Genomic DNA, 135,846 nt, shown 5'->3' on the forward strand with positions numbered 1-135,846 from the left:
TATATATTTTACTATATATTTTTACTGTATATTTTTACTATACATTTACTATATATTTTTGTATTTACTATATACTTTGCTATATATATTTTATTTATATACTTTACTATATATTTTACTATAATTTTCAGCCATGAAAAACATTTTTAATCTATAATACCAACATTGTAATTTTTACCAACTTTTTTTAAAACTATAAATCATGATTTTTAACCTATAATACCAACATTGTCTAACTATAATTTTATTATATTTTTATGTTTTACTATGTATTTTACTATCTATTTTTACTATATATATTTTTTACTATATATTTACTATATACTTTACTATATATTTTTACTATAGATTTTATTATATTTATATATTTTACTCTATATTTTACTGTAATTTTCAGCCATTGAATTGCTGATTTTTACCCTTTATCATGATTTATAAACTATAATGCCAACACTGTCTAACTATAATTTTTACCTTGTTTTTCCTATGATATTTGTATACTTGCAGGGAATCTTGTTTTCCTTGATTAGCATTTCTAAATTTTCATTTAGTTTAACTTTTCCTTTTGCAACTGCTTTATCCTCTATCTTCCTGGAATCCTCTCTCAGCAAGACCAACTGCCTTGTGAATATTAAATCCCCAGTATAGCCTCAAGTTCCTGAAAAAATTAATTAAAATATTGATAGATTATGAGTCTAATAGCTACTGTGCTCAGTCTCAGGCAGCTAAAGGGGAGCCCTAGGAGCCCTCACCCTACAGTAGGAGAAAAAATCATAGTTTTTTGCTCTTAATCCATCTTTAGACTTTTTACTTGCCTCCATAGAGGGAAAAAACCCATAAAAATAAAACTTTTCTTCCTAGTTAGTCTAAAACTGAGGTGCATAAATCCAAAACTGTGGCTTGAACAAAGCCTCTCACCCAGAGAGGGCTGAAGCCATGAATTCCCTGTTTGCCTTCCTTACATTTTAAGCCTCCAGAACTGCTCAGTATAAACTGATCTTGAAGAAAACACCAGCACCTGCTTTCAAGCATTTAAATTTCAAGCTGACATGGAGAAAAGAAGAAAATATTGTAATCCACATAGTTGAAAGAGAGGGATGAAGCTGAGTGAGAGGCAGAAAAAAACAATGAAAGAAGCTGCCCACAAAGTAGTGAGACTGATACAAGAAATCTCTAATTCTGATCTTCAGCTCCTCATTCTGTTACACCAGCTGATCTCATTTACTTCACAGCACCATATTCCCATGGCTCTCTGAGAGAAGAAAAGAAACAAGAGGAAAAAGCCCTTCCTCAAGGAGTTTTTCAGGACATATCAATGACTTTAAAATATCACTAATTTAGCCTTTGGTATTACCTTGGAATTTGCCTTTCCAGGTAACTGCAAGTTGTCATCTGAGGGTGGAGCTCTTTTGTAGGACACTAGAGCCTTTCTTCCAGTGAATGTGAACATCCCATGGTCTGTGGTACAGAGACTACTGCAAAATCCCATTTTGTTGCCTTTTTTTACAAAAATTATTTGTAAAAACTCTAGAACATGAAAAGAATCCAGCTAGCCCTTGTCTAAGTGAAAAACTTTGCTAGCTGATCAGGCCCTAATTGCAACCAAATTGTAAACACCTGTAACTCAGTGTGTTACACCCTCAGCTTCCCCTGGGAGAGAGGCAAGGCTTCTCCCTGGCCACCATGGCTGGCAGCTGCTGTAAACTCCCCCCAAGTCCCCTCTCCCAGCAGTAATTTGGCACCTAAAACCAGACCAGGGTAAAGCAGCACTTAGAGTGGACTCATGATGGTTTCTGGATTTGAGCAGCTGCCAGGAATTTCTTCTGGAAGCTGGCAAAGTGTCAATACCTTTCCCTCCTAAAACAAAAGAAATCAACTTTTAAATAATCATTGGGTGCAATTTGCAACCCTTCTTTTGTTGTGGTTTCAGGTAAATAGTATTAAGCCTCTGTTTGCAGGCAGCAACCTGGAGGAAGAGCTGTCTACATGAATTTTGAATTAGTAAACGAGACAGTTCTCCCCAACACTTTGCCATGCTATGGCTGTCGTGATAGCTTCACTAGGAAAATGTAAGGTCCATTATTCCTTGTCAGGTGCATGTTATTCATACACATACAGACTGGAAAAAGGTGTTCTTTTGGAGGACTGGTTATTATTTATGGCAATAAGACAGCATTACTGTAGTCATTAAATTTGAATGTGTTTCTTATAGAGATTTCATACTCATTTCAACCAAGACCAAAAGCCTGATGGTTCAATAAAATATCCAGTTCTTTGCACCAGAAAAAAAAGCTGGGTTTAGAAAACTCCATATTTAAACCAAGTGCCTCTCTTCTGGAAATTTAATTAAATACATCATGTTGCAAATATCTTAAGCTACAGTAATGTATTAATTTTTTTTATCGTGATCTAATATTGTAATTCAACATGTGCTTGTAATCAGATGTCCTCAACTATATCTTGTATGATCTTAAAAAAAACCTGTACATACTTCTGTTTAACATGCTAGAAGAGAAAGATATTTTGTAGATTTTAGGATTTGGGAGATGAAGAGATGCTTTCTATGTTTTTGCCTACCTGTTTATTGGGAGGAAGCAAAAACTGGCTCACACTACACCGTGGGATTGCCGTTCTGGGGTGGATGAAATCCACCAGAGCAAAATCCTGGTGGGTCTTGTCTTCCCAACTGTCCTTCATCCTGCAATAGCTTCACCCTAGAGTGTTGTCTAGAAAGACTGACTGTAACCCACACTGTTTCCCCATCACAGCAGCCCTCTGGCTTGAGCTGGCTCCTTCTGAGAAAGCCACTGATTCTTTTTTTATTTTTTTATTTTTTATTTTTAATCCTGCAGTCTTATCTGGCAAATCTATGCTTATCCAAACTTTCTCTTCTTTCAGTACACCCCTTAGCCATGGACATCTCTAGATTGAAATTCAAGTTTTATTGTTGAGTCCACATCCACTGAGAAGGCAGTCATTGAAAGGTCATTCCTTGAGGCATTGGAGTTGTGCTTCCTGTGGGTTTTTGTGAGTATCCCTATTGTAGCTTGCATTTCAGCTTCACTGTATTTGTTATAACATCTCCAAGGTACCTGGAAAAGTCTGCTCACTCCTCAGTTTGGGTGCATCTGTAAAGCAAGGATCAAATTCCTAGCAGGAAATGGCTGACTTGATATGTGTCAGCTGCAACAAAGTTCATTTTCTTCCCAGTACTGCCTTGGGATTTGGATGACAATCTTGCTGCTAACAGGCTGCTGCTGCTGCTGAGCAGTGCTTACATGGAGACCCTGTCAGCTTCTTACATTGCCCTGCCAGCACAGGGAGCTGGGAGGGGACAGCCAGGACAGCTGATCTCAGCTGATCCGAGGGACATTCCAGGCCACATGGAGGCATCCTCACACATAAATCTGTGGTGGGAGCTGGCTAGGGGCCACTGCTCAGGAACAGGCTGGCTATAGGTCACTGGGGGTGAGCAACTGCATTCTATGCCATTGTTTTGTATATTAAAATTCTTTTGTTATTATCATTATTTTCTTTTTCTTTTCTGTCATCCAATTAATCTTGTATTTTCTAAATTTGTTACCCCCCCAGTTCTCCTCCCTGCCCCACTGAGGGGGCTGAGGACTAGGCAAGTGTCTGTCTGGTGTTTAGGGGTTGGGTTAAACCCCAGCAAATGGCAGAAGGAAATGCTCAGACTTTCTCTGATTTTTGTGTAGAGTCACACAGCTTGTTCCTCAGAGGGCAGAGGCTCCTGAATTACAGTGGTGGCTCCTGCAGTCATCACCATCTTCTGTCATTGTCATGTTCCTTTGTGGCAGGGAAGATTGTACCATACCAAACATGCAGAAATATTTCACTGAATTTCTAGAATTGTAGTTACGTTCTTTTGTTATACTCGGTTGGGTTTGTATCAGATTCTTTTCACTCAGTTGACTGAGTGAAAATCAGTTCTGTGATGCTTTGGCAGATGCTTTTCACAAAAATTAGTTCTGTGATGCTTTGGCAGATCTGAATTTTCTTGGTTGTTTTTTTCTTTGTCTCTGCAGAATCATCCCTGAATAAGGCTGCAGCTTTTTCTGGAGGATGGACAGTACTATCTTAATCAAGGAGCAAATTACTAATTTTGCAACAGAAACATTTGATAGTGTACCACTCTCTGATATTGAGAACATAACCAAATTTAAGCCAGAGCTTATAGAAAGATGGCTTCTAAGTCTACCAGCAAGGAAATGGGAATGTGCACAAAATAAACATGGGGGAGGGAGTTAAACATGGACTCTTTAGCATCCTGCCCAAACTAGTGTTGTGTGATATCTTTGTACTTTTCCAAACCTTCTCCCAGCAAAGGATAAAACATGTAATGCCAAGAGCACAGTAGACAGATCAGCAATCAAGCTCTCTCGTGTTGTGCAATACCATAAAATTTCTCAGTTGTAATATTGCACCACTCTGCTCAGGCTCCCCTGAGCTCTGCACAGGCCATTGGCTCTCATATTGTGCCCTTCCTCTTCTGGCTTTTAGAAAAAGGAAAAACTGGGTTTTTTTCTCTTTTACTGATCCTGAAGATATTGTCCAGTAATTGCCTCACAGGAATGAGCAGCAAATTCACAATAAAATTTGTCTATGGGTCTACAGCTTCTAAGGCATTGCTATTTCAGCTATTGAACTGCTGGTTTTGTTTTACCTTTTCTCATGATTTTTGAAACCATCTAATACTCTAATTTTTACCTTTTTTTCTCTGTGATATTTGCATACTTCTGTGGAATCTTTTTTCCTTTAGTAGCATTTCTACATTTCCATTTAAGTTTTGCTTTTCCTTGTGCCATTGTTTTACTCTTTCTGGAATCCTCTCTCAATGAGAAACAACTGCCCAGTGAGTATTAAACCTTCAGTATAGCCTGCATTTCCTGAAAAAGTAATTAAAATATTCATAGGTTATGTGAGTGTTTACCAGCTCAATTATTATGCTGAGTCTCAGGCATAGAAAGCTATAGGGGCTCTTATTCTACAACAATAAGAAAAACAGGGCTTCTCTTTTTAGACTCTTTACTTGCCTTTGCAGAGAAGAAAAATCTTCCATTTTCTTGCTGATTTGTGGGATTTGGCTGTGTTGTTTCTAGCTGTAATGCCATGACATTTTCTTTGTTACCTCTCTGTGTTGCTTGGTACATTCTTCTAGTACTGCTGGTGCTCTCCAGAACCTTTTTAGTGCTGAAAACTTTGAGCTGGTTATTTATCATAGCCACAAGGAAGCTAGCAGAAGGCAGGGAAGCAGTTTGGGAATTTAATTTCTAGATGAGCTTTTAAGGAATGGTTGCCAAACAAATATTACACTACTGCTTTTGAGAAACCAAGAGAAGATTTCTGTCAATGCTGGCAGTCCTGGGATTTGTTTCTCCCTGAGAACAGATTAGTTAAGGAAAACAGAACCAAGTCTTGTAACTTAATTTAATTTAAATACAGTCTGATACGGTATTATTTTAATCACTATAGTATTTTAATCACTCTAAAGTGGCTTTTCTCTACCATTTTTGAAGCTATTTGTCACTAAGGCAGAACTTCACTAAATGTTATAGCTGACATTTACTTAATGCTACTTCATAAACTACAAATTATTAACTCATTCACAAAATTAAAGCTGTATTACATGAGGCTATGCCATGTTGCCTGGATAAGAAAATGCCCCTCACGCACTTTTTTGTTTTTTCCTTCCTAATATGATTCTGCAATACTTTGAGGAATACAAAAGCAGGGAGAGAGGTGCAATATCTATGTATGCTCTAAACAGGGTCAAGAGAAGAGCATGTCCAACCACGGGCATTAGAGACTCCTCAGTTAACTACCTGAGAGTTTGCACTTCAGAACAGACTTTCCTTTAGTGATTCTCCAGCCCTGGTTTTTGGAGAATATTACCTCAGATGGCTCTCTAGTTACAGCTCTTTTCCAGTGCTCAAAGCACCTGGCTGAGGAAATGCTGCACACTTCATATGGAGATTGAGATGCAAAGAGACACTTGAAAAGAAAAGAAAAGGTATTTTTCATAATCAAATAATCTTCTCCTTCAACAACCTTACAAACTACTTATATTAAACATGGATTATTATACTTGATTAAAATTAGAGATTAAAACTAATTACAAACATAAACCTGTCCTCCAAATGTTATTCATTTTGGACATGTGGATAAGTGTGCTGTAGAGATATAAAACACAGCCACCTTTTCTCTAACATACTGCAGCAAGCCTTCACACTGCATCTTGAAATTAACATTATCTAAAAGTTCTCTAGGAGTATGGTAAGTTAACTCCTGTTAACTTACATATTTATAGAAATAGTTCATATTTATAGAAATAGTTCACATATTTATAGAAATTATTTCATACCAGTAAGAAAGAAATCATAAAGTCCCTTCATGGGCAGTAAAAGCCAACAGATAACATCAGCATGAACCTATCAACTTCCCAGCCCTTACCTCCCCTGCAGGGAAACATGTTTGGACAGCCTGGAAACCTGCAAAGCCCCTGCCCCTACAGATGGGGGAAAGGGAAGTTCTTGCCTGCTTCACTACAAATGCAACTTTATGTCTTGTCCAGAAACTGTCTCCTCTTAGTGTTAACTCCCATCGCCACTAGGAATTGGCCAAATTGCATTTCATTCTTGAATAAAAATTCTCTCTGGAGTCTCAAACAATATTATCTATGTGTATTTTCTAGGCCTGCTGATTTCCTTCATACAACAGACACCTATCTGTAAAAACTGACACAGAAGGTACTTCACAAATACTCCTTTACTCCTGTCTTCAAAATATTTCACAATGCCTTGCAAATGATTTATGCAAACAGCAACCAAACAACAATAAGTACTTCTATTTTTAATTTCCTGGGGACGAACTGATATGGAATGAACACACTGGAAGGAGTTTTACAAAAAGGAAACCACTTACATAGCGAGAAGCATGTATTTAATTAAATGCTTTGCAAAGATACATGAATAAAGCTATGTGCATGACTTTCTTTAGGGAGAGCCCCAGCTGTTTATTTTTTTTTAAGGAACAAACAAAAAAACGTGGAGAGCACAGATGCAGTAAAGAAACAAAAAAACCTAAGTAAGTTTGTACCCACATACTTTACAAAATAAAGCATGTTGGAGGTACAAAACATTCTATATACTGAATGACCAACAATTAAATGCACTGTAACATTGTTCTCTCAAACACTGCAAGCCTAACAGCTAAGCTCTGAACATGACATTGACAGCAGGCATCTTTATTTCATCAGCCTTCTACAGAGTCATTTAGCACCATCACTTTGTTGCTTTTTTTTTTTTGCCCTGCCTATCTCCTATCTTGAAATAACAACAGAAGCATAGCACCTTTTAATACCTAAAAGAAAACCAGGAATATTAATTGCATCCCAACTTCCAGAGATGAGGTAGCTCATGCTAAGAAATGATGGAACTTTCCTGCCTTGACAACTCAAGGCCAGCAAGTCAAATTACTGGTGATGCATGTCTGGATGTCAGCTAAAACCAAGGAATTTCTAAACTTTCTTTATTAGCAATTGGTCTGGTATACATGTGAATGGTCTGCAACACACAGAAATTGGCACCATATATAAGACATCTGAATAATTTGATATGTAATGGCTTCTTAGATGGGCAAATATTGGAAAATCGACAAGTATTGGGTTTAAGACATATTTTGAAGATTAAGGATAATTTAATGGAATTACACAGATAGATTTGTGAGAAGTGAAATCTAGCCTTAAAGTTAAGATATAGGACACCCCTACTATGGGACACCCCTATTTACCCCAGTAATATTTTTACTTCATAAATTAACCATGGCTATGGATCACTCTTCTGAGCAGACTTACATAGAAAAGTGCAAGAAAAACAATGCCAAATTGAGATGGTCTTGTCTGAAGAGACTTTCTTTTACAGAAGACACAGCTTTCTGTGAATGGCAACCACAGGAGCACAAACTGGGGTACAGGGAGCAGGTATGATTGAAATACAGCCAACAGTTCACAAAAGTACTCTACTTTTCTGTTATTCAGTACACACCAAAGCAAAAGAAATAACCATTAGAGATTTTACATAGTTCCACATTAAATCTATCTATTTTGAATACCTGGAAATGTCAAAATAATTTGAAACAAAATTGAGGAAAAGGATTCATATTACTTTTTGAAGGTTGTCTTCAATCCTCTTAAAATTGTACTAAACAGTTGGTTTCAATCATTGAAAACAGAAGGTTTTTAAGTAAAATAAATATTCAAAAGGAGGCTGGGCATTTAGAAAGAGCTGTATATACAATGCTGATCCAATATCAGCCATTACTTCAAGAGTCTCAGGATTAACTTCAATCAGTCTAAGTTCATGTTTAACTGCTGCTGTTGCTGGGTAGTGTGTTATATTCCCCCCTTGCTCTTACACAAAGCAAACTGGCCCAATTTCAATTCCAAATTCCTGGTCGGTACTGCCAATGTCCACCGGTGCGATATCGATGATGGGTAAGCGCGCCACGTTCTGCGTTCTGTACTCAAAAACTGTCTTGCCCACGTTCCCATTGCGTTTCTGGAGGGAAAAGAAGGGGGAAAAATTTAAAATTAGGCCAGGGCTCTGTTAAAACCAGCCTGAAGTGCAGCTGGTGAGTCAGTTGTCTGATTGTTCAGGAGGGTGTCACTGCACCTTTGCTGAGTAACACTGAGCAATGCTGTCTGCACTGCACCTGGGTTATTTTGAAATGTCTCTAATGAGCAGATCTATCAGACTGACACATCAGGGCTGATTTTTCTCTTACGCTATGAAATTCTTCTCTACTGTTCATAATGTGTGCCTTCACCCATAATTGTGGGCTTACTTTAAAGCACAGAGAGTACTTAACTTTTTTCAGGTGCAGGACTAGATTTAGGAATATTTGCCAGTATGTTGGTCTTGGCTGAAACTGCCAAATTTCTGAAAAATCTACTGCTTTCTGTTTTCTGTGCTCACCACAAAATTTTAGGGAGTTTTCCTTTCCAGCTCAGTGAGTTTCCTTCACAGTACTGCTGCAATAATCTTGCCCATCTGGCAGACAAGTTTGTGGTTATCTCACCAGTTTGTATGATTCCACTCAGCTCAGAGCTAAACAAGTACTGGGAAACGCAAAATACCAAGATATGTATCTCAGTATGCTTGCTAAGAAGGAATTTATAAATAGCCACTAAATAGTGCAGACTTTTATTATGTGAAGCTAGAATTATAACAAAATCCCTTTTGATTTGGTTTGATCAGTTATGTCTACAATTCATTACAAAGTCCTGCAGAATTTTAATTACTTCCTTGTGTGGGTGTTTTCTCTAATTCAAGAGAGAAGTGAAAATGTACAAAAGTCCTTTTGGGCAAAGCCCCCAAACTTACAGAGCAGCTGTCGTGCAGAACAGTGTATCTGAAGCGGCTGTTTCCCTCTGCCTTGATCTCCAGGTCATTGGCCCCTTTCAGAATCACTGCTTTCTTCAGGTTCTTTGTCTGGTCATCCAGGTACCCAACACTGTTTTTGCAAAGGTAGGTGATGTTCTGGGAGGCTTCCTTGGACAGGAGGCGCAGGAATGTCATCTGAGTGACAGCTGTATCCCCGTACACAAACTTTGGAGATAAAGAAATAGGTCAATTAACAAGACACTGAAATTAAGTGTTGGTGAATTTAGAGATATCTGCCATTATTGTCATCTTTCAGACATGACCAGTATGAGCCCTATTACATAAAATCTAAGTGGTTTCTTTTGTAATTTGCCACCAGTTGAGGACAAAGAAATTTAGATATTCTGTAACAGGGAGAATTTTGGAGAATTTTGATCATAATTCTCTGCAACTGCACAAGTCAGAGGAAGCTGGGCCTCCAGAGATAATGCCAAGCTTTGGAATGAATTCTGCCTCATTTCTGAAAGGGATTCTTACATATGGAATAATGCATTAGAGTAACCTTGAAGCAGGTAAGAAACATCAAGCACAGAAACCTCTTTTACAATGCACCTGATATATTGCCAAATTATTAACTTTTTTTCTATAGGGTTGCTATTGTATCTAGAAGCAGAACAAACAAAGTTTGACTATATTGGCCTTATAAACCAACAAAGTTTGCATATGGGCTTATAAACTAATTAATTGGCACAGGAGTTTGACAAATGTTTCACAAAGTGTCAGTGTTTCTATAAAAAACAAGTAATTTTTCTACCAGTATGACAAATTCTAAAATTCCTGAGGTTTTTTTAATCCTATTCATGGAGGTTCCATTTTATTCATGTTTTATGAATCATTGCAAGATAAAAAACAACAATCAAGAATTACTAAAAGTTTATAAATTTCACTGAAACCAATGAAGAGAAGATCTTATTCATTGGGATATATTTATTATTTAGAATCCATAAGGAGTGCACTTGACTATTACATTGCTCATACTATTAGTTACCAAATCTGACAGTGTTTCAAAAATACTGAAATATTCTTTTTTTAGTATCCCTGAAGATAATTTGTTCCTCCACAGAGCAACTGCCTTACAAACCCCTCTGTGTAGCTCTGCAGGCAGCTCAACATCAACTGGGATGTGTTAGGTCATGACAAGACTTCCTGAATTTAGTAATAAGTGAAAGCATCTCAAAAAAAAAATCAATATCACATCTGTTCTCAGCTGTTAAAGTTCTGAACTGTTCTTAGTAATCAAAAAAAAAAAAAAAGCATTATTTTTCATGCACCAAATACTGAATTTCAAAGTAATAACACTCTATGAAACAACATTTGAGTACATTCTCTGTGCTTTTGATAAACTAGAAATAAAAATTGCAAAAGTTAGTTAATAAATTATATACTTCACATAGGACAAACTTCTGTTATTTGTCAGGGTCATTAAGCCTAATCTTAGAAATTACCATAGAGGAAAAACCCAGCAGAAACATGAGTGAAATTTTATCTGCCTGATGGATTCATCATGGATCAATCTGATCATATGATAACAATCATACTTTCATTTCAAGCAAATTTATAAAGTAATTTTCATATTTTTATCAGTATAGAGTTTTCTGAAAAGAAGATTAGAATTCAATTAAAACAGCAGGGATCTGGATTATGTATTAGGGTAGAAGTACAGTCATTTAAGACAAGACAGAGATTTAGTAAAAGACTGATAGAGAAGCTGATGTTTTTGTCCAGCAGTGGTCTGCTTTAGCCAATCCTGCATTAGATGCACTTGCATTGAGTTTTTTCCCAGTTATTTCCTATCTTTATTATATGATACTAACAATGAATTGACTATAAGCCAGTCAATCAACAGGTATAATGTTGTGACTGGCAGAACCTGCTCAGAGCAGCAGAAGAAGTTCCAAGCCACAAGGCAACAAGCCTTACAGAAGCCAATTTTAAGAGTGACTGTATTTATTTACCTGTGATCCCCTGTTCATATCAAGGCCATACCAAACAGGCTTTAAGTCAGAGGACCTGCTGGCCCACCACGTTTTGCGGGGCACACTGGATGGGTTGGCAGAAATGCAGGTCTCCCCAGTTTCCATGTTGCAGTACACTTTTATAGCATCTTCAACACATCCTTGGTTAGGATCAATCCAATATTCACCTGCAAAGAACATAAAACGTGATTGTGTTACATCACAAAGATTTTTGAAACAGCTGGGAAGACACAAGCAGAATGATGTTGCAGCAGTGCAAAGCAGTGCCCAAGGCCATGCTGGGCACAAGGCAGGCTCAGAGGGCCCAGAGCAGAGGTGTGACCACGCACCGCTCCTCTTGGAGGGGTGGCACAGCTTCAGGTCGTCACAGGTGCGCGCTGGGTGCTTCCTGGAGCCATCGGGGCTGCGCATGGTCTCGATCTGGCTGCTCAGAGACTTCAGCGTGGCGTGGACTCCTGGGTCTGTTTTATTGTGGTCATCAGGGGCTGCTTCATCTTCAGTGAACTCCGGTAGTGGATCCGCCATGGCATCGTCATAGTGTCCCATGATGTCACCGATGGCAGCGGTGAGGTGGCCTGGGGGCCCTGGAGGGCCAGGAGGACCAGGCTCACCTGGTGGGCCCTAAGGTTCAAAACAAGAAAGCAACAGAGGCCCAGTAGAGTAATTACTATGCCAAATGATAGCAAAGCCTGCCACCAAAAAAAACTCCACAAAACTTCAGGGCTAGTTACCCTAAATCAGCTCATGGTTTGGTGTCTGTAAACCTCAGCCCAGCATGAAGGTCACTGGGCTCAGTGTTACAGTTTGGGCTGTTCATTTGGAGTGAAGGATCTCCCTAACACATGGCACAGGGGAGGAGGGTGCTGGCAGTCAGGCAGGTGGCTGTGCTCACTCTCTGGGACTGCCAGCTTTGAGCCACTGCTAGCCTGTGCTTGGTCCTGAGTTTAGGACCCAAGTGGCCAAACAGCCGTGTTGGACCACAGATCCAGCAGGATCCAGTAAGCCACCCACAGAACTACATCCAGCTCAGCCTAAAAAGAGCACAGGTGGATGAGGCTGGGATCATCCCAGCTTCAGAAGATGAAAATGAGTAAGAAATGAAACCTTCCAATACAGTTAGCCTGGATGTTTCTTGGAGAAACTACCACATTTTATCGTTTGTCTTGAGCTCATAGATATTCAAGAAAATAATGTGATGGACTATAAAAAAGAATCTGATTATTTGAAGATAACTTTTTCCCCTATATTCCCATCAATTTACCTCAGGTCCAGCCTCTCCCACAGTCCCTCTAACACCAGGAGGCCCAGTTGGCCCAAGTGGACCAGGACTTCCATCTTTTCCAGAAGGACCAACTGGACCTGGAGGACCCTAGAAAATATAGGAAATAGATGGAATGTATTTCAGCATTTAGTAACAAAGCTTTACAAAGCAGCCCATTACATGCAATATCTTGTCAGGAACCAATCTGATTACTTGTGCCTATTACCAAACTTTTAAAAATCACCTTTTTTCTTCTCCTGTAAAAGTAAGAAGGCAGTTTAAAAGCTGCTCTTCTCAAGTGAATCACCTCAGATAATACAACTTGGTTCAGCTGTATATCTTTCTCCTTAACCATTCAAGTGGGATAAGTTTCAGATTCCAGATGCTGTGCAGACAGGAGTAGCTTCTGTACACCCTCAGACACAGACTCAGAGGTAGATGTAGATGCCTCCCTAGGATGTTCCCAAGGGACAGTATTTCTCCTTTATTTTTGAGTAAATGACATGCATGGGGGATGAGTGGCAGAGCTGCAGCAAAAGTGTCTGTAAAAGAGACTGCAGCCTTCTAGTCATTCTGAGCCAACATTTTTAGCTACAAAAAACTACACTCATGACAAAGCTTTAATATATTAAACAAGGTGATATCTCAGCAAAAGATTTTAGACCATATGATATCCAAGTCAATAAAAGTCATTGAAATCCAAGTGAAGCAGAAATAGACATCTGAACAAGAAAAAAAAACAAGACCCAAGCAAGAAAAACCTTAAAAGTTGTACTCACCCGAGGACCAAATGGGCCTGGAATGCCAGGACTGCCCTGTTCACCAACTGGACCCTAAACAGAAGAAATTATTGTATCATTGTGCCATTTACAGCATGTTACTTTAGTTTTAAGGCATTAGTGTGCGATACACACAATTTGGTATGAATAGGATTAAAAGGTACATTAACAATGGGTGGTACCTTTACCTTAATCCCTTAGTAACTTAATTAATCAAGTAATCAGATTGGCTGTAAAGCTGTTTCTCTAGAAAAGCCCTGGTTTCAAGGTATTTATAATCAGAGTGGCTCACAAGAAAGTAAATGGCAGCTCTATTGCCAAGTGAAAAGATAATTTTGGTGTCAGGTTTTTTGTTGCTGCTGTTCCTGTGCATTGAAACTTCCAACATTTTCACAGCACCAGTGAATAAATGTATAAATGTTAAAATAAAAAAAAAAAAATTTAAAAGCAAGTTTTCCATGATATTTCCATTCAATTGACAATGAAATCTTAAAGTTCTTGAAAATATTAGAAAGAAATGCTCTCACAGTCCTTTTGGGATTTTGCACTGGCTTCCTTGACTCTAATGAATTCAAACACTGCCAAAAATCATTTCACACTCTAAATTGCTTATCTCAAACTACCAGCTTTTGTTACCATCTTGTGCTGACAGGTCATTAACTGTAAGGGATTGGCCTTGCAAAGGGAACAAGAATAGAACACACATCTTGCAACAACAGGTTTAACTCATCATGTAACTCATCAAGTATTTTAAAATTGCATTAAAATATTAGCAAGTACAGACACCAGGCCACTCAAACACCTTGTGGGGAAAACATTACTACTTTGCTTTATTTTCCACTTTAAATAACTATGTTCCTGATACACCAATTTAGTACCAAGCAAATAAGGTTATAGTAAAAGCAGAACAACTTACAGGAGGGCCAGGAAGGCCTTGAAGTCCGGTGAAACCCCTGTGTCCTTTTTGGCCTCTATCACCTCGATCTCCATTGTCACCTTTGTCACCACGAGGTCCTTGGGGACCCTGTAAATATCAATGATGAAATGTAAAATTTTGGGAAAAAAGAACTGGGAAAAAACTCCAACCTCAAAACCCCCTCATTTTCTTTTAGACACTGCACTTAGACCTCCTTCCCTTTTAAAGATGGAGAAGGTGATAGCATTGAGGCAGCTCCAGGAATCTTAACTTTTTATCAAAGAATAAGTAAATAATTACAGAAAACTGTGCTGCACTTAAATACAGTTGTAGCAAATTTACTCTACTTAGCTACATAATACAGTAAAAAACCCATGGAACTCTACTAATGATAATAAATAAATTAGAAAGCTAATTTTTAAAATATCAGTGTATTTCTTCACCTTACTGCATAAGGCAGATGATTTTTGTTAATGAGATTGAAATATTAAAGATCTCTTACAGATTCATTATGATAAAGCATATTTTCAATATGAAATCATCCAGGCTGCATCTTTACTTCTCACAGCTTCTTTCACCTTCATTATGATTTAAGTACAAGTGAAGTTACATTCCCTAACTACAGACAACACCCAGGCAGCACAAATACCTTGTTCCTATTACTGTCACAATTTCCTTGTTAGCTTTGATAATTGCAAACTTCTCACACTAATTCAAGAATCATTGGAAAATGTGGCTGCTGTTTTCAATTCTATATTTCTCAGCCCAAATTACATGCTAAATTTCTCAATGCCAGATTCCAAATAGTTTATCTATGGCATCATTATCACTAACTACTCAATAAACTTTACTGTCTCTCAAATGACATCTGCTTAGGGACAGGACAACATTGTTTTGAATTTCCCAAGTTTGCAATTAATTTTCTGTTCCAGGCTTGGATTGTAAAAGACTTATGTAACATAAAAAAGAGGAGTTTTGTTTATTTTCCTTTTCAGACTGAAGCTGGAAGTTCATGAGTTGAATTAGGCTTTTTAATGGGAACAGGTGATTTTGTTGTATTTCTGCCATTTTTATCTAAAAACATCCTTTTTTGTTAAGTAATCATTTCCTTACCCCTTATTTAGACCAGACTCCAGTCATTTGCTAACTCAGGTCCTATCATTATCCAGACACTAACATGCTCCAAATAAAGAGGCTTCCAAAGCACTACTGGAGTATCCAAATACAAATATCCAAATCTGTGCAGCTTTGCAGCTCAGAACTACCTGCACCCACAACACAAGGTGAAGCCCTGCTTGGCATTCTCATTTGGGCTGAATTCCTCACACACTTTCCTCAGTGCTATCTCAGACAAAACCTCAGTGACCATGGGCAACTTACAGGCAAACCTCTCTTTCCTGCACGGCCTGGGGGACCCATGGGACCTCGAGAACCCTACAAAGATTGCATACAGAAAGAATGTGAGGCAATGCATGAAAACCATACACAATAGTTTTTGATAAGCAAAATATTTTTTAAAAAAGCATCACTTACAGTTTCACCTCTTTGACCTGCATCTCCTGGAGGGCCAACAGGACCCGGAGTTCCTGGGCCTCCTGGAGAACCTGGTAAGCCTGCAGGGCCAGGTTCACCACGATCACCCTGCAAAACAGAATTTCAGCTGTTTATCTAAAGAGGACTGGCCTGGACCAATGCAATAAAACTGTAGCACTGCCAGTCTACTTTTGAGCAATTGCAACCTACAAAGATATTCCTGCTGCAAGAACTCAAGTCTGAGTTTGTGGAAGCAGATGTTCTTAGCCTCTTAGCCAGGCATCCTCAGCTTTGAGAGGTACTATATTCAAAGCTGGGATACACTTTCAGAACAAGCTCTCCATCAGGTTAACTGAATGAAAAGAAAATCTACAATAAGTCAAGAATAAAATGAGGGTTTGCAGAAGAAAATTAAGAAGAGAATATATTCTTACACGTTCTCCAACAGCTCCATCTCGTCCAGGAGTACCATCATTACCAGCAGGTCCCTGGAGTTATGGAATAAAATAGAGCTATTGATTAACTCTGTAATCCTGCATTTCTAGAAGAATTAGAAAGTTGTTCTCCACTTCTAACTTCAAGTCAAGGAGAATGACTATGTCTTTTCTTGCATGCTACAATGCTGTAATACTTACTTCTGGACCAGCTTCACCTACAGGCCCAGTGGCACCTGACTGGCCCATAGGTCCTGGGGGACCTTTGTCACCAGGTGGCCCTGTGGGACCTTGCTTTCCTGGAGTACCCTAAAAAACATTACAAATATCATATTAAAATTTTAATCACAAAATAAAGAAAGCACTAAAAACCTGCTGCCTGCCAAACTACTACTGCCAGACTGAAATACTATCTACATTTGCGGATGGAAAAAAAGCTTTATATTTAAAGAAAATGTTCTTACATAATTTGAATACATATTTAATATACTATGTATTTTTAAGAAGTTACTGATAAATCAGTAAGTCTGATGTCATTTTCTGCAATAGGTATGGTGTTTTAGATTTCAGAAAAAAATAATGAAGTTTGAAATAAATAACGTTTTTTCTGCCTCAACACCAACAAATCTTGTTAGCCTTGAAAAATTTCTGGCCGACTTTAGCTATAAAGTGACTTCATGGATCCAGTGGTAATGACAGATCCTCCATATCAATCTTTTTACTAATGGATTTAATACTATTTAATGGCTTGATCTACTGGATCATTAGGCTATCCAGCAAATATCTATAAATCCTACATGAATGCAAAGAGAGCTCAAGTGGCAATTTGGAAGACTGTAGTTCACAATTTATGAAACAGTGCTTGCAGAGTATTTACTCATATTCTAGTGACATTTGGGTACCTAAATGAGAGTGTGGGGTTGTTGTTTTCAGGGACCAAGTTTTAAGTCAAATAGGAACATTTTACACAAGAGCCTTAATGTTATTATTCACTTACTCTTAATTCAGGTTCAGACTTTCCATTACGGCAGAAACTAAAAGGAAGTAAACCTTCCATCCCATGCATCTGAATGAGATTAAGTTCTTTATTATTCTCTCTCTATTCCCTCCTGCAACTGGAGTTTTCCAGCTTTCTCCTCATGCTAAGGGGCAAATCTCACACAGAAGATCCCAGACTGATGGCACACAGCCTGGTGGTCACTTACTGCAGGCCCTGGCAGCCCAGGCATGCCTCTCTCCCCTCGCTGTCCTGGCATTCCAACAATTCCTCTTTGACCAGTAGTTCCTGCTGGGCCAGGGGGGCCATCTGGGCCCTGAAATCCAGAGGAAGAAGCAATGTCACTGTCATGTCAGCAGCAATGAGCAATGAGAGCGAGCCTGGAGCTGGTGGAGGGACAGTCAAGGGACGTACCGGCTGCCCGTCATCCCCTGGGTCACCCTTGTCCCCAGGGCCACCAGGAGGCCCAGTTGGCCCTCGATCTCCCACACGGCCATGAGAACCAGGATCACCACGAAGACCTGGGGGACCTTCTTTTCCTGGCTCACCAATAGGCCCAGCAGGCCCTGGGGCTCCCTAAAAAAATGAAAACACATCATTATATTGGGCCCTTTTCTGACCAGGACAATAAAATTCTAAGGACTGTGTTTCAATTAGCTATAAATGCATGCTCTGAGGCTAACAAATGAGAATGAGCTAAAAGCTATTATCATCTCTTTTATGATCAAATGAATGAAATTAAATAAATATCAAATTATGTCCAAGTTCCATCCATTTCCCCTCTCAATCTTCAATTCCAAACTCACTTCTTTAAAAGACACTTTTGTATGTTTCTCTCTTTTTTGCTTTTTTTCTTTCACCTCAAGTATATAACCACTGCTAGAATACTCACTCTTGCCCATTCTCTCTACCATAATCAAGCTAAAGTTTGGATATAAACTTTTCATTTCCATGGCACAAATTAGTGTTTCAACAGACCTTTGTTCATTTCTCAAATACTTTTAAAAGACTTCATGTGCATATTAAGTTTTCCGTAAACTTCACATTTGATAACCTTACAATGGCTGCAAGTTGGTTTTTTTCATCATAACATTAAAAGGCATATGAAGCATGACACACTTCTCTGTGTGGTCAACCCTCAATTGGGTCCACAGCTAGTATTTATTTGTAGTGTTTCTGCAAATGTTTGAACAGAAGATATTTTGTGTTTGTGGGTTTGAGTTTATTTTAATGGAACTTAGGAGTAACTCCACCAAATGAAAGAATCCAGTAGAGGCTCTTTCTTTTCCAAAAACTGTCATAATTTCAGTCACCACTAAAAGGACAAAAAGTAAAATATAGAGGAAAATATAAGTTGGGATTTTTTATTCCTCTAAGCAATTAAGTCATTGGAGCAATTTGAGCAGCAATTTGAAAGCCTACTTAACCCAATGGAAAGCCTTGGACCAATATCAGGCATTGGACCAAGCTGAAGACTAATGAGCTTTATTTAATGATGCAAACAATCAGTCAGTGCTGACAAACTGTTCTCTTCAATACCATCAGGCCATAAACACTGGCTCACCTTTCTTGCTTTATTTAACCTTCAGATTCTTGATGACCATTTTATAAAACATACCTACTAGGAAAATTATAATTAACTTACAGTAGGTCCTGGAGGCCCAACTCTTCCAGCAGATCCTGGGAATCCAGTAGCACCCTAAAAAAAGCCCCTTTTTAATGGCATCTTTATCAAAAGAAACACAGCACTAGTTACCTAAATGTTCTTGGCTGAATTATTGAGCAAATTATATTTACATACTTAAAAAACAAGCTGAGATAAGGAATAATACACACATTACATAAAATTTCAGTATTAGATTATCTGCAGCCAAGTCTCAACACAATGTCTACTTACAGGTGGACCCTGAGTTCCTCTACCACCTTTCAGACCAGGAACACCTGGAGGGCCCTAAAAGGAAAGGAGAAAGAGAGGGATGATAGTGAACACCCAGAATTTTTTTAAATTAACAAGATCAGCCCATGTCACTGGTTCTGAGAGGATTTTATTTGTACTTACTGGGGGACCGTGAGACCCAGCAAGACCCTGTGGTCCTGGAGATCCAGCATCTCCTTTCTGTCCAGGTTCTCCAGGTTCACCTTTGACACCAGGCTGACCATCAGGGCCCTATAAGAAAAATTATTTAGAAGAAGCATCAGGGCAGGGAACACCAAATCTTTCCTAACAAAATAATTCTGTAGAGAATTTTTTAAAGGGTAAAAATAAAAATACCAGGGGTAAAAATCAGTCCAGAAAATACTGAATTTGTCTAACAATTCAGCATGGTCATTGGAAAGCCACATATTACATTTTCTAAACATTCTGTGAAGCCAGTATTTCCATTTTAAATATTTTACCTCTCTAGCTCACATTTTTCTTCTCTCTAGATTTTCTATTTTCCTCAGCAGCTACAAAACAAACATTGTCTTTTTTTCCCATCAAGGGAAGCAGGTGCAAGACTGTGAAAGGGATCCTGAAACAGAATACTTAGGCTGTAGGAAACCTTAGGGTATTCCAGTCCATCTGGTCCATCACCTCATTCCAGCCTTCACTACTCATGGCAAAAATCTTTGCTACCTTCAGTAGAAACATTTTAACTTCCCTTATTTTAATTTCAAAGGAACAACATAACATGCTAATGAAAATATGAAATCTGGTGAGCAATTACATAATCCTAACAAGAAAACCACTTTTTAGCTGTCTAGGGTGCTTATTGGCCCTTTCCTTCACTTGATATACTGATGGGAGAAAGAACAGCTCTTTTTGCAGCAAAAATAAGACTCCTGATCCAGAACACCACAATATTATTCATAATGAAGGAAATTAAGTGTGTCAAAGCATGAGGACAGGAAACTCATTAGTGTTCAAAACACATACCGGGGGGCCAGCAAAACCAACAGCACCAGTTGGGCCATTCTCTCCTCGGGAACCCTGGGCAGAAAAATTGAAATAGCTGTATTTAAAAACCATCTTTCTACAGATAGTATCAGTTACAGTTCAATATATCAGAAAGGATGCTAACTATTTACCACCCTAAGTGTCATTATACTTTTGTTCTATTAATCAGAATCAAATGATCTTTTAATCAGAAAATAATGTTACCTATGATGTTAAAAGTTGCCATGCATTCAAGACTATATTGAGCTTTCAGAATTCAGAGATGGAAGGCACAGGTGATTATTAAAACAGCATTGGGAGAAATTCTGGTCACAACCCACCCCTTTCAGGGATGGCCAAAGAGCACACACTGCATTCAACCTACCACTCCAATCACACTGGGGAAAAAACACAGTAGTTCAAAGATGTACTCTTCTATAAGGTCACAACAGGCTTTGACTAAGCTTTCCACACAACATTTGCTTGGAAAAGAAGTAGCTGAAGGCTGCCAACTCCAGCACTCCCTAAAAGGGTGGAAGCTGCTCCAAGTTATACTGGAAATAAGAGTGTTCTGATTTATGACAGGGACATAATCAATTTCAAGCAGTGTGAAGGATCTAGAAGGGCTGAGCTGGCCTCTAGTTCCCTAATTGAAGTCAACCCTTAAAATACTTCAAGTCACTAATAGATGGAAGATGACACGAGTTACATAACTGGATGAACTAAGGATTACCTCTGCACTTTGCCCATTAAATATTTGTTTATGTGCAGTGGTATCTGCTAGGGGCATGCTTTTAAAAACATTGACACAATTACAAGTGGTGGCATCGTTTCAGGAGTGAGGTAAGTGAGGGTGACTCTATAAAGTTTGCCCTAAAACAAGTGTAGGTCACAGGAAGAAAATCTGGTAATACTTTTGCAAGTGCACAGCAACAAGTCAGAACTTCACACTTGGCTACAGAGAAAGGGAAAGAAAAAGGGGAAAATATATCAGCAAATAAGAAAAATGCCTGGAGTTTGGATCAGCATTAGGTATTGTTAACTTATACCAGACCAAAAAAAAATTATGTTTACTCACAGGGTTTCCACGGGAACCAGGAGGACCAACTAGACCTCGAGGACCTGGTTCACCCTTAAAATAAAATAAAAGAATTTTATTTCCCAAGTAACTAACTTGTTTGGTCATTAAAATGCTAATGAAGTCTGATAATATTAAGGAACTTCAGTAGAGAAAGGAATAAAAATCTGTTTACCTTTTCACCAGTGGGACCTGCTGGACCCATTGGGCCTATTGGACCAGGGAGACCCTTTTGAACAAATTAAGATGAAAGTAAGTTAGAAAAGTGATGCTCCAAAAAAGACAGTTTAAAACTCCTCATATATTACCATTCCCTTTTTCATTCCTTTGAATTCTATTTTATCTCTGGAAACATCTTTAATCTTCTTTATCTAAAATTAACTTGCATTTTCTCTCCTAACGACCAAACTCCCCACAAAAGATCTGCTTTCCTTCATTCCCTCTTTCTTCTCTAAGCTCATCATCTGCTTTATCCAGTATTCATTAATAAGGCCAATAATACAAAAAAAAAACCAAAAGTCCCAGCTTTATTTTACTCTCTCAAAAAGGAATCAAGTCTTTTTTTCCCACCTGCAGTGTTTGATTTCTTTTATGTTAGTATTTCACTTCTTAAAGTATCCATCACTTTTTATGAAGATTCATTTTAATCTTACAAACTGTGCAAAAATGTTCTTTATCTCTTCATAAGGCAGGCAAATATGTTGCAAACTCTCCTTCCAAACCCACCAACTCCACATAATGATCCTTCAGCTCACCATTACTTCACCTGTTCATTAACTACCATAAGCTCTAAATATCCCTTACAATCACTAAGAACTTCTCTGTATCTTTGGATAATGTTTGATTTAGATAACCAATTCCAGCTCACACATGATAACTTTATTAGAGCTTCTGTATAATAGAGTTTCTCAAAAAAAAAATTTCCTCTTTAACAATAAATGTAGTCTAGACAGGATCCTTGTATTTTGACTGTACCTCAGATTTCCAAATGCTTAGCAGCTAGTACTCCAACTGGTTTGCACAACTCAAGAACCTCAGATACATTCTCAATTCATGTAAAAAGTAACTTAAATAACTTCTGGGAAGGAAAAATGGTCAGTCCACACAAAGAAAACCAGTGCAACTGAGATTATTGGACAGTTGGTCTGTGCAGCAGAGTGTGTGCAATGTGTCTTGAACACAGCTTGAGCAGACTAGAGACCTTATTAATGCAATGGAGATTCAAAACTTTCTAAAAGTGCCAGCAACTTACTGCTTATGTGAAGTTTAGTACATTGACAGGAATTTTCACCTGGGAAATTTAGGACAGACTGCGGGCAACTCGAAGGAGACAAGGAGGAGGAGTCTTAGTCCAAAACTGAGATCTGGAAGATCTGCCTGCTCATTTGTTCATATTTTTTACTAGAGTCAACTTAGACGAATCCCAAATCAACTGTGAATCTTTTCCATTGAGTTCTTAACTTGCATTACTGATGATACCAAATAGGGGCTTGGAACACAGAGACCCCAAAACGTTTTGCACAGCAGTCTTGAAAAACTTGAAGATTTGGAGGGTGAGGTAATGACTGTAAATGTATGACATAACATAACACTGCATAGTGCTTAACTCCACAAGCTGAGTCCCCTAGCACAGTAAACAAACAGTGTGTGAAGAGTAGGTCTAAAAGGAAGGACAGATTTACTTACTCTTGCCCCATCGTTGCCAGCTGTACCTTCAGCACCTTTCTCACCTACGCCACCCTATGGAAAACACCCAGAAAGTCCCAGTTATGGCATGGAATGCTGTGCAGGTCATTCCCTGGAACAACTGCAGTGTTAAGGGACAGGTCATGCTACTCAGGAGGACAGCAATGAACACACTTACTCTATCACCCTTAGGGCCAGGTGTTCCAGCAATCCCTCTCTCTCCAGGCATGCCCTGAAGGCCTGGTGGTCCTGGATCTCCAGGTGTCCCACTAGGGCCTGGGCTTCCCTGGAACAAAAGACAAGTTGTTGCCTATTCATCCGAGAAGCATCTTTGTCTCCAGGCTGCAGAACATGTTGTGCCTGTGTTGAATTCTCTGAGGTACAGTTTTAAGTAATAATTTTATCTGAAATTTGGACTTTATTCACATCCAAATACTTTTCTTTTCCCATTGTGTTACTCAGGAAGTCCAACTGTAATACCGTAGTTCTTCCAAATACATTAATATTTAATCAGTGCATACTGGAGATGAAAACAGACAAAAAGAGAAGCTTGAGAATCTTTCTGCCTTGACCTTGATGTCACATAGGTTTAGTACAGAAACTAGGTACAGGGAGAAGTTGCCAGGGGCAGAGATGCTCGTGTCTGTTACAGGTCTCACATAACTAGAGGCACTCCCTGCTTGACCTGACTTTGCTGGCCTAGTTACATCCACAGCAGGTACATGCATGCAGGCATGAAGCTTTCAGCATTTCCTTTTAACTGCTTAGCCCTGTCAAGTGTCTTTGTGTAAATTGGCATGGCTCTTACAACATTGCTAGAAGGTTTTCTGCAGCCCAGAAATGGCTTTTCCCAGTTCTACAGTACCCAATTCTCAACATTTAAGTATGTTGCAAGTCTTTAATATTGTTATAACTGGAATTGTGTGTCCTTCCTTATAAAACGGAGATGCCTTCATACTTATAATTAAAAATCTCTCTTATGTTCATGCAAATGATCAAAATTATACATCACATCACTGCAGCAATGCAAATCTCTACTCAGTTTACCTTTGGGCCATCAGGACCATGGCCTCCAGCCATCCCCTTTTCACCCTGGAGACCTGAGGCACCTGGTTCTCCCCTTTCCCCTGGATTGCCACGTTCTCCCTACAAAATGGAAGATTGTAATTTATTTACAAGGCAGGGTAGAATTCTGGTAGACAAAATCCTAAATACACCATAAGTGCAGCAGAGTCTGTGAAAAAAATTCTAGAAGAACTGATTAAATAATAACTAGCTTTATGCTTTTGCTGTTAGAGGTGGGGGAAATATGTTGCTCAGCAAACTAAAAACTCTCAATTCACAGCATAAACCAAATCATCCAGCAGGTAGTACTCAACACCACTTCAGGAGCTACAAAATAATTAAAGGTGGTAGATTTTACAGAAACTGTCTTAAAACATATCCATATTTAAAACCATTTTGTTCATTTTGTTGGTGGGGGAAAAGGTCAAATACTGACTTTAGCTGTTAAAGTCTATGGCATGCATCAACTTCCAACCTCAGAGAGCTGTTATGAATATTAAACTCTAAAAGAAAACACTTACCCTGGGGCCCAATGGACCAACAGCTCCAGGATCTCCAGGCACGCCCTAAGAACAAAATTCACCATTAGAATGAAATCATTATTCATAACTTTATAGTTATGAATATTAGAGACAAACATTTTTATTTCCAAAGTACTGTGAATGTAGATGGCCAGTTCTAAATCCTATCTGTCAATGACAAGAGGTGATAGTCCAGCTCAGTCCAAGAACACAGATTCTCATAATTATTTTATGGCGAAGCAGTTCTTAGACAGCTTGCAGACTACATCAATCAGTAAGTATTTTGAAACAGAATGGGAAATTCAATTAGAGAGAGAAAAAAATATAAAACTACTTTCTAAATTGTATTTTTTTAATGTTATGTTACACATACATTACCTGATCACCTGGTTTTCCTCCCTCACCTGGAGGACCTGGTGGCCCAGGCAAGCCCTGTAAAAAGTAAATAAAATGGTAGAAAGTTATGATAGAAAGTTATGTAAATCCAGACTTAACTAGGACACCAAGATCATGAATGATGCAGTACACTCAGTACAAGAGCACACTCTCAGAGATTCCCAAAGGAAAGAGTTACATGAATATTGCACCAAAAAGTTTTCCCCTCTCTAAAGCAGATACCAGCCCTTCCTTAACATTGGCAGGACATCTCAGCCCTAGAAGTAAAGTTCTCTATAAACAGATATTGATTTAATTAAAACTTCATTATCAAGACAATTATTTTGCTACATATTTGGAACTTTTTTGGAAAATCTTCAAATTAAAACTGATTGGCATCAAAGGTCCTCTCAAGGGATACAGAGCTGGTGTTTAAGCCTTTGCCAGTTTGGTTTAGTGCACAGCTGATATGAAAGTTATGGATCATTAATTATTCTGAATCTCCTTGCCTTAGTTCTGAAGTTATATTATGCATAATTTGATTGAATTTCTCCAATTTAGTTGATAAAGACATGGCTGTTTATTTTTTAATTTAATAAAAAAGGCACATACCTGAAACCCTGTAGGACCTGGAGGGCCTTGTTCTCCTCTTTCTCCTGCCAGACCCTACACAAAAGGAAGTAATAAGTAAACAGAAAAGGAATATAGGCAGGCTCCACAATTTTTTCTTTTCTCTGAATATGCATATTTTCAATTAGGTATTTATTCACTATACATTTTTACTTATCCCAGGACAAGATAGCCTATCTAAAAGACGTAATAGGATATGTATAATTTCTTTCAAACCCTTCCCCTAAAGGTTCTCTGGTAAAAGGAAAATATTCAGTTCCATTAAAACCAAGAAAGATGTGAAAATTAACTATGATAATTTTTTACTCCTTGCGCTATTTTTGTAAAGGTTAGTAAAAGCAATTAGACTACTAATATATATATTTTAATACAAAGCTGGCAATTTTTCTAAGACAACTTTTCTTTAAATGTTCTTGGAATATTTTGCTTGGAATCAGCAACTGGCATGAAGATTGATAAGAATAGAAGTCAAAAGAGGAGTGAGTAGATGGAGTACCAGGCAGGCAGGCAGGCAGAGAGGTAAAAACTGACTTACTGGTGGGCCAACAGGACCAGAAGGGCCAACTTCACCATCTTTGCCAGGGGCTCCCTACATTAAAATGACAGGGGAAGAAATCTTGTGTAGTGAACACACATAACAGAAAAACACCATTTTCCATAACCACTGCAAATAACAGCCACACTCACTCTCTGTCCTGGGACTCCTGCATTGCCTGCTTCTCCAGGCTTTCCAGGATCACCCTAAATTGCAGAAATAAAAATGACCATGTTTAGATATTTTTCACCCATAAAATATACAGAAATGGTTCAAGTCAAAAAGGGATTGCCATACTCACACTACCACCCTTGGGCCCAGGAAGGCCCATGCTGCCTGGCTGGCCTCTGATTCCTATGGAACCTGCTGGGCCTGGACGTCCATCTTCCCCAGGAGCACCCTGCAGAGATAAAGCATTTTCCACATTAAATTCTAAATATATTTATTCATATTTATTCATATGAATGTATTAATCCCAAGAAAATGCTTGTATATATAAAGAAAATAACATTAACCTGGCTTGGGGCTTCACTTATCAGTCAAAATGTCTTTACAGCAGACACAGCAATAGCCATACTGCTGGATTTAACCAAATGCTATGCAATTACTAGAACTGAATCATGTAAAAAATAATTTACTGTGTCCATGCATCAACTAGGAAAATATGTCCAAAGCTTCAACTAGGAAAATATTTAGTTCAAACATTTAACAATGATGGAGCAGCAGGTAAGCAAGAGACACTGTGATACAGACAAAACTAAACAAATGTTATTGGTACTAATTTTGAAGTTAGGAATGTAAAGTGAACTATCAAAAGAGAAGAAGAGCCTTAATAAATAAAGAAAACTCAGGTTAATAAAGGCAATTTCAGTGAGGTAGGACCTTTGAATTACTGTGACATAAACTGAAAAGACTAATTTTTGTCACTTACCAAGGGGCCAAGTTTTCCTTCAGGGCCTTGAACACCTGGATTTCCTGTCAAACCCTAAAAGCAGGAACAGTACTGGTGTTAGGGTTTGGTCTATAATTCTATAACAATCAAGAAACATTAAAAAATCCCAAAGAAATGCTTGATTACTGCTATAGCACAAACTTCTACATGTTAAAGGTCTTAATTTTTTATTCACTTTACAGTTTCATGTCTCACTGTCTTTGATTTTTCTTCTTCCTATTCTTTCTTGCTTTACACCTCTTAAGCTTCTCACAGGCTCATCTTTATTTCTGCCATGAACTATATCACATTTTACTGTTCCCTTTATCCCCTTTTTCTGATATTTTGAATTTTCCTCCAAAAATTTTCCTGGTAAAAAAAATCTCTAGGTGATATGTACCACTCAATCTTCCATGTTATCAATCAACAATTTAATGAAGGTTGGCCTTCAATCCATGTTACCTGTAGCAACTGTGCTTTACAAACACATGTCCTTCATTTGCATCAGCTGTTCTCAATCAGGGCTATTTCTCCTTTTTTCTAAGACAAAACCTGTGCTTCTCACCATCAGCAGAAAATAAAGACAGGTCTCTTTGCCTTTAGCCCCACTGAAACCAGTCTGCCCTTGCAGAACAGCTTCTGAATTCCCCAGCATTCACTGCTGCCTTTGGAAAATGACAGGTACCACAGTTTATAGGGTACTGCTACAAGTCCCTTACCCTTGCACCTGGAAGGCCAGGCTCACCAGGACGTCCAGGATCTCCCTGACCTCCTTTAGGTCCAGAAGATCCTGCTGGACCACGCTCTCCTTGGGCTCCCTAGAAAGACACAATTGAGCTACTAGTTAACATCTAGAGCAGTGACAGAGGAGCAGGTGAAATAAAACATTATCTTCTATTAAGGACCTATTTTTACAAACAAAGTTACAAATCATTAATATTTTTACCATTATTAGTTTTCTAATTATTATCTTTTCTCCCCAAAATTATTATTTAAAAAATTCTCCTCCTTCAAGCAAGTTTATATAAGCATTTTAGAATCCCTATATTTTTACTAAGAAGGTAGGAATTTACAGAAGTACTAGTCAAATGCCTGTGTGAGCAATTTCCCTGGAAATGTAAGAGCAGTTAGGAAAGCCAGATAAACCCATCTTTTTAAGGGCAAAGTCTAGAAAATCACACCACACAGAAAGAATAGGCAATTTTTCACAGAGCCCCCTCCTACACAGTAACACATAAAGCAATATAGGAGTAGAACAGGTCAATCCTTGACTGTGCACATTTCAAAACAAGGGAGCTTTAAGCCAGGGACAAGCAAGCACAGCTGAACATCATGAGAACTGAAAGTGACTTTTCCCAAAAAATTTTTGTCTCAAAATATTCAGATCCCCTTTTAGCATTTGTAAATTGGATCTGCCTGTTTGCCCAGAAGCAGACATTTTTAATGGAACACTTCCTTTTTACATATCTGGATGTATGAAGATTTAACAAACTCCACAGTAAAATATGGACACTTTTATTTAATTTACCTTTGGTCCAGGCAAGCCATCAGAACCTGGGAAACCACGGTTTCCAGGAGCACCCTAGAAAAAGCAGTAGGTATGAGATAATTATCTTAATTTTTATATAGGTTATTACAAATAAAGGACCAGATTTGTGGATTGAAGATTCAGTTCATTTCCTTACAATTTTCTTACTTCACTCACTTTTCTTTCTTACTCACTTGGGGAGTGAGGGATGAGTTTATGACTTAAGACTGGTAAAAATATCAGTGTCTCATTCATGCATGCTGGACAGCTCCTGTGTGAGCAGCCTCATTGAAAGCAAAGAAGGGCAGTTGTGCAGGTGTAGGAAAAATTCTGCAATGAACTTGTCCTATCTCAATCCTTTCTCCTACTATACTACCCTAGGCACTGAATCTCCACATTAAAGTATCCAGTGTAAAAAAATACAATACACAGTAGTAACTACTGCTAGAAAAATAAGGTTTGACTACACCCACAATCTAGCTGTAAGAACATCCATGAGGAGGTCAAAAGGTTTTTCAGCTTAGCAGTGCATCTCTTAAGACATATTATTCCTGTAGATTTCTTACCCTCTCTCCAACAGGACCTGGTGGACCTACTGACCCTGGATCACCTCGAGGACCTCTTTTCCCTTCTTCACCTATGGGGCCAATAGGACCCTGGGGACCTTGTGGGCCCTAGTGAGAATAAAATGTTATTTTAAAAAACATCGTTAAGCTCACCATTTCTCAGGCATATTGAAACAGACTGTCTTCTGGACACTATAAACATTTTTCCAAATAAAAGAGAAGAAAACAGTTAGGTCTTGGACCAGTTAAAAATAACAGCTTTTCACCATCTGCTTTTCTCTTTTACAATGTTTATAAGCTAATAAGCTGTAATTCTGCAGATGGGCTGGACACTGCTTCTTATAATCACCCACAATAATTTGTATTTTGTCAAGCTGCAAAGGAGTCAAAATTCAGTGAGACTAATAGAAATTTTCAAAGGAGAAGACAGCGGTAAAGAAACTATTACTTCACCTCTATATTTTTGTCAGATAATACATGACTATTAAACTGGTGAGAAAGAAAAGCTGAAGATTGGTTGATAAACCAAGTCAAACTCTGCAGAGTTGGTTTTCTCCCAAAAATTACAGTTATAAGCCTCTGTGTTTCCTCTTCATCTTAAAAAGCATATGGAGACTTACAGGTTCACCTTTGGGTCCTGCTTCTCCCTTGAAACCTGGGACACCAGGGTCTCCCTGAAAACAAACACATGAATAGCACCAGGAAAGTTAAAAGTCTGCATAAACCACTTCATCACTTTGTATTATGCCATAAAACAAACATTTCCTAGTTTAGTGACTAATTATAGGCAGTATAATATGATGCTTATAATGGTTTGTCTTTACCATTATGGTTGTTTATTATGCTATCAATATAAAACTTAAATAAATCTCTTTTCCAAGGTTTATAAAGACACAGTTCTTTTTCAAAGCAGTGGTATTTTGGATACACAGCAGATTCACAGGATCTGAGTATGCTACTGCTGTATTTAAGGAAGCCCACTGCTAATCCCTGCTTCAGTTCCATGGAGTGACACGTGCCAGGCACTACAATTCCCAAAGGGACAAAGACCCCGTTACCGGCTGGCCTCGAATCCCGGGGGGGCCAGTGCTGCCCTGTGGGCCTGGGGAACCAGGGGGGCCTGATAATCCAGGGGGGCCTCCAGTGCCTGGGGATCCCTACAAATACAAACAGGAAGCACAGTAAGGAAACACAACCAAAACAAGGAAATAGAAGAAATTAACTTACACAGTTTCTTCAACAGGAAATATGATTACTTACAGTAGGGCCCTTTGCACCAGGGGAACCATCTGTCCCTTCAGCACCCTAAAGATAAGGTACCAATCATTAGAAATCATTTTAATGAGATGTGCATCGATCACAAAAGGAGAAGATAGCTATTTTATCCACTTTACAAGACCAGAAAATAAAGGCTATAAAATAAATGTAGCAACATACGCAAATGTTAAAAAGAGCAATAATGCATACAAGTTAATGTAATTTTTAATGCTGAAGATCTTATGTTTAAGCTTAAGTTTTAAATTCTTTGAGGATTGAGAGTGTATTGAGATTGTGCAACTTTCAGTTTTCCAACTTGTAATAAAACAACAAATAGGTATTGTCAATAAAAAAAGCACAAAACCATTGAATGAGACCTCTTTTCCTTGAGAAAAGGAAAAGAGGTCTCATTTGAGTAAAACGATGTCAGGGCACTAAAAATCCCCATAAACAGGTGAACAGGCACAAGCTGACCCCTGAGGAACTCAATTCAATGCACTTACAGGAAGACCTTGTGACCCAGCTGGGCCCTGGGGACCCGTTTCACCTCTTTGTCCTTGAGGACCTTCAGGACCTCGAGGACCTGTTGGACCTGCTTCACCCTAGGATGCCACATGAGAAGACAACTTCAGATTATTTTGCTCTAAAATGCAACACTATAAAGTAATTCAAGAGGAATACTAAGCTTATAACAGGAAAACAATTAATGTTTCAAATAGTTTATTACCCTTAAAATGAAATTTTGCTTACCAAATTTTGCTTCTATTACTTCTAGGTGAATGAGAACATTAAAAGTATAGACAGGATTTTTTCTTAATATATACAAGACAAGGAAACTTTGCAGAAAAGCAGCACTATCCAGGAGTCCAAATAGGATCAAGAACAGACCTGTCTCTCTAAAATCTCACTAAGTGTCTGTAATTTTACAAGTTTTTTCTACCTTTATTAACAGCAAGGCTGTTAAGATTTAGATATGGCAACATATCTGGGATTGGTTGATTTGGTTTGCTGGTTTTTTTCTTTTTTGCACAGTACAGATGAACTCACTGTTACAGAAACTACATTAAATTTCTGTACATACATTAATACAATTAAATCCCTGTAAGATTAGACTGGATGATAAAAAATTCCTCCCAGCATCTTCTTTGAATTTTAATTTTATATAGGAAATATGCCTTTTGGAACTGATGCTTACTAATATCACATCGTCATAAAACAAGTCCACATCTTCGTTATATAATCTGCTGAGCTTTTATGAGTTCAACTATTCCAATTTTACATCATCTGATGATCTAACTGAAGGTAGCTTCTCCTTTTCAAAAGCTCTAAGTGATTCATCATGTGACAGCTTTTTCAAATATTTCCTTAGGTAAAATCATGCTGAGCCATACTAAAACATTTTATGACATGCACTACAAGGGCTATCATTTAACTGTACACTCCTCTTGTCTAGACTGTGCTTTTTCCAAGAAAGGTTGGAGCAGTTGGAGCAGATGATTCTAGAGGTCCTATGCCAACCTGCTCTTCTATGACACTATGATTAAGTTGATACTGTTATTAAGACTTGTTTCCAAACAGTGTCATGAATCTTGCCAGCTTCACAACAACACAAAAACATCTGCTGATCTTGGCTACCTGACCAATTGAGAGTTTCTTCTTGTATAACATTTTCTTATCATGTTTTAGGGTTTTAGGAGTGTAAAGGGACAAAGAGGTACAGCTGGAGGCAGGGCATGTATAAGAACTATAAGGAAGCGGTATGAGTTGTCTTTTCTGTCTCTGAAGACATTGACTCAAGGCTACGAAGCAAAAAAAAAAAAAAAAAAACCACCAAAAAAAAAAACCAAAACAAAAAAACCCAAGACTTTCTTGCAAAGCAAGAGAGGGAAGTGCCACATAGAGAGTTTTTCATCTCACAGCCCAATCACTCCAAGCCACAAAGGTAGTACCTGAGTACCTGTAATTGGCTCTGTTGTGATGAACTGCACATCTCTGTTGAGGTTCAGGCATTTCCCTCTTACCAGTCTAGACCATCCCAAAAAGTGTTCTTGGCCAAAACTAGAAGTTTCAGCACTAGAAGGTTCTGCCTCCATATTGTCTTCGACCTGCCCTCCCAACCTCACTTCTAGCAATGTATCTTGCTATTCTTTGAATATTCTGGACAAGATTCCTGAAGCACAGCGTGGCAGTCATCATATAATCACCCCTTGACATGAGCAAAAGGGAAAGCAAAGTATCTTAACAGTGGTGAATTGCAATTGCTTCATTTGGCTTTGGGTTTTATCTTCTGTCTGAAGGTCTTGAGTAAGACTGATTTGACAACAGCTCCTGGGGATCTGTACACATGTCAGCCTGAGCTCTGTGCAGTCTAGTACACATTTTTAGTTGTGTGTTGTTAGACATTTTAAAAAGACACTCCTTTTTTTTACCTTTATGCCAGGAATACCAGGAAAACCTGGAGATCCAGTTATACCAAGTGGTCCCTAGAAAAGACAGACACAAAGCTGTAATTCAGTGATTTAGATCACACAGATTAGTATCTTATCACTGGGTAAATATGGGTCTAGAATTACCTGTACTTTTTAGTCATAAAACATTTGGTTATAACAAAACCAGAATAGCTATAAATATCAGGTTTTTAAGAGATACATACACATTTTATGGAATTATGGTGCAGTTCTTTAATAATGTGTTTGCTGACTTCAGCAAAGCTACAGCTCTTGATTCACCTATTAATGCCTGAATTGCAATGTACACAATTCACGGTGAACAATTATAGTATTAAGATTCCTAAACTCACAGGCAAATCCACTTGAAAGCTGTAAAAAACAGACCTTGTATCAAAATTTCAGGGCTAGGGAGATAAAGATGTTTCCATTTCCATAATGTCTCTTGTGGTGTACAAGACATTCAAGAGAACTTTCTACTGTATTGCAAAGGCTTGGGAGGCCGGCACACAGTGGTTATCAATACTCACTGCAACACTGGTCCCAGATAATTCCTTTTTATCTTTTCCTGATTTTCTGTCTTTTTGTAAAATATGATTCATGCTGAGAAAAAATGTTCTATCTAATAAAGTTCTCCTGACAAACTTAATCAGAACAATCTGTCCCACTGAGCATTAATTACAGACAACATTTCTGCTGTGACCTTGCACTGGATTTCTACAGAACTGATGCAACAGCTCACCAAGTATATTTTTGAAAACCTATGTCCCAGTTTATTGGATCACAAATAAAGTCTGCCAAATCTCTCTCTTGTTGCAGGAAGAGTTCCAGGATTAAGCTGTACCACTGCACTGACCCAAATAACAACAGATTTCAGTAACGCTTTCTCCAGTGAGAAACATGTGCATTAAGGACGAGTATCTCCCTTGTGACACTTGATGGGATTTTCCAAAAATGTTAGCCAACCACTTATCATGTCCAGTGAAGCGGAGCTCACATTTTAAGCCAAAGAAAAATTACAAGCTTCATGTAAAGCCTCACAGCTTGCCACCCACCTTCCTTTAACTTTATAGTTTAAATACTGAAAAGAATATTTTCTATGTTTGAAAGGTTTTCCTAACAACTAACCTTTCCTTCATGATACACTAAATAATTGAGTTGTGTAACTTTTAGGCATCTACACTCATCATTTGAGCTTCTATTACAGTTAATTATTTCTTAATGAAGTGTTTAATAAAACAGTCTGTTCATTAAGATGACACGGGTAAATGAAGTTTTCTCAGAACTTTGTCACAAGTAAATAAAGAGTATGCACAGAATGAAATTCTAACTGCAAGCAGGTGTGGTTTAGGGTTTTGAGGGGGTTTTTTTTGTGCAGTGCTTTTGGGATGTTTGTTTGTTGGTTTTTGGTTTTTTCTAAGCTGAACATCCCAAAATTGTAAAGGCTGACTATATCAATGGGTAGAAGCTGTTATCCATAACCTACAAGTGATGCTTTCAGAAAAAAAAGCAAACATAAATACCACATTTTTAAAGTGGAAGTTGGCCTTGCACAAATAGTACAAAAACTTCACCAGTTTTTCACATACAAAAGCAACGCAAAATTAGCTGTGTGTTAGAAACATCCCCCACTCATGTGAATTCACACAAATGTATTCTGCAAATGCAGAGAGATTGAGCTGTGGGATCAAAACCAACATTGCTACACTGACAGTGTGAGTGTAAACAGCCATGTCTTCCTCTGCAGCCCTGCTGCCATGGTGGGAGAACTTCAACAGCCCTGCAAGCCAGGCTTTCTCAGCTTGGCAGACATTCAGACACAGGCCTCTGTCCTTCAGTTCAAACAGTGACCGTCCTTAATTAAAAGGACCTTTTACGCATCTGGTAATGGAACAATTGCAGGGAGCAAGTTGTGCTATCAGTGAGTGCCTTTCTTCTTGCTGACAACAAGCCTCATTTGCCAGCTTTGCAAGTGAAGGAAGATAACATTCAGTTATGAACCGCTTTATATTGCAGCGCATGCACTTGAGGCACTTTCCTCCCCACCATAGGGGCTCCATAAGAGCAGCAGAGCATCACCTCCCCAGGAGAGGCTATGGCCAACTCCTCTGCAAATTAAAACCTTTAGATGAAGTAAACTACAGAGGAAAATTTTGCAGAGGGCAGCACTAAAACTAAAATGAGTAGAACAAGGAATCATTCTCAGATAATTAATTCCAGATGCACTTAACTGATACCAGCAACTGCCAACTTTTTTCTTTTTTTCTGGGAGTGTCAAAAGGCAAGTGGAAATACAGAGTGAAAAAGTGGTTGATTGAGAACCAATCACTTACCATTGGGCCTGGCTTCCCAGGCATACCATGCTGGCCACGTCCACCCTAGACAGGAAAATAAAAAACACAGAGCATTTGTAAGAACTCTACCTACTTTTTAATTATTTATTGTCAGCATTTGTGATAAAAGTATATATACTAAGGTGATTGAAGAAATGATGGATTGCACATTCCTCCAAACACTGGCATGGAAAACTTCTGGAAGAAATTATGCTTCCATTTGAGTTAATGGATTTCTCTATTTTCAGAAAGGACAATATTTGGAGAGTGTCATTGTATGGGGCACATGACACAAGTGGATCATATAAAAGTCATGGGGAGAAATGCCAGAAAAACAATACTTGACCCTGGATGTAAAAGCAGCAAGATGAAAGTTCTAATTCAAATATGATATTATGTCAAGGATAATCTCTCTTTTTGCTGAAAATCAAAATATTTTAAAGAAGATAGCCTTATTATCTGAAATTAAATTTTTATATTTAATCTAAATAGAAATCTAAATTGAAAGACTTAATCTTAACTTTCATTGTAAACCTTTTTCCAGACAAAATGGAAACGTTATTTCCCGTTCAGTAATTTTTGCTGAAAAGAATCTCTCACAAGAAATACAACAGAAACATAGAAGACATTTTTGTATCCCAGAAAATCATGCTGTGAGGGTATCTGCACTCATGGGCAGCTCTGCTATGAGAAGTTACCATATAGTTACCACTCTCATTTTAAAACTGTTTTTAACTTTTAAGTTTATGGTATAGATCTCACCCCACAAAACTGCTCAGCCTTAACTTTCTTAAGTGATGGCAGAGCTCACAACATCAGTGACTGGCAAGTCACATGAACTAACACTTTCAGGCTCTTTAACTAGAGAAGAATTACAAGAGAGAAGGAAGATTCTACTTACAGGGGCACCCTGTGGTCCAATTCGTCCTCTTTCTCCTGGCATTCCCCTAGGTCCCTTGAAGAAAGAACAAAAAGTGCATTATTCAGGAGTCATCATGTCAGAATAAAAAAGGGTTGGTTTTTTCACCCCTGCAGGAGTAACTTATCTTGTCCTATAGCAGAAAAGAAGTAGCAGCTCATAAAAATCCTTACAGCTTCACAGGCTTGCCCAGTGGAAATTTAATAAACTGTAATTTCTATTTTTCCCTTCCAACAGTATTTCCAGTTTTAAACACATTAGAATAAATTCTTTATATACTTACCAGTGACAATAATGTAACTTCTTTCACTAAATCTCATTCACAAATTAGATTACACTTCAGGGATATTACATTCTACACACAACATAGTGCTTCACAGAGAAATTCCATTATCTGATATCAGAAAGAAGCTTTACTTCCAGGAGCGCTGCTGAGAGTCAATTTTTGTCATGTAACACTACCCATGCATATTCAGTTGTCCAAAACCACATGTGAATGAAAATTATTCTAAAAAAAAGTTTCTCCTTTTCACTTCCAGGTCATGCATACTTATCCTCACCATAACCTCCAAAATCCTCTGTCAATGGTTTTCTTAGCCAGTTCATTCCTGATCTAAATTACTCCAGTTCTACCTCAGAGCAACCCAAGCCAGTATTTCTCACGTTGAAATCTCTCCATATGAGGCATCAACATGCAAAAGAAAACACTATCACCCTACACTTATGTGAGTTAGGAACCATCACCACACCTACAGCCAACTCTCTGCTGAGCCTTCTGATTTACCATTATTACCTATGTCTGTGAATGGAGGGGAGGAACAGCGTACAGTGGACCAAATTCACTGTCAGAGTAGCAGAAACCAAGCCTTCATGAAGATGAAGTTCAGCTCCACGAGCTCAAATACAAATATCAAAGCCCTGCAATTCCCACTGGCAGTAGTATTGACAATCACTACTGCAACACCCAATGCATGTGACACTCACTAGAGGACCTGTTGGACCCATGGCTCCCGTTGGTCCAGACTCTCCCTAGAAAAAGAAATGAAATTATTAGAGAAATGGGTTAAAGGAAAATTGAGTCACATCTACCCCTGTCCTCTGTGCTTATGTTGGACCTCAGGGGCAGCTTTGCACAGGTACCTGTGTGCATCACACCTGGTAAGGACACTGCTCCCCACTCTGATGGAAATGCCATCTTTATGTGTTCTCAGTGTTTATGTGTTCTCTGCCAAAACTGCTGCTGTTGTTGCCTCCACAGAAAGTGGTAGGCAATATTAGGAAAGAAGTCTTTTCTTACACAAACTCTCCTTAACTACTAATCTCACACTTAAATTTAGATTTTGGGAAGATTCACTTCATTTACTACTTTTTTAATCTAAAGGAATAATTCTCTCCCACATTCAATTATCACCTATGCCAGGCCAAAAATGTTTCAGCGTCAGAACTGATGAAAGTGGAAAAGCCTGAAAAAAGTGTTCTATTCTCCTTTAAAACATCTTTTAACCTATCTTGAAAGGACTGACTCCAGCTGGCTATCCTGCGTTACCACTGCTTTGATCTGAAGTTGTAAGAGTGGTGCAGTGCCAATGGAGATCAAAAATTCTGAGAATAAACTAATAAAACAGTCTGTTTGATTACAATACATCTCCTCTCCAATGCCTGTTTCTTTTAAGCCAATCTATCACAATTTAAAAGAGGAGAGTCAGGTTTTAGTTATGCATTATTTTATTTGGTTATATTAAAAAAAGTTCAACTTGGTCCCATAGAGCCAACAAGAACCATGAACTGTCCAAGTGGAGAACTGCAAGATGTGCATGGGCCCTTTGTTAACAGACTCTGCTCTTCAGTGTTACACACATGTCACAAATGGAGCACTCAGCTCACCCAGTGACCCCTCACAGGCCTAAAGCAGCCCCAGCTGCAGCTGGGACTGGCACCTTTGAATTCTATCCCCCACATAAAGGTCAGAGAGGGTACAAAGCTGTGTTCAAAAGATCTCCTGCCTTTCAGGATTTTGGTATTACACAAAACATGCTTAATCATTTATTTGTTTTGGCCATAAACATACCTTTGCTCCAGCTGCTCCAATTTCACCTTTTGGACCATCAAGGCCTTTCAATCCCTGTGAGTTATAAAAATATAAAGAAATTGTATTTATATATGTACACATAGAGAGCGGTCCCACTATTATTGCTAAAGTAACTTGATATTAAAGTATTAAGAATGGATCTGAGGTGGTAAGACTAAGAAAAGAAAAGATAAAGAAGAAAAAAACCAGATGGAATAAAAGTTTTTAAACATTTCCTAAATGGAAACCATTTGTAAAAGGTACATTTCCCTGGATTTGGTTTCCTTTTAAAAACAAAAAAGTTTTTTAAAAAAAATCCTAAAACAACAAGGAGGAGTCTCTGAGCCATAGGAAACCAATTTATTCCTCCCTGAAGTAAAATTCTGGCCAGAAAACTTGGTAATTTGTAATCACTCCATGTTGCAAACATATCCACCTCTCAAGTTCCCCACCCTAATGTAAGACTTGCCAACAAAGTGAGAGAACTGTCAGGTTTGCGCCTCCTGAAGCTTGGCAGGGCTCATGCAAGCTTCTTCCAGATTCCCAGAACATTTGAAATAGAGTAAAAAAGCACTGGAGCATGTAATACAAAGGTCAGCTTAAAGGGGAATTGTACTGATTTTCTGCAAGGTCCCCTTTCTCTCAAATGCCAGTATTTCTGCTACAGCTGCCTCGTCTGTAGTGTAGGCAAATTCTGCACAGATACAAAGAAAAATCTTCATTCTGAAAGTGCCAGAAAATATCATCTATATCAGAGGGAAACCTTGTCTCTTACCCGGTGACCCTTGAGACCTGGGAGACCAGGAGCACCAGGAAAGCCTCGAGGGCCCTAGGTAGGAAAAAAAAAAACACAAATATAATCCTGATTCTGCAGATAAACCCAGCAATCATGGTATTAACAGGGATAAGGGCAGCAGCAATACTAATATTGCTAACACTCCTTCACCTTCATCATAGTGAGGAACAGCATTTGAGCAGCTCACAGATGATACAGCCTTGAAGTTATTCTCAGCATGATACACATTTTCACTGATATTAAAAGCTTCATAATTTATATTGTTGTGTGATCAAAGTTCAAATTTCACCAAAATAATGAAATAAAATGAGTGGCAGGTCAAGTTTTGAGGGTTAATATGGACAAACATTAATTAGGCTGAGATCAAAATTCAGAGCAAACACTTAAAATGAACTAGAAACTTCGACCTGCAATCTGTACCTGTTCTTTCTTTCATACTATGTCAGTCCAGAAACATGATAAACAACTGCTACCAAAACATATTTAGCAACTAAACCAAAGCTCTCTTGCAATTAGCTTCCTACCAAATTTCTCTGGAAAAGCTAACAGAAGTGCCTTGTGTCAGAATATTGGCAATTCATACAAATCATACATGGATGAATTTAGAGCAGAAATCTCAGACAACAACAGTTATCCACTCAGCAACAAAGCAAACACCAGCCTGGAGCTTAGGAGTGAGCTAAGGACTTCAGATACTGAATGGCAGAACTTTGCACTCATAATTAAAAGCAATACTGATGAGTCACATCAGGATGAAGCAATAAGGAACAAGTATCATATGATGACAAATGATTATTCTGCTAAAATTTCAATTATCATGCTCTTACTGGAGATCCTGGAAATCCAGGCTCACCGGTTTGTCCCGGTCTACCAGGTTCACCCTAAGGAAAGAGAAAAGGAACACATTAAAAAAGGAGATTTGAAAATGGACTTTGTGTATCATTCTTCCACTCAAACAAATGAGGACATTCACATCAGTATTATGCACTCTCTTTGCTGTAACAATGTCAGTGACATAAATCAACTGCATATGTGCCTAGCAAATGAATATTAGACACATTAACTCACAAAGGGTTTTTAACCAAGAACTGGGAAAACTGAAGGCTGAACCCACAATGCATCCCAGTCATCAGGACATGGTGCTGCCACCTGGTTTTCCTGGGAATTAATGAGTCAACTTTCTGTCATCTTCACACAGAACATCAAATTGCTGTTATTTCCCACTGGAACAGCAATTTAAAACTACCTGCTTTGTAGCTTGTGACTCTCTTTCTGTTTAAATGTTTTAATACATGTATAAATTCTAGGACAGTGACTATTTTCTGTGTATTGCAATAGGAAAAACAATATGGTGAAATCAACAAGTATATTTTGAACAATAATCAAAGCCCACCAGAGTCACAGCCAAATATTCCTTTACATGCATCAGTCAGTTCAAATAAACCCAGGACACCAGAAAGCAGGAATATGAAAGGCTTCAAAAAAATAATTTCAGGTCAGAGAGAAGGCAAAGGGCTTCACAAATGCAATTAAAGACACCCAAACAAAGGAAATGGGGGAAGTTCTTAGAGCAGTGTCAAGATTTGACTTCCCTGCACTGAGAGTTAACTATTGCCAAGGAGTCTTAACCTTGTACAGTTTAATGGGAAGGTAGCTGTTACACAAATAATTTCTATAATAAAGTGGCATCTGCAGTTTTCTAACTAATTTCCAAGCTATAAATTACAGTTAGATGGATTTTGTGTGATTTGCAAACTACTAACATACACCCACCAGTAAGGTCTTGGGCTACTGTTGAGCAGTACATATACACCCATATAATATATAGAAAACATACATTTTACATATATATGTATGCATACATGGATAAAGAAAAAAATCAGTTAGGAACATAATCAATTATAATTTAAAAAATAAATTAAATACTAAAATCTTATCCGGACACACGTGTGTGCTGCCATTACAGCTCTTCTAACCCAACATGCAATCCCAAAAAAAAGGAGATGCCTCCAAGTGACTCCCTGTGATTTATTTTGAAGTTTGATTTCAAGAAAGATTATCTCAGTTAAGAACTTAGTGAGGCAAGAAATAGAGATGGTGCTAGACTTTAGGTATGATGATGACACATAAGGAAAAGAAAGGAGGGGTTGGGAAATGGTTGCCAAGATTAACAGCTGAGATGCTGGATTTAATGAGTACAATTACAAAGGAAAGCAGACAATAGTAGTTAGCACAGGCACATCTGCTGGTTAGTCACTGCCTCACAGATGCCAATGTTTGTTTTATTAAAAATAAAACAAGATACAAAGAATAACAAACTTACATCTTCACCAGGTTTGCCTGGAGGTCCCTCTGGTCCACGAGAACCAACTGGCCCCTAGGAAATAAATGTAGTTGTTGAGAAGTCAGTTTAGCCGTCATTTAAATATCTATTTACTCCATTTTAAAGTCTGGTTTTACAAAACCATATGTAGAAAAAGGAAGATTTTATGCCTAAGCACATTTGCTCAGCTTTGTGGTGCTCTTTCTAACCATCCTGACCCTAGAAAACCTGCATTGTATTATAAGAAAATACAGGATGGATTCTTTAGGAGAAAACCCCAAAACATTAAAAAACACAGTTGCTGTTTGCTTCAAATCTCTGGGTCTTGCTTTTACTTTTGAATCATTTTATGTACTCAAAAAAATTTTCATCATCCTTTGTGTAAGTTACACTATCAGGTCTGGTTTTACCAGTGCCTAACCGTTCTCAGGCCTGTGGTAGAAAAGTGAGAATGATTGTTTTTAATATAATCATTGCTATTCACATTCAAAAAATCTCAAATTCACTGATCCATGACAACATGCTTTGAACACCACAACTCTTCACTGAAGTTACTTAATAGTTACAGCTGAAACAACATGACAAAAATTCTGTTCTGAAATGAAAAAGTATAGCATATTTGCAATTCTGTTGTAGAAATGTTTGCATTTATTGGTCTTACCATAGGTCCTGGATCTCCAGGTTCACCAGGTGGGCCTGTGGGACCAGCACCACCCTAAAATTAACCAAAGATTAATACAGTTACAAATTCCAAAAGCAATTATAAGAATATAGTTTAAAATCCATGAGCAGGAAAATCACAGCCTATGGCTGAGAGTCTGGATTCTAATTCAGAACCAGTTCACATTTCCATAGGAGTGAAAGTTGGATACTAAAACCCCTCAAGCTGTAGATAAATCTTGTGCCATACACAAACCCCACTGGAAACTTAACACCATGCCAATAATGAAACAAGAACAGTCTCCATTTTCATTGCTGCTCACTCATTAAAAAAACTAGTTGGGTTAAACCCTGTTAAAGATCTAATAAACTGTTCTTTTGGAGCCCATTCCTGTGTATAGTGTCCATCTGGAGCAGAGCCCTTTTTTAAATTCTCTTCTGGATGAAGGTGCACTCAGCCACAAGTCACTGAGAATGGACACTGCCCCAGAGATGCACAAACCCCCCTCACCATGAGCTCTGCCTTCAGCTCTGGCCAATTTAATCCCCTCAGGTGAAGCACTCACTTGTTTTCCTTGGAGACCCTGAGGACCTCTTGGACCCACTGGACCCTGTTGAACACACAACTTGTTACACACTGGAAAACAACCTTTCCCAAGCAAGATTCACCCTACAAAGGGCAAAATGGCCTGATAGTCACCACCAGCATTTCTACAGCCTGAAAGGTTTCTACTCAGAAAATTGGCGTTATGAAACACAAACAGATGTTGAATGAAATCTTCAAAGTCCAAAAGCCACAGGAGTGTAATTTCATTAGCAGCTGAAAATATGGACTTGGCTGCTTCCTCCAACCTCCCAGTCTCTGGAATCACAATACCCAAACTGTCTGTCCAACTCCATGAAAAAAATGTAGTAACGAAATAAGAGTTGAGGGGAATAGTCTTCACTTGAAGGGAATGTCCTTACTCAGATGAATCTCATAATGGAATCAATGACAAAATAAATTAATCTTCTTGTTCTCAGTCAAGCTGAAAGGCAGTAATGAAAGGATGTGTTTAAATGTATCATACAAACCACCAAAAGAGCTTTCTAAATCATTGTGGTTAGTTACACAAAACTCAGATTGTCCCTTAGAAAATGCCATGGTACTTTTAGGAACAATCTCAAACCAATTCTAACTTGTAAAAAAAATATTATCTTACTTTTTAAAGTAATTATCTTGGTTCTAGGAATAAAAAAATATCTATAACAGACAACCACTCATTTTGACAGAAATTCGAGACTTATGTCCTTTAAAATTCAATATTTTTTTACTAACTTTTAAAAAGCAAATGTAGAAGAGTTATCAATGGACCATTAAAAAAAAAGCTAATGAACATTAGAAAAAAAAACATTCCTTCAGCTGTCAGTTACCCAGTTTACAAAGGAATGAAAAAAGAATGTCATATAACATGCCAAAGAGCGAGTGCCAACCAACTTTAGCAGACTATATGTAAGGCCATAGATATATTAACATTAAATTTAATCATATTTGAGAATGAGAAGAGGCAGTACAAGAGATGCAACACCTTGAGAAAAACTGAGTGAAAAGATTAAGCAAAACAATGAAAGGAACAAAGGAGGGTAGACTTGTGGAACAAACCAATTTATGTTCATAAAGCAAATTCACTGAAGAGAGACATTCATCATAAAGTTCTTTGAAGCAATCACTGCAAAAGTTAGTCCCAAGGTAAAGTATCAAATTATCTTTGGAACCTTTCATATGGCATTGGAACTGATTTTGAGCTACTAGTAGGGGCTTGGATAAGATTCAGGTGGGCAAACTCATGGGCAGTACAATCATTAAAGGATGGTTTCCTTCAGAATGGATGTTAAAAATATCAGCAAAGAGGGTACCAGTATTTCCAAGATATCAAATGTGAAGAGAGGTGTTATTAAGAAACAACCACAAGAGTTCCAGAAGAGATAACTTAGGGTGGTGAAACAGCTCTCACAGACAACAGAAAATTTCAGTGTCACCCTTAAGCCCCCAGGGCACTCAAAGTAAAGAGCATATCTAAATAGAGGGATGCCAGTGCAAAATCTGGGCCCACTGGGGAGACAGGAAGTCTGTCTTGAAACAACAAAGCACAGATTTGAGTTAACAGTTGGTTTTGAATGTAGTTTTTTTTAGTTATTACCAAAAAAACCCTGATTTGATGTCACATGTGAAAAGAAGATACATATTTGCTTATTCTGCTTTGTGTTATACCTGATAACTTCAGGTCACTCTGCAATGAGCTGGTTTTTTCTCCTGCACCTTACTGTTAGTAGCTACTAAATTTAACAGAAAAACACTTTTGTTCCCCAGGTACTGTGCAAAACTCTACTAGAATATATTGTACATCCAGGTTCAAGCGGGTCAGGTAGCTGTAGAGGATGAATTCCCTTTTGGCTTTTTGGACATGCACTCCACTTCCAGCATCTCTTACAGTACAGGGCTAATGTGGTCTTACCACTGCACCAGGCATCAGTCCCATCTGACTACCGAGTCCAGACTTCTCATCCAGTCCTGCCATCTGAGCTGAAAAGGGCTGGAAAAATAAGATGGGTGATTTTAGCTGTAAGTCATTGTGATGGTTTGTAAGGCAAAAATCCATGCAATCACATCTTCATCCTTTACCTTGCTTTTGCAGTGATAACAGGTCAATCCTGGTTTTAAATACTAAACCAAAATTTGTCTCTCCTGTAAATTTCAGGTGTTTAAAGCTTCAAAGATTTATGATTATTATTCTATTTCCACTTTAATATTAAACAAGTATAAAATGACCAAAAAAGAGGAAAGCCTCTCACTAAATTAATTACGTTTTTTCATGACTTACAAATCTAGACCAAAACTGCCATATTCCTTCATGTCTTCTAAGGCTTCCCTTTTTTTCACTTTTCATGCTTCAAGTTCAGAAATATCTTAAGATAAATGGAAATGTAACTGATTGCATGATGACAAATTAGAATCTTTTAACATCTTGGCCTTATCCAGCAAAGCTGAAAGCCACTGCTGTTCCTATCAATTAACAGAGACCAATGAGCTAGAGAAGGGAGAAACTTCGGTGTCCTCCTTCTTATGCAAGCAAATAGTTGAAATCAAGAGTTTTATTTTGCTTCATTCAGAGCCAGAGCCTCATTCACAGCAGGCCAGAGCTTACAGGGGCTGAGAACTAGCAACAGCTCAAATGTAGATTCAAATCTCCCAACATTTACAGTTAGTTCTTCATTAGATTGGTCCCCAAACACATTTTCTAAAGGTTGGAGATTGCCTGAGGTCAGAGACAGGAATACAAACAAAAAAGGTCTTAGATTTCCAGCCACACCTTTTCTCCATATTTTCTGTGGAATTCTATGTAGGATAACAGCCTAGCATCCATTATGGTGCTTCTGTGATTCTAAGAGATTCCTGTGTGCTGCAGATATTTACTTGGGCTGAGTCTGCTGGACTCAGAACTGCTGGGAAATGTGTCTAGGTCATGAAATGCTGCCCAAAGTTGCAAGCTATTGGCCTAACATGAATATTGCAGATTTTTGTCACTATTACTATTGTTTTCAGTAACATCTCAGGAACAATGGAATGAGAATCATAACAGGCGTCAAAACAGCAATAAATGTGTAACTGATTACACTTGATAAAGTCAAATATGTATTTAATTATCAACCATAATTAGTATCCAATAGAGGGAGGAGGAGAAAAAAGTTTTGCAGAATACCTTATCTGTATCTATGAGGCTGGTTAGGACTTCTTTCACAAACAATTTCTCAATCTTCTCAGTGTTTGTCTGAATATTTCCAGCAAGAAGTATTATCAATCACATTTCAGTTTCTCTCATTAGTTATTTCTAATTCATTTATCTTAATTTTCACTTTTCTATGTTCCTAATTTGGTGCACTCATTTCCTCTGTATTATTGCTCAGATGCCTTGGATGGTGGAAGTAGAAGAACCCTTGTAGTGGTTCTAGATTAGGGCAGTTTGGCTTTGCTAGATGCTAAACCGGCTGTGAAAGGTGCATCCTTTCCCAGGCTTCTCACATTGAGCTTGTCCCAGTTTTTGGCAGAATTTACTGCCCCTCATGACTGGCAGACAGAAGTGTGGGCACAGCATTTCATGGTCACAGAACCAAAGGCAAGTCACCATTTATATCACATGGATCTGGTCTAACACTTCACTTTGAGCTACAGCAAATGTAAACTTACCCTGCTTATTCCATCTGGTCCTGGGTGAGTGGGATGCCCTGGAGGACCAGGGTCACCAGGCTGGCCAGGGATACCAGGTTCCCCATCAATCCCTTGAGGACCACGAGGACCCTATAAAGAAAATCAGGAATGCCAGTAGTGTGCAAAGGTATTCACTGAAATCATTGTAACAGGCAAACACCTGCCTCTTTGGGATAAATCTGCATTTCTACAGAAAGATCTTCAAAAAAACAACATCCCTAAGCTCTCTTCCCACCTTCAGATCAGAAGCACTGACTGAAATTTATCATGAATTAAACACTGAAGTAAACTGTAGTAATTTCTATCACAGGGTTTTTTAGAAACTCAGGCTTTCGATCATTCCACTCTAGAGTATATTATTCCTGAAAAAGTTTTGGCTTTGCTCCCTGTATAGAATGAAGTTAATTCACTTCTAAAATGAGTACACCTCAGGTAAGTGTAAATATACATAGAGGCTTAAGAAACTCGAGAGTTATGCTGGATTTTTAAAGCCTACTTGACATCATGAATGGTTTCGCCAGTTCATAGCACTGTTGAATTCTCATCCCAGTTGTAATGCCAGATATGCAAGGAAAGTTACCTGGTGTTGAAGTCACCTCTAGCCAGTATTTACAGAATAGGTTAGAGCCCATCCTGTAGCTCTCATTTTAATGTGTCTCCCACTTTTAATTCCTAAACTGCACTCAGCTCGTATAAGAACTAAAATTAAATATGTAGGCAGCTAATAAAACATTAGCTGAACAAAATGAGTAGTAATAGGATCGATATAGACATGCTTCAGTCATAAATACAGACTTTAAAGTGCTTGTTACTACTCTTCTTCATTAGAATAAAATTCTTGACCAAGGCAAGGAAAAGTTTTAAACTATGTAATGAGCTCTGCCATTTTAAGGATCCTTGAACATAAAATTTTAAAAGCCTGGCTCACTGAGTCATCTTTTCAAACACAATTAACAATCAGATTGCCAGAATTTCCATGAGGTGAGGACTGTGTCTGCAACACATTTCAGTGGAATTTATGTCTCAAGTGGTAAGGTTTGAACTAGTATGGCTCACAGAAGGAGCAGTGAATAGATAGTATTCTGAACAAATGAGAAGGTCTGTGCATGTTGGATGGAAGAGAAGGTTTCAGCACAAAACTTCATTCTTAAATGTATCTATTATAAACACAAGTTCACACTGCCAAACCTAAAAGTCCTTACTGTCCCAAGGAGGAAAAGAATGAGATACCTTATTTGTTTGTTCTCAAAACAAAAAGAAAACAAAGCTAAGCATTAGAGAAAAAACCTACAAAACCACAGCTGGCTATAAAGAATTTGGCAAGTCTATGTCTTTGCTGATTTTCAATACCCACACAAAACACCTTAACAAAATCTAATAGATAAAAAAGCCTTTTTAAAATTCTTTTTACAAAAGGACCTACTTTTTAGTCACCAAAACTCAAGGTGTTTCAAGAGCAAAAATGCAACTACTTACCTCAAAAAGTAAGTAACTAGTGGTATATAACCAGTTTGGTGGGTTTTTAATAAAACATTGATTATAATTTTATTTATTTTGCACCATTTATATATTCATAGGTATAGAAAAAAGCCCTTTCATTTTCTTTCACTAGTTGAAAGTCAATGAGGTTTAAAAAAAAAAATTGAAGAGGAAAAAGGAAAAATATTCTCACAAATGCCACGAGGTGGCACCCTTTAAACACAATTGTCTCATTCTGTTCCATCGCTGCTGCTGGTCAGGAAACAATTAAAGGTTTTGCTTGTAATAAAATAAAAGGAAAAAGAAGCTCACGGTAGGACACTCCCAAATTTCTATTTACTTAAACTGCTACTGCAAGTAAAATTGAGTGTAAATCCACATGGAAAGAAAAACATATGAATGAGTCTGAGGATGTCCAAGTTTATTTTCTGTCCTCAAAAGACCATTTGTTAACAACTAAAATGTCATCATGGTCCAAAGCTCCCCCTCCCTAGATGCATTCTGAAAATGCAGCCATACTATTCCCTAGCTGTCTTTCACTGTTACACTAACAAAGAATCTGGTGTAAAAAGTATGCTAATATTTCTGAATCCTTTTACATCCAAGGGTCCTGCTTTTGTAAAAGGTGGGGATCCACAGCAAGGTTGAGTTCTTTCTGCTCACTAGTCAGCAGGAGCCTGACTTTAAAGAACAACGAAAAACAATCTGAAGAAATAAACAAACAGCTTGGAAATGTGCTTAGTGCACTAGCAACGTCCCCAGTCAGTAACGTATTTAACCAGATTAATTTTACAAGAGCAGTCTTCTGTACAAGATTATCTGCTCCATGAGGGGTTTTTTTCATAATATAAACTGCAGGTGTGAGCTAACATTTATTTTCCACAAGTAAAAATAAACCCCTGCACTAACAGTCTGTCTCAGTGCTCTTGGTCTCAGACCCACACTCTGGCATACACACAGCTCATCAGAACCTATGATGGAACTTTGCAAAGAAGATGACTGCTTGATGATCCTGTGTTATTCCTTGAAAGCTGAATAATAACCTGTGTCAAAAGGACTCAAAGCCATTTACAGCCTTTTGGGATTTTAGGTGCTTGTGGACACCACTCTCTAGAGAAAAAAAGGTATGCATGGCAGGGAATCAGAATTTATTTAGAATCTCATTGGCAATACTGCACATTAGGAAAGCACATCAGACACAGCCTCATTCAAAAAACACAAGTCAAGATTTCTCTGTGCACCCCAAGACTGCACAAGGACTCCCAGAGTTCTATTAAGCATTTTGATACTCCTGACAAATGTCTTCTGGAGATCTGAAGAGCAGCAGTGGCTTGGCAAGCATCTCAAAGAGGCTGCACATTTCCTGCACTGCATTAACAATGTCATTGCCACCTCCAGACAACAGGCACACGCTGGAAACAGGGCAAGGGAGTCTGGGTTAGGCCTATGCCTAATCTCAGTATTGGCTTGCTCTCTCCTGAGGGGTAGGAAAATATCCACATTAAAATTACAATGATTCGACTCTCAAATCTGCTTTTAGCAGCTTCTGTTCTTCAATCTAGCTTTTTGAAAAGGAACATGTCATCTGGGGTATTTTCAAGCACTCCTTTTTGGCCTTTCTGTGGTTCTCCACATGCAGACACTGAAATTCCCTTATGAAGTCTTTATTTCCACTGAGCAATCCTGGTTACATTATTCACCAGCATACCAACAAATGTAGTCACATATTAACTCCTGCTAACTTCTGAGCTTTCTGCAGTGCTCTGAGCCACACAGCTCACACTGCTTCTGCTGCACAGCAGTCACCAGCAAGCAGCCATCGAGTCCTAATCAAGGGAATGTGATGTTCTAGTTCTGTCTGAGAATGTTTGTTGAGAAAGTATGGCTGTGGAGGAATTACTGCTAAACCTCTGTCCATTTCTCAAAATATTCAGGTTTCAATCTACCCCAGCAATGATGAAGTACAAATGTTTTCCTCTTCGTTACCTGATTCCTGGAAAATACGAGGACAGTTTTGGTAACTCTAGAAGACACAGAGACAGTTTAAAGCCATTTAATCTTTTGAAGTTGCTTCAGGTACTTTATTTCTGAGATATTTAATAACTTACAGGTCTTCCCTTTGGTCCTCGTTCTCCTCGTGGACCTTGTGAGCCTGGAGGTCCCTAAAAGAAAGACCAGAAATATTAAGTCTCTTTTAAACTATTTAATGATTAAAAAAACTCTGAAAATATGAAATCCAATGCTTATTTGAAAATTAATTTGTCAGTCTTTTCCTACATCATCACGAAGACAACAGCTATAATAACCAAGTATTCAATATTTCTTCTCAAGTGGACATTGCCTGAAGGGAGTAGAACCATGATGCAGAGATCTACCAAATGGTTTCCATCTCTTGTGTGCTCCACAGGTTAATCCATCAAAGGTTTTCTGAATGCTGGGTTTGAGACACTCTCCCTACTTGTCCAGGACTGCTCTGTGCTCAGCCACAGCATGGACCATCCTGCAGCTCCTCCTGCTCCTGCCTGGTCCTGGATGGAGAGGCATTCACCCAGTACTAAGACCTTAGATGTCCATGTGCTACAAGCACACACCCATTCTGCTCTGGGCATGGGTTGACCTGACACTGGTACAAACATCCTATCATCTTCTCGCCTCCTCAGAGCCAATGGCTCTGCAGATAGCACCCACTGAGGCGTGGAAGAATCCAGAATCCTCCTTCACATCACCCTCCCAACACAAAGCAGTCATGGCAGGCAGTGGCAGATGCCTCATCAGAGAAGCAGAAGATCAAAAAGTACTCACGGCTGGTCCCGGGCGGCCTCGTATGCCTGAAACCTAGAGCAGGGAACATAAATTAAAGTCACCACTAGTCATGGCTACATCTGTCCTCACTGCCCTACAGAAAATCAGTCCTTGAAAAGCACATAGCAAGGCAGGACATTAAAGTACCAAGTAAGTTAAAAGGCTTTTTAGGGAAAGGGAGAAAAAAATGTGGTAAATATAATGTGCACTAGTTATCTTTTTCCAGTTTGGAGTCTTTTTATTAGCAATGTGAGCAAAATCTTAGAGGTATCACTGCTCCTCTAAAAAAGATTAAATAAATAAGTGAATTACAACTGTTTAGGTTGAAATTATTGATTATTTAAATCTGTTTGACTTAACACTAGAAAGGAATAAATAGGTAATGAAATTATATTTCTCCCCTTTCTAGATACTAACTTACCATTACACTTCTACAAAAATCTAACCATAAAAATAATTATGGCAGAAGAACTAACAAATAACAGGAATTTCTAATTTTACATATGTGAAACAGCATACTAATTCTACTACTTTCATTCCTAAGCTGTACGGTTTTGTTGTATTTACTTCATTACTGCAATTCTGCTTTAAATTGTATTTACTTCATTACTGCAATTCTGCATACTGCTTTAAAGCACTAATATGTGCACTTCTAGGATGTGCTGATGGATGAAGAAAATAGTGACTTACAGGTGGCACTATTCCAGGTTCTCCTTTTTGTCCCTGTAGGAAAAAGACACCAGAACATCAGATGCCTGAAAAGAAGTGCAAGTACAATTACCAGTACCAGTTTCAGCAATACTATCTCTGTGACTCTGATAAGAGTAAGGCTTCCTTAAAAATACAACAAGACTCAATTAAAAGTACCTGTGACAAATAATCCATGTGATTTTAATGACTATGGACACTGATTAAATGATGGCCATAAATTAACATTATCCTCTAGCTGCATAACATACAAAGAAGAATTAAACTAAAAAAGTATGAAACTTTTCTGTTAGAACTGCTAGAAAGTGCTAGAAAGTAGCACTGTTGTTTGGATGATTCATGTGAAATACAGAGCCTAGAGCAGCTTTTAGATTCCATTTCTTCAAGGTACTAAATTAAATAGGTATCATCAAATCCATGGATATAGAAATCCATCTATAGCCTAGGGACAGGTTATGATACAATGATATTGCATAGCTTCAGAGTGAAGGACAACAGCAATTGACAATTGACTTTTCTTTGAGCTGAATGTGTTGACAATGATTACATCAAATAACTGGGTTTAGACCTACTGGTGGTAACTGGTTTCTTAAGGAAAAAAAGGGGGCTTTGCAAAGATAAAAAATGTCCTGCCTTGCTCATCAAGGAATAAATATAAGGTGGGTACAGTGCATTTATTTCCATAAACTAAAAGTTATGGATCATCTAAAAGTTATTTCAATTATTTCTTGCAGTTGCTTACTATCTTAGAGGCCTATTTATGGGAATGCCTTTTCATTTCTTCTGTAAGAGCAGGTCTTCCCTTTGTTAAACTGCACACAATGGGAGAAGCTGCCCACAGAACCATGACTCTGGGCAAGGACACACGACTCCAATGCCACCTCCTGCCCACTGGGCAGCTCAGCCTCAGCACAAAAACCAGCTGCAAGCTTTAACAGTTCAGCATCTCCTGACACAATGGTCCCTTCCCTCAGCCTGTGGCACTGCTAGAGGTGACACAACCAAACTACTCCAACTGGAATGCCTTTGATGTAGACAGCAGGGATTTTCAGCCAGGGGATTCTCTATATTAAGATCTGGATTTCTGCCTGCATCCCAATGTTTTTTTCATGTGGACTGCAATCTCCCTAGCCTCCAAGGAAGGCCAAGAAAAAGAACTACATGTTTTTAACAGAGATTATGTGTATCTTTTGTGATATGCTTCAAGGAGATGCATGGGAGTCTTTTAATGGTAGTAATACATTACAAAATACGTAAAGGAAATCTTACCTTTCTTCCTCTACCTATGAGAAAGGACAAAAGAAGAGAAGAGAAGAAATTAGTGATTTTACTCTGAGAGAGAGAATACACTAAGAGTTGAGTGAAGGTGTTGCAGCTAGAGTTATCCCTGATCCTGGAGGCAGAGGGGATGGAGCATTACCTACAGGGAGCTGGGAGGGTTCCCAAGGACACACATACTCCCTGGTCCAGGTGTGAAGAATCACAACACTGTGCAAAAATGTCCTCTAATTCTCAGCCTTTTTCCTCATTGCACAGAGTAACAAAAAACACTTTGGGAAAGCAGAGTATCTTGTGGAGGATTGTCAGATGCTGGCCTAATGACTGACAGGAAGTCAAGGGAAGCTTTATTGCCGATTCCAACAATAACTGTTGATGGATCCACAACATATTACATGGTATTTTTCAGAAGACAGAGTTCACAGAGGGATTTTTGGCTTTTTTTTTTTTTTTGTAGAAAGCATCTGCACTACCACGGAGGTGCATCCAGAGCCATATAGCCATACTCATGCCCACAAAAATCCCTCAGAAGAATATTTTATAAATGCCTCAAATAACAATAAGGAATTTGGGAATGTATCCATACTGCTTTTATATTTGCTGGGTGCACTCTGCTGGTGTTGGCCCAATGCCTCCCAAAACAGAGCAGGATGCACTATCTATTTATTAATGCTCACCACATCTTGCTACACTGCTCAATTACAAAAGTCTCTGCTTTTGTCTTTATCTCTACTTTGTTCAATATTAAGCTGTTCAACAGCAATTATATCTTCTGAAGAAATTAATTGTTATGCATTGAATGTAGCTCTAATAATTCAATACACAGTGTTATGTAGCTTTAATTGCAAGGTGAAAATTTTTCTTTTAGGAAAATTGAGGGGGGATTCCTTTATCTAAGTTTGTCCAGGAAGAAAAGACTTAATCCTTTAGGTATATAACAGAAAATATGCAAATAGGGAGTCAGTAATACTTCATGCTTCTTTTATATCTCACAAAAGGATGTTTTCACTTTGGGAAAACATTTTATATTGACTCAGTTTACATTTATTAGAGGGTCCCTGAATTGAGCATTTGAAAGAATGCACTTATTATCTATAGGTATGTTTTCAATATTTATATATCTTAATATGTTTATTATATATACTTATCTTTCAGTTTCAGATGAACCACAAAAAGAAGCCAGAATTCAACCTCCTCAAAACATCAAGACATTTCAGATCAACCTTTTAGCTCTAAAGCCATTTGGACTTATATGAGACTCATAGTCCAAAGCAAACTGTTTTGAGTTGGCTATGAGGCAGTCCAAGAGGGATGATAATTGCCAAGTAAATGCTATTTTCAGGCTTAAATTTTCACCATAAAAACAGCTTTAGGAACTTCAGTATCACAAAGTTCCTAGTTCTTTGGGCTGCCTCTCCTCTCAAACTAGAGAAGGCTCTTACCTATGGTGGGGTCAAAGTCCCGTGGTGTGTGAGGACACACAGGACAGCACTCTCCCGGGGGCACCTGGGGGTTCTCACACTCCAGCAGGTCCTGACACTGGATTTCATCGCAAAGAATAGCTCCATTGTCACAGACACAGATTTGGCACGGTGAGGGCTTCCAAATATCCCTGTTCAGGTACATCTGGCCATTCTGAGTGCAGGCTATTTCTTCACCATCTTCTCCTGGGACAGAGAAAAGAATATACAACACATTTTCCAACCATGAAATTGAAGGAATAGGACTGGACAAGGAAGGAGCTCATCTGGAGATGAGAAGCAGCATTACATACAGAGAATATGACAGACCTGCATAGCTAAAGCTGATGTTAAGGACTTTTAAGAAATGTGTCTTTCTTCTTTTATCACCTTATTTCTTGATCAAAAAGAAGTAAAATAGAGTCCCCAGTTTCCCCACACTATCAAAGGAACTTTGCCTCATGCGTCTTTGGATGTCATTCTGCTCAGTGGGGTGTCACCTCTACTCTGAGGAGCTCCTGCCAATTCCCTGCTCTGTGTAAGTGCTGAGCACAGCTCATTGCAGAGGTCTGACATGGGACAAGAACCTGTGACTTCTGTCCGGAACAGCACAGGCTGCCTGCTCCCTGCTGGCCTACACAGCCAGATGGGACAGGGCTCAACAGACCCAGCAGCAGCTGGGGGAAAGAAAAAAGACCATCCCATTTATTGAGTGAGGTTTATTTATTGGCGTGGGGGAATACCAGAACTGAGAATCAAATCTTCCAAACAGGACAGCCAGCCTCTGTCCAGAGGCAACAGCAGCACCCAGTGCAGTGGTACTTGCAGCAGGGTCTCCAGCTGAGTAACAAGAGGCTCCTCACATGATTTATGTTCTGTTTTTATAACCCAGCTGGCCATGGCCCCACATGATTAACCTAGCACACACACAATACTGCCATGGATATCTTAACTACATACAAAATGCCTCTTAGATATTTTAACCATATGAAGGACCATAACCATATATGAAAGACCATCCTTTGTCACTATTTTTATACAGGACCAGTATGGACTGATTATATGCCTACTCTATTTACTTATTCAAACTGTCACATTCACATTTGTACTGTTTTACCATATATAAGTCTTTGCCATTGTTTTCTTGCTGCTTTGTAGCCAAACACACTGGGTATGTTTGGATTTTTCTAATCATGAGGTGGGTATATCTCAGTATCTTCTCCTAAAATTAAAATATGTCTGAGAAAGAGTTCAAAAAACAAGTAAAGTAGAAAGTTTTGCTGGTGTATCCAACATTTCACAGAATGTCCTAGCAGCAAGAAAGGACTTTTTCATTTTGAGAAATGAAATTTCTCAAATATGAAATATTTCATCCCCTAAAGGAGCAAGCAGCTGCAAAACCAAAGAACCATCCCCGGGCTGTCCACAGACCATGTGTCACAACTTGCAAACCAAGAATCCCAGTGCCAAGACAATGTCTGAGTCACACACAGCAAAGCTGTCACACACAGTCCAAAAATTATTGTCCTGACCCCTGAGATGCTCCAGAGAAGACTGATCTTACGTGGGTGGGAGGTCCATCTGACCACAGAAATTCCTCCTATCCCAAATATCTTTGAAATTGGACAATCTAGTTAAAACTGCTACTGAAAATTCTGAAACACATCTAATTTCTAACTGATACAAGACTGGCAGTAGAGTCAATTATATACACAGGACACATCTGCCTAATCAAAGATCATATCATTGTTTGTTTAAGCAAGCCTGTTACTAGTGTAAAAATTAACAGCTCTAAGCACAATTTCACTGTTCTATATATTTCTGTCCTAATTTAAACCAAATGTAAACAGAAAATCACAAAGTAATAAATAGGAGCAGATTTGGAATTTCAGCTTTGTGCCTCATCTCAAGCCCAGTTACTCCATCAAAGTCAAAGCTTGAAGAAAGAGAGCAGATGTGTCATTAACTGTTGCCTGCCATCACTAACAGCTTTTTAACACAAACTCAAATTGAAATTTTCACCAGGTCAGCTCCCCTTCAATTGCTTTATCACACCAACAGACTAAATGACTCAAAGAGGTGCTGCAGAAGCTCAGGAGGAAATGTTTTCAGTGTGAAGTAAAGACATCAACTAAGTATGCTGCACAGTCCATTTATGACACTGTGAGAATCATTTTCCGAACTGCAGATCGTATTTTGGAAACCACTCTTCTCATTTCTCCCTTGTGAGCATGACATAATGCACTGTCTGACATATTTAGCCTTTTCCCCCCAGATGTCTGGCATATGGTCTATGTCTTTAACATATCACCCACAGAACTCGTCATGCCGTGCTGTTCAAAAGAGCAACAGTTTGCATAAATGAAATTTCTGAGTTATTGAGCCCAAAGTCAGCATTCTGTCATAACTTCAAATAAACCACATAGCAACTGCTTTGGCAAATCAGAGCTGAGCCAGATGGTGACTAGCTTCTGCCTGGGTCCTGCTCAGTGGCTGGGAAAGAGGCAGACAAAGGCAGGGGGAAAAGCACATACCAACTTCTGAAAGCTACTAAGTCTGCTTCCCTATCAGATTGTAGATATGATGGCAATTAAAAAAAAAAGTCCAAATAAACAAGCCAAAACCAAAAGAAAAAAACCTACCACCTCGTAATAGTGTCAAAAACCACAATGATACATCTTTTGATTACATCTGGCGCTCCAAGGGCTTGTTTTCTGCTGTGACTGCATTACACTGAAAGAGTAACCTGGAAAGGGCAGCTGTTTCAAAGCCAGCTCCTTTCACAAGAACATTTTGACATTCTATTCCCAGGCCTGAACTGCAGGCGTGTTATCCAGCTACACCCAGAGCAGCAAAGGCAGCAAAGGAAACCATTCTACCATTTCCTCTCTGCCTTGCAAATTTGCAGGTTTGTTTTAATCACAGAGACCAAGTTACAAACTCTTTATATATCACATGTTCTTTCTACCTCTACAGCTGGAACATTAGGCGCTGAGTGGCTTGAGAAGCAGCTTTGGAAATTTTTAATGAGGCAAAAGGGTCTGCTAGGCCATTAACCAATTCCTTTCTTACCAACAAAAAATACATCTCTAGTTGGTATTGGACCTGACTAAAGAACTAATAGGATTCAAACCCACCAAGTCTCAAAGCAGTCTAAAAATATAAAAAGCAAGGTAGGAGAGATACCCAATGATACATTTAAAGACTCATTAATCATGGGCTTACACAACAACCAACCTTCAGAAAGATTTCAATGCAAAGCACAGTATGTAAAATGCATTTTTTTTTTTCTGCTATATGTGTTGGAGTATGGTTTAACTTTAAAGATCTAATTTATCAGCAATCAAACTGTCAGTTACAGCTAATTTACCAGATCCAGCATCAGCAGCTTGGAAGTAAAATCCCATCAGGCGCTGCCATACCCAGTTTGGTGTCACCACTGAAGCTGTACTAATTACTGGGAGGGGAGGAAGGGGACAGGGGACCCAACATGCCGTCCCAGCCACTAGATGGCTGTCAATGTCCATCAGTCATCATGACTAAGTGTCAAAGGTCCTGCACAGACCAGGTGTGTAAAACCTCCTTTGGGCTGCTTGTGCTGAGCTTGTTTTCATTGCAGGTACATCCCTCTCAAGGTTAATTCTCAAGCTAACAGCAGGAAAAGGATTTTAAAAGACAGCATATGAAATAATTTCAATTTTTCACCACATCATTTAGAAAGTAACACCTGAAAATTTACTGCTGCTTCATTTGTTGTTTGAAGTTCCTTCACATTGCTGTGCCCATATTGCTTTCTCTGATGCCTGGTTGCCATCTTGCACATGGAAAAAGGAAAGTAAGGCCTGGACATGGAACCAAGCAGAACAAATAGAAAGAAAGACAGAAAGACAGAAATAAAGAGGGAAAATGACACCACAAAAATGTGCACCATACAAAGTAGAAGCAGTGAACCACCACTACCTCAGCTGAGGTGATGGCAGGTATATGAAGGACAGGAATACATCTTTCAACGACCTACTTGAAGAAAATAAATGGTCTGAGGAAAACCTGCATATGTGAGGGTTTTCTGCAGACATGAACAGCATTGAGTCATAGATGAAATGACAGGAAAAAGAAAAGGATTTGGCATTAAAGCAGCTCCATTTCATCACATTTTACTGGTCCTACCAAATGTGCTAATTAAAGGAATCTAGAGGCTGACAGACCTACAGTGGTAGAGAACACAGTCTAACAAAAGCAAAAAAGATGATGACTGGTACTGAAAGCAGTCTGCCAGTTTTAGGCTTTCGTCTGCCAGGAGGGGCTTCTTGATGCATAGTGTAACCAAAGTCCAATTCTTTTGCATTGTTTAACATAAAAAGACTGGAACAGAAGGGGTACAGTTATTTAATGAAAAAGGGTTGGAAATAAAACTGCACAGGGGTCTTCTCATTCTCTCTCTGTCATCCTCATGCTAGGTTTGTGAAAAGCATAGAGAAATATAAGATTACACAGATACAGTGGTTTTAAAGTTTAAAAAGCTAGAAAATGAAAAGCTGAGTTTTGAGATATGAATTACAAAAGTTAATCCTGCTGACTCACAAAGCAGAGGTGCAGAAGTAAATCAACATGAAAGATGATACGTGCTAGCAACGATTCTGCAGATGTACTGCTGTGCATGTGTACAGACTGCCAGGACAGGGACAAGAGGAGCTTGGGCTTAATAATGTTTGACTGTCAGCCTGCTGCAACAATAATGTAGGGCTTGATCCAGATCCCATTAAGTCAATGGGGAAAACCATTTACTCCAATAAGAAGAATCATACTTTTTTTTTTCCTTTTTTTTGGTAATTTTTTTTCTGAGTAGTAATCAAGTATTATCTTTTATATGACTAATATATATAATTTATAATACTAATATATATAATTCTTGTGACTTGCAAATTATAATATAAACACCAATTATTCTGAAAATCAGATAGCTTTCAGGAGTGCTGACAAATACAAAATCTATTTTGCATTTGTTGCACAGAAACAATTCTTGTTAATAATGATTAACAGAGAGAATTCACATAAGTACTTTACAGTTACATACATGAGGATGAACCTGGAATACTTTACTAATAAAAGACTGAATTGATGCTCAATTCTGCCAATTTTGTGCACATAAGCATTTAGGAAGAGAAAGGAGTTCCAAATTACTGCCCACCTCTCTTGTAAAAAAACTGGCTAAGAACAAATCCCTTGCATTATACTTATGGGAATGTACACAGGTACAAAGTTTAAAACACAAACCTGTAGGAAACCAGATTTCATCAGAACTTTTTCTTAGAAAAAGAGGTGGGAGAGGGTTAATCCATCCTCCAATGTTCCTGCTTAAAAAAAAATCCTAGGGGATAATTTGCAAAGTTGACAATTAATAAGCCTTTTTAACAGCATTCCACAGAATAAAAGGTGTTGAATGCTTTAAAGTCCAAGTGAGTTTCAACGTGACTGAGGAGGTCAGTTCTCTAGACAAGGAGCTGCAAGACTTTAGAAATAGAAAAGTTCCAGGGTATTCTCTTAAATAATGTAGATAATTTTAAAATATGTATTTTCAGCTGGAAACTTACAGGCTCAACTGCTTTTTCTGTGGAGGCCACAAATACTATTAAGTATGAATACTGTGAAGCATCAAGGTGCAAGTCAGCTCCCATGAAGATAATTAACTGTTGAAATTGCTGTGGCCATCAATAAAGCCTTCCTAAAGCCATACACTGCATCTGGCCAGCTGCTTCTGCCTGGGAAAGAGTTCATCCTCAGATATTCACCAAATAAGAAAACCCAGCCTCCAAGCTCTAAACAGCAGTCCACAAACAGAAAGCAACAGCAGAACAATACACCCTGACCTGGGAGAAGAAATAATGTCTCAGGTAAAGGGCTCTCTCACAGACCTGGCAGCTGGGGTTTGTTTCTTCCAGAAAATTGTCCCTAAATAAATAAATAAATCTGTTTTCCACTCAGCACTGTGATTTCAATTTTGGTTGAATGGGGGAAACTGAATAGGAAAAACTACGCTTAGGATACAGTTTAAATCCTCCAAATTAATTGTAAATCAATATCTGAAGTATGCAACTGCTTCTACACTTACTTGGATGGAATCTGTATTACCCTACAATTGGTTTGGTGGTCTGTATTTCCCCTTTTTCTCACTGGTTCATGAATTTATGTCTCCATCAGGGCAGAGAAGTTTTGCTTGCCTTTTTATGGGTAAGTTTTGTTTCCAACACACAACAATCGAAAACAATGTTTTTATTACAAGATCCAACAGATGCTGAATACAAAGGCAGAAAACACTGGAATCCCTTCCAGTGAAAAGACTTTCTCTCACCAGTTCCACAGGACTATCCAATGTTTATTACACTATTCAATTCCCTAAAAGCAAATCATGGTGTTTTATCTGCATCTTAGCCTCAGTAGTCCTGAGCTGCTGAACAAGACTCAACCCTTGTACACAGAATCACAGAAGTTCAAGACTGGAAGAGACCTATAAGATCATCAAGTCCAGCCGTTGTACACACTCTAGACAAGGCAGGAAACTTTGCAGAAGCAAACTTGCCCCAAGTTTAGTCAGACTGGTCCTTTCCTTTTGGTTATCCCCGTCTTGGACGTGTCTATTTCAAAAGCACTCAGTTAAACTAACTCGTTAGTTATCCCATGAACAAGGTTAGATGTAAACGTGTTTAACTTTGTTTTTCTCTGTTTTTACTTCAGTTCACAAGTAGGCTGGCTGGACACATTGGGTGCCTGCAGGAGAACTGGGTGAAGGAGGGAGCTGAAGTGCCTGATATGCCAGCAGCGTTTATACAAATACTCTTGGATGACCACATTCAAGCCTCCAGCATACAGTGGGAAATAAAATTACTTCCAAATGTCCAAGGCTGCACAGAGACTGTCATGGAGAGGCATTCAGGGCATGCCTGAGAAAACACTACTGCAGATTTCAGCAGCTGGAGCAAATCAGTCAAAAGGCAAAGTTGGTAGCAGGGTCCCTGGTCTCTGCTGGAGCCCACACGGCCACAAACGCCCTGCTTGGACTTGTCATGCAAGGTGGTTAAAGTCAGTTCAGCTACTGCTGACTCAGTGTGGAAAAAGTCTAAACAAAGTGCTTATCATGGGCAATTATTCTGTTTATTATCTCAAAAGAGGCTTGAGGCAACAGAGATCATTCCGTTTTATAAGCAAAACGTTGGAGCACATTCTTGACTAAGGGATGACATTTTTAAGAGGAATCACTTCATCTGCATGAAGACAGGCTGGTCCCAGAGAAACATCAGATTCTTTTGGTGGGGAGCTCACAAAGAGAACACACAGCAAACACGTTTCCGACAGTGGAGGCAGGGCCTGGGCTTGGCACTGCTGAACACGCACAAGTTCAGCAATGCAGGGATTGTCTTTAAAACTAAAACAAAACTAAACCTGCAAATTAGCACATTTCCCAAAATGTAAGAGGTTCAAACCTTCTGAAAGCAAACACACCCCAACAGTGGAAATCCTGCCCAACTTGCTGCTTCTGGAAATTTAAACAAATGTGATCAGGACATAATGAACTGCACTTAATATTTCTAAACTTAAGTCAAAAATAGCAAGATTACAGTAAAAATGTAATATTATTCTACAGTCTATTTTGGCTCCCTTTCTGGAATCCATAAATGTTTGATTTTTATCTTTCCAAAAGCCAGACTTGGACTGCTGTGATTTAGTGAAAATGATGCCTTTTGGCTGTGAAGAAAATTCTCTCAGCTACTTCCTGTGCCATTATCAGTAAGACACAATTTCCATTCACAGCCCATTTGGAATCCTGTAGTAAATCTAGGGATAATTCACAAGAAGCCATCCTGGCTGTCCAGTCAGCCAGAAACCTATGGCCTGAGGAACAAGCCATGTAGGGTAAGGTTGCACTGTGTCAGCCAGGTTCTGAAATAACCATCTCTTGGTGTTCCCAGCACTGATCCCTGTGGAATGTCACCATGATCTAGCCACCAGCTGGACTCAGAATTGCCACCCATTATTCTGTGAATTCAAAAGTTCCACCAGTTTATCATTCACCTTGTAATCCACCTGTTCAGTACCATACTGAGTACTTTTCCAATTTGTCTATGGATGCTATGGGAGATGGTGTCAGAAGCATTGCTGAACCAAAAGTAAACAGTGGCTTCACTTGTGCACCAAGCCAATCATTTTATAGAAGGCAATGAGATTTAACCAATTCAATGGAAAGGGGAAAATGCATTAAATAAACAGCTCCTAGCTCTGTCTGCTCCTCTCTGTACCCATCTATTCCAAATCTTACAAGTTCCCCTGTTCCAGTTACACATGTGCTCTAATGCTCAGAGTCTAACTGGTAAAAGAGCAATGAACTGCAAAATAACAGGTTTGCCTTCCTTGTTTTGCAGGATTTAGCTCTTTTGAAGTCACACAAAATGCATATGGATGTCTTTTCTTAATATATCTAAGAGAAACACTTGCTGCTGCCCAAACACCCTCATTCTTTGAAGCCATACACATCAAAGTTCAATAGCAACCTATCATTACACCCTGCCTTTTCCACAAAGCTATTCTCCATTGTGGTTTGCAAAATGGACTCCTGTAATTCCCTAAATGCATCCTTACTGGCTAATATCACCCTCTTTTTCAACTAAAAATAAAGATTTGTAATTAGCAAGAAAACTCAGTTCCATAATTAAAAATCCTTGCATTCCAAAAGGCTCAGCATTTCAAATTGGAGTGAAAACTACCCAGTGTCTGGGTGGAGTAGGAAGGTATTGCTGGAAAGCTGTACTCATAATATGCTCTTTGTACAGCAAAGCCATTCATTTGCTGAAATTCTGGGCCTCTAAGAAAGTAAAAAAGAAGAATAGTAAGCCAGAATTCTGCAAAAATTTCAAGAACAAAGCCTCTTGTTTCTTTTCTGCCACCATTACCTTTTCCACAGTTCAGACAGCTCAGTCAGCAACTTCTGGCTCCAAGTTGAGATGGAACAGACTTTGGCAGCCCTCAGGGCACCATGGCTGCTTTCTGTCCAGCATCAGGGAGGAAAGGTCTAAAGGAGCACCCTAGTTCTCAAGTGTAATCCTGAAGATAATCACACCCATGTGCATGAGGAAAAGACAGGAATTTGGATGTGTCTCATGCCCAAGAGAGAGTTAAACTTATTTATTACTTACAGATATAGCAGCAATAAGCAGTTTGCTCCTTTCAGTGTGTAAAAGGAACAATGTTAGTAACAAGGGAGTTGGGCTCAGCTTATTTCAATATAGGTTTGGGATAAAAAAAACTTAAGACTGAATACAAAAGCAAGACAATTAGCTTTGCCCAGGAATTTTTCTACAATGTGAGTTATGGGTTTTTTGAGGGTATTTTTTGTTGGAGATCATTTCATTACTGAAATAACAAGGACAGTCCTTTTATTAGCTACATAACTTTTCTTTCATTCTAGGGATGTTTGAAATCACCTATTTCAGTCAAAAAAACCCCACTGGGATTTGCTAGAGGGAACCTCACACCAATAAAAGCCTTGTAAAAAAAAAATCTAAGTCAAGCTGTGGAAAAATGTTTTCACTGACCTGACCCAATTCCATCTTTTTCATCATTTCTGAGTCACGAGACCTTTTCAAGGTTGCCCCAGCTCATCCAGGCTGGCAAGGGAAAACTCAGTTCTTTAAGAGCAGCTTCCCCTCTAGCACAGTCTGGTGACTGTACAATGCAACAAGGATGACTTCAAGTAGACTCATATTTGCACCAACGTACTTTAAATCCCACTGGAAGAAGAACAGAGCTAGGTCAGGTGAAGAACATCCTCATTCCATTTTCAGAATGCTGCACAATTTCATTGCGCTTAAGAAAGAATTTTAGGCAAAATCTGCTTTCTTTTTTTGCCTTTATGTAACAGTGGAAAATGGCAACATTAACTTTGTAAGAAAAATCTCATGAAAGAAGAATTACAGGTATCTTTGCCACCATAGAGAAGACTATGTTACGGTATGACGCACTGGATAATATTACATATTTTTATTTCCATTTAATTTTTAACTTGTCTTTGGTACTGTCCCAATTCTTGGTCCATACAAATGTTTTAAAAAAGAAAAAAAAAAGAAAAGAAAAAAAAAGGTCAGCAAAAAGACATACTATCCACCCTGTCATTTAGATGCATAGCAGTGATAAATGGATACATACCAGCCATTACTTAGCTCTGCTGCAGGATTATGGTTTCTGGGACAGAGGAAATGAAAGGCTTTTCTGCAGGCTCTCCTGCTCCTAACCATTGGACATCCTTCCATACTTCAGGGAGCAAGCATTATGAACTTTGCCAGTCAAATAATCCATACTAAAAAGTTTGGAATGAATTAAAATTCAAGTAGGGATGCCTAGTTTAAAACAAACCAGCCGTCATCACCTCCAGCTACTGTTTGCTTTGAACTTAATCTATTTAATATTTCTCTTACTTCCTCCTTTCAAAACTACTTCATCATTTTTCAGATCTTTTTAATTTTACCCAACTATTGTTTCTTTGATATGAGCCTTTAAAAGCCCAAGGAGGCAGCATCCAAGTTACAATAACATTTTTTTTCCAAAGCAAAGCACTCTGAATTCTGACATCTTGTTGCACTATTTAACTCCTAAAGCAGAGCTAGGATCTGAAATTAGGTTGATGTAAATGCATAAAATACAAAAGAGAAAATAAAGCATTTCTATAAAAGAATGGAAACCTTTGTGTGGTTGAGAGAAGCATCTGTGTTTAAGGGATGCAACTCCAGCATTAGGCTCAAGATACCTTCTAGGGAACAACCCAGGGTATGTGGGCACTCTAATGTGACTATACCCCATTGCTGGTATCAAAACTTGGCCTTCACTGCACTCAGTAACCAGTAAAATCCACACAGGGAACCCTGACATAAAGCTGGGCTCTAACATGACCCAACATTGGGCTCTGAAGTGGAAATCACCAGTTGGAAGCCAGGAATCCTGCATAACACCTTTGACTCCGTCTAACAGTGGAAGTGTCTTAGTTTAGCCATCTCCAAACTTACATGATAGTAAGTAAAACAAATATTTACTTTTTCCTTAGGGAAGAGGTTTCAAGAAAGAATTTGGCAGAAAGCCAGCTGAAAACCAGCTTTTTTTTTTTACTTAAGTCTTCAGTGCTATTAAATGATAAACCTTTGAGGACAGAGCCAATGGCATCAAAAGACACTTATTAATGTCAGTGGGCTTTAAATCCATGTAAAGCATCATTGTGTTACATTTAGAGGCACATGATGCATCCATCAACTCCTTATAAGCACCTTTGGGCATAGTTTGTTTTGTTCTTCTCTCTAATGCAGGGGACCCTTAGAAGTGATTATCTGTGGTACAAGAAATGCATCTCAAATTGCATCTTTCACACAGCATTTAAGACTGCAATACAAAAAACAAATAACAACAGCCCAATCACTTGTTTGAACCTTACACTTCAGGACTTTCATAAACAACATAAAGGTCCTCTTTAAGGCCCTGTGGGCTCTGTTTGCACAAGGAATCATTGCTGGCTTTGCATTAAAACAATATACTGTGATGGAAACAGCAGTTTGGCAAACAAAAAATGCAAGTCCCTTCACCAAATCTCCACAATATTTTTCAAATCACTCCCTGGGGAAGCTCAAATAACATTTTGCTTGGTTCAGATAAACTCCAGCTTATCACAAGCTCATCAGATTTTTCAGAGGTCTTATTTTTCCTCAAAAAGTACCCTAATTTCCTATCTTTTTAGGTTCCCATATATTTTCATTTTCTGAACCACAAAACCCTACCACTTCAACATTTCCATTCAAGCACCAAATCCTTTCTTTGAAACTTTTTCCCTAAGGAAAACCTATATATTTGCCTCACTTCAGCACCTCACACATCTGAGTGTTGCACCAAGAAGGCACTTTAACATTACAATTCCCCATTAAAGAGCTGCTCCACAAGACTTTTTAGGTATTGATAATTCTGAAGCAAGAAGTAAACGACAACACCTTAAGTAGACAATCATTTGACTGCTTTTTACTGTGAATTTAGAAATATTAATTCAGTTCAGCAAAGCCCAGAAGTAACAGTAAAGACCAATGCATGTTATCATCAAAGGACAGAAGTGAGACCATTGTCTTGGTTCTTGGTTGTAAGATATTTATGTTCAAGCCCTTTAAGTGGTGGCTTTATTCCCTGGGTCACTACTTGCATTTTATTGTAAAGCAAGACTGGAACATCTCTGCAAATTATTGTGTTTTCTTCTACCTGATACTTCAATTCAATTAATCAGTCAAGGATGTTCTACTTCAGCCTTAGCAGAGCTTTTGAAACAAATCTGATCTTTTAGCTCCTTTAGAACTTTATAATCACCAAGGGTACCACCAGAACTATTCATTTTTCTTGAAGAAAAAGGCTGGAAATATGTTGCATTCACACCTAATTTGAAGAGCCAGCTTTGAGAAATCTGTAGCTGCTCCAGTTAACGCCAGCCAAAGATTTTGACTTTCACTCCCTTGCTCAGGAGCTGTTTTTCACATAGATACCTACCTATTGGACAAATCCCAAAGGATTAGAAATAGCTGGCATCTATCCATAAAGAGGATTGTGACAATCTCCAGAACACAGTGTCCTATTGCTAGATTTATTTACACTGGCGAAGAAATGCAATATTGCCAGTGCCCTGCCTCACTAACTCCTTCTCCACTGGTGGTCTGGGCTAACACAGCCTCATGCAGCCACTGCCAACAATCTTTTCTGCAAATCAGGCTAAATATGTAATCACAATATTATATTATCACTAATCCTACGAGGTTGGTAGGCTTGGAATCAAATTCATTAAAGGATTGTTATAATCAAATTTTCTCAAATTAAATGCACTGCAGGGCTTAAGTGACAATTTCAGCCCACTAAAGATGCACACCAGTGCTCAAGACACAGCACTCTGAGAAAGGAGTGTCCCACAGTGGAGCTACAACACATGAAAGCGACACAATTGATCTGCACCAACACTGAGGCAAGATATGAGCAAGGAGCCAGATTGTATCGTACGTGCAGTGAGACTGAGCTCTGCATCTCATCCCAGAACTGCCTCACCTGTGTGCTGCACCCAGACCTCCCAAACACTCAATGAACAGCCAGTACTCCAAAACAGCTTTCACCAGCCCTCAGGTACAAGGTAACTTTTTGCCTGAAGGAGAGCAGTGATGGAAATGCGACATGCTGACGCACCAAAGAACATCTCCTTGGGAGAGGGCTTTCTGCCTGGCTCCTTTCAAAACTTCATGTGAGAGTTCAGGCTTTCAGCAATGTTGCAACACATAGGAGATGAATGTAATAAAACAAATTGATACTCACAGACCACCCACAAGCAGCAGGCCTTCAGCACTGAGTTAGTACCACCATATGAATTAATTCTTCTTTACTTCTATTCACCAGGGCTTTATTCAATGTTTAAAGTAAAGTCCTTCAAAGCCTGTGCTCTCCTAACCTCCACCTGTTGTCATGAATCTTACTTTCACTCAGGGTAAAACAACAGACAGAACTGCATTAAGTGAGCAAAACAGAAGACCAACAAATTCTCACAGACTAAATACAAAGAATTTGTGTGAAGAGCTAGAGTTGCACTGAGGTTAACGGATCAACATTCTCACTGACACACTCTGTTTACCACTGCCCTTCAGCACAGTCACCTGTGCACCAGTTTTTAAACAATAAATTGCAGCAATTTTAAAAGCCACAGAATAAGACGCATGACTAAGTGTGGTCCTCTGTGCTGTATCCCTGAAGAACTACCAAAACAGATGAACTGGGAGAATATAAAAGGAATATGGCTTTTTGCCTCTGGCAATAAAATAAAAACATATAAATCAGTATCAAAAGAGAAAACCATCCTTCATAAAGCTCATCCTTATCATGTCCATAACTGCACCCCTTTATATTAAAGGGAGCAAAATATTTTTGTAGTGATAAGTTTGACAAGAAAAGATAATAAGCACCTTATTGGAAACAGATGGTTTGCATTGCTATGCTATAGATAAAGTTGTGTCAGCATTTCCATAAAAGGCCTCCCTGTTTCCAGCAGTTTGCAGCTGGCAGGCAACATTTCCACCTCAAGGAGCAAGATAAAATCACAGGAATAACCTAGAAAAACCGGGGGAAGAGTAATCCTTGAGCTAGTATTGGAAAAGAGAGAGGGGAGGTGTTTTGGGGGCAGCCTGGGAGAGGATGTGAGGGTATCCCAGTAGTTTTCTGACAGAAAGGGGTGGCTGTGCAGGGCTGTACCTCAGCCAGCTGGGGTGGCTGTTCAGGCACTGCTGCAGTGACCTCACTGACACAGAGCCCCAACCCACAGCATCCCTGTCCTGTCCAAGATGCACTGGACACTATGCTATCTATGCCCAGAGGTGCAGATACTATATATATATTTTAAGAATAGTCCACAACCAAGGATAAGACCTGTTAGAAACCAAAAATAACACAGATAAGACAGCTATTTGGGTTAGTCCTAAAAAAAAATTCCAGTAAAAATCTCTGTCTAATGGATGAGCCAGCACAGATTTCATTACTGCTGAAACAAAACCCAAGTTAACAAGTCACACTCAGATACATTTTGTAAAATGTTAGTTCAGCTTTGTCCTTCCCAAAAGCATTGATTGCTTTGATCTAGAACTGATCATTACCCGGGATAATGTAATGTATTTTCACTAACTTTATCTATTGAAAATCAATGATTTTGATGACATAAGAAAAAATAAATCTAACAATGTGCCTCTTACTGTGTTCTAGATGCAACCCAGAATTAAATGTTATAGTTTATACCCCCTTAATTTAACAATTACAAAAATGCTTTTTAGCTTCAATAAATTTGGATCAGGCTCCTCTTAGTACATTTACAATTCACATTGACTAGCTCTCTGCTCTTCTGCTAGAAATTTTGGAGTATTTGAATTTCCTCCTATATTTGGATCACAAACCCTTTCTTGACAAGGAATATGCTCACTGCTTGACAGGGAAATTTTTGACAGGGTTTATTTGTGGTTGGCGGGCTTTTTTGGTTTTCTTACTGTTGTAGAAGGCACTGGAAATGAATAATAAACACTGTCAACATGACAGATTAAATTTGTATCAGATGCCATGAGCTATTGCAGTTACTCTCATATGTAAACCATGAAAATGTACAAAGTGCAACAAAGGTTGCACCCACCTAAAGCTAGGTATTAACTTTATATAGATATATAAATATTAAATTATATATTATGCAAATTACATGCATTGGAGTTTTGATAGAGAAATTCCCCCAAGAGGCAATTTTCAGAAAACTGAAGACTGTTGTTTTTTGGGTTCGGCTGGGGAATTTTTTGAAAAAAATTTGAGTGAATGACCTATGTAGCTGAGTATTGAGCTCTGTGACATTTCAGCAGGGGCGTAGCCTCCTCTGCAATTCTGAATCCATAAATGTAAACACAAGAAATTGATATAAATTTGTGTTTGGTTTGGGGTGCGTGGAGAATCTTCCCTGTGGAGGTACTGTAGAACAAACAGGGAGAAGCTTACTTTCAAGATCAGAAACACCCCACTGTGCACACCTGATAAACCTGATATTGCATAGAAATCACTCTGATTTGGTCTTAGAAACCAAATTAGAAATCAATTTAGAAATCTAGTCATTTATATTATGCCAAAAACATAAACTTCTTTTGGTACTACAAAGTATACCTTCATTTTTGTAAATTATCCAGTCATATGTTAGAAGATTATTACTTGACAGAGCTGCATCAAAAAGGTTCTGGAATGCAAAACATCCGTTCAGTGTACTAGAAGAACAATGCAAGTTAAATACTCCAAAGTTCTACATGTTTGGCTTACAGCACTTTAACAAAGTTACAAATACATTGTGTTTGAAGCAAACCTCACTCTGAGGCATTCCTTGGATATCAACACTTGAAGAATATAAACAGCCTTGTTGTTTCAGGGCCCCTTATACTCTTGATATTAAGCAGAGCAGTGCTGTTGACACGCCATTCAGTCTATAAATCAAATATAAAAACTTACAAAAGCATGTAGCTCACAGGCTGCTTGTTGCACTTCATAAAATCTTGCCAATGAATCAGAAAGGTGACTGCTGAGTGAGATACAGTTGTGGCATTAATAAAGGACTAATCATAAATAAGAAATGTCCATTCTAAGAAATAACCTTGGCTAGCTGCTGAGTGTCTGGCCATTGAAACAGGATAAAAGTCTTCGTATCCTTTAGGTTTGAATACAAAACCCAGAAATACCTGCACTTGTTAGTTTCTATTCGATCACCAGAAAATATACAATCTCTATGTATAAAACAAGATATCATTTTATAATAATGCTTTCAAATGATCAAACTCAAATTATTACACCATAAAAATAATTCTTAGACACCATCATTTATTGATTTTATTATATAACCTGTCAAATTAATTGAAAGCTTTGGTTTGATATAGATCACCTTTGTATGCTCTCAGGTACATCTGCAGAAATCACATTCTCCATAATGACTACACAGCACTTAGCAATTACATTTCAAGGTCTGATTCAAACAATATTTCAATTTATGCTGCTAATCTAATATTTTCTCAACTATTATGTTAGTAGGGCAGTCACTGCTCATTTTTAAAGAAATAATATTAGATATGCAATTAGAGCTCAGCATATCAATTGGATTCTGATCATATTAAATTATTTCTCTCAAAAATAATTTAAATTCTGTATAATTTCTTAGTGTGTTTTCTTATTATCCATAATGTAATTTACTTGAGACTTGTGCCTCATCACACTTGGTTCCAGGACTCTTACAACTGGAAAGGAAGTTATTTGTACTAGAGCTGATCTCTGAGGACTTTCCACAGATTCAGGTAAATATCACTGAAGCCCAAGCACTAAATCTCTCTATAAGAGGCAGTGCAACCTCCCAAGTTATAATGGTACCCAGGATCCCTGGTCACTATTAGAGAATAACCAAATTGTAGTCAGCCTTTAAAAAACTCCCAAACAATCATAGGACAAAATTTCAACTCAATTTGAATATTGATTTAATGTAAAAATTTCAACCTCTAAGTAACAGAAATCACTGCTGAGCTTTAGCACTGAAGCACTAAAGAATAATAAAGATTCTGTCTTGTCAGGAAATGAGAGTGGGGATACCAGACAAGACTCTTCAGTCTGCATCTCTGAGACCCCAAGATTTCCAGACATGACATTGGATCACACCAGACATACTAGACCACACTGGCATTATCCAGGAGCACAGATGGGAACCAAGTGTCCACAAGAACCTCCCTGAGAGACCACATTCTCCAGTTAGATAGGGGAGGAGCCACCAAAAAACTAAAAGGTAGCTTTAACAATTCTGGAATAACTAGGATAATGAGGCACACTACATTTTTCAATAGTGATGTAATCAATAAAAACAAAGAATAATGAACTTGAGGGTGAAGTGGTGAGAGGGAATGAAGTATGAGATAAAGGTCAGTTAACGGATGGTCTAACAATTACTTTCACCTCCAAATGCAAGAACCCAGTGAATAATCTTTCAGAAATTTAACAAAGTGCTACAGAAATTTCTGTATTTATATTTGGACAACATGATTTATTTTTACTCCAAACTATATAATTTTATAGGATCCTTTATTGGTGCTATGGAATAAGTAGTTCACTCAAATACTTAGGAAGAATTATTCTTTAAATACTGGAGAAAAGTTCTGGGATGAATCCCATGGCTTACAGATGAACATCATACTGTGATTTGATGTTCATATAGTGAACATAACTTCATAGTGGTGAAATTCCCTCTTCAGCATGGACTGACCACTCATGCTTAAAAATAGTAAATACACAAGGACCCCCAACCTTTTGTATTCACTGTGTATTTTTTATCTATATTATATTAACATCTATAGAACTGAGCAATGTTTGCTCCATGTTTGCCTTCTGAAACTCCAGTTCCAACCTGAAGTCACAATACATGGCACAGACACTAAGCAGTAATTCAAACAGCATGAGGTTCAGCCTTAACACATCTGTGTTATAATGCTTCTTTCAAAGCTAGGAACTTTTCCATCTCCACAAATAAGAAATTACTTTAGCCAAAGATGCCACCACAGGTAATAAAAGAGAGAAGCAAAACTTCCTCACTTAATCACAATGATCTGTGAGAATACATGGTCCAGGATTTGAAATCCAGGTTAAGGTTTGTGGATGTTGAAAAGAGTCATTCCTGAGCATTTTCATAACCAGTGATTTCTACAAATTTCTTAGCACACAGGGCAACATGGGATACCCAACCTGAGCCTAATTTGCAGTGCCTAACAAAGCAGCCCTAAGTGATAAATTCCATCTCCTGCTAAGTCAATTAGAGAGCAGCAGGAGGGTATTTAAGATCTGTGGAGGAGATCTTACCTGCCCAGGCAGATGCAGTTTCTCCATGGACATCTCCAAACACACCTGCACTCTGCTTGCAGGGTGAGCTCAAGCCTGGAGCAGTTCCAGCACAAATCCCAGAGCAAGGCTGGAATGGCACAGAGCCAGCAGGATGCTGAGCCCCAGGCTGCAGCAAGCCAGCAGCTCCTCTGGGAGCTGCCTGGATACCCAGGCCAATGGAACAGCTTGGAGAGTCAGCATACTAAGCTTTATGAAATAATTAGTCTCTAATCACCAAATCAGACTGGCTACTTTTTTCCCAACCAGAGATGCTTATTGCCACTTTGGAATGTAAAAGCTTTCATACATGTAAACTGGGTATTTTCAACAAAACTGCCATTTTTTAGATTGTCAGCATATGCTCTGCAGGATGCTTTAATCTCAACAGTATGAGTCAACAAAACAGAAATACTGACATCTGCTTTCATAAATGCAGAAACCAAGACATTGACCTGTGCCTACGAAGACTCACTGGGAATGTCAGATCCTGCAAAACAGTCCAAAAACAACTTGACAAGAATGAGAGGTAACCAATGACTTCTTCAATATACAAAAAAGCATATTGTCCTCTGAAATTGATGCACCATTGCCTGTGCTGCAATAATAGACAAGTCCCTTTCTAAATCAAACCCTAAAATCTGCCTTAATTATCCTTCAATGATTCTCATTCTTCATGAAAATCTGTTCCAAAAGCTTTAAAACTGATTCTTCTAACAAAGCATTTCTGAAAAGCAACTAGACTTAAACTAGTTTAAACTACCATAATTGTGTTTGTTTAAGGTAAGATTAACTCAACACCTTCAGACTTCTATTCAATTATTACAGATGTATTCCTTGGCTCTCAGATCCCAAGTGGTTCAAAACCACCTGTACAGCAATTCTTTCATTTTCCTTCAGTGGATGACTGGTAAACCTCTGATCAATACTTTCAATAAGCACTTTCACATAAATTTCCATCCTCACAGAAAGCTTGCCAAACCCAAGAGACAAAAGAGCTTCTGTGCAACATTTTATATCTATTTTTATGCCACAGGAGATCATTTTTCTAGGCTGAAAGTGGTAGTTTCCTGCCAGATCCACCCACTCATTTTGTAGCTTCTCATGGTGAACACTTCAAAATACCCAGAGGAGGAACTCTGGTTTAAAACAGATCAAAGAACTTTACCAAAAAAACATTGCTCAAAGTTTTGCAACCTGAAGTTCCAGTACACATCAATCTTTTGCATCAGCTCTTCACCCTAACACAAATGAAAATTGCCCTCTACAGAACATTAATGATGCTCAGTATTTGATTTTCAATTTTTAGTCCATTTTCCTTGATCTCTCTGTAAATTTAGACTGCTTCAGTTGCCCCATCATTAAGTGTAATAAATATATCTAGAAAAATTCTACTACTATTAACAAATTATTTAGAATAAAATTTAAGAAGTTGACTACATCAAATAAAAACTACCCTTTTCTTGTGTGTGTGAGTGTATGTGAAAGAGCCTGAAATAACACTTTGAAAAACACTTACCCCATGACATAAGCAACTTTTATGATATAGGAATCCCTCCACAAAAGTTACCCATAACTTAGGGTCAAAAAGGAGACAGTACATATCAGCTTTTTTTTTGTACTGCAAATGGGTGGTGAGGGCTTAAAATTTAAATGCATTCCTCAAATTTTCTCTGTCTACAGCAGATAGCAGATTTTAAATTATTTACTCAATTTATTTGCAATCTTCATGTCTGTTGTAAGCATAATGAATACATGCAGAGATATCCAACAACAACAAACCAATCATCACTTGCCAGAACAACTTCAAAGCTCTGAGACATGTAGTGAAAATCAAAATGATGCTGCAGGAATTTATTTTTCAGACTCTTCTATTTAGAGCTTACTAGCAGCTCTGCCTTTTAAGTGTTCTGTCTCATATGGTGAGGAGAAATACGTCCTGCTGCTATTTACTTATCTTCTGGCACTGGCCTAGGACTCCAGTCAATCCTACTTCAGAGCACAGGAGAATCGAACCTATTGCATCCCTTTCCATTGCTGGATGGTCTGGAAACCTGAAGCAGCTGAATCAGATACACCCCTGCACCTAACAAGCACATTGCTCAAGATCTATTTTATTTGTTAGGAAGTGGCCTCAACTGTTTTTAAAAAGTACTTTCATACATCTGTCAATAATGGTAAACAGCATAAAGTAACACAAGATTTCTTCTTCTCTTCCTATTTTAAGCTAAACCAAGAATTATCTCACATTTACAAAGAAATTCTTAAAATATGGATTTGAGTCTAAACCAGAATATTTTAACAGCCCAAAATAATAATTTCTGTAGGCAAGACAAAATCTAAAATTACTGACACAGCGGATTATTTAACTCTTTACCAAAAGATACATACACAGCAGGATGTGCAGAATCTCTTCTACAAACTTTTTCACTTGAAGTACCACCATGCAACAAGGTTACAATGTACATTGCTGTCCTCAGGTGAAGGTTCTGTTCAGGAGTTTGTGATTTCAAGGAATGTGAGCCAGTGTTTTTCTTTTTCTTTCCATGAATTAAAACCCCTCAAAAAATTTTTCTCCATGACTTACGCATTACATTATTTTATAATATCCTGCTCTGTGCAGGATAGCATACATAATAAATGGAAAACAGACACGATCACTCTGGGATTTCATTCATTCTGAATTTTTTATGGATTTATATGCATTAAATTTCCTTCTGTCTTTCAAAGAGGCCCATCTGGAAATGTACCAGATTCAACTTACTGTATTTAACAGACATTTTGTTCATGTTCTGACCAGTTTAAAAAAGTGACACCGTAATAATATAGGAGGCCAGGACCAAATCAGGATGGTAGGGCTGTATTTTTAAAAAATTCAAACTAATTTGAGAGAAGGCATCAATATATTTGTATTAGGAATATATTATATTATCATAAATAATTCTTTTATCCTAACTATTTTGTATTTATCCAAGTGTAGCAATACAACGAGGCATCAAAGACAGAAAACTTCCTGACAGGAAAGACAAAAGTGGATTGGGGGGGATTCCTGGAAAAGATTTCTTTTTCCCTGTGCTTGGATGGTGCTGCTATCATGGCCACCAATTTCTAGCAATACTCAATCCAAATACATTTCTTAATATAATCAAGCAAATGTCTTTCCAATCACTTTTCCATTGCAATTTTTACAGTCTTATAAATGTGTCTACCAAACTTAAATTTACAAAATCATTCATATAGCTCTGTGAGCTACAAGCAAATACAACTGTTTCCTTATCAAACCCAGAGCATATTAAATATACATATGAAACAGGACAAATACATTTAAACCCAAATTATTTAAATAGTTCCTTAAATAGATTTTGAAATGGATTTCGTGTATCCATTATTAATGTACAGAGGTCCCCTAAGATAACTACAGCTGTGTATGAAGTGCATAAAATGTAAATGCAGCTGTGTGTCCTGGCTGAAACCAGGTGTCCTGACATCCCAAACCTGGGCCTGACCAGATGACATCAGAGCTCACTTCTAAGTCAGCCCCTGACACTTCTTCCCAAAAAATCTCAGGGCATAAAAGCAAAGAAACCATGTGGAAATTTCCCCTTTTTCCAACACAGAACTGAGATGTACACAGGAGATATGCCTCAGCCCCTCACTTTAAAGAAAGCCAGAGGAAAAACAAATGTTTTGTTTGCAGATTTAAAATGCTCTGCAGTACACTGCACTCCCAACATTCTTCAGGGCCTACATATTAAAAACTGCTGAAAAGCCATTATCCCAGGGATCAGTTGCTCATAGCAAATATCTGTGGGTTTCCTTTCCTGCAGTCACTGCACCCCTGCCCCCTGCAGTTCCCATATATTTTGTACTTGGAGAACTAAATAAATATGAAAGAGTGATAAGGGGAAATTCCTGGCAGTGATAATTACTAACTCAAGCATGGGGAAAAAAAAATATCTACATTTCATGTGTCTTTATGACTGATTACATCCCACCATGCTACAAAAGAACTAAAGTACATTTTCCAGTATTTTAGTACATATGGGAAACTGAGATATAGCCAGGAAGGCCATTTCAAACGGAAATAGTTTCAGTCTTCCAGAGTTCAGAAAACTATTCCATTTTTTAAAAATATCTCCTAAATCCCAAGGCAGATTAAATCCAGAAAATGTGGAATACAAATCAGTCTGAAGGCCCAGGTTAGCTTGATGAGATTCATTTTCAGCCCTTGGCCAGGGTTTATTTCCCTTCCCATTTACACTCAACAAATCACTGCTTGTGCATTTTTTCCTCTCTATTTCAGGCTATCACCCTGGCTTACTCAAAATAAAGGAAAAGGCTGGTCTAGCCAGCAGCACCTGAAATGGTGCCATTCATGGCACGAGAAAATCATAACCCAGCAGAGATGCACCACTGGGCTGAGCCCTAAGTCAGCTGCTCAGTTGGCAATGATTTTTTTTTAGTCTAAAACACATCACCAAAGAGGAGTTTATGGGGAATGTAGTTCATGGCCAGCAGGCAGTACCAGCTGGGTGGTGAGAGGACACCACTTTCATGGCATGGCATTAACCAACATCTACTTCATAAAGCAAATGGGACATCATAGTAAATGCACAAAAATTCCAGAGATCTGTAGGAATGCTGGAGTATGAACACCCCAGCAGCTCCAATAAGCCTTTCATGAAGTATACTCAGGGTTTGCTCAGGGTGGTGAGTGAATGTTTACCACACAGTGTGCCTGGGAAATGCAGAGCAGGTACTCATGGAGCATTTTCCTTTCAGTAAAGCAAAGCCCTCTGGTTTCCTGCCTGTTAAATTTCTACTGCTTCGGGTTTTCATTTCTAAAAATGTTCTCCATATGTAAAATGGCTAGTTTCTGACAAGTGGCACTCAGTGACACAGAATCATACATGTTACTAGCCACAGAGCTTACTTACAACAATGGGTCCGTGGTGGCAAAAATTCCCACAAAAGGTCCCTTGCTAACACACTAGGTCTGTATGAAGAGCACTTTCCTATAAAAGTAATTCTTCCCCCTAGAGATGATGAAATAGCACAACTGAAGATCACATCAACTCCCTCCCATTTTTTTTGGCTTATAACAAAAAGATGTGTGTATATGTATACGTATATGTATATGTATATGTATATGTATATGTATATGTATATGTATATGTATATGTATATGTATATGTATATGTATATTAAAAATCAATGTAAAATTTATACATACAATTTGCACTAAGGCGCAAATCAATATATATTGGTAGCAATGATAATGAAAGGGGATGGATGCACACAGTTCTAATAACTGTGTCTCTTTATACTGGTTTAGAGACCACTACACAGTTTCCCCTCTGATAACACATTATTTCACATAACCAGAACCAGAAGAGCATTCAAGAAGCCCAACACCATCAAGCACAGCATTCAACCCTTGAGCTGAAAACTTCCAAGCCCTTTGAGGAAATCAGTATCAAACCCCTACTTATGTGTGGATTTAATTGTTACATAAAGGATAGCAGGTTTTATCAATTACTCTCAGAAATCATTGTTCCAATGCTTACTTACAGGAGCCTCACACCTGAGAATAATTTCCTAGAGTTCAATTAGACAAAAATTCATTAGCGCATCTCTTTGTTTCTCACATACACAAAAATTAAGATATGGTGCAGTCCAAAAATAGCTTTTTTGGAGTGTTTCAGACTAGTTATTTTGAAACTCTTGAACCTTATTTCTTAGCTGTCATTTACCTCTGATCTCAGATCAGTATCATCTTTTCCTACAGATAGTGAACAGCTTCGGAAATTTCTAAAAGCAAGGGTACAAAAAAGCATTTAGAAGCTTTACACCATGTTGTATGGTGTAACACCAAGTTTTAATTTGGTTAGATATTTCCAGGTATATAAAATACTTGCATTATATGTTCTAATTCCTTCCTATTTTGAGTAAATATATATCTCTGCATAATTCAAAATGACAAATAAAGTGTAAATTAAAAATAAAAGGCAAAAGTTTTTAAATCTACATTTTAAATAAATTTTGATTTACAGAGAGACAATAAATTATAAGCACTGACTAGTCTAACATATATGGTTTTCACCATGACACAGGAAGGCATCTATTTCTCTGCTGGTCATGAGTAGAACATATTTATAATAATGGCAATAATAAAGATTACTATAAACTATTCCATTATTAAATTGCTTTTTAATGTGAATTCTACCCATTTCCACCTTGCATATCATCCAAACATAATCACTTCTGTCAGTACCAAGGAGTAAGATATAGTGGATACATTACTGTATCCACTCCTCTCATGAGGAGGATACATTACTGTATCCATTACTCCTCTCATGATTTGATGATGAGACTGAAGATACACAGTGCTTTTCTTAAAACTCTAAGTTCTGGGTCATATTATTTATGAGGATTTAATCTTTCATGAAAAGAAAGAGAATTTTAGCCCCAAGCATGCAAAGGAAATCTTTAAAACACAAAATAACTCTTTAAAAAAAAAAAAAAAAAAAAAAAAAAAAAAAAAAACAAGGAGGGACAACTAAAAACCTAAATCACTGGTGAAGACAACTAAAAGCTAATCTCACTTTAATTTTTTTATATGACTCATGATTTCATAAGGTTTTGCATTGGAAATACTGACACATTTCTGTTCCAGCAATTCCTTTAGAAGTGTGTAGTCAGGACTGCATCCCCTTTCTTACCAAATCACAGCATGTTCTGTCCCTTGAATTTCAGTTCCATTCATTCCCTAAAACATTCCTTCACCATCCCCTAAAGTTCTCTATTGTCCTTCCAGAAAGGAAAGAAACAGAAACACCTGGCACTCTCTCCCTTCCTATCTGCGCTTCCAGGTTTCAGACCAGTCCTGCCCTATTCATGTTCTTGCCTAGTATGATTGCAGTTGCTTGGAAAAGAATAAATATAGACTAAGATAACTATTATTATGAAAAAAATCTTTATAAATATAAATTTGGTTTCCTAGAATGAGAGCAAAACAGCAGTTTTAGTTTTTCCTTTGTTGTACTTTTTTCACTGTGGAAGAACTAGCATTAGAAAGTGCACACTAAAATCCCAATGGAGACAAGGTCAACCACCACTGGAGTAACTCTATCTCACACAGTTACCTTACAGCAAAATCCAGGCTGGTTTTCCACATTGGCATGAGTAAATGCACATTAATTATCTGGTGGTGAAAACACATCTTCTTGGCACTGAGGACAAAGCTATCTTTTTGTTCACTTTGGCACAAAATCAGTTTTCAAATATATTTCATCTGATAGTATTGAAACAGTTCACAGATTCATTTAGAATGCACAAACTCTCATTTTAGTGGCTGATATGAAGCCAGAAGCATCTTTGGTGCTGTTTATCAATATACGTGATGTTTAATTATTTAATTATCAATGTACCTACGAACAATTAAAGCGCTGCAGTTTTAGGCAGCTAAGGCTAAAAGGACAGGAGACATCTATAAAATCAGCCTCACTACCACACAGGTTTATTCCTGATTTTTCTGTTTTAGACACACAGAATCAAAGAAGAATATCAATCTACAAATCAATAAATTAAGGAAAAATAGAAGTGGAATTCTTCCCAGATAAGCTTACGTTTGCACCTTTTACTTTAAACCCAGTGGGGTCCCACCCACAGCTGATTTCTAGAAAAAGGTCATTTCAATTTTACAAATGTCAGGCAAAATTACAGACAGGCTCTGCTAAGGTGACATTAAGACATTTCTGAATTATAAGTTGTCCCTTGTCAAAACTGTACCCTTAACTCTGTAATTCCTAACACTCAAGAAAGCTCTTCCTTGGTTTATTTGTCTTGATCTTCTAAAAAAAAGACCTCTGCTATGTTCCCACAGCAGCAGCCCAACCCACTGATACATTTTGTACAAGAAAATAATGCATGAAGCAAACAGTAACCAAACCATTCCACACCTGATGATGGTGGTAGGAGACAGCCAGTACCCAGCCCTTGCACAGGACACAGCAGTTACCTGACTGCACGTGTGAACAAGCCTCAGGGAACACCAGACACACGGGCCTGCTCTGCTGCTGCCACACTCAAACACAGATTTCATACAGAGCAGTCACTGCAAGAACTGCACGTGTCTGTCTGCTCATCACCCCTGCACATAATCAGAAAACATCCTCCCATTTTGGCTGCATTTAACCTATTGTTTCTGTGAAGTTGCAGTCTTTTAAACAAAAATAAAATAAAATAAAATACAAGTTTAATAATGTCATCTCTGGCACCAAATGTACTATTCAGTCATGGTTTAGACTTTTAGCCACTAACTTTTCATAGAATTAAAAATCTTAATGAGTGACACTGTTATCTGTATTTGAGTTTCATGACATTTACCTCATCTACTATTATCAGCATCAGAATGTTCTTTCTTTTTGTTCAGTTCTAGTTTTCCATTTCAAAATGCTTTATTAGTAACCAAGTTTTAATTAACTGCACATGCATTTCCCCAGTTTTCAAGAAAAGCCTAACATCGGCAATTTACATATCAGCTGCATCTAATAATTTTCCAACCTCTACCTTTGCTCCTATGTCCTCCTCCCACAAACCATCTGCAGAGTCACAAAAAACAATGTAGAGCAAACCACAGCTAAGAAATGCCCATTTAGTCAGCATCAGAGCATCAGGCATTCATCATATGCCTTGATCCAAAAACACTGACGGGGACACTGGTTTTCTGCATTATCAAGCAGTTTGAACTTAGTTTACCTTCCCACCCTGTAGAAAACAACTCAATTATAAATAAAATGGAGCTCAGGTATTTTGCTGTAAAATCCTTTCCAGGTCATGAGAACAGAAAAAGATTAATGATGAGTCCTGGCCTGCTGCCTTTCGCATGTTTAGTGTCAGGTTCTGGCAGGTCTGCACTATCACAATCAATCTCCCTCAAACTGAAATCTTGACATATCAGATATTTACTTATGCTATTTATATAAGGGAAAGCTATTGGGTTTACTTTCTGCTTGACATACATCCTCACACAGCTGAGCTCAGGATTCCTGAGCCCTCATTCCTACTCCTGCTCTGGATTCCCTTCCCTAGTTCTGCTGATGCATCCCTGACTTCCCTCGATGTCTGGATGTCACTGAGAACCTTGCTGTGGGCTGCAATTCCCATGATCTGCTATGCAACTTCCAACTGGTTCACTGTTACCCTCTCAATACGGACTTGGCCCAGGTGACTCTTAAGGTGTGTGCTGGTTTTACCCTGTAATCGCATCATCGTTAGCAGTTATCCAATTTCACACTCAAATCAAAAGTACAGGTAAAATATGATTCACTCAAAAAATTCTTGGCATTCTATAAGATTCAAAATACTACATTACATGAATTAGTAATTTAAATGTGGCTATGAATTTCCCTCCAAAAAACAACTGCAGGTTTGCACTAGACACAAAAAAAAAGTCTGAATATTACTTCAAGTGCAAAGTAGGCACAAATACCTATTTAAACAGTGCCTATTTAAACACATTCATCAATATATTTGGCTTGATTCAGTTGCTTAAATATGGGTCCTCTAGTGATATTTTGGATACCAAGGTATGAACAACCTCTAAGAAGGCCTAGAAGATAACAAATATTACTTTTCAAAGTGTGTGTGCATCCAGCAGGCTGTCACATGGCTTCACCAGCAGGTTGGGTCATGCTGGGATGTTCAGGGTTGTAGCTGGCACTGGTCTGCAAGCTTCATGCTACTTTTGAATAACCTACACACAGGGCTGGGGGATTTTTAATACTTGTAGAATAACCTGTGTTTTGGTTTGACTCCATTCCAGTTTCAGCTTGCACATGTCTGGCTTTGCAAAAACCTGATATTTGAATTCAAATACAAACATTAGGTAATCCTCCAGTTGCAAAATTATTTCGATCCTTAAACGGTAATTTGTTTTTACTTGTATTATGATCATGAAAATAACTTACCAGATATTATTTTGCATAATTAACATCAACTATTTGCTGTAAAAATTTTAATGAATTTGCTGGTATGTCATGCCTTCCAGAGAAAAGGCAGAGTATCTTGGCTAATTCTGAAGTCCTTAAAACATTTGATGTAGCACGACAACTAATGGAATCAATTTGCACACATCCTATCCAAAAACTACTAATGCTAATTTTTCTCAGATAACTCTTTTTAAATTTATTTTTTCCTGATTATTTCTTTTTCTGTTCATTAAATGAATTCAGAAAAGACAGACTTTATGAAGTGTCCTGTACAATCTCCTCCAAAGATCAGGATCCTATACTTGCACTGAAAAAATTCTGTACCATGCATCTATTATGTATACATTCTAAAGTATTTCAAATGTACAGACATGATTTGAGCATTCTATCTCCTTTTTAGTTATGATTAACATTAAAGAAAATTATTCAATAAATTTATAACATAAGGGGATCTTTTTCCATCATACCATGAAACAGCAATTTGAAGATGACATTTAATTTACATAAAGTGTTTTGAAATGCAATTATTTCCATCAAAGGATATTAAATACTTTGAAGTTTTGAAAAAAAAAAAAACCTTAGGTTATATAATATTACTTTGTTCCTATATTATAGTTGAGGAATGTGTAGTATTTGAAAGTATTTGTCTCTTGTTTGTGGTTGTTCAGCTGGAAAGACTTCTTTTATTGTTGTTTTCTAATGAAATGATGCACAACCACCACTCGACCTGAAGTAAAAAGGGCAAATAAATTGCTTCTTTCAAAAATTCAGGCCTACATGTCTCCCAATTTAGAACACTGAAATCTTTACCTCTCCAAAATAGTAGGCCCATTCACCCTGAGATACTGTGAGGACAGCTACTCATCAAGTACATTCCTTCCTCTTTTTTTTTTTTTGGCAGGCCAACTAGAGGTCACTTTGCAGAAATTTGACCTTGGTCTGCACTAAGCTAGACAGATAAATTCAATTTCTTTTTAGCTAGAGTCTATTTAACACCTGATTTATCTAAAATAATAGCTTTTATAAAATTTGAAAGCATTTTCAATATCAGACTGAAAACTATTGCTCAGTTTACTTGCTTCTCCATAACAATAAGGATGATGATTTTGGTGTTAACGTTATGATGGGAGTTGGACTCCACTGTCCTCAAAGGTCCTGTCTAACACAAGATATTCTGTGTAACATTCTGTAATAATTTTACCATTTCTTGCCTAATCACACATTATGAGAAGTCATTTAGTTCTGTTGCTTGGAAAGAAATTTGTTCCCAGAATTTTACAGGAGCAATACTGTATTTTATCTGCCTCTCTGGTCAAGTCTTAAAAGTATTCAAGAGGACTGCACTTAATTTCACCTGATTTTGAAGGACAAGAAGTTAAATTTGCTGAGTATATTTTGCTAATTTTTTTAAGAATTTTAGATTTTTTTTTAATGAGGTATTTTTTACTTAGAAATACAGCTACATCACATGCAACATTAATGACACTGGTATTGAAAGAACACATTCAATCTTCTACCTTTCATCCACTGGAAAAAAAAAAAAAATCTGGGTTTTTTTCTGAGCTGCTCCACAAATACCTGAGGGGGAAGTTTCAGTTTTACTAGAAAGTGATTAACCCCTGCTCTTCACAGCCAAAAGTCTCTGTAATATACTGCATGTCCTATTTTGTCACCCTGAACAAACTACATTTTGGTCTGACAGAAGACAACAGCCAAGCAAAGGTACGGCCCAGTCTGGATTTCATCTCCCGAGCGATTATCAAACACAATCAAAGCTGTCCAGTTGCCACAGTTCGGGTACCTTTCCTCACAGGAATACTTTTGCAAGGACATTCCAAATGTTTCAAATGAAAAAATGGCTTCTAGTTGCCTCAAAGGTGCTGAAGTCGACTCTAGGTGGAAACCCCCATTTTCATGCACAGACACTCTTCAGGCGGGTTTTTTAACTTTCTAGGTGCATTTTTTGAACAGATTTTACTCTCAAACACTATATAATAACTTCTGCTTATTTTTTCTACTCTACAAACTTTATCATTAGTCCCCTCCATAACTAAGAGAAATATAATTTCTCCACATGAAACATTTGTTACATGAAAAGAGGATCAACTGCTACACACAGTTACTTGCACTACTTTCATCATAACCAAAGAGCCCTTCCAATGGGATAACACAAATTTTGTTGTTGTTGTTTTAATTAAGCATTTATGTTGACCCTCCAGAAATACAAACCAGGACCTGCAGTGTTTATTCCATACACTGGAGTGACAAACATACCTACAGTAAGAAATGTTTCCAAATGCAGAGCTACACTTTTAACTAATTTATAAACATGCAGAAAGTCTTTTTTAAAGAGCCTTGCCACCATTACACCCATAGGAGACATACTTGTTAACACAGCAGAAGGATTTCATCTCAGGTACCTCAGAGTGCAATACCTGGACCACTGGGAAAAAACCAGCTGCAGTGTAATACATGGAAAGGCAATTATGGAAACCAATGTGATGCCAAGTTACTAAGCATTATCAAATAAATTCTCCTGCCAACTATAGGAGACAGCTTTAATCCAGAGCTATAAAAATAAACACCCCAGCCCACAAAGATTAACAGTATTTCCTGCCTTTCTGCACTGACTACAAAATATTTTGATTGCACTTCTGTCAGAATCTAATGGAAGTATAGAAAATGCTTGTCAGAATGGAATTTTAGAAATCTGATGTCAGTGTCATATTTCATACTTCCATTTTCCCAAACTGTGCTTATCAACTGAGGGGAAAAAGGAGGGAAGAGAGTTATTTAGAGAAACAAAGAAACATATCTCATCCCATTATAATTAGTCATTAAATACAAAAGCATGTCAAGCCATTACTCTTTTTTTGGTATGTTTTCTTGATTATTTTCATTCTGGAACACAAGGCATATTATTAACCAATACACAATATTAAACAATGACTTAAATTCAACCACATTGCTTACCAAGTTCTGGGACAGTTCCAGAGAACACTAAATAGCACAGAAACTGAAAGTCTTTAAAAAACAGAAAATCTCTAAGTTTTAATTGAAATCTGTGCTGATTTAGCACAAGGATGAAAGAAAGGCATGCTTTCCTTTTCCCTCTTTTTTTCCTCCCAGTTGTCCCCAACAACCCAGTGCTGCTGTGTGATGCTGCAAAGAAAGGAACCAGTGAAAAAACAAATGTCTCCTCTCAACATGGGGCTCAACTCTTCCCCCACCTGAGTTTCACAGCTTGTGAATTCTCTGGCTCCATGTTCATTTTTCTTGTTTACATAATTTTTGAATCAATTCAGCATACTGGAAACGTCCATGGTAGTGCTCTAGCAAGGACAGGGATCTTCCTGGCTCTAGGGGACAACAGTTACAGATGTTGTGAAAGAGATGGGGAGTGCTTATCTCAGTGTATTAAGGATTACTTACACATGGACACCAGTTATGAAATTCTCCTATGATAAAAAGTCTGATTTCTAAGCACATTTTTGTCTAGCAATTAAATTTGCTGACATAAAAAGCTTAATTTTTCATAACAAGTTAAATTTGTTTTATACTATTTTCTGCCTCTTTTTTGAGAATACAGTTTGACCAGAAAATAAAGAAATTTTAAAGCATAAGTTATTCCTAGACATTTCCATAAAAATTGAGGGGAAAAAAATAAGTAATATCTCACTATGCCGACATTCACAAAGCCTCATTTTTCTTTTTAAGTGATACACTCTAATATTCATTCATCAACATAGTCAATGCTTTTCTTACTTGTGCCCCACATATGCATACACAGATTTGTTCACACACACTTCAGCATTTGCCCCAGTCTATTAAGAAGACCTCTGTAGCAATCAGGACATTTCTATATTTCCAGGAGATTACATGATCTCAAGAACTTCAAATGTTCACTTATCTGGATATTAATCTTATCAGTTGCTTTTCTTCCTGACTTAACATACAGAAAAGAACAATAAGGACATAATTTGCCTAATTTTATTCATTTCAGTGGACCACAAGGTTGATGATATCCCAATGCTTTATTTAAATAACAAAACATTTCAGTCAGGAGGAGACAAACAAGCCTCCTACAGTTATGTTTAGGTAGTACTATTAATAGTTTTATTGATATCACAGAATCTAAGGCAACACTTGCAGTACTAACAAGGACTTGCCCAACTCCTGAGGGACCAGGCAAAAAGATCTGCTCCTCTCTTAAGACATTTACAATGGTATCAGTGAAAATACTAAGTTAACTACTTCTGAGCAGGAATTAACACACTGAAACGTGTCTGTTTCCTTCCTGTGCAACATCGTGTGGTACCTGAAATGGCATGCACTGATCACTCAACACAAGGCCATACCAGGTTCCAACTTCTCACCCAGGAGGGAAGAAAAGCTGTTTTTCATGTTCTCCAATTAGGAAAAAGAACTCTTACAGTAACATCACAACAACTGAATGAGGCCCTAATCCAAATCTTAATTCAAGCTTTTCAGGGCTGTGTTGGATGAGAACCCAAAAAGTAGCCAACAACAGCTTCTTACATTTTCAGTTGTTTTTCCAGTTTAGAAGTGTGTGTGCATTGTGGGAGTTTCCTAGCCTGGAGGTTAGGAAATATTTCCAAATTCATGCATGTCCTTTACATGCAAGCTAAGCTTAGTAAGGATAAGAATTTCATTGTATGACTGCTAACGATGATCAGCATTAGCTATACACACCACAAGAAGTAGCACAATAGGATCTCATCGGTCATTAATACATTATATTTTACAGACAATGTGGTCAAACACAGAACATGGGGCACACCTGGTTTCTGGATTATTTTACAGACCTTTAGCTTGAGTAAATTGTTCCACTGAAGTAACAGTAGCCCTGTAATTTACACCAGATGAAGACCTATTCCAAGATCTGCCCCTTCCAAACAGAAATGTCAGGAGAGTAAGTCAAATGTTCTGACTTGACAGTACATTTTTTTCATGCATTAGTAACCTAAGTATGAAATTGCCATTAAGGGAATAATACACTGCAAAATTATTTGGTGCTGAAAACCAACCCTAGAGAATCCACTGCAGATGTGACCTTGGTTCAGCACTGCTCTAAAAAGGCTTTCAGAGACATCCTGGGTGGGACTTGGCTGCCAACACAGCACCTTGAAACCCAGAAAACCCAGACTGGTGCTGAGTTTTCTTTGGGGGATAAGGGGGTTGGGTTTTTAGTGTGGGGTTTGGGTTTGGGGTTTTTTGAGGCAATCAGATCCAGAGACAACTGCTGTCCCATAGAAGCATCTTGTTCCAATCTCCCTGACTAATGTGTACTGAGGATCCCATTTGTATATCTCCATCTACCCAAGCATGGCAGTAGCCAACAATCCTTGGGTTTAGTGCCAAAAATAATGTTAGTGTATATTCTGTTAGTGAAGTCAGAACAGCCATCTAGAAAGAACCATGGAGACAGAACCAGGACTGAAATTAGATATCACACCAGCCTCTCCCCAAAATTAATAATCTACCATTATTGCCAAATTATAACTTTACGTTACCACAATTCAAGTATGGCCTTTGACAGAAGTTTAATTGCTGGGAAATTTCTATCAAGTGTCAGTGGCTAAGAATATAAGTTCTAAACAAATATTTCTAAAGAAACTAAGACAATCTTACACTAACAGTTTAAGATCATAAAAGTTAAACACAATCTATTCCCTTGTCCACTGGAGAAATGAATGAAAGCAGACCCAGCCATTAATTGGGTTTTTAATCATAGTTATGCTCGGATAAGATTTTGCACTCAAAGTCTGAGACTTGGAGCACACACTGAAATGTCTGCAGCATGCATCAATGACCTTTTGCAACTGAGTATTGAAACAGGACTTTTCAAATGTCCCAGCATGATCAGTTCTAGGGGTTTGGTCCAGATCCAAAACTCTGGGCTTGTTTAATAAGGAGATTCCAGGCAGCCCACAGCTGACCCTGGGCAGCCACACTGGAGCTCCAGTTTGCTGACGTGGACAAGCTCTGTGCTGGGGACTGAGTAGGTCCAGATGCTCCTTCTCTCTTCAGAAAGGAAATTATAGTCTATAGAAGAGGAGCTTGGCACAGCCAGCTTTCTAAACTAGGAAATTTCACGATCTGTTGGAATATATTAAAATGTACATTTTTAACTCCAACAGAGACATAGCTTGTCTCTGGAACAAATGTTTGATAGGAGCAGAGTTAGAGGGCTAAGGGAATGCAAGGCATTGGATGATTTCATTACCCCTAAGCTAAGGCAGTTGGCAAACATGGGTATGGTTTACTGCTTTTCTGCCTTTTTTGTTATGAATTGTATGAATAATTGATGGCAGGTTGCCTAGAGCCTGGGATAGGCCTCCTTCATGAAAAGCTGAAGTAAACAAATGGTGGCTTGCCCTTATTTTACTGGTTCTGTGTCAAATTCAGGAATTACAAAGATTGGCTTGGCATTTAAAGGTACCAGCCTAAAAGAAGGCAGCAGGCTCATCACACACGGCGGCAGCCTGGATGTTACCTCAGGATCAGCTCCTGGGTCTTAGCACTGACATCAGGCCCAACCTCTTCTGGTGAAAGGGAGAAATTTCTAAGCAATTTTCCAAAGACCATTGTTTATCAAACTCTGAATTTACACTACATACTGCAGACCAGAGGAAAAACAAATAAAACATGTGAAACAAAAAACATGTGAACAAATAAAACCTGGGAGCTGCATGATGAAAATAAAAAGAAAAAGTTTCACTCATCATTTTCTCAGCCAAAATTTTTCTTGTACAAATAAACCTATAAATATTAGATTCAAATAAAGTGTTTATCATCTCAGTTATACACAAAATCTGCACAGGTGGCTCTCCTTCAAACTATTTCAGTGAATAGTATTTTCATTACATGAAAAATATCTAAGGTTCGTAATTCAGTGCCAAGCATATCAGAATCAAATTTCCACTTGACAATCTTCTTGGTTGTGAAAATAAAACTTCACTGTTCAAAATATTAAACTTGAAATGAATCACTTTTCTTACCTTCGTGCTGATCTATAAAGGCAAACAATGAAAGTGTACATGTTTATTCTGTTTTTCCCAATGTAGGAATCAACTTGGAATTATAATTAGGATCAGCAATCAAGCACTGGTTTTCTGTTTGTTTCACAAATGGGAATTGATACATATTAAAGAAACTAGTTCTCCCTTTTTACCCTCAAAGTAATTAATCTACAACAAAAACAAACTTGGAGTGAATAATATGTGTTTCTGTCATGGCGCAGAATTGAGGGAAGGCACAGCATGAGGGAGGCATAACTAACCATGCATTTCCCATAAATGCTATGTAATTTCAACTTAACTGCCCTGTAAGCACTATAAAGTCCCTCCATGAAGTAAATTTTCTGTGCACACCTCATTGCTGTGGCTGCCTGGATTTATGTAATTGAGAACAGTTTCAGGTCAATTTGGAAAAAGGCCTCATTGATCATTGGCAAGCTGTCTCTGAAAAGAATACACTCTGAGGAGCCCAGTGCTAAAGGCACAGAGACAGAAGAGCCAATTGGTAAGGTACTGGTGACTGCTTTATTCAGAACATAAATACCCTTGAGAATCTCTCAAGGGCGATAAATTAAATCCCAGATGCACACCTGGAAATAAACACTAAAAGCACAGAATAGCACTGATGTCAATCATCCACCTGACTACAGGAGCATCTTCTTTCAAACAGGACAGAACATAAAAATGTCTAACAGTCTTTTGCAAAACATCCTCCTGCAACTGAGCTACACAATTGAGTATTCCTGCCATTTTAGTGTCAAACCGAAGAGACCAGGAAAGCTTATACTACTGCCTCAGAAATGCACTGCACAGGAGCCAGGCTATGCTTCACACAGGCTCCAGAACAGGCTTTACAAATGTACTCCCTTTCAATCAGGCCTCAAAAGCACCTGATGCCCTGGTACCATCTTCCCTAATACTAACTTCTAATGAAAATAGGTAACACCTTAAGCTGAGTGGGGATTTTTCCTACACAACAACTGATTAATTTCAGGTAGTTGCTGAACTATTCACTTGTTAGGAAAATAGAAAATTTAAATGCCCAATGAATTAAGCAGAATTGCAAAGTTGGTTTTGGATCAAAAAGAGCTGCAATATGTTTCAGTTTTTTCTGCTCTCTGTTCTGTTTTTATACTCTTATGCAGACTGCATAACATATAGACCAGCGAGCTCAAGACATCATCAAATTTTTCCTTTTTATTAGAAAAGGAATATTCATACTCTGACAAAACAGTCCACATTAGAGTCCATACTAATTCCACTTCTTTCTGCAGAAAGTTTCTCTGAGTAAACAGAGTCTAAAGCCCTGGTGCAACACATGCCATGAGCTTTAGTCACATATGACGTGCCAGAAATTTCACAGGCTACAAAAACCTGCATTTTGCAAGCATGTCAGACTCTTCCTTGTATAGCTCTGAGTGTGCTAACACAGGTACTGGAAAACTCATTATGCATTTAGTTGGACTAAAAGGAGAACATTACCCTTCAGGCACTTTGCATGAAGACAATCTCATTTCCAAAACCAGATCGGTCTGGTTGCAGCCTCCTACAAGTTTCCCACAGGATGGGAATTAAAAAAAAAAAAAAGACAACAACCAACAAGAAAAGTAGTGTAAGCTAGAACAGCAAAAATGGTATTTTGAAGAAATACATGGTGTTCTTTAGTAGTACATCTATCATTAGGGATATTATTTAGATCTGCAATTTCTTGCAGCCTCAAATCTCCTACTGGGCTACAAAAATGTATAGCAGAGAATGGCACACGCCTACATCACCCTCAGGGTCAGGGGCTATGCTTAGTTCATTAAGACTTGAAAGAAACATTTTAGATGCCTGAAGATATTGTGCTGCATTGCACAAAAATATAATTGCTGTAATAACCTATAAGTGACACAGCAGATGATTTTTCTTTTTCATATCTGTATTCCTGAAACATTCTATTCTATTCCTAAGCAAACTGAAGATAAGTTTTTCAGTGCAACAGAGGCTAATGTCAGCCAGAGCCATTTGCAATTTTTTTTTTATTAAACTTGCCTCAACCAGGCTTGTCCTATACCATTTGTTGATGTCTTCTCAGAGCAAGGCAAGCAGTACAAGAAGCATTGTTTTAACAGGACACAGAAAGGGAAAGAGAAGCTTCTTCTGCATTAGCTCTGAAATCCCTTGTAAATCTTCATCCTCCTTATGGTAAATAACTCCAGGAGGAAGGAGGGAAAAAAAACCCCTATGCCCATCCCCCCCAAAAAATCTAACAAACTTATATCACCCTGTGAAAAAATCTTGCCTTGTGCCTCCTGAGACAATTACAAAAGATCCTGGTCAAAGCAAGATCTAGCTTCAAACTTCACAGTTTGTTAGATATCAAAAGGGCTCATAATAATTAGCTATTTGTCTTGCCTGATTCTGACAAAATGTCCTAAAGCTCACTCCGCCATTTCAATAAATAGTTACAATTCAAGACAAAAGCAAAAGCCAGAGGATCAGTGCGCTGGTATTTACATCTCATTGTGAGCTGCATTTCATTGTATAAACAAGTTACTTAGAATTTTCTAAGTCATGCAAACTTCAAGGAGGAATTTCAGTCTCTCAGCCTCCGGAAGGGAGGAGATTTAAGGGAAAAAAAAAAAAAAAAAAAGAAAGAGAGAGAGAGAAAGTACATGCACACAAGAATAGCCATCTCATGAGGAAATAAAATCTACTTTGGGGTAAAAAAATAATTCTGATTTTTTGGTTTTGGTGACTGGAAGCATAAGGTGGCAGTTGTGACAAACTAAAACCTAACTTTAGAAGAAGCATATCCTTTTGCTAAAGCAGATCTGTGCTTTCATAGCACTCCAGATCTGTGCTTTCAAAGTAAACAGCTGAAACTCAGAAGATGAACCATTCCATTAATCCTAGCCAGACTCAGATTTATATGATTATGCAGGGAGATAACAGATAACATTAAAGCCAGACCTTTTTTCTTGTGTGAGGGTGGAAACCAAAGGACAAACTGGGTAAAGGTCTTTAAATGTGGGCTCAGCACAGCCCATACATCTACTGTAATACCCTACAGTAAGTGCTGCACAGCCTCTCCCAGCTGTGTCCAAGAGCAAAGCCCAGAGGGCATCATTTGATGAAGCTGCACATTTCCAGGACCTATACTCCTGCATCCTAAGACCACACCAGCTAATGTGACTATTAGTGAATACTAAATCTGGGTAACAATACTATTTAAGAGTGCTTTCACTCCAACTCATATTTCAGCCCACAGACCAGCTTTAGCTCAAAAGCAGTGCTGTATTTCAGCTATATTTGCAGACTCCTTTTCAGGAGTTTAAGCATTTAACCAATAGGGTAAGTAGACTTAAAATAGATAAAAAAAAAAAAAAAAAAAAAAAGCAGCCCAGGCAGAATGCTTTACTCCTTTTCTCAAGAGAACTCTACTTGGCAGGTAGTACCAATGGTGTAACTTGGGCTTTGAATGCAGGGAGGTGGATGCAGCCATGAAGAGCAGCAGCAGAGTTGTGCTCTCTTCCCCGGCATTTCGAAATTGCATGTCAGAAATTGCTCAGGTGTGATTCCAGCCCCAGTAAAAGAAAGGCAGGGTACCATCACACCAGAAAGTTTCCTCTAATGTCATTGAGTCAACACACACGCATTTATAGGACTCAGACTAGGCCACAGCTGTATCCTGTTAGAAAACAGGACCATAGGAGAATCTCCTCTCCAGCAGTCACATTCCCTTCTGCTATCATCACTCCAGCCTAGGGGTCCCAAAGCATTCTTCCAGACCGAGCTAGAGATCAGGATGTTGGTAGCATCAAATGCCAAGTCACTCTCCAGACTAAGGCATGCTGAAGTCTGTCCAAATCTTAAGCCTTTGCTGAATCATGTAGCTTCATGTCCAATTTACCAGAAGTTCATCTATTACATTAAGCATTATTAGGCATGCAGATTATCTTGAGAACCCCAAAAGCCTTGACTTCCATGTTCTTCTGTAAATGTATATCTGAGATGATGCAAGAACCTTTAATATGTCAGATTTGAGCATAAAGCAAACTCAAACCAAAACCACCGAGATTCCCTTGGTTTCCAGTGAAACCAGAAACTGGGCTGTTTTTCTGTACTGATGTTTACTGATGACAGGAAGCCAAATCACGTGAGTTTGTGCAAAAATGTCAGTATAACTGATAAAAGTTACTTAAGATAGCTATTTTATTTGAGATAACTCACTGCTGCATCATTTCACCTAATAAAATCTTACTTCAGCTTAACAGATCCTGAAGCTTGCTGCCCTCTTTTAAAAGAAAAACTGAAACAATTAAATTTTTCATTCATTAAGGAGCAAAAAAAAAAGGTGTAAGTTGTCTCATTACAATAAATAAGACTATTCATGCGCCTCAAGTTAGGTTCTAAACGACTCTCCTGAAAGGGAGATTTAAATTACCAAATATTTACTTTCAATGTTCATTACATTCAAACACAAAAAAATAAACTGTCTGTAAAATAGATAAATTCCATACTGCAGAGGTTTCCTAGGAAACCAGGAAAGGCTCAAAGAAACAGAGAACAGCTGGAGGGGAAAAAAAAAATCCAACCCCAAGAACTAAGTGCTCCATACCCTCATTTTAAAAACCACGAGAATGATATCACTAACATTAAAGCAGTGCCTTTTACCCTGGTTGGCCCTGGCACTCTTCATAAGGGAAAACATCCACAGCCTAAAGAGATCAAGATTTAGCTCTTCTCTCCCCGTGATCTCACCTTGCTTTCCTCTCCAAAAAACAACAACAAACCAAACCAAGAACTGTGAGTGTTTTTGCTAAAATGTGGTAAGGCTGTAGTGCTGGCATGTACACTAAAAAGGACAGCCAGCCCCAGAGAGGTGCCTACTGAAACCTTACAGCAAGCAGGTGATTCACTAGCCAGAGATTTCTTTGCTGAGGAGCCAGATTCTACTTCTGAAACCAGCCAGCTATTCAACATGAAAATCCATGCCATTCCAGAAAAGTATTATTAGCACAATGACTCAGTATGTATATTACAGTAGTACCCTAAGGCTACATTTGATATCAAGGATGCTTTGTGCTCTGCACTGCACAAATTCATAGGAAGGCCCTGCACTTTACAAAGAAAATATAAAATCAAAGTATGCCAAAGTTATTCAAGCTCAGTGTCCAGGTTTAGATGGAATTTTCTATCATTACAAAAAAAAAAAAAAAAAAAAAGGTAAAATAACTTGTCTAACCTCAGTCCTAATTTTTGAAGTAGGCTCCCAGCACTCTGCCAGGCACTGCTATAATTCCAAGATTCAGTGTGGTGACAGCAGCCATACTGTCATGTTGGCTCTTCCTTCCCCACATGGCTCCATTTTCCATGTTCTGCTCTGCTTGTCACCAGGCTCAATGCCTTTGACATCAGGTTCCTCCCTGCCTTTGTTGCTGCCAACACATGTTCCAGTCCTTTCTGCCTCTTGCCAAAGTAAGCATTAAACATCTGGAAATCATCCTCCATTACTTTCTCCAGCGAGGTGCATCTGCCTTGCACTGTAGTTCCCATACAGTGAAAAGACACCACACTCACAGACATCCGTAAAATCTACAGATGTATGTAGATTTTCCATAAAAATCTACATACAAAAATCTAACACACCATATTTCAAACCACTTTAATCTTTACCCTGCAGTAAGTTACAAATATGCTATTTTCTTTAAAGATATAAGTATATACACTGGGGATCTTTACAGACCACAACACTCCTGATTCCAGAGAGTTCTAAAGTACAGTATTTACTCTTAGGATTGTGTTCTCTTCCTCTCATGTGAAATCTTTTTAGTATTAGAAATCAACAGGTTTTCAATGCATGCATTATGTGTGCTGGTGTGGGAAGTTTAAGGGTAAAAGAAGTCACTCCAATGGAAAATTAATACAGAGGAAAAGAGATAACACTTTTTTCCTTTGCACTTTTTCCACTATGTAGGAGTAGAAAATGAGGGCTATTTCCACCCCTTTTCCACAGCCCAAAGTCACAACAGGACAATGACCCCTCGGTTGTATGGAGCTGAGGGCTCCTCAAGAAGTCCAAGCCCCATCACACTCCCAACCCCCCTCTGGAAGTTCTTGCCTCTTGTTTCCCTTCCTCTTCTATTCTCAGAGCTTTGGGCACACTGAGGATTATTCAGAAGAATTTCAGGAAGCCTTCAGGAGCCTTTGAGGAGTGAGATAACCCAGCCACTTAATGGTATCTTTCCTACCAAGAGGCTCATCACTGATATAAGCAAGAAAGCCAAAAATAGATCATACTTGGTTTAAAAAACCCAGAACTTTATTGGTTTATTGATTATATCACTTGTCAACAATAATTAAAATTCATAATCTGGATGAAATAAATTCATCGTAACTTGATTTTTCTGAAATAGCATAGATGGCTTAAAGATGACTAAATCATCCTCAGTATTTGGAAAATGAGACACTCCAGCTGAAGGAAAAAACTCCTACTTTAAAGTAGACAGAAAATAAGTCATAAATAACTGTCATAGGATAGCAATCACTATGGCAATTCAGCACATTTTTATTAGATCTGAAGATTTGATAGAACACTGTATAGAAAGTATTTGTGAAAAGCTGAGTGTAAACCAGCTTCTGTTTACTGCTTCTGCTTTAAATTTTTCCTTAAATATTTTTTCTTGATCTACTGGGACAGGAGACATGAGATTTCAGACTAGATAGTGATTTAATATCAATCAAGCTTGTCTATGATTTCTTGAGAGAGAACTGCTTTAAACAAAATGCTCCCTCAACATAACCTCTGAGTATCTACAATGATACAGCTGGCCCAAGACAGTTCTCCTCAAACGAGGAACAGTTTCCTTCTGACTTTTAGCTGAATTTTCACTATCATTTTAATGTGAAGCAATAATCTTGGAGCAACTGGGCCAGGACATACTTGCAAATTGGCAGAAGGTAGGTTTAGATTAGATACTAGAAAGAAATTCTCTCCTGTGTGTTGGAACAGGTTGCTAAGAGGAGCTGTGGCTGCCCCATCCATGGAAGTGTCCAAGGCCAGGTTGGATGGGGCTTGGAGCAAGCTGGTGTAGTGGAAAGTGTCCCTGCCTATGGCAGGGGGTGAAACAGGATGGGCTTCAAGGCCCCTACCAGCCCAAACAGTTCTGTTGATGACTCTTCCTTTTTCTCCCTCAATCTCTTCCTACACTACACTGCCATTGTGCCCATATTCCTGCACTTCAGGTGGTCAGCTTGCTGAAGGGGGCTGGCAAGCACTTAATGACCAAAGAATACTTGGAGAAGATACTGTATGGACCTTCTCTGCCAGACATCTCCTGCTCAGCAGGGAGCAGACCTCAGGGACACAGTTTACTCTTCTGTTCTTACTCTAAATGAGTTCATGTCCAAAGCTCTGAATTCCTGCCAGCAGTATCAGAGTCGTTGTTTGTGTTTCTATTCAGCCACATTATCCAAAGAACAAGGGCACAAAGATTCAAATTAATTCTTTAGTCCTCCCATGCTACTGCTGCATAGTCCAAAGGCTATAAATGAAAAGTAGTGAAGACACAAACCTCCATGAAAGCTTTTCGGTATGAAAACAACTTCATTATATCACTCTCCCAGCAATACTGCTCACACAGAGCTGCAGAAAAATGCAAATTCTCCAAATTTCCAATCAAGTTTCAGCTGGTAGCAACGTGGCCAAGGAACAACCTTAGGACAGTTCTCCAAAGACAAGACCTATCTTCAGCAGCAGATACAAACAGAATCCTGAGGGTCTGCATGAATAGAAGTTCCCTGAACAGGGAGCATCCCACCACTGGCCCTCTGACAATCATTCTTAGTCTTGGTGCTTATATAACACATGACCTTTCAGCAGCAAATGCGGGTGGGATAGTGGAATAATGGAATTGTTTCTCACTGCAGAATAAAAGGCAGCACAGCAGGCTATGAAAAATGTATGTTGCTTACTAAGGAGAGATAATTGTAAGCAACGGTTTGGATATTTTAATTACCACAGAATCAAGGCTTTATCATCATTCAAAGCTTCCAGCACATTACTGTTTTCATAATAATAAATTAAATTATAAAATAACCATTTATATTAAAATAATTATGTTACTTCCTATAGTCAGTACCACTGGTTTATCCTACTGTTTTCATAATAATAAATCAAATTATAAAATAACCATTTATATTAAAATAATTATGTTACTTCCTATAGTCAGTACCACTGGTTTATCCTTTCTTGTAGTTCAGGAACAGCACTAACTCTTCAAATTTCTCTTAATTTAAGCTAGGAAAAGCACAGAATCACAGAACAATCCATGACCAAAAAAAAGTATCTAGAGAAATGGTATTATTCATACATACACAAGGCAATGATTACATAAAAGACATAAATAATACATGATGCCACCCCCTGGGGTAACTCTGTTCCTCTAAGCATTACATGACTGCAATAGTTAAGAGCCATTTTTATCCAGCTTGAAAACACCTGGTTTCTCATTTTATACCATGGAAAGAAATACATTTTCTTCATTAAACTTGGAATTAATGCATCCTACTTTCTAGCTCAAATCATACCTGACCCTCTGCACATGACAGCCTCACCAGGGCATTCAAGGACGGTTGAACAAGGTGGGTCTGTTGCAGCTTGAGATTTCAGGCAGTGCAACAATCCTTCCTCGTGCTCTGAAAGTTCAAACTCCAAGAAGCCTTTGTCAAAAACTGAAATTCCAAGTTAATCTGATTAATTTATTCATTTTACATTAAAGGATACTTGGGTTTGCCTTGTTGGTTGTATAAAGAATGGAGGGTTTGTCTACACAATAAACTGAATTGCAAGTCCAGTCTCTCTTCCCTGACCCAACTGAGAAATCCACTGGAATAATACTGATTTATTCTTTCTAAGAAGAATTTCTGAGAAAATTATATCATCAGGACTTTACACACAAAAATGTGCAGGGTCACAATGACAAACATAAGTGAAACAGTGCACATATAAGGATAGATCACATGCCTCCAGCTGGAATTTCGAGTATTTTTTATTACTTTGTTATTTCTTGGCACTGAGTTTGTTGCCTTTCTCTGTATATGGAAAAATAGTTGTATACAGGCCATGAACATCTGCTGAGTTTTCTTAAAGGATTATATTGTTGCATCAAGATCTGCCCTTGCAGTTCCTGCTTCCCTGCATATACACACAAGAATCTGTGTTTCTTTTCTGAAAAAACACCAAAATCCATGTTGTGTCCAGTTGGCCGCTTTTACTTCTAACCACAGAAAAATCATAACTTACAGTTTACCTGGATAGTAAACACAACTTCAACACCAGAAGTTGTTCCTAAGCAGGGTTTCCTAGGAGCATTTATCACCAGTCAAGGGATTTGGTAGATATTTCTCTTTTTCTGAAAACTTCTAAAGCATTAGCAAGTTAAAAAATATGTATTTTTATCCAACTTACATTTAACTATTGTTAAACAGGACCGATCCTACATGTATTGCACGAACAAATCAAGCTGATAGAATATTATCACACTGAAACAAATTGCAAGGATGAACAGACCTCACCAAGAAATGAAGACTGAGCATGTTAAAACATGAGTCATGAAATGACCATTCAGTTTCTATGGCAATAATCCATATTTGTAAACATCAGGGAGAAAAAATGCCTGCACTAACAAACACAGCATGCAATTATTCTTCAATCACAATGAATTTTCCAAAAAACTACAAGTTAATGCAAATAGTTCAACATGACCCTCAATTTTATGTATTCCATAATTTTGAGCAAAGTTTTGCTCAGGCTGAACAGAAGGAATCCTCTTGAGGAGTCTTCTTGTAGAAATTTCTGTGTAGAGTATCCTTCCCACACTTTTATAGTCAGGAAAGTCAACCCCAAATTTTCTAATTCAATGAATTAGTCCCCATAGAATTACAACTTTGTCTAATAGATACTAGATTCCTATTTGCTGCTTGTTTAGAGTTATATTAATTCCTATTTTTGAATTATTTACTATGCTTAAACCCCCAAACACATATACCTACATGCACACATATGCAGGTTTTCTCACTAAGAAAGCAGAAGTACAGACAAAATCTGGGGATTTCGAACTTTTGGGGGGAAAAAAGAATCAATACAGCATAACCAGGGGATTATCATTTGCATTTACATACATAACCAGGTGCAGCCAGCATGGGCTTATGAAAAGCAGGTCTTGCTTGACCAGCCTTATCTTCTTTTATTGTGACCCACTTATGGGATGAGGAAAAGGCTGGGATGTTGTCTACCTGGAACTTAGTAAAGCTTTGGTCACTGTTTTCCAAGGCATTCCCCTGGAGAAATTGGCTGCTCATGGCTTGGATGGGTGCACTGTCCAATGGGTAAAGAACTGTCTGGATGGCCAAGCCCTAAGACTGGTGGTGAATGGAGTTAAACCCAGTTGGTATCTGGTCACCAGTGGTGTTCCCCAGGGCTCAGTATTGGGCCCAGTTCTGTTCAACATCTTTGCCAATGATCTGCATGAGGGGATCACAGCAAGTTCACAGCCAGCACCAAGCTGAGCTGGAGCATCAATCTGCTGAAGCAGTGCTATGCAAACAGTTGGGTTCAATGATCTTAAGGGTCTTTTCCAACCTAAACTATAATTCTGTAACTCTAAGTATTATCTGATCCTCACTAAAATTGTGACAATTGTAAAAACAGAGGTGCTTTTCCTCTTTCATATAGAATCATACAATATCATTCTTCTTAGAAGCTGGACATACATAAAAGACCCATAAAATCTAAAGAAGCATTTGGCACAAATAATAACTTTCTTACTTTCTCACAGCTACAGAGGATTTTCACTTGTCATTCCCAACACTTGCCCCATTATTGGGACTGTGCAATGTAACAGGGTCTTATCTCCCCTAAAGATAGTATCAGATAATGCACACAGTTAACAGCCCCCATTCCAGCAGCTGAGCTGCCTGTGTCTCCAAAGTGAGTCCAATCTCCTGTCTCCCTTGCATGGTTTCCAGACAAAATGAAAGACCTTGAGAATCCAAAAAAGGAAAAGAGGATCATTAATCTAAACAGAAAAATTACCTTTTTTCTTCCTTGTTCACACTATCTAACAAATTAGATATTTTTAAATCAACACCAGGGCTCACACTGATCTCAGCTGAAGGAGGGTTGACACCACAAGAGGTGGACAGGAAAATATAACTCAGACAAAGGCACATTGCAAAAACTGATGAGAACCAAAGGTAAGTATAAGATTGAAGAGAAATATGGGAAATGGTGGCAATAAACCACCACCACCACACCCACAGGCAATTTGCACAGACAATTCTTCATGAAAAAGGTGATTCCCACAAGTTCAAATCCGATCCAAGTGTACTGATTTTCTACTAAAGGTGTATTTCTAATTTATTTTTAAAAAACTTTTACACTCCCAAGGGGATGGGAAAGGGTCCCAGAAGCACATCCTGCTTCTGCTAGTAGTTCCCTCTATGCCAAGCCCTAGGGAAAGAGGAAGGACTGTAGAGTTGTGTGGAAAACCCTGCATGAAAGGTTCAGAGCTTTCAGGTATTCGGCACTTAAAGAGCACAAAATTTCAGTCACCTCCTGGGCACTTTCTGATCCTGTTGCATTTCTGAACTAAACCAAGTCTCTACAAAGAAATTAAAACCAGGATATTTTAGCCCTTCTAGGATTTTGCAGCACTGACCTTATTGATAAATAACTTTTAAAAAGGCACATTTAACCAGTCTCAAAATGACCAATTTTGCTGTAATAGGTTTGGAAGTGTCTGGTTTTCACATTTTTACATGCATTTTAAGCACGGGCACCATGTAGCACTACCAGCCAAGTGCTCTTGAGCAGAACAGATCAATCTGCAAGGGTTTCAAGAGGAAAAAAAATAATAAAGAAACTGGCATAACTTAAAAGCACAAGAATGATAATTGGTAAAGGAATGGTAATTGACAAAAAGGTAAGCAGTTTGTTTGGTTTGAAGCATTACAGTTCTTTCATTAGGGTTTTTTAACTATATTATCTGCTTTGTTATATTCAATATCAATCCCCCTTACAATAAATTCTGTAACATACTACCACAAAAGCTATTTCTTTCTGCCACTGCGTCTAAAGTTGACAAGCAGCATTCAATCCTTGTTTTTTCTAGGATTGTCATGAAAAATGGCTGGTACAACACTGGTTTACATCCTTTCTGAAAGTTGATAGATTTTTCTAATCTACACTTCCTGAAGTGCCCTTCTTCCTTTACCAGATATCTCTAATACTTGTTTATCTGGTAGTACCTATATTCAAGTAGTACATAAGTGAATGAGATATAAAGCAGCTCTACAGACAAAGTCACCTGCAGTAAAATACAATGTTGGCTGATGTTGGACCTCTACACAAATACCAAATCCAAGACAAACTAAGGGTAAAACCTGCCCACTCTTCAGTATTTGTAGGCTTCAATCAGGAACTAAATGAAAGGTGAAATCCCTTTCTTATGCAATTAAACCAGACCAATGTGTAGAATACACCCTACTTCTATCTTCACTGCACCAACCCTCACACCACATTAAAATAGGTCTGGGTTTGGTTTTCTTTTAATATAATGAACATTGGAAAAGGGTCTGCATAGTAGACAAAAGCTATTAATTCTCAAACAGGAAGATGAGTAAGTGATGTAAGTGTAAACAGATGTCACTAATTTATTACAACATATTTTGCTCTCTGACTTACCACGTACCTCTCAGTGGCCTCAGCCATCAGCACATAAGAAATACATCCCAGAACCTGTTGCTACATTACTGCCTTATCCCATAATTTCCATAATTCCAAAAATCTAGTAAATGTAATAACCCCACAGAAAACTCATATAAATTTTACAATTTTTCTTAAATAGGCAAAAAGCTATATTTTTATTAAATGGATACCAAAAATGAAGTCAGTATTTTCACAAGTGTTTTCTTTGGTATTACATATAATTGAAAAATGCATAATATATGCCTCCCTTTATGGCAAGTATATGAATTACACTCAGAAGTTTATATAAAGTGCCCCCTCTATGGGACTTCTCACACAGCTGTGCACGGGTAGGACAGTCTCATTTTGCTTTGTAGAACAAAAGTTTCAGAAATATTGCACTGGTTTATTCATCAGGATTTGACTCCTCCTCACTTACGCAATCCAGCGTTTTACCAGAGAGGTTCAGTTACAAGAAAAATTAGACTCTTAAAAACACACGACAAAGTAAGTGCAAACTGCATTGTAGGGTACATCCTACAATGTGCTGGAATGCCCTACAAAGGGACTTTGTTGGGCACGATTTGGAAAAGAATCCAGTGTTACATATAAGAAGGCTAGGAAGTACGCTCGGGAGTACAATAGCTCCAGAGTGTCCCACCACCAGCCTGCTCACATTTCAGGAAATCAACACAGATCACGACATCCATCCCGACTGATGAAAGAGTACAGTCACTACGCCTTCTCCTGCCCATCAGTGTCTCCCTCGCAGGCACTGCAGCGGCACTAAACACGAAGGGCTACCAAGCAGCCGCAGTCAGTGCAGTGGGGCGGGTGAGGCTCGCAGCCCAGCGCTCCTGCCCGCACGGAGCTCGCCCCGAGCCGCCGCTGCCCCGCTCCGCGGGCGGAGGGGAGGCTCTGTGCCATCCTCGGCGTCAGGCAGCCCCTCCGCAGGAGCCTGGGGGAAAACGAGCCCGAGAAGGAAAGAAAGGAAAATGAAAAGGAAAGGAGGAGGGGGGAGGGGTGAAAAAAGGGAGAATCCACGTTTCTGCATTTCTCTAAAACAAAGAATGTGAGAAAGCAGATGTAGTTCGGCGCAAACGACTCCACCCTGCGAGGCTTCGCTGTTTACTCTCCCAGCTCGCTTGCCCAGCTGTCCTCCAGCCGCGTCCCAAGCCCTTTCTTTTGTTGGGAACTTCCCAGCGGCCGCAGCCCCTCCGGGACGGGGGGCTCAGCCCGAGCGCCCCGCGGCAGCACTTGGCCTTTGACCGCCCCTCCCGCTCTGCGCCCGCAGCGAGCGCCGCAAACCTCGGTTTTCCGCTCAAAAAGCCAAAGCGCAAACCCCTCTCTGCCCCCTTCGCAATACGTGAAAGCAAAAGTCTTACTCTCCTATCCCAGAGGTTTTCTGCTCCACTTATTAGCCAAAACACACAATAAACACACCGCATGCAAAGAGGGGGAATTATGATAATTGTTTCAGAGGTAGAGAGAAACTCACCACCTTCATACTCTTCCACTTCTTGCGCTTTTATGGTTACAAATCGGCCTAATAAAGCAGCGAGGATGAAAAAAGTTCTCGTTTGTACCAAGACTGCCATCATGCCTAGATATTAGACATGTATCCTCCCTGGGCAGCAAAAAGTGCAGAATCGTAAGGTTATTTTAGCACCATGAAGCCAGCTGAGGAGTCGTTCTGCCTTTCCCCATCAGTTCCAGGACAAAGTCTGCGAGCCCTCTTTTCAGCACCAGCTCCAGCGCAGTCTGCAAACACTCCTTTCAGGGGATGCAGCTTTAAATAGGAAGAATGCTGCCTCCACTTTCTTCCTGCCCCTTTTCAGCTCGTTCAGGCTCCTAACCATCCACTCCCTGGCAAGCAACAGTCTGATTGATGGTAAATAACCGAATCAGAGCTGGCTTCACTCTTCCTTGAACTTTTCTCTTTACGAGCACACTTGCGGGATACTTTCCTGCTGCTGTGCAGTGCATGTGCTTTTTCAGGACCATTTATTAAGCGAGCAAAAGCAGAGTTTTAAGAAGCTGTCAGGAAGAGAAAGCTCTGCTTTTCCTACACCCAGCGCACGCTTCCTGGAAATGGAGGGTATAGCTCCATTTGGAGCCGATTCCCTTATTAGGAACTGATCGCTTCCAGCAAGCCAGCGGAGGATTTCCTCCTCTCCCCTGATAACTGCCCCCTGCCTCGCTGTGTTATCAATCAGGACTCCAGTCCCTTGAGAGGGGCTCACGGAGCTAAAATAAGGCAGCTTGCTTCAGCAACTTAGAAATAAGCCCCCTTCACCCACAGGGAAACAATCATTCTCAAATGAATTCTTTTGCTGAATAATCTTTCCTCGAATGCCTACGTGGTTTATATTTACTGTCCTACCAGTTGGGAAGACTGTTGGAAATCACTGGAAGATGCTCTACATTTTTAATACCAGAATGCTTGCTCAAACTATCCAAATACCTGCTTTCCTTCTCTGCCCCTGTTCCCTGACAAATCTACCTAAGCCCCAGCCTAGTATTTAGCCCTTAACAATGTGCCTTAATTAGCATTCTAGCGTGAGCACTAAGCAAATCTCTCTTTTGTGGATCACTTGCAACTGGGAGTAGAATGTTAAATTTCTTTCTTCCCACAGTGTTTATGGTCTGCTGAAAGGAAGCTCAGTCACTAATCCCCTCATTAGCTAAGAATGGGGTCATCTATACCTGCTGCAGGGAAATACAGATTCATCTGCTGGAAGGTTTTCTGTGTTCAGCTATTTCAGCTTGAGAACAACCCTATTTGAAGTAAACATCTTCACCTGGATTCATAGATTGGAAATTCCCTGGCTAATCACAGGATTATTTAGCACCTTCAGTGATGCAGAATCCTAAAGCCTGTGAAGTTTTCTTCTGTCTCTTCAAAGGACCAGAGTGCCCAGAAGAAGAAAGGTAACCCAGAAAATGGGTTACAGTCCTGCAATGCTACATCAAACCTACTCGAATAGCAAAACCAGAGATGACTGTAAAAATGCACTGAAAGAGAACAACATCAAAGTTCCCTACCCTCTTGCACCAAGCTGTCTTGACACTTTTTTTTCCCTGAGGTATTCAAAGATACATTCTGTGATTTCACTCCTAGGAGAGATTCCTACAGTGATATCTAAAAGTTGTCCTTCATATCTAATTCTGCTTTGGTCCCACCACCAAGTTATGCACACAACCGAAATGGATTAACAATAGAATAGCAAAGGATACAAATTGAATCCATGCCCTTACACTCCCTTATAAATACGTCCTTTTATCATGGTTCTGTACTTAGAGATGGTTTCAGATTCATTACAAGCATCATATGGAATCATTAAGTCTATCATTTTTCATTTAAACAAATTCACTTCCAGGTCCAAGCTATTTGATAGCATTCCACTGGATTTGAGTGAGAGAAAATCTTCAGGTACCACTACTGTGAATTGAGTCAGACCAGGTAATTAAGAGTGGGCAGATATATAATTCCAAGTATACTCAGAGTCACTTCTCCCTTCTTCCTCTCAATAGGGGAGAAGCCAACATTGCATAGAATAATATTGTATATTTATGCAGCAACTTCTCTCCAGTTTTTTTTTCACTTTTTTCCATAGATTTTAGGATTCTGTAAGAACAGAGGAATGTGGAATTTCGCAAATTAGCCCAAGGTCATGGATTCACTAGTAAAGCCTTTTTTGGAGCTCATTTTTTTTCTGTGCCAAGGAAAACTTACACAAGAAGAAAATTCTTTGGGAGGAGAATCCTGGGCCCCAATTCCTGGAGCAGATTCTTCCCCAATCCACCTTCATTGTTATACGTCCAGTTTACAGTATATAACCACACCTAATTTAGTAGACAGAGAGACTGCAGAAGTCATAGGACTGAATCCTCTTTGTCTAGTCCATCTCAGTAGAGGAATAAATGTGGAAAAGCAGGAAACAAAACCAGGCTCTTTCTACCAGTAGGAGACCCTTTGAATTCAGGATTGCCTCAGCTACCAATTTGTGGCTGATTACTCACAGGAGATGAAAAAGGGATATGACATAATTTAAAAATCACTTTTTAATAGAATCACAGAATAGTTAAGGTTGTAAAGGACCTTTATAAGTCATCTAGTCCAAGCCCCCTGCAACAAGAAGGGACATCTTCAAATAGATGAGGCTTCTCAGAGCTCTGTCCAGCCTGACATTGAAGGTTTCCAGACATGGGGCATCCACCACCTCTCTGGGACTCCTTTTCCAGTATTTCATCACTCTTAACATAAAATTCTTCTTTATACCTAGTCTGAACCTACATTCTTTTGGTTTAAAAACATTACCCCTTGTCCAATTGCAACAGACCCTGCCAAAATGTGTGTCCCCATCTTTCCGACAGACCCCCTTCGAGTACTGGCAGGATACTATAAAGTCTCCCCAGAGCCCTCTCCAGGCTGAACAACCCCAACTACTCCAGCCTGTCTTCACAGGGGAGGTGTTTCATGCTTCACATTAGAGCAATCTTCATGTTTTAAGAATTTTTATACAACAGGTAGGGAAACGACAAATCGCAACAGCAAAATCTTCACACAGAAGCAGTGTCTACTCAGTGATAAGCTCTAAAAAGTCTCGATGAAATGAGAGTTCCCCGAAGCTAGGACACTCCTAGAAATGTCAAGATACAATACTCTGAAAAAATATATAACTATATATATATAAATACTCCCTAATATCCTGTTAGCTGCTATTACCTACTTTTAGCCGGTAAGTCAGTACTGTAAGTTATCTGACCTAAAAGTCATATGTAAAATTCAAAATTACTCAAAAGTCAAAGCACATTGTGAGTGATAGATGTGGCTAGGGAATACTCTTATGTAATTGTGAGGACACAGAAATATATTAAAATATAATTCACACACTTAAACCCTTCAAAATCTCAAAGTCAGGGAAGAAAAACCCAATTAGCATCTTCAGATGCATCCGAGCATGCATGCATATGAGCAATTAAAATCCAATCTCCATGAGGGTCTCTCCAGTGGAGTTTAAGAGCCTCTCTCACCTTTCACACTGTTACATACACTGTGACAGTGCTCCTGTTCTAAACTAATCTGTGCCAAGCTGATAGAAAGTATCTTCACATAAATGTGTGAGCCATCTGCTACATATGAGAACCTGCGCCAGTGTTTTAGATCAACATGAAATCAGTGGATTCATGGAAACTGGAAATAAACTCTAGCTGAATTCAAAGGGTATCTGTTCAAAGACAAGCAAGATTTTCAAAAGCAGTGTGGTTTCACCAAAGGGAGCTCACGCCAATGTGAGAGTTGCCATCAAGTTTTATGTAGGCAGTTAAATCCACAGTAAGTGCTGTTTGAAATTTCCACCTTGTATAACTTCTTCGATCACACACTTAGCTTAAAAAAAAAGGCAGGAAATTTCCACACCGTATACTTAACTTGCAAAAATATAGTCCACATAAAATGCTTGCCCTTTCTTGGAATTAACCATTAAAATGAACATGACTGAAATAATATATGAGGGGAAAATAGCTCTACCTTTGAAGTGTGTTCACTTTGCACTTTTAAGACCATTACTGCATGAGGAATCAGTTTCCCCATTTTATACAGGTCTTTCACATAGTAAAAGGAAAGCAAATTCTGCTATTTAAAATGAGAAAATGTAATAGGAAACTACAGAAAAGGGCAAGAATGAAAACAGAGAAATATTATAATACTTTTCAATCATATTTTAAATGGACTAGATTCCAAAATGCACAGCCTCCAAATCATAATCTTCCTGCAGAGAAATCCACAAAAAAACCTAGTATAGGTAGAGATTTAAATAATGCTACACCAGTAACGCTGCTGCCCAGTTGTAGGAGAATATTCCTATCAGCTGTTGAGTAGGAAGGTTTAATAAATGAATTTAAGTCCTAATAGAGTAAAAATATCTTTCTTGGTTGCAAAATACCTTTCTTGGTTGCATTCAACCTTTGTAATGTTGTTTCAGTTTATTTTTAATTTTGGGACACAAGATGATACTTAGCTTTAAAACTGCTAGTGAGGAGTCTTGGATTATGTCAGTCACCATAAATAGGCTTTTGCTATGAGGAACTCCAAACCCAGTAAGTTCAATAAGTTATTGGCACTGGCAGCCCTTCCTTTACAATGTCTCAATTTAATTAAACTCAACATTAGTCTAAGCAAAAAAGTCAAGGAATTAATTAGGAAAATAATTAGGGTAAGTCTTGCATGAAGTCCTCTGAAAATTATACTTATTCTTTACCTAGAACAGGAAAAACAGCATCATTATTTTATTCTTTATTACAAATTCATTGTCAAGCTGGCTTCTGTCTGCCTAAGAATTCAAACTGATTAAGAGAGAACATAAAAGGATCACAGCAAGCTACCCACCTAAGTGGCAAGGGCAAATGCTAATCTGTAATTCAAATGGGTCCCAGCCAATGGCCTTCACTGGTTTTCCTAATATTTAATTAATTTACCTGAGGACCCTAAGATAGCTTACTTTGTTCTGTTTCACTGACTGAAAGTCCCTGCAAAAGGAGTTAAAGACCTATGCAACAAGCATATTCATAAGGCAAATATTTTTTCTGACCTAGCAAATCACTTTAACCAATGGGACTGTAAAGAAAGAATTTGGCTGAAAGTTTGTCTTTAACTCTATTCTCTTGTGGGCATAGGCTTGTTATAAGATGTTGAGACTCAGGATTACTTAATCCCCACCACTAAACTTTATCCACAGTTTTAAAATAGTATGATTTCATTTTCATTCTTCTATTTTAAAATTCATGTCCAAGACTATGAAGAATTACTTTGTCTTAACATTTCAGACCGCTGAACTATGCTTTAATACGCTCAGTGCAGCCCCAAGCACAAAATGAGCCATTTGGTAACTTGTCATCATGTCCCAGTATAACACAACTTGTCTTCAAGAAAAAAAACCCACTGTATCTGTCTTTTAGAGTTTAAATTGTATAAACTAAGGACATGATTAAAATCTTATGTATTGATTTCTTCCATGGTTGTTTAAGTTTTGTATCTGTTGCTGTATATTTAAACAAATGTGAATTTTAATTTAAAATTTAAATTGCTGCAGGTTTCACATATTCAGAAATATTACAGCATTTATTCTCACAATGTAAGAAGCGTCAATGACCCCACTGAAAGAACAGGAGCTCAATTAAATTCATTGCCCATGCTCCTATCTAAAATCCCATGCAGATGGAGTCCTGTAGTCACCTGTATTAATGTGCAAGGTATGGACCTAAGAGTGTGTGTCCTCAACTGCCAGAAGCAAAATAGTCATATTAGCACAGCATGCTACCTGGGCCTGTGTTCAGCTCTCCTCTAGTTATAATTGTTTCAGCTTGGGTAAGAAAAGAGCCCATGGTTTCCATTTTGGTCTCATGGAGTAACATCCCATTGGCCAAATGGGATGTGACTCCATGAGACCAAAAGTATCAGGCTGTGACCAAAGTATAGTAAATATCCCAGCCAATTGTTTTCCCTATCATTACACTCTTATTTTAAAGCATTGATCTTCAGCCTTAGAATTGAATTTGCAGAACATCCAAAGCTGATGGAGTCATCTACTTGAAGCCTGGGCAATAAAACATTTAAGTTTGTAGCAACATTCTTACCGACCATAACATGAAAAAGAAGTTCAGAATGCAGTCCTACAAACCACATTGCTCCCAAGTTACATCTGATTTCCTAGCAAAATAAAAATGCTGAGAAGCCTGTACACTACATGCCAATTAACAGAGCTGGCCCACAGATGTGACTGGAGAATGGCTAGAGCAGCTCCAGGAGGGACTTTGGAATCACCAAGCCAGTCACAGAACACATGTTAAATTAATCTTAGAGAAAAGTACATACATAATGGTCCAAGGCAAGTTTGTTACTGATCAAGCTCTACAGAGTAGGTTTCCAAGTAAGACAAACCCCAAGGTGACCAAATGCACCGGAATGTGTGTGAGCTCAAACTGAGACTTTGTCAGCAGTTGCTTTGGGCCTGAGCCTGCTGCCTGCAGGGAGCTATGGGGGAACCACCCTGGGTGGCCTGCAGAAGGGAGTGTGCTAAGCAGATGGGGCACTGTGCAAGCCAAAAGTGGAGACAGGTCCAGGGAGTGTCTTCTCTCACAGGGAAAGGGCCACAAAAATAAGGAATCTATTTTTCCCCCCTAAAAATCCCACATTTATCACTACATCCATATGAAACAAAGTGCCTGTGACTTTACACATATTATAAAGTAGGACTGAAGGGATCCATTTACACAGGATATTGTTTCCCATGTAAAAAAAACCTTAGCAGACGTTTAGAGAATGTTCAGTATCTATAGACACATTTGGACAACATTCTCAGGCACATGGTGGGATTCTTGGGGTGTGCTATGCTTGGCCATGAGTTGGATGATTATGATGGGTCCCTTCCAACTCAACATATTCTATGATATAATGCCCTATATTAAATATACATTTTCCAGAAAAACCACAATTTTAAACATGTTGGTTTTTTGATCTGGATAGGTGAAGTGCCTTTGATTCCACTTACTTACCATTTAAAATTGGGAAAGGCCTCAGCTCCATTGACAAAAGGAACTTAGCTTGCTCAGCATCTTACTGGAATTTCTCAGATTTCTATAAGGTAACCTTCTTAAGATACATTATTTAATATCTTTAATTAGTAAGTAAAAACAGATTTAATAATTTTGGGGCATGCATTTTTGACACCAACTCAAAGCAATAGACACAAGGGTGAAAGATTGCCCCAGTTGAGGTTAACAGCAATATTTCAGCTGCTGATTTAATGTATTCTCTTGCCATGGAAGCTTCCACCCCTTTTTTACCCATCCTTTCATTACTCTGTTAATACATAAACTTTCATCTGTTTAAAGGATTGGAATAGTCAAGATGAACCTTTTAGATTCTTTTGAGCACAATTTTTCTTCTAGCAAGAAAATGTAATTTATATAAAGGCTATCTTCTTTCTTAAAAGTAAGTCCTCTTCTATAAAATAGGATCTACCACTATCAGGTAGTAAGATCTGATAAATGGAAAACTAGGGCATTCATAAAACCCAATTTAAAAGCAATTTTAAATCATGAAAAAGGAAAACTTGTCATATTTTTAGTATTTTCCATGTTGACATGGACATTCCCTATTTCTTTCTTTTAAGCAGCCAGGGAAAAACTGTGCCAACATGGACAAAATTATGGATAATTAATAAAAGAAAGAGGAATAGCAACAGCAGTGGAAGGATGTAACAGAGAAAAAGGAGGTAAAAAGGAATCAGAATTTGCATGGGTCAGGGATTTAAGACTTGAATTTATGCATCACGTTCACACAAAGCTAAAAGAAAGAAAAATTTCTGTAACAGAGTTATAATTCTAGCACTGGGGGTGTTGGTGTCACTACTAGAACTATAAGCCCAGGACATTAAATAAATGTCAGTACAGCTGTGTAGGTTCAAATAGAGAATGCAAAAGAGTTTCTCTAATTCTGCCTGCTTTACTTTTCCATTTCCTTTCCATGCTGTCTCCTTTCCAATATTTTATAGCTTTTATGAGCCTTATTGCACTAAGATTCTGTGAATGCATGTGTGAAGCACATTTTGGACTGCCTTTAAACATTAAGTGCTAATTGAAAACATAGTTTACTCAGAAACAATTCATCAAGTTTACATTTAATTTTTGCTGTGGAAAAATGTGCAAACTGAGCCCTTTTAGAAAACTTTTGGAAATTTTTATTTCAATGCACAACTCTTTATGAGGTAGACTTATTTTCAAAGTTACGACCCATCACCAAGTGGATTTTCATCTGGTTAATGGGCTGAAGCAGATTGTGGAAGAGAATATCTACTCTCCTTCCTCACTGATATGCTTTATTTTGCCTCAACTGATTGCTTTCATGATGTAGTTCAGGAAATCAGCCTCTTACCCTTTTTAAAGATTGATAGCTCAGATGAGCCTCAGTCATTTCAGAAAATAGCTATTAAAGCTTAAAGATGGTTGTACATTTCCACAATAGCATAACTTATTTGCTTCTCAAAAATCCCCCTACCTTAAGATCCTCATGGCAGGCAAAAACTTCTATACAAAATCTTCTTATGCCTCTTGTTATGTCATTTCTGGCAGCAGCTGAAATACTCAAATCTGGTGGCCCTGCAGCACATGGACACAACCTCATCTTGTAACCCTGGATCCAGCGATGGGGGGTTTGAAATGTACCCAGAGATAAGTGACAGCCACAGCAGGTAACTGGACTGCTCGTTTTCCCCTCAGTTAATGGCTGTTTGCTATCTGGAAAAGATTGAGAGTTCTTGTTAGAAAGCAAGGGCTTCCATAAATTATTCATATTCAGGTACTTTAAAAGTACCAGAGCATGTCACATATACTCTTCCTCAAATCTGCTGGGACATTAAATTACACCCACATCACCTCAGCAGGCAAATCAAATCTGACCACTGCTACACAGAGCAAAGCCCACACAAACTGAGCCATGTGTGAAAAAGCCCTGCACAAAATGTGGCAAACCCCAGAGATCTCTCTCACCACGCTGATTTCTATCAGCTAAAGTGCTTTCTATGTGGGTCCCCTAACCAAACCCAGTCCTGTAGGAAATTACCCATGCAGTGCAGCCCCCACTGCAGGGCACTCTGCACATCAGCAGTAGGAAGACAGATTTTTAATAGTCTCTGTCCACTTCATTCCATGTCCACCATTTTATATTTCTAATTGACACATATATTCAAAATTTATTTGACTAACCTTTTTTTTACTTAATCCAAGCACAAAACCAAGTATAGGTATGAGTTACCTGTATTTCTTGAGACCAGGCTGGTTTATTAATATTTCATATCATATCATTTTGATCATGATATTCTTACCAATCTTTCAGGGTACTTTCAGAAGGATTGTTTGGCTTTGTTTGTTTAATGTGACCATTATATTGTCTCTTAAATACTCCCAATCACACCTTCAGGAAGAAGACAGGCCTGAACAGCAAGTACTTGATGTTCCTAGATTTTGTGATACTGGGAATTAAATGTTTCATTGTAATTGGCTATTTTTATCCTTATACTTAAACATCTCATACACTGGGTAGAAAACATAGATGAAAATTCTCATTCACTTTCTTCTTTATACTTCCAACATTCAGCAATGCACTAATTCTCCTATGAAGAGCAAAGTTTAAATTGCATGAAAGATCATTTCAAGCAGGATAAAGTATGTGGTTTTGCTTAGTGTTAAAAAACCTTATCCTTTGCAGCTAGAATGCAAGTTTTAACTATCTGCTATTATCAATTAATATAATATTTTTATTATTACTGACAAAGGTTGCAGTAGAAAATGTCAATTCATATACAATTTTAATGAAGCTGGAAGAATTTTCAGATTTTTCCATCTGTGTCTTGGAACTCTTTTTAGAATTACACCTAAGAATAAAAGACTTGTGCGAAATTCTGGCCCTACTCTTCTAAGAATACAGAAAAGTTTTAATATAAAATCTTGACCTAATTTATTTGCATTCAGGAAGCCTGTGACCATGTCCCATGGAGAGAAAAAAAACACATGTCAGAGGTAAAGTCCTGTCAGGAACTTGACAATGATCCCAGTCTTACCTGTAAGACTCCCTTAGGAATTGTCAAAAATCTCACAAGCCCCCCTGAAGCCACAGGGCTCCACGCAGATGTTAACTCAAGGAAATAGCAAACCTTTAAAAAGTCATCAGCGTTTAGGCAAATATTCCTAGGGCTTAAACAGTCTTCAGGACCCAGTTTATTTAATATATCTTCTCTTTTTCTTTTATTTTAGCTTTTTTTAAATCTTAGATTGAGGCTTGTACACCAGCCCTTCTGAATAATCTTGTGAGGTTTCTAATGTATAGAAAATAGAAAGAGGAGGGAGGGGGAAAACGTTACTTCTAACCTCTCCTCAGTGCCACAGATATTTAAAAATACTATTTATACTCATGAAGGATAATTTTTAGGCCCCTGAAAAATCACTCAAATTGTAGAATACAGCCATTTTCAATGATGGTGGGCCAATAGACCACACAGAGCTCATTGCACTACAGCTTCAGGATCAGTACTAGAAGAAACTCAGCCCACTGACCTGCTAAAGCATGTCCTGGAATAGGATTTCCACCTCGGCAAAGGAAAGCAACTTGCCTGCCACCGGCAAAATAACAAAATACAGATTGTGGTAGAAAAACCAACAAGGTACACGGGGCCTTTTACACTCTCTGTGAATATCAGACCTCAATACAACACTGTTATAGCAATCTTGCAGTGGCTATTTGAATATTTGCTGCTAGACCTATAACAAGGAATTTTAAAAGCCCACGATCTTATATATATGGGCTCCAACAGACCATCAGAAGGCCAAGCTGAACCTAACACACACACAGACTAGAGGAAGTACTTAGTTAGAGTGGTACACAGACAAATATTTTCTTTGGCAGAGAACAGGTCTCTGTAAACAGGAACATGGTCAAATCATGCACTTTTTGCAGGAACTAAAGTATTCAAACTTTTGAACTAAAGTATTCAAAAAAAAGTCACTACCCAAAGTCATATAGGAAAGAAAAGAACAGCTAAATAATTATAGAATGATTCCTTTATTTTCATGAAGCTGGATCCCTTTCAACAGCATACCCCTTCAGTGCTATTGTAAGGTCTTAAAACTCTGTGTGTTGTACCCAAAGAACCATTAGTTTCTACAACAGTGGATGCTTCAGTAAATCCTTCAATTCATTTAAAGGCTGTTTGCAGTTGTTTATTTTCAAGCTTTATTTAGTGTCACATTTACACAGTCAGATTCAAGTCAACTCTAAATGCTCTGAACACAGAGGTCAGCCAATGTCAGAAAACTCAAAGCCAAATGTTGTTTTTCTAATGATGGTGAGAAATTAGTCAAAGAAACTGCAGAAACAATTATTGTAAATGCTACTGAAACTAAACTCTGTGATATTTACCAGCCTTCATGGAAATCATTGTCCATTATCAATAAGATGGATATAACAAAAGTAGTTCTGTCTTTTGTTGACTCACATTTACACAGGGGCTACTGAAAGGCTTTAATCCTACAGCTTGGCTTGTCTACAATACTCCTCTCTAAACATATATATGCCCCATACTTATCCTGACAAGCATGCTCTAATAGATTTTTTCCTGTTTTTATTCAAAAGTGAATCTATCCATATTTTTGAGGACAGACATAACTAACTGAAGTTTGATCTGCTTCTTTAGCAAATATTCACGATCTACACCAGACCTATGGAACTTAGTCCTTCTCCAAGTTATCTCTGTTGGTCCTGGAATTCTACAAATTCACCTATTTCCTCCATTTCTGAAAGAAGAATTATGACTAAGGCACTTGAGTAGTTTTTGATTTAACAATCTAGGAAAATGTTCCCAGTGGATACTTTTTCCATATCCTTTAAGAGTGACATGGTATCCCTTTAAAAGGAAATGTACTTCTAAAGTAAAGAGCTAGCAAACTCATGTAAATATTACTTTTTCACATTTGAACTGATGAATGCAGAATTTCTGTGGAATGACCCCCCTCCACTAAGGTGTAATGTCCCATTCAGTTTCATAATTATGTGTATACTCTAACTTAATGAGTAATTACAGAACTTTTTGGGTAAATCAGGTGAAATCAGCACATTCCCTTATCTGGGACTGTGGCTAACTGGAGTTAAATATTTTTGTAAGAAGGACAGCTGTGTGCCAGGCAGGCAAATTCAATCACTAGTACTCAAACAAAAAATGAAATACTTTGAAATCCCAAGGTCATCATGCACCTGCATAAGTCTCATTAAACTTAACTGACATTTTATACATTTCTTGAGAGCAAAACACTCTCCTACAGCTGCAGATCTTTTGAATGACTGCTCATTTTCATGGCTTATTATGACTGTAAGACAGATTATAATTTAAAATTGCAAAAGCCATGGTATGTTTCAACATACTAATCAACTTTTTTGGCTTTGGTTTTGTGCTAGCTTAATCTTAGCTCTGGGAGCTGGATCTGGAGCTGCCAACATCCGTGGCTCACAGCCCCACAGCTCCTCCCATTGTCCCCACACTGCCAGGGGACAGCAAGGGACTCAAGCCTGGCAGCCCAACACGTGCCAGTTCAAATGAGGGCTCATCCATGAGACTCAGCCTCTTGTTCTCTGAGCTTTTCCACTCCTCAGAAAGAGACCTGGCCATGAGGAGAGCTGCTGGTGTCTGCTCCCAGTGATGAAATTCCAGAAGGGCTCACGCAGCAGCTCTGGGGATTGGACACAATTGATCCCTTGTTTGGCAGGGTCCTGTTTCCTCAGGACCCATTTCCACCTCTCACTGGGGTTCCAAATACATCCCTTTAAATTGCTATGGAAGCTGCTAGGGCTTTAAAAGCAGGTCAGGGCTAGGGCAGAGCCAAACAGAACCAAAACTCTTTCAAACCAGCTCAAAAGCCAAAAACTGCTTCAAAGAGTTCTGTGCAAGCTTCATGCAAGTGCCCAACTGAGGACGCTCAAAGGTCTGCAAATTCCAAGAAACACAATTCTGGCTAGATTAAGAGAGCTGAGAAACATGAAGTAAATCATCTTGACTTTAAAATCCCATCTTCTTCAGGCAGCAGACGTGCCTGAGATTTCCCCTTTCCATCAGATGGCCAAGCATCCTCCCACCAGGCCATCCCTCAGCAGCTGGCTCTCTCCTCCACCCAGCCCTGCTTCATCCGAGTCCCTGACCAAAAGTCTGACTCACTTGACAGTGCTCTCCCAAAAGCTATTTTTATTTCCCAGCTTTGTAATTCTCTCTCAGATGTTAATCTATTTGCTCCTCCCTCCTCCTCCCACATAAGAACTTTAAAGTCTTTTTTTCCCAGCCAGGCTAATAAAATAATAAAGCAAACAGAGAGATTGTGAGCTAAAGCATTTTGGAACCAAAGAATTTATAATGTATCAAAATTTAACTTCCTATGTATTTCTGTAGCAATGCAATGTTAAAAGTGGGGTTTTTTTGGTCTCAGAGCAAAGTTCCCCAGAAAATACAGAGAGAGATTGGAAATTGAGCATTATGTTAAGGAATACCTCATTTTCCCCTGAACAATGAGGTTACAACAGCTGTGCAATCATCAACCAGGAATCCCTCTTACTGGAACTTAAAAGCTGCTCTTTTATTCAAAAATTCCCTGCTGGATTTTTAAGGTCTAGTGAGACATGCAAGAGTGCAGGACTGATTTGGGGAGTGCTCAAATTTACTTAATAATTGAGGGCTGAAAGAAAATAATTCTTATTGAAACTTTTTTTACAAGTATTAAGATTTAATTTAGTTGAGCAGAAACATAATATCATGTTAGACTAGTTATAACTATTCTCAGGTTTTGGCTATAGAAAGTAAAATTACAGCAGCAAACCAATCCCTGAGAAAAAGGATGAGTCACATTTCAGTCTGTTTTCACTTAATTAGAATTTTTTTTTTTTTTTTTACATATAGAGGGTTTAGAAAAAACAACACAGACAATTATTGCAACTGGGAAATTATTAAAAGGCAAAATGAAGAGGTTCTGACTCAATGGCTATGGTATTCCTGACTCCAGGAAAGCTCTGAAGTTACCTTTTTAATGTACAGAAATAATAAGTCTTGTGATAGGATGCCCAAAATATTTCTCAAAAGTAACACATGGTCTGCTACTTGCCTAGAAAAGGAAACCCTATTTTAAATTAACCTGGCAGACATACATCACATGAAAAGAAAAAGTGTGAAACAGAATTAAAGTAAACAGGAGAGAGAGATAGCTACATCCTGCTTTCCATTTTTGCAATTGCTTTTTATTAACATCCAGTGAAGAGATGGTTCCACAGTAGAGCAACGTGGTTTAAAATGCAAGGTGCTAATAAGGGCTAAAAATGAGATTTTAAAGCTTATTCATCTTTGCATGACATGCAAAAGACAAGAGAAAAATAATACTTTTTGAAAGCAACTGAAGCAATTACAAACCTGTTGCCTTTTACTTTTGTAGAGGAAGATGATATCTCACTTAAAAATTCTTCAAGTGCATCCAGATGAACTTGTCACTCTGAGATGCATCATGTCACCTCAAAGACTTTGACACAGAAACTGTTGATGAACTGGGAGATTCCCATGGGCACTTCAAGCCTTAAACCAAAGTGACTTGGCATAAAGATTGCATTGCTTAAATACAAGGTTACACACCACTGCCTAAGGTGATAGAAAACATAATGTGTTCTATGTGGACACTCCTTATGCTAGGCTGCCCTCCTTTAAAAACAGATGTTATAAGAGGCCCTATTTCTCTTCAAGTACACCCTACTCAAAATTAAATTAGAAAATATTTGCATATTTGGGCCAATTTCAAAACTTGCTTTGTAACACTGTGCAATTGTATTTTTCCTTGCAATCGTGTTTATTCCCTAATTGTTTTCATCCTTTATTCTTATGCTTCAGTACCTGTGCCTTGGGCCCAGGGTAAAATATTTCAACTTCACACACACACATACATGCACACACAAGTCAGTAAGTAAATTAGACAGACAAATGGGCATGGATTTTTGGTTTTCTGCCCACAGCTGAAAATACCAATATCCATATATCAATAGCCACAATAAAGTTTGACTTGGATGGAGTCAGTGTTCATAATAATCCTCAGACTTTTAAAATTCATTTAGTTACCATGCAGAGACAGCTCCTAAAATAATTTTTTCTGAAAACCTGAAATTACCAAAAAAAAAAAAAATAACCAAAACTGAAATTAACAAATTAGCAAAGGGAAAGACAGCAATAACAGCTGCATATTAAAAGTTGCAGATGGCATGTTGGAAACCTTTGGAAAATCCACATTACGAGATGTCATGACAGATCACAAGGTGCAAATCCAGATGCTATATCAGCAATGCCTTGACTGAAGCTTGCCAAAGTCAACAGATGAGATAAGAGTTTTATCAGTTTGCCAATGTGGAAAACTTGAAATAATGAATTTGCCTGATAAATGAAGATGATGGTCCAGAAGCAAATACAAACCATTACACAAAAAATTACCCATCAAGGCAAAGTTAAAAGAAGAGGCCAACAGTAGGAAAAATTTGAGCCAGGACCATTTGTTACATTAGGTACACTATCATTCCTGAATGGGCAAGCTCAAAATGTAAAACCAGTATTTTGGGATAACTAGCAGTATTGATTACATATCCTGAAATAGGGAAAAAAAACCCTGGCCACATAACATTCCTTATGAAAAATTACTCCTGTCCTCAATACTGTTCAGTGCTCTATTGCATTTACTTTTGTAGAAGCAATTCACTTCTATTTGAGCTAGGGATGGAAGAAGACTTGGAGCCAGAAGATTGCACACCCAAACTCCATTCCTTCCATCAGATGAAGGCCATAGGCACTAAGGAAGACATCTGAGACAAATGTTAAGTAAAAGAATAAGCAGAAAAGTACAAAATAACTACAAGGAAGAGAGACAAGAAAATGATGAAATTCATTTGTGTGCCTGAAAGCATCTATGTGTCCATGTAATATTCATAGTCCCAGAGCTGGAAGGAATGACCAGATTGTTGATCTCAGAGTGCATCAGTGTGCAGGGGAACAGTGCTGTGATGTGCCCTTTCTGGAGGCTGCAATTTGTAATTGTTCTACACCAGAAGGCTGAAGCAAAAAGCAAATTCATAATTTCTCCTAATGTCATAGCTTTACCTGACATATCACTCTGTAGAAACACAGAGAGTAAAAGTTTCCCATAAAACATAAAGAAGTGGTTTCCACATTAATGGTGATGTTTCTCATTTTCAGAAAAAATCCAAAAGCCAAAGACACAATTTCCCTTAAATGCAAAAATTAAAATTAGCCATTATTAAAGAAAAGTGGAAACACAATATATAATATTAGACTATTTGTCTGTTCAAATTTTATTTCAATTCTTCAGCCTCTATTTAAAAGGTTTTACTGCTTCTCTCTGACCACAAGTAACTTTTAACTTCCAGTAGTGAATTTACTGACCTTGAAGTAATGATTTATGCATCATTTCCTGCACTGCCAAGCATCTGTGGATGCTCTCAAGTGAACAGGGAACACACAGGTTGAGAAACTGCATAAAACAAGCAACTGACTTTTTACTTTGGAAATCTTTCCACACAGTTGCTTACTGTTTCAATGATTTTCAGTCATTGCAAGTCTAATTGATAGTGAACAAAACTCTTTCAGGCAGGCCTCAGTTTTACCTCATGGTATCCTAGTGTGAAAGAAGAAATGCAATTTGATGATACTCTTGCCCTTTAAAACCAATGATGAGCAATCCAGCCCTGCCACCATCGTATAATAGGGTGTTGCACCTCCAACTTCTGGGCAGATTTTCCCTATGGACTCTTCTTTTTTATGTTTGTCCCTTTGCTAGATGTGTCACCTCAGTGGCACAAACAGGGACAGCAATTATGAAGGGCATTTCCAGACAGAGAAATCTATCTGCCTGTCATGTAAAAACAAAATGTAACAATTGTGCAACGCTATTTTCTAAACTGACATTTCACTGAATTTGTGTCCTGTTTGCTACACTAAATAATTCTATAAAAACAGATGTCCTTTCTCTTTCTTGAAAATCTGTGTAATGTATTTCTAATATATAGTACTAATAATTACCTCATATTATTTGTATTTTTACAGATATTTTTGGTAGATCATCTTGTTCCCCCCATTATTATTAATTGCTGTTAAATGGACTTCAATCCACCTTATTCTTAACCTGGAAGCCAACCAGTTTTCTACAGTTCTGATCTTCAAATGAATTTGATTTGTACCCATCACTGACAGATTATGTCAAAAATCTATGCTTCCAAGGAAAGCTTTGTCCAAGTTACACAGGTTGGACAAGTTTGATTCTCTGATGGAATTTTTCCAACCCATGCTTATAGAAGAGATGCCTTTTCACATGTGCAGCCACGCATAATAAAAGGAAACAGCTGTGTGCCCTCCAACAGGAGACTCTAAATGATCAAATTTTGGCATTTCAGAGCAGACAGTAGTAGGGGATCCTCTGACAGCAGTGATGCAGTAGATCTTAAATGATGTCATTTGAGACCTAGCTTGGGGCCAATGCAAACTTGCCTACTGACATCCTCGGGGATCACAGCTGGATTTTCACTGCAGGAAAAGCACAAACTGCCTATTCCACTTACTGCTGGGTTGCCAAAATTTTGACTCTATTTTTGAGGTGCCCTCATTTCTTGGGAAGTCTGACTGCCTGGATTTCTTAATATTAAGCTCAAAGAGAAGTGCAAGTGGGCATTTTCGTTTCAGGGTACAAAAAAGCTGTTATGAAGTTTCATGTGCTTTTACAATTGCATGGATTAGCAGCTTTGAGTCCCCAAAATAGCTGCATCTGTCATCATTTGTGTTCCTACCAAAGTAGTCTGGTATTCCAGAGTGGTTAAGCTTCTCCACAACTATGTTCAAGCGAAGGAAATGAAAAAGATGAGGAAAGAACCACCTTATTTTATATATGTGCAGCCCCAGACATTCTAAAATATCCTTTTTTCTGTAAAGAACAGTTGACTTGTCCTAGCTTTTTAATATGTTTTCAAGAAACAGCGGAGAATGTACCTTTTGAAATCTGCTTGTTTAGAAATGTAAATTGCTAAGATTTATAAATATAGTTTACATCTTTGTATAGGAAAAAAACAGGGCATTTCGTTCTGGACAATAGGAGAAGGAATCAAACAGAAAGAGGGCAAGTTCAGCTTAGGTATTAGGAAGAAATTCTTTACTGTGAGTGTGGTGAGGTCCTGGCACAGATTGCCCAGAGAAGCTGTGGATTCCCTATCCCTGAAAGTGTTCAAGGCCAGGTTGGATGGAGCTTGGAGCAACCTGGGATAGTGGAAGGTGTCCCTGTCCATGGCAGAGGAGTTGGAACAAGGTAACATTTAAGGTCTCTTCTAACCCAAACCATTCTATGATTCTGTGAAAAAATAAATTGGAATAGGTTCTATCTTGCACACCTCTTGACTTTAAAAGTACCTACAACATTTTAAACTAGGTGTGGCAGACATATTTCATTGCCTAATTAATAAAATACTTTTGCTGAGAAAATGTGGGCAAGAACTCAACCTCATACACATCTTTAAAACGTAAATTGGTATAAACTCTAAATTATGTGTCCAAACTCTCAATACTGTTAAAAAATTCATTCAAAAGTTTGAAACCTGAACCTAAAGGGAAATACTGCACTATGACCAGAATGAAAAGTTTGGAACAAACCTCTGGGCACAGCCCCTTCCTCTGGAGGAGCTGGAGAGCCTTGTCCTGCTGCAAGAAGAAGCAAAGCAGAGTCACCTCCTGCCTGTCAGCTGCCACGAACTGGACACACTCTAATGATTGTTTCTCCTATGCTGCTTTTGGACAGACTTTTCTGGGTGCTTGCAACAATTCCTCCAGACTAAAGGAGCATCTCTCCACCTTCAAGGCACCTGTCATGAAATTCCCTAAAACTGTGCCCGTCCCACCATCTTTTTTTTTTTTTTTGATAACTACATTTTATCGGCACAGATCAACCATAAACAACTCACTTCCAGACCACTGCAGCATTACATTTCCCATTTTTAATTCTCCATTTGAGCAAGACATTTGTGTTACAATGTTAGCTCACTGTTCTCTTGGCTATTAATAACATTGTACTCCATGTAACGAAAAGGTAATTGCAATCTCAAGGCAGTCATGAAACTATTCAAGAGTTTAACTAAAGTCATCTAACAAAGTGACATTTTGGTGGGTTAATGATAGAAAAAGTGTTAGCTCTGTCTCATTAAAAAAACAGATCTCCTCAGAATGATTTGCAGAGACACAGAAAACATATAATTTAATTTTATTTCTGTCTCTAAAACACCTACGGAACTTCACAGCAACTGTTGTGCCCAATTACCAATGTCAATAAAGTAAAACTACATTACAATTATTTGTTTCAAGGTCTCATTTGAGAACAACCTTCTCTATCCAGGCAGTAATGAATCCATACTGCCTTTCCCAGCCAGTAGAAGGAGCTTAGTGTAGAAATTATGGATATCTTCATGTAGAGTAGAAAATGAAAAACTCTTGGTTTTCCCAAAACCATTGTTAATGCATTTTGAAGATTGCATTTTACCCTTTAAGAACACAGCTTTGCTCTCCAAGATGAAATCTCACTAGCACCACTGAAATAAGTGCAGTTACCAATCTGCAAAATCAGCATAAGCAAGAAAATGAGGTCTGTTAGGGCCGAGTGTTTCACATTAAACACTGCTGGCATAAAATGTCTCCAGTATTCATTTCCTTTAAGAAAGGGGCAGGATGTGACTCAACAGAAAGCACAAGTCATTTAACAGTGCATTGAAGCACTTTGTGTTTCTAGTTTGAGTCTAAAAGGCATTTGAGCAGCACACTAAGAACAGATCTTAATTAAAGTATTAATAGTACCTCCCTGACAGTACAATGTTTAAATGTGGTCCATTTAAAGTGTTCTCCATTGTTTAAAAATATATAGGCTGTGAATCTTCAGTGCTCATGGACCCGCTGCCATTTTAGGGTGCTAAGAATGAACTTCCATTCACTATGTACTGAACTCTGCACAAACCTGTTTCAAGCCCTGCATTTTGACAGAACAATATGCCAAAAAACATTTGAGCAATGCTATCCTGAAAACCACTGCACTTGCTAAATATAGATCACTCTAAACTTAACACATCAGGGACACATCTAAAACTGCAACTTAAAAGTCAGCTGCACAGCAATATAGCATATGATAGTAAAATTATAGGGCAAATACGACACATCATGTCTAAAGTGCCTCAGAAGTTTCTCAGGAGACTTACATATGAACAACCCTGTCTGCTTCAAACAATAAATGACCCATCACTCTACAATAATTTTCAGAGTATCCTGAGTAACCTAAGTATCCTGCTCAAAATGCAACCTTATTACTGTGGCAGCTGGGTTTTATTTTGCTTTTTACCTAGAATATTGTAATTTCAGCACTGCTTTAGATAATGACTACCTTTCTCATGCATCTGACTACCACTTACATCATTACAGACAAGGCCAGTAGTTGCTGGTCTGATGATTCACCATCAGCCATGGTTTTCCATGTAAAAAATGAACACTGTAGCCAGTCAAGAGAGAAGAAGCAATTATTATAGTGTTAAGAGTAGCAGAAATGTCAAAGAATTGTAAATTTTATTCAATCTTTTCACAGTAAACATGAGGCCTGTATGCTATCATGGTGTCTGCAGCTGTCAAAGGCAGCCTATTTACCTACACTGTAAAGGAGACACCAGAAACCTGAATGAATTTTTAAGGTCATGAATTTTTAAAGCTATACTATTAAATGAATTTGCTCTATTTTGTAAAAGCCACCCACCTTGTACACACCAGCTTGACCTTTCATCTCTCATAACCCTGCCCAAGATTACTATACTTTGATTTTCTAAGTTACCAATATTATTTACCCTAATTGTGTTAAAATAAATGTCAGCTTATTTAGTTGCCTAAATAAAATAATTCTGGGGAGTAAAGGGGACCAGAGGGTTCATAAAGAAACATAAAAATTTTGACTGGTAGGCTTGTGACTCAAATGTAGTTGACTCCAACAATGATGGATAGTTAAATTGTGGGATTACTACATAGGCAATCTATGGCTTCAAAATTATTTTCTAGTGAACAAGTGTTATTAGTATATAAACTGTCATAACTATCCATCAAAAGATGCCCTGGAGGCTGAAACATGCTTTAAAGTTGTCTCTCTAAATTAGGGTAAGTAAATTAACAGCTTGATCTATACCTGTTCAAACTGGGTCTGTTCTCATAAAAGATAAATTTTATTTTTCAGTATTATCAACATGACATATCTCACAAGTATTATGTCTGGTTAAATTAAAAAAAAAAAATCTGAGGCCTTACTGTCCTGACAGAATCTCCTTAATTCCCAACCATTTTGCCTAATAATGCTGCCAAATTAGAATTTTCCATTCACAAAATTCACTCACCCTACATGAATATATACACTCTACATACACATCTTTATACACACATAGAATCCATACAAACAGAAGTATGAGGGCAGCATCTAACCGGGAAACACTTACTCCTGGTCCCTTAGGAGTGCCTATGGCTAAACAGCTTTAGCAGCCACAAAAATTCCACCCCTGCACCAAAGACCATCCCAGTGGTACCAATCATTTACAGAACTGCTCACCTGGTGATCTCCATGGCAATAATTGTTCAGACAAAAGATCTGGGGATCCCAAATGAAGGAGAGAGAAGATCCATTGAGCCACACAGTGCCATCATCTACCAAACCACCCCAGTACACAACTCCCTGAACGTTCATCACCTGTATCATGCCCTCCTGTATTTTCACATTAAGTTTTGAATGCATTAACTTCCTGTCAAGACCCTGATCCACAGCCTGCTACATCTCACAAAACCTGGAGATTAAACTGATACATTTTATACTTCCTTTTTTTTTCATACTTTTACTCTGTGATGGTTAGAGGATAGCCCTTGTAAGTTTTTCCTTCTCTTCACCACAAAATTCTGTTTCAGAATGTAAATTCAATCTGTGTATTCTTCACACTTATTTTACTAGACATTCAAATAGAAACCATTCACTCAATACTTCCCCAAACCTTCTACTGCATTACAAGACTGACAGCTTTTCTGGGCTTGTTGTTGAAATATCACAATATTTTGTTTATCAGCAATATGATAAAACAAAAAAAAAAAAGACAATAGACTCATATTCTCACATTCCAAATAAATTTTAGAGTAATTTAAGACTCCTTGGCTCTTAGAAGTTTTCAAACACAAATCCCAGGAAAATTCCTTTCACTCACTTTCCTCCAGGAGTAGCTAAAGGTGTGCAAATATAGGAGTGGCAAATTCCAGAGGAACTTCAAATAGACTCTTCTATTTAATCATATTTATCATAAGATGGTACTAATCCTTCCTTGGGGCCATGTATTTTAAAGCTATATTTGGATACTGAGAATTTTTTGCTTGCAGGGAATAGAAACTATCATTGGCCTGATTTTTAATTTAAAGTGATTTTGGAACTTGCCTGCTTCCATACCCACTCAGATGGATTCTGACATAAGTCTGAAACAACTTATTTCCCAGTAGAAAGAAAAAAAAGAAATTGCTTAAGCTTTCAGGCATCTCTTGAGTGAGAACTCTCAGCATAATCCAAGAGTGAAATCCTATCACTGTGAAAGTCCTACTTGCATCTGATATGCCCAGATTTTTAACCACTGTCCATTTTTCTGACAATGACAAGAGTTTATAAATAATTGAATTCTGCAACAATTAACATAAGTCTGGGGCTAGGGTACAAAAATACATACTGAATAACCCTTCTATTATCAAGGAAATATTAAATTACCATAATCTATTTCTAATTTTCATTCTGTTGTAAAATTGATTATCAACATAAAACCATGCCAGAAGCACATATGCTTCTGAAGAAATCTGTTTGCAAATTTGACTGCCAAAGAGCAATTGCTTTCTTAAACCTTGGGGAAATGGGAAAATGAAATCTATTGAAAACTAGAGATAAGGAACTTCAATTTCCCTCACATGCAACTAAAAATAATGTAGAAGCAGCAGCATGGCAATGGTTCTACAATTGCTATTTTTCTGTAACAGTAGAGACATACATTCGAACATTAATATTAAATATACTTTCAGCATCAAATAAAGATGTTTGTTACTTATTTTGGAGTCAGAAAACACCTGCATATTACATATACATAACACTAATGCTCAGGGTAAATTGCCTTAACTTCTGTGGTTTGCAGACATCAAAAATGAAAAGGCAATGCAACTGGTGGCTCAGGACATTCATTGTGTCAGATTAACACTGCCTTGTGCCACTATCTGCAAATGTCTTTCAAATCAGGAGCCTCTGTTGAATTGAATGTCTTTTTCTCTTTACACTAAAACAAATATTTTCCTTCCTGAGAGGCTGTTGTATAGTTTCTTCTTGTCTCGTTCAAAGGAGCCAGTTTGGTATAAGCAAAGACAAAATGCAGAGCTGGAAAAGATGCTCAGTCATATCCTGCTAAACTCACACACCTTAGTTTGTCCATGACAAGCAATGTAGATTTCCTGTAGGTAAAACTACAATGACTGCTTCTTTGAAGCATGCCTTCAGAAGTCAAAGTCTGCTGCAAAACCTAAATCCTACTTTTGGATGGAGAGAGATGTTTCTCTCCTTCCAGTATCCTCAGGCTGAGAAGTGCCAGGCCTTCTCTGCTTTCCCTCACAGAGATTGCCAGCTCCTATATAATAGTACTTCATTTTGCACTTGATACTTCTAGACATCATTACGAAAGAATTTTCTGCCAATTTTCTCTTCAGTATTTAACTTGATAGAGAGAAAAAAAATTCTCTAAGGCCAAAATCATGCTCAAAAAATGAGGGGAAAAAAAGAAAATAATTTGCAATTTCAGAAAATTTGGTGGGGGTCAAACATCCATGCCATGCAACGCAAAACAATGAGAAGCTGCTGTGTTATCACAACAGGAAGATTATTTAGGCATAGGCATGAAGACATTTAAACTGTGCATACTGCATGTACTTGTGCACAGGAGCAAGCCTGCAGTGGGTGGATGCTTTATTTAGGCAAGAGTTACCCATCTGTAACTGCAGGAGGGAGTTGGCAGATGGAGCTCTGGAGTTCCCTGCTGGAATCTGGCCAGGGCACTGCTGTAACCAACCCCTCTCTTCTGAAACGCAGATGGAGAACTTGCATGTCATATGCTAAAGCTGTTAAAGAGCACTGAGCCACCGGAGACTGATTCCCTCTGCTTTGTTTTTTGCAGACCTATTTCTACCTGATGGAGGTCTGTGTAAAACTCCCACCTCTCTAAGACAACAGCTTCATAAACTGCTTCTGTACAAGTATAAAGAACAGTAAGGACACAATGCAGTTTTGATTCTGGTTTTTAGATTGGAATAACCTAAAAATCTTTTCACAACCATGTGGTAGGTCTCAATATTTCAAATAAAAAAAAAATCCCACTGAATTAATTTTTCTTTAAAACTCTAAAGAATCATTATTCTAAAATGCCTGCACTTCTAATCTTAGAAACTAATTTATAATAAAAACCAAAATGGGGTGGGGGGGTTTCCTAATCTTTTTCCTAATTCAATATCCTCCACCAAGTGATTTAATGGTATATAAATAAAGAAGAACAGCTAATAGGTAAAGCAGCAAACATTTCATAAAAGGAAAGCACTTTGCAATTCACTCAGGCTTTGTTCCTTTAGGGCTTTGCCCGTGTGCATCCCTAAGCAGGGAGCACAGACACAGGGGACATGGTTTCCTTCTGTTATCCTGCTTTCTCATGGGCATGTCAAGTGAAGGGTTGCTCAGCCTGGATTCCAGACAGAGAGAACTCTGCAAGTTCCTCTTGTAGCCAAAGCATAGCATAACTGCTGCCACCTCTACTGCTCAGACACAGCCTCTGTTTCACACAGAAACTATTTGGAAAAGATGAGAGAGTTTTCAGTAGGAGCAGGGAACTTTTTTTTTCATTCATTGGAGACTAAACACAGACCTTTTGGAACACAGCTTTGACACTGGATGAAAGTAATAGCTGCAATCATAAAGCCTAGCTATTCTTTCAGCTCACATGGAAAACTTGCACAAAGTAAATGGTTATTTTGTGAGCTTCTCAGATTGGAGCAAAAAGCATGTCCTGAGTGGCTGTTAGCCTGGAGAAAATGCTTGCTTTATCCTTTAGCTGCTAAGCAGAGGTTATGCAATAAGATATGCTCCTCCAGAAATGTGTTTCCCTGCTCATAGAACCTGAAACCTCTGGCCTGCTCTAATATACTGCATTTCTCTGCCTTCTGCTTTTCAGTCAGAGAAGATAATCTATCCAATCACATAGAAAAACAACATCTCAATGGGGAAAGATGTTCTCCTCAATGTAGGTTATGCAGACATGCAGTAAAGTTCTCTCCATCCAAGCCCTCTCTGTGCTTCGCTGTCTGGAGCACTTGCATTGCAGCAGCTCCTCTTCCTCACACTGGCCCTGCCTGTCTCAGCCACCAGGCCTTTATTGGGACACCAGCCATTCTTTTTCTCAGCACTGTAACACTGCAATTCATGATTCTTTAAGGAAAAAGGAACAGAAAAAGCTGTACATTAAAGTCCAAAATACACTGGAAAAGAGAAATAAGCCATAGCTCACTGAGCACAGAGACAAATGACTTGGCTTGGGAAAACTGCTGAGACAGTGGCCTCAGCTGCCTGAGGCAACTGGAATATTCAGTAATCATCTCCTCAGCTGGCACAGTTCACACAGAATTTTAAGGAAACACAAACCAACAGTTCACTTTTCTTTAAGAGCTACAAGAGAAATTGCAGTGGACTTCAATTCAATTCAGGAGCAGCTCAGACAACACGAAGCTAAGAATAATGGTCTTATCAGCTACTTTCAGACAAGACACATATTTTATTTATACCAAAAATGCAATTGAGAAACCAAAGTTTTAGAGCAAACTAAACACTTTTCAGTGTTGTTACAAGAAGTGACATCCCTGGGCACAGATGGAAGTTTGCAGCTCAAGCTGGCCACAAACCACTTGCAGATGCTGTTTTACACACCCACCTGTAATGTCCATATTGTGCATGCACTCATGCATAAACAGCAAAATATTTCCAACCTGCATAAAAGCTCTCTCTAAAGAAAGTGCCCCCTTAACAGTGTTTGTTAACAGTTTAAGTCCAAATATTTTATGGACTCCAAACCTAGTTAATATTAATGAAAAGTATATTTAAAGCATGAAACACACATGTATTTCAAGTCTATGCATCTATGTAAATATGATATTTATATAATATTTAGTAAAAACCCACAAGTATTTAGGACATTTAATCTGCAGTATGCTGCTTAGATTAATAATTTATCCTCACATCCTTGGAATACTTGTACCTCTGACTTTATAATATCATAATTTTATGTCCTTTATGGCATGTCTCCTGTTAGATCACATCACTGTAAGTATTTTGTCAACTGCTACAAATCTACAGTCACTGAAGAGTTAAGTCTGATGGCATAGAAAATATTTTATAAGTCAGAAAGTCTTTATAGTGTGCTGTTCATGTTGCAGGGACTCTTCAAATTGCTTCCAGACAGCGCTATTTTTATGATGCCATCACAAAAGCAAATCCTATCCTACCCATTCATGACTTGAGTGCAGCTTTAGATGAAAACTGCATGTGTCATAAATCAATCTTTTCCCAAACTGCTGAACAAAAACTCAGAAGTTCAGATAAAGTATTAAGGAGGTCAGGACAGGAATTGTCAAAGTCCTCTCCAGTCCTCACTTTTAAACTCCACTCTTACTTTCTGTGGGAACTGTTCATCTTAATTTCTGAAGGTTTTTGGTTTTCATTTTTTTCCTCAGTAAGTCAATCAGAACATGAGCAGCAGTTGCACAAACAAAACCAAGAAGTTCTGACAGCTATCAGCTGTCCAGGAGTGAAAGGGAAGAGTAGCAAGGGAGGACCAGGCAGGCAGACACTGCAAATGTTTTTGCTGTTCCTGTTATGGTTTCTGCATTACTGTTTTACTTGGTCTGACATGACTGAATTTTCCTAAAGCAATTTTCCAGACCTGCATGGGGCCTTGAAGTTTCCCCTCTGTCAGTAACACACAGCACTTGTGCACAGGAATAACCTGGAACTACAGCCAAGACGCAGCAGAAGGAGAGCCATACCTACAGTATTAATTTCTCCCATGTAGTTTCCACTGCATAATTCATAGACAGGTCTTTGTCTTTCATACCAAAGCAATGCTCCATCAGCTTTTTACAGACTGAAGGAAAAGTGTCCTTTTACTCATCTCTAGAGTAGCTGTGGAAACATGAGCCAGGGCAAAGCTCCAGGCATCAGAAATCCCTGAGATCACTGCCCATATGGGTTTTCAAAGCATTACATCAAAGGCACTTAATTCCCAGTTAACTCTGAGAGTTAGATTACTAATACGTAGTGTATAAGAAGGGAACTAGAGTAATTTACAAGTGCCTTTTAAAAATTTTTCTTCTGATGACTGTAAAGTTAGTTGTCAGCAATTGTCACCCAGGAGGTGATTAGCAGCTCAAGGTGACAACAGCTCCCATACCACTGCCAAAAAGGGGTGTGGGGTCGTGGGTTGACAGCCTTTATCCCAATATCGTGTGTTGTGTCTGGCAGCTGTGCCTTTTCTCTCTTCACCCCCCCACCCCTCCCCGGCCGTCTTGCTGCGGCGGGGCGGGGAAGAGAGGAGGGAGGGTTTGACCAGGCCTCTTTGGCTTTTTGCTTTTGCTGCTTGGCTTGGCTAGCCGCTTTGCTTGCTTGCTTTCTGCTTTTTTTGTGCTGTTTTTTTCTTTTCTCTTGTTCCCTCTTTCTTACCCTCCCCTGAAGATGCTGGACCGGCTCCGGACCTGACCTGAGAGCTCCAGGACACCCGAAGCTTGCAAAGAAGAGTGGCGCCCTCTCAACACAGTCTGTTTTTTTGTTTTCTTTTCTTTTCTTGTGTTGGGGAGTGTTCTTTTGTTACTTGTAAATAAATAGGTTTTGTTTTCCACTTTGCTCCTCCGAGAAATTCCTTCCCGAACCCGGTATTGGGGGAGGGGTGGTTGGAGGTTTGTTTTGTTTTGGGGGGCTCCCTTTTGGAGATTTCCCCTAATTTGTCCTAAACCAGGACAGTGTGGGGAAGCACTGCTTCTTTGGGATTTGGCATTATGTTCTCTGCTGCATTCCCCTCTCCACCTTTCTAATTTTACAGTGTTCTTGTCCTACAGGTATGGAGTATTTATAAAGCTTCTTCACCCCAAAAATACACTCTAGAATATATATTAAATTTCACTTTTCCAAGGATGTTCAGGGAAATAGTCTGTTCACATTTTAACACACTGTGAAAACAAAACCCTTAATAAAATGGCAAATTTTTTGGTTTGTCAGCCTAATCTAAAAGGAAAATTGTACTCAGAGTTTTAGGAAGTATGTTCTGTTGACTTATATGTTTACTAAATTGGGGGAATCCATGATTCAGTCACTTTGAGTTTTCACATCAAAAATAGCATATCATGGGTTTACAACACTACAGAACCTCAGGTTTGAGTTGGTTTTGGGTTGGGTTTTTTGGGGGTGTGGGGTGTACATATCTTTTTTTTTTTTTTAACTACACAACACTGATATCAGTAATTCAGTTGGTTTGGAATTTTGTTGTTGCTTAGGTTATTTAGGCTGTTGCTCTCTTTACAAGTTCTCTCATAATTTTTCATCAGTATAATTCTTAAAATAGTTCCTTCACCACATTTTATTAATCATTTTCACAAACAGTGATTTTAGAAGGTACAAATTAAGGTGGCTTTCTGAATGTTCCAGTCATTGCAGGGAGCCATGCAGCCCTTTCCCAATACTCAAATGTACTCTGGGAAGTTTTCAAAGAATAGGAGTTTAGTGTTCAACTACAGCTGAATTTCAATGGGAATACCTCACCACACAGCTGTGAAAGTCTTTCTCATAAAACCCAGTAGAATTCAGAAGTGCTTTAGAAAGACATCATCCAGTTAAAACAGCAAAACCTTGATTTTTTTAGAATAAAATTTCTCAAAACAAAAAAAATGTTTTATATGACTTTTCAATAAAACATTATGTGAGAGAATGTGCAAACTATAGTCTAACAAATATGGAGGAAATGTAGGAAAAAAAAAACCACCTTTTTTTTTCCTTTGAAGATAACAAACTTTCTCTTTTCCTTTCCCATTTATTATTTGGTCCTAAAATCTGATGTCTCTCTTTTCACAAGCCTCTTCTCTCTTCTCCTCTGCTACATAACTTAGTAAAGAGTCCAAACTACCCAATGAGAATCACAGCTAAGAAAAATCCCACACATCTGTGCAGCATGGAAGAGCATCAAACCTGCAGTGACTTACTGTAATGCTTAAAGTGCCTATTAAGTTCCTATGAGAGGAGAGAGGGAACAAAAAAACATGATATCAAACTTTATGAGCATAAAGTTTAGATTTTTTTGCTCCACTTCGTAGAAATACAGAACAAATTCATACAATTTTAACTCTGAAAGTTTTCTAGCAGGCAGGAGTTGCAAAGAGTGTGTTACTATGACTGATGTTACAAATGAGACTTCCTCATTCTGGCCAATTTTAAATTATAGTTTTTCTGGAAGCCATAAGAACCATGTACCAAAGCCTGGATTCACTGAAGCAGCTGGGATCAAGTGTAGTTGCTACCATTCTTTAATCATTCCAGAGAGCATCTCTGTCACAAAGCCAGGAAGCCAAAGCAGAATTCAAGATGTTAAGACAGACTTGAAAGGCTAATGCAAACAATTTGTGCAAGCTTTAGTGCTTTCCAAATTAATAAAACACAACCATTCTTAGATACTGCTCATATAAAATGCCCAATTATGTCTTTACAACTTACAAAACTCTATATAAACAGGATTGTCATTTTGATCCAAAATCTGTAAAATCAATTTTCTTGGGTAAATGCAGTTCAGTGACACCACACAGGCCTGCAGAAAGAAACTCAAAGAGGCATTTTAGATAACCCTTCAAAAACTGGTCACATTTTTTGTGCCACAAATGCTGGCACATACAAAAAAAATTCAACTAGTTACTGATTTTACAGTTTTACCACTGATCCCTTAGCATTCTACATACTGGGTGATTTACCAGCCCCAAAGGCACAGGGAGTTTACCTGTGGGATTTTTTTGTGTCACATCTCTGATTCATAAACTTTGGCAACTGGCCTGCAACACTGTGTTCTTAAAATCTTTAACAGAAAACAATAAAAATTCCACTCCTCAAGATTGATCACAGCACTAAACTGGCATCTCTGAAGAGTTCTGCTGGTTCTAATAAAGATAGAAAAGGTCAGAACTGATATTGGACTTGGTGGCAACACCACTCATATTCCTCTAGATTTCTGGAATCTAGAGGATTTGGTAATTTTTTGGTAATTTTTACCAAGTGCTCAAGTCCTATCACATAAGTAGAAATCTCACCCAAAAAAAAAAAAAAGTAGAATTTTGCAGAGAAAACTCTTTATGGTAATTTCAAAAAGATAAAAGTAATTTATTTTGTAATTTCTATTACTGCTCTAGTTAATATCTATCAATTTTTTTTTTTCTGAAAAATATATGAGGGCAAGATTTGAAACTGCAGATACTCTGTCACAAGTAAGTTCTATGAGGGCACACATCACAAAAATCTGGTTCAAAGGCATATATATTCAGGTGGGGTCTTTTTTGGATTTTGAGGGGGCAGAGTTTGATGTGGATTTTTTTTTTTTTTTTTTTTTTTGTTGGGGTTTTTTGTTGTTGCTGTTTTTCAAAGCAAGTGAAATACATTAAAAAATGAAGCCACCTGAATCACTTCTCAGGAACAGAAAGAGATCAACTCCTCCACTTGGCAGTTGATTCATTTTGGCTTTTCCTTTAACATTTTGCATGTTTAGAAGTCCAGGTCAAAGACAGTGCATCCAAGGGTTACTTGCCCAAGCTCTTTGTGAAGGCTACAATTCACCTACCTTGACCCTCCAGCTGACACAGCTGCATGCTGCTGGAGAAGGTTTCTCCTGACTGCTTGTGGAAAAGCTCCCACAGTGCCTGGCACACTTTTTCAACTCCACCTAGTACCACCTGGTTTGTGAATTAACCTCTTAGCAACCTGGATGATTCAGGGCTGTCATTAAAATTTATTTTTGCTAACAATTAAGCACATTATTTCTTGGCTGCTGTGAAAAATAATCACAGAAATGTAATCAGCTGCAGATGTAAAGCCAGCTTTTTAATTAACATTTTGCAATTATTGGTTGCTATACCTTTTCAAAGCTGTCTTTTCTCAGCAGTTAATTATTCTTAAAAAGACACAACTTTCTGGCACAGGTTTGCTAAGACATTACCCAATTTGAAAAAAACAATCTCTCAAGTAACCTCTAGTGTTTAAAAAAGGACAAATTTTAAAAGGGTGGGGTTTAGCATAAAAAGCTTCATTTAATACTGGAACACATGAGATGCTATGCTGGCTGTTATAATGAAATGCAGCTTTTATATTTTTAATCTAACATTCAGATCTTTATTTTCCAGCACCTTTGAGAGCTGTTTTTACTTGAGATCAGTGAGTCTTCTCTTTTACCCACTACATGGAAGTGAAAGTTGGAAGAATGCAGTAGGTACTGTAAATACAGAAAGGTATCAGTGCCCTTGGATTCAGCTCTGTGAAGCCATAGAACAGGATTTTGTTAAATGAGTAAAAGAAGGTAATTTTAACTGGAAAGGGGGAGGGTGGGAAGCCAAATTAATATTAACAATGTAAAGCAGGTAACCATTTACAGAAATTGAGCTCTAGCCATTCCAGAAGCTAGTAGTATTAGGCATCATTAACTCAGCCTCAATAAAATAATTTCTATTGCACACTATGCTGAAGTCTGAAACATTTGAAGACTATAATAAGAATCACAAAATATTTCTGCTACTTACTGCATACAATCTCTCCTTCAAAATAAAGTTTCCATCACCCAGATCCAATCTTTTTCATCAATATAGATCTTTCTTGTAAAGTAGACCAAATCTGCTGATAAAAATTTCCAGTTACAATATTGTA

The 135,846-nt window shown here is 38.3% G+C and overlaps 1 protein-coding gene across 2 annotated transcripts; it reads right to left on the reverse strand.

The window, feature by feature from the left end:
- Positions 1-6,938: 6,938 nt before the first annotated feature.
- Positions 6,939-103,937, reverse strand: COL5A2 (collagen type V alpha 2 chain). 2 transcript variants are annotated; one of them, XM_059475668.1, is made up of 54 exons: positions 103,685-103,937; positions 53,948-54,172; positions 52,497-52,510; positions 51,210-51,242; positions 50,520-50,552; positions 49,826-49,879; positions 46,218-46,328; positions 44,488-44,565; positions 42,559-42,603; positions 41,994-42,047; positions 41,333-41,386; positions 39,837-39,890; positions 38,989-39,042; positions 38,214-38,267; positions 37,130-37,174; positions 36,128-36,181; positions 35,227-35,271; positions 32,876-32,929; positions 30,950-31,048; positions 30,450-30,494; positions 30,248-30,346; positions 29,810-29,863; positions 29,190-29,297; positions 28,624-28,677; positions 27,815-27,913; positions 27,096-27,149; positions 26,466-26,564; positions 26,317-26,370; positions 26,165-26,218; positions 25,612-25,665; positions 25,003-25,056; positions 24,625-24,669; positions 24,086-24,184; positions 23,217-23,324; positions 23,039-23,092; positions 21,528-21,581; positions 21,353-21,406; positions 20,275-20,328; positions 19,417-19,524; positions 19,255-19,308; positions 19,003-19,056; positions 17,772-17,933; positions 17,566-17,673; positions 16,562-16,669; positions 16,361-16,414; positions 15,927-16,034; positions 15,774-15,827; positions 14,394-14,501; positions 13,478-13,531; positions 12,699-12,806; positions 11,767-12,058; positions 11,417-11,604; positions 9,402-9,626; positions 6,939-8,576 (listed from the first exon to the last, which is right to left on the reverse strand). In XM_059475668.1, the coding sequence occupies exons 1-54, from the start codon at positions 103,782-103,784 to the stop codon at positions 8,430-8,432; spliced, it is 4,488 nt and encodes a 1,495-aa protein (XP_059331651.1). In that variant the 5' UTR covers positions 103,785-103,937; the 3' UTR covers positions 6,939-8,429. The 2 variants fall into 2 exon arrangements, with proteins under 2 accessions (XP_059331651.1, XP_059331649.1); XM_059475666.1 differs by having other exon boundaries at positions 103,682-103,937.
- Positions 103,938-135,846: the final 31,909 nt, after the last annotated feature.

This window comes from Ammospiza nelsoni, chromosome 7 (genome assembly GCF_027579445.1).
Source record: "Ammospiza nelsoni isolate bAmmNel1 chromosome 7, bAmmNel1.pri, whole genome shotgun sequence".
NCBI lineage: Eukaryota > Metazoa > Chordata > Aves > Passeriformes > Passerellidae > Ammospiza > Ammospiza nelsoni.

What these genes read in the sequence shown, in the direction of transcription:
- COL5A2 (XM_059475666.1), bottom strand. Translation starts at nt 103,784, where the DNA reads ATGATGGCAGTCTTGGTACAAACGAGAACTTTTTTCATCCTCGCTGCT. An exon ending in CAGGCAAACCTGGTGAAGAT is followed by an intron (nt 39,891 to 41,332) that starts GTAAGTTTGTTA and finishes CTCTTTCCTTAG; the next exon opens with GGTGAACCTGGTAGACCGGG. An exon ending in CAGGAGTCCCAGGACAGAGA is followed by an intron (nt 26,219 to 26,316) that starts GTGAGTGTGGCT and finishes ATTTTAATGTAG; the next exon opens with GGAGCCCCTGGCAAAGATGG.